At 45.5% G+C, this 144,179-nt stretch overlaps 1 protein-coding gene across 3 annotated transcripts; it reads right to left on the minus strand.

The window, feature by feature from the left end:
- Window positions 1–10,844: 10,844 nt before the first annotated feature.
- On the minus strand, window positions 10,845–85,064 carry TET2 (tet methylcytosine dioxygenase 2). Of its 3 annotated transcripts, none has more exons than XM_075421404.1 (10): window positions 85,020–85,064; window positions 31,756–35,143; window positions 29,419–29,509; window positions 25,809–25,902; window positions 24,532–24,740; window positions 23,562–23,712; window positions 21,273–21,362; window positions 18,745–18,882; window positions 16,863–17,262; window positions 10,845–15,586 (listed from the first exon to the last, which is right to left on the minus strand). In XM_075421404.1, exons 2-10 carry the CDS (start codon window positions 35,096–35,098, stop codon window positions 14,178–14,180), a joined length of 5,925 nt encoding a protein of 1,974 aa, XP_075277519.1. In that variant the 5' UTR covers window positions 35,099–35,143; window positions 85,020–85,064; the 3' UTR covers window positions 10,845–14,177. The 3 variants fall into 3 exon arrangements, with proteins under 3 accessions (XP_075277519.1, XP_075277517.1, XP_075277516.1); XM_075421402.1 differs by having other exon boundaries at window positions 16,902–17,262; window positions 84,979–85,064; XM_075421401.1 differs by having other exon boundaries at window positions 84,979–85,064.
- Between the last annotated feature and the right edge of the window lie 59,115 nt (window positions 85,065–144,179).

Genomic DNA, 144,179 nt, shown 5'->3' on the forward strand with positions numbered 1-144,179 from the left:
CTGGAATTAATATAGGTGGTCATAGTAAAAAAGCTCCATGGCAGGAAAATATCATGAACTCCTAAGCGGATTTTTTCTGGTCTGATGGATGGCCGCGGACAAGCATACAGAATGAGACTTCAAAACAATTTATTAAAATAAACTGCTGTGAATAGAAAAAACATAATGATGAATAGAAGACACCTAATAATTCTCATAAATAATCGCCCCCCCATTTCTTTTCTAGATGATGCTGGGGATGGTGAGCCTCATGGAAGAGCTCTGAAAGGGTGCTATGGCTCCTGAAAAGCTGCTGCTTGTGTGTGGGAAGCTCTAAAGTGCTGAGAGTGAGGGATGAGGAGAGCATGATTTCTTGTAGCAAGAAGAGGTCCTGTTACTGGTGGAGAAAAACCTGGGCTGTTACAGAAGTAATAGTCTGGGTGACGGTGCTGCCTAAATACTGTTTCTAACGCGTTGGGCAAATAGATCCCTGCAGCACCTGAAAAATGGGTGCAGGGAAGTAAGTCTTCAAATCCCTGGAGGAATTTGGGAACTGCCGGAACTCAGGCAGCCCCGAACAGGATCGAGACTTTGTGCAGTCATTATTGACACGTTGGTACTCCCAGGCTGGATGTGGTGCCAGCTCTGAGAACTGCGCTCTGGCTGCCCGCATCGATCTCTCTGCCGCTCCCATGGGTTCGGTTTGCACCCGACCTCCTCGTGCTCCGTTCCCAGGACTGCGTTCCCTGGGCAGTGCTGGCTGGTCATGGTTTGTGCTCAGGTCCCGGCTCACGGAGCCTGTTGGGTGGAGGCCTAGGTTATAAACGAGAACTCGGAGGCTCAGGAGGTTACCTATGATGTGTAAATGATCCTCTTTGTCTCGGCCTGACTTCCTGCAGCGTTGCAACAGGCGACTGTAAAATTGCATCCACAGCAAGAAAGTGTTGAAATCTCTGTCCACAGACTGTCCTTCCTCTCCTCCCCACTTCTATATTATGCCAGGATTATGCTGATTTTCACTATTTCTGTTTGGTTTTTTTTTTTTCTTTTAAGGAGGAAATTTAATGAGGTGGAGCTTTCTCTTTTTTCTCTCTCCCAAGCCAGTCTTTCCCCTGTCAGATACGATACATTCAGAAATCCTCAGTCCCTGTCTTGCTTTGACTGGGAGCAGTTATAAGGTGGTGCTTCTTGTCCAGTATAGCTTGCGTGCCTCTGGGAGTAAAAACTGTGTTGAGCCTGGCTGGAGCTCTGCAGAAATTGCTTGGTTGTTCTACTGCTGGCAAAGGGTGTGTGCAGTTTGCTCGCTGCTGTGTCATTTCTTACACCTTCGCAGTTACCCTGTAGTACTCTGCAGAATGGCTGCATTGTCTTGCCTTGAGTTTTCCCACAAGTCCTATATCCAGTGTAATCTTACTGCTTTAAAACTCTATGAATTGTCTTTTGGGCAGGACCTTTGGGGAACTAAGCGGTTGCGAGGGTTTCTTGAGTCTTGAGAGGGTGAGGGCAGCACTGTCTTAAACAGCTCTTGCGGTCTGAGCTTAGCCTTGCGAGCAAGGCTCAGAGAAAACCATGCATTTCATAAACCATCTCCCAGAATCTGTACTACTTATATCCCCCTTTTGCAGTGTGCTATAGCCTATTTTGTGAGCAATCAAAAATTGTATAAATAAAGTCTACCTTTGTAAATCTGTAATTGGAGGAAGAAAAAAAATTGTTTTAATAAGTGTGGAAGTAGATGTTTATGTAGTCTGATCTACAGTTGGTCTGCACTCAAATACTTATCAAAGTGGCTAGCTGACTGTTGGACGGTTAATGTGAGACATTAGAAAGAAGCTGAAGTACCTGTCTATATTCCAATAATCAGGTGGCTTTAAAAGGTTTCAAGCTGTGCACTCTGAAATCCGTGGAAGGGTCAGAGAGCTTGTAGCATATTTAGCTGTGTACCCTCTATAGACTTCAAGACATTGCTTCATTCTTTCACTTAAACCATAGTGATAAGAGCGGGGGCGGGGGGGGGGTGGGATGTGGGAGGTTTGCTTTCTACATATACAGAGTTAAACTAAAGGAAGAGAGTGTTAGTGTGTCCTCACCTTCAATTACCTTACCCCAATGGACTAGCGAGTGCATCTGAGCAGAAAATAGCCTTTGCCCCAGGGCCACATGCAGTCCCCAGCAGCTCTTTAGAGATCACTGCTGGTTGGCTGGGATACGGCCCTGCTGCCGGCAGAGCTGTCAACCAGTGGCAAGATTTAACAGTTTGGGGCAGTTTGCTTGCGATGACTTGGAAGAAGTTCTGCACGATGGGATGTTTTGTGCCCTTACTTTGCAACGTGGCCGCACAGGATGCCTGCAGTGCTGAAAGTTAGTCCTTCTGCATTGAGCTTGCCGCCCGAGACAACTAGAAGCATCGCTGTTGAATTGTGTGGTGCTTCTCTAGCTGAAAGCTGATTCTGACCAGTGAGTGGGCTTTGTTTTTTTTCCCTTGTAGCTAGCCAGTACTTGATGTGGTATGAACAGAATCAGAAAAGACACATCATTTTGTATGGATTTTTACTGGAAAAAAAGCATTCAGCAGTTCTGCATTTCTGGGGGGTCTTATTTTTTTAATTGTTTTTTTTCCAGACATGACAGCATCTTTCCCATCTCTTGATGATGCAAATAGGATTTTATGGGTCATAATGAAATATTTTATTGATCATATTATGAAAAAACAATGAAAAAGTTGCCCTGGCTGTCAATTCTGTGCTTCCTACTATATATGCAGTGACAGGTTTGACTGCTCACCATTGTGGCTGGGAAGAGAATACCTTGGGGTGCCCAATTATAGCAGCAGTGAGAGGAAATTCAGAAGAGTAATTTTGGCTTCCCTCATTGCCTTTATGCTGGCCTCTGAATGAGTGGCCGTTCCACTCCTTTCAGATTTCACAGAAGCAAGAGCACTAATGGCAGCCCTCTGCAATTTTGACTTCTCATGTCCATGAGATGGAATCAATGCTTTTCCTTCCACATCTAGTAAAACAATTTTCCACGCACGCTGAGCAGCTATTCTTGTCTATACCTGCTTTGAGATGGGCTAGATGAACTGGAAGATTTTACAGAAAGCTGTCTCTTTCATTCTTCCCCCCCTTTTGTTTTTTTTTTTTTTATAAACCTCAGCTTGACAATGGAACAGTTCTCTAAAGGAGGCATTTTTAAGGCAAAGATGGGGAAAAGCCAAGTGTTTTAATAGTGCTTATCTCATAAGGGGTGGAAGTTTAAAGCAGGAAAGAAGAAAGTTAACATAAACAGGGGAAAAAGCAGTGGAGATCTCCCAGTTCAAAGATTCTGAATTTGCAGTGCAACTCTGGCGCTGTTACCGTAGTATCTGAACACTGAAATTGTTAATGTATTTATTGCTACAGCATTCCCGTGTGGTTTGGAGCAGACCCTTTTGCAAGGGAACTGTGGCTGAGAAACCCAGCTAAGGGGCTTGGGTACCTAAAGCAGGCTCTAAGCAGAGTTTAGATGCTGAAATCAGTAACTGCAGTCCATATATTCCCTGTTCAGTCACTACTCGCCCCTGGAGGTGATGCATCTCCCTGACGTCTGTGAACAGCTGGATTTTGCTCTACTACTTGCCCAGGACTGCTCGGAATGGGAGTCCCACAGCACAGCTCACAAGGAATGTGACCTGACCCCAAAATGAAGTGTTCCTCTGCCTAAGTTCTGATCAAAGCGGACTCATTGCTCAGGGGAACCGAGCTCCCGGCAAGGATCACGTCTCTGTTTTGGCCGCTTTTAAAGCGTGGCTGGGGAAGGAGAGAGCCTACTGGGGAAGGTGCTTGCCTATGAAGAGGAAGGCAGGGGTCAAGTGCTGTCTCTGAGCACTGTCTTTTAATGTGCCGCTTAATATTAGCATCACATCCATAGGCGGAAATGAGAACAGGCAGCAGAGCCCTCCATTCCCACACTACAAAGTCACGCTTCCCCTTAGGCATAGTTCTCTCCCTCTGGCCTGGCAAATACATAATTTGGGCTGAGTGGCAGGAGGAATCCCCTTCCTCGTGGAAGGGCATGTCGTGGACTGATGCTCTCGCGCTCTCCCCTGCACGGAAGGCTTGAATCATTTCTGGCAGCTGTGTAAAACTGGTGACCGTGCTTCCTAGCAGGAACCCAGCTGCATTTTTGGAAAATGTTTGCGTGCATGGCAGGCAAGGGGTCTCTTTCCAGCCTCTGGGCAAGAGGTCATGCGTAACATAAATAATGTCTCTTCTTAACTGTAATTGATTGATCAGAGTTAACTGAAGAAGCAAGAGCTTTGTTTGCACTTGGCCAGGAGCTGTTTGGGAATCCTGGCTAGCAGCAGGGCCCTCCACAGATCAGACAGCGGCTGCTCACTGCTCAGCCCATGCTCTAGAGGCGAGCAGGCAGGTGTCAGACACGCAGCAAACCTCTTTGGTTTGTTTTTGTCAGCGCAACACAGAACCCCCCTGAAAGAGGGCACTGGCTTTGCTAGAGTGATAGTCCATAAATTACGCTGTGGTGATCTACCTACAGAGAAATCTAACAGCCACGTGTAACTGGCGACTCTCAACTGGCAGCAAACTCCTTTCTTAGGAAGAGGAAGAAAACGGCTGCAGATGTTCCCAGCTAGTCAAATGTCAGCGACACCTGACTGTACGTATGCTTGGCTGTGTGTTTGAGTAGTTCTGTAGCACCTTGCTACAAATGCACGAAGAGAGCACATAGGAATACTTGTTGGATTCACAGAAACTGGTCAGGTCCTCTTCAGACTTCGCACTTATAACGTGGGGGGTTTGGGGGGTCTGAGTATGTGTAAACAAGCTGCTTGCCGGTCTTTCCTAAGGAAGGAGCTGCTGCTGTGCAGCAATAGTGAATGTGGAGGAAGAAGAGGAGGAGGCAGCGCTGCTTTCTTCATGTAACAGGCAGAGCTGCAGGAGCTCTGAAACATCATGGCTACACTTGACCTGGTTTCCCTGACAAAAGCACATCTGGTTTTCAAATTGACTTAACCTGGAAACCATGCCTCTGCCTGGAATCCCGAGTTGCAAATCCTGTAAAACACCAGTGTGTTGCTGCCGGGAGGTCTAAAACCTTGCCCCTGTTCTCTCGGCAGTCCTGTGAGAGAGGCTTACCTTTGTCTCGTCACCTGATGTGTCTGGCACTGGAGCGCTGCAGGAAGCTCCAGATCCCCTTTTCCTCCTCGGACTGCTCTGGTTTGGCTGGTATCACCTGGCACCTCCTCACAGTGTCACTGCCTTGGCACAGAGGAGCTTCCTCCATGTTGCCATCAGGCCAGCTGGTGTTTGTTGCCCGGGGTTTTGGATGGGAGGGGCCCAGGGTGTCCTCAGCCGGGTGTGTGTGTTGTGCCATGGCCACGGTCCCTATCTTCCCTGGAGCAGCTCAGCAGAGGAGCGCCTGGGTCAAGGTGGGAATGGGTCACTCCTGTTCGCGTCCCGTGCCGGAGATGCCAGAGTGCTTTGGTGCGAACGAGCAGCCGTTTTCAGAGCTGGGAGAGTAAATGCCTGCAAACTGCAGCCCTTGGACAAAACGCACGCTTGCTGCTGCTGTGGCGAGTGGTAACAGCAGAGAGACGAGCAGGGGAGATCGTCCAGGGCTGCTGATTGTAAGACTGTATAAATTCTTGAAGAGCAGGCAAGCCCGAGGTTTTAAATTTCTGCCTCATACGGTCCCTTCCAGTCTCCTGCCCTTCTGCCTTGGGATGCTGCGCGGGTGCTGCAAAGGTTCGAGCACAGATCCGATACGCGGAGTCGGGATGTTTTGAAGCGGGGCCTGAACTGAAGGGCTGTCACGCAAAACACATGTGCTGAGGGCGGCGGTGGAGGAGGGAACAGCTAATAGATGTTTTCCTCTTGCTTGACATCTGCCACCTCCCCCCATGCCAATCCTTCCTCTGTTTATAGCAAACCATTTGCTCCCATTAATTAGACCTGGATTCCTGCCATCTGACCAGCTTTATGCCTGTACAAATGTCAGCAGAGCTAGGACTCTGCGCAGGTGGGGAGAAGGGCTGGTCAGAGGAGATCTGTTGCATCTGTTTGGGGAGGGGCAGGTGGGGGAAAATGCCACCCCCCTCCCCAGTCAGGCACGCCAGCTACAACACCGATTGCAATGCGGGCCGGGAGCCCCAGGATGCCACTTTCCCCATCCCTTTTCCGAGCAGGCTGCACTTTAAGCCATCCCCTCCAGTTAAATCTCTTTACGAAGTGGTCTGTGTGAAGGCTTACATACAAGAAGATAATGGTGCTGTCATTTTTACAAATAATCACAACAGGAGCAGAAAAGTAAGAGGAAGATGATTGCGCCTGCAAATCCAGTGAGGTTACAGCCGCTAATGCAGGGGAAGCTAAAAGGAGCTGAACCACAGCCCCGAGCTGCTCCTGCCAGGCACCGGGCTGGCTCTTCTCCTGTGATTTAGGAGCGTGCAGCTGTGCTGCCCTGACATTAGAAGGAAATGTGCTTACCCTGGGATGGTTTTCCTTGTCTAAAACACTACGAAGACAACATATTTAATGTGCTAGTTGAAGCAAATACTGAGTGGGAGAAACAGGTTAACCTTGATTAGCTTGGCTGGATTGTCAAAGAAAAAAAACCTGCGACCCCTCTCGTGGCCTCCCCCAGCAGCGAGTGCTGTGTTGCTGCTGGGATTATGCATCAAGAGAGTGGCACTGGTTTTACACCAAGTATTAAACCCCATCTTAAAAGGAAATGGAGCAGCAGGCTTTCCCTTCCTGCGCCCCTTTATATAATGATTTGAAATGTCATTCTATGTGATGTGGGGCGGAGGGGGGTGATGTGATGTGCCTGCATGTCTCCCAGAGAGTTTTAAGCCTTTTACATCATGTAAGATGGTGCTCTGAGTCTGTTCAGGCAAGGAGGACCTGAATGTCAAGGTAATGAGTACTCAAATCACTGAACTAATGGCGAAACGGTCTGGGGGAGAAAGAGCGGTGCCTTGTTCCTGCATCTGAAGGAAGCAGGTGCAGGCTCCAGACCGGGAAGGCAGGCGATGCTTTGAAGTCCAGAATAAAGAGATTTCCAAACTGAAAGGCATTGGGTATGTTTTTATACCTTGTTGTAGGAAGTATGTGGTTGCCTTCCCTGTGGCCTGGCACCTGGGGATGCCTCCCTTGCGTTCTCCTGAGCGGGCAGGGGCCACCGGCACCGCGTTCTGCTGCAGAGCAGCTGCAGGGAGCCCACGGGGTTTGGGCTGGGGCTCCAGTGCCTCGCCTCATGACGCCCAAGTCAAGCACTCAGCTTCAAGCTCTGGTTTTCTCTGTTGATCAGAAAGAGTAGAAAGAATAGCATTAGATCTTTAACAGACCCTTTCCTTATTCTTGCTCACTCTCTTACCACACTGCAAGTTTTTTCTTCTCTCTAAACAGAAGGATTTTTTTTTTATATAAATCAGCACCACTTTCTGTGCTAAATTCATGCGCACCAGTTTTTGCTGTTAGAGGTGACGCAAGTAAAACACGGAGCTGACTGATGTATTTGTAAATTCTGCAAGAATCTGTCCTAGTACAGTATTTGCCTTAATTAAACTAACTTAGGGAATCATTTACAGGTCAAAGTAAAGGGACCCACTTAATACATAAACTTAGCTGAAAAACGAAATGTCTCACACGGAGTGATGGAGGGAGAGCTGTCATTGTAGCTCATGTGGTGGTGGGGTAAAATTGTCAGTCCTCTGAGACAAAATGGTCATTTATTGAGCGCCTCAAAATTATTTGCTGTGTCTGCATTAGGTAAACATAGTTAAGTGTAACAGAAACTTGACAGACGCATGCTTTTTAAAAGAATAAAAAAGTTACTGTGTCAGTTAAACAGCAGAGCATTAATTTACTTCTGAGATGATGGTATCTACCAGTTCTAATCTCGGTGCTGCTGGGCTATCAGCAGGCTTCAGTGAGGTTGGCGTGATGCTTGTCATGTGAGTATAGAAGTAAGGGAGAGCCCTGCCCTGCAGCTCCGCCGGCAGGCACGGTGCCGTGCTCTTCTGAACAGCATACGGGCAAGGGGTGTGCGTTTCTGTAAGCTCGGTTTTGCAGTTGGGTGCGAACCACAGGGTGCACATCTAAATCCAAGGTCTTGTTCCCCTGCTTTGAGTTTTACTTGAGTGCAAAGATTTGAGGTTTTAAAAATATTTCCTAATTTGTCTTTGAAAGTAGTGGTGAAAATGTGCACATGCAGAAACCACCATGACCCACCGCTACTTAATTCCTGCCTTCTTCTGTAAGGTGCTTTACTTCTCCAAAAGAAATCCTTTTGTTTAAGTGTATTGTCCTTCTCCCCGCTCCTCCATGCTGGATACTTTTTTGTATCTTTGAGCAAAATCACCCGTCGCTTTAAATTTTTGCCTGGGGTTTGTTCACCCTGGCTCGGCATGTCATCACAGGCTTTTCAGTCATTCCCATAAAAAAGCTGTCTTGTCCTCTCTGTGAGGTGTCAAAAGGCAGAAAACGACAGAATGGCTGGGTAGAAGAGGAAAGGCAAGGCAGAAGCTGCCTCTGGGAGCTGGATGCTCCGCTGGGCACCCCCAGTTGTGAGCGATTAACGGGGGCCAGCAGCCGGTGGGTTGAGCGGTGGTGGGAAGCTGTGCCTTGGTCCCGGCCTCCGGGGCCACATGAGCGAGCCGCCCTTGTCTCGGGGACAGCCCGCGTTCGTGGGTCGGCGCGGGTGGCAGGACTGGGTTGACTTCCCCGTGGCCGTGGCCGGCAGCGCGCTGTGCCAGTGTCAGCTGCGCCATCGAAGCGAGATCTGTCGAAGCGCACCGCACACCTTTTCTTAAAAGGCAGCCACTGGGAACGTTCATTAAGGGCAGGGTTTTCTTCTGGGGGAGGCTGAAGGGGTGACAGACCTTCGTTAAAGCGCATGCGTCTGTTGGTTCCGGCTGTCCAGCGCGTGAAAGTGCACCTGCGCACAGAAAAGAGCAACACTCGGCTGCTGCGGCGTGCCAGCCTGCCCCGAGACCTTCCCGTCGGGGATCTGCCGAGAGCCAGGGGTGAGCACTGCAGAGATCTTGAGTTTTAAATTGCTACTTCCCCAAAACACGTGGTTACATGAATGTACGGAATAGGGGGGGTTTCCCAAGGTGTGTGGCACTGATGGGTGGGGTAACCAGGGCTGACGACAAACCCGGGGTCTTAAAAAAGAAAGCCTGAAAAGCGTTCAAGTACCGAATGTCGCAGAAATGTTTTTCAGCCTTGGAGAGAGCAATTTCTGCGTCTTCCCACAGAAAAGAATATTTCAGGATTCAGCCCTGATGTCCCTTGAAGTGAAAAGAAGCTTTTGTCTGGTGGCTGCAGGAATGTATGTCCTGGTATTGATTCAGACACGCTTCCTTATTACTTCTGCTTTTTTCTAGATTACGTGTGATTTAGATTATACATGAGGCTTTAGACTTCTATAATTTAGTTTTTTTCTCGTCATAGAATCATTTAGGTTGGAAAGGGCTCTTGAGGTTGCAGAGTCAAACCGTAAACCTAACACTGCCGAGTCCACCACTAAACCATGTCCCTAAGTGCCACATCTACACGTCTTTTAAACACCTCTGGGGATGGTGACCCTGCGATGTCCCCAGGCAGCCTGCCCCTGTGCTTGATAACCCTTTTGGTGAAGAAATTTTTCCTAATATCCAATCTAAACCTCCACTGGCGCAATACTACGGTCTGCAGGAGCATCCCACCATTTGGGTTTAACGTTGAAATCAACTGAAAAGTGCATAAACAGGTAAACACCTCAAACCAACCACTGAACCCCTGGAGTCTCTCCCTTGTCCTGCCTCTGCCAGGTGTGCATTTGTGGCTGTTACTCGAGCAGTGAGGAAATTCTACCAGCGAATATGCCATATTCATCTGTGGCCACAAACACCAGTGTGAAGCCAGCAGTGATGCTCTACACCCTCTTCCTTCCTGTAAAAATGCCTCCCTCCTTCACTGTAAACACAGATTTTCCTGAGCAGTAGCCTGGGCTAGGTAGCTGGCATCCCAACCCCTTAGAGCCAGGGGTCAAAGCAGAACTCGGAATAAATGTGACGTCTAGCTCTTCTGGTCTGAAGTCCCTGGTGATACATTTCCTCAGAGTGTGATGCTTGAGTTGGAGCAGATGGAGGTGGGCTAAACCTGTATGGGGGTGTGGGTTTACTGGAGAGAGTCCAGTGGAGGGCTATGAAGATGACCAGGGGACTGGAGCATCTCTCCTATGAGGAAAGGCTGAGGGAGCTGGGCTGGTTTAGCCTGAAGAAGAGAAGGCTGAGAAAGGATCTTATAAATATCTCAAGGGTGGGTGTCAGGAGGATGGGGCCAGACTCTTTTCAGTGGTGCCCAGTGACAGGACAAGGGGCAATGGGCACAAACTGAGGCACAGGAAGTTCCGTCTGAACATGAGGAGGAACTTCTTCCCTCTGAGGGTGACGGAGCACTGGAACAGGCTGCCCAGGGAGGTTGTGGAGTCTCCTTCTCTGGAGATATTCAAGACCCGCCTGGACAAGGTCCTGTGCAGCCTGCTGTAGGTGACCCTGCTTTGGCAGGAGGGTTGGACTAGATGACCCACAGAGGTCCCTTCCAACCCCTACCATTCTGTGATTCAGTGAGTTGTCCTGGCATGTCAATGAATGTGTTCAGTTCCTGAGCTGCTGAAGTGAGCAACTTCCTCTGTTCTCCTAACACAGTTGTAGATTTAAGTTTCCCCAGGCCAGCAGTTTCCCCAGCCCTCTACCCATTGCCTGGTTCCCCTGGGGCTCTTGTCAAGTGGCTGGTACTAGAGACCGTGTTTCACTGTGCTTTGTGGTTAGCTGGTAAAAATGACAGGGAAAGACAAGTTTCTGCAAGACAGACTTAGAGTGCATTAAATAAATATAAATTTTATTAAAAACACCCACATCTCAGCGTTATCAGGAATGATATAATAATAAACAGCTTTCAAATAACCTGCATTACATTACAATACTTACAGTATTTATAACCATCCTCGGATTCTTTTTATAGACATACCAAACATTTCATGAAAATGAATGAAACTAAAGTAAAAAAAAAAAAAAAAAAAAGTAGAACATAAGCATAGAAAATGCACACAGAAGTTCATTACCTTAGTGTCAAACTGCTAAAGTTTCCTACACAAGTTAACCACTAGCTTTAGAAGTGAACTTTATACCACTGTGCGTCAATCAAGATGAAAAATTCATTCAAGTAAAGTTGACACCACTCAGAAGCATCTTCAAGTATGGCTATAGTCAACCTGATAATCCTATACAAGCAATTTCATGTCTGCTTTGTCATTCGTTCCAACTGAGGCAGGGTTCTGTACACCAGAAATTACAGTTCGGGTATTTACAATACAAAACTGATTCACCAGCTAAGCTTCCTGCTCCTGCTGCCAGCAGTTTGGCAAATGACGGTGCACGGCGTATTAACCAAACATCTACTATGGATTACATGAATAATATAGGACTTAAAAACAAAAATCACCAAAAGATGAAGATTTATAATGATTTAATTAATCTGACATATAACCAGCATTAATCTATTTTTTTTTTTAAAAAAGGCGAAACTTTTGTTTCAATGCAGTGGGTAAAGTCACAGACTGAGAATTAAAAAACAAAATTGCCATAATAAATATCTGACCATTAAACCCAAAGGCCTCCTTTGATTTACTCAAGTTAGGTTGTGATTCTGTTAGATAAAATTTCTTTCCACCAAACTTAATCTTACAGTATATTGCACAAGATACATCTGGGACATGGAGGTTTGCATGTTTAGGGAAGCCCTTGTACAGACTGTACCTTTTTATATTTTATTTTATTCATTACAGTATCCAAGAAGCCTTGTTTAGAGAGTGACTTGAACAACTCTAGCAAACAGTCACTTGCCAAACCCCTGCCTTACATTTTTCCCTTTAATCAGCTCAGTGCATTCTACTTTCTTTTTGTTTATTCGTTTGAAACAGGCAAAACATTCTAAATCTCTTAAACACTTTCATTACAATAAAAAGAGCTAACGAATTTACAAAATTAGTTTTAGTTACATCAATACATGTACAAGAAAAATTAGAGAAGGGATTCAAAAGAAAAGCATTAAATCCCTGAAAAAAACCCCAAAACAAAACAAAAAACCAAAGAATAATATATTTAACCTACAACAGCTTTACATACACACAGGTGACACGTTGGCATAGGAGAACATGAGCTGAAATATCCCTGAATTTTTAGAACCAAAAAAAAAAAAAAAAGTTGAAGTTCAAGTTATACTTGCTAAAATGTCAAGTATTGAGAGAGTTTTTTTGTTTTGTTTTTTTTTTTGTTTGTTTTTTTCAAAGGCTATTGGGGAAAATGATGGTATACAATATATAAACTTTCACACTCAGTTCCATATCCTATTGCCAAACTAGTGTTGAGGTATATGACAAGTAGGAACATCACTCAAACCTTTTAATGTATTTTTAGCTCACATTATGATATATTTGTAGCAGGCTGAGTAGCACCATGATGTGAATTCAGCTCAAAACCCAAATATATATAGATTTAATATTTTTACAGTACTAAAATACTAAAGCATTGCGTTAAAAAAAGTTTTGTTTACAATTTAATTTACTATACAACTCTCCTGCTTTTCTTTTTAATAGAAATTAATGATTTAAAACCACCACAGCAAGCCAGCTGCCTATTCTTTTTTTTCTATTTAATCAACGGAATCACACAGAACTAACCCTGTTTCATTCATCTTGTGTAGGCATCGGTCTGCTTAATCTTCCTGGAAAAGAGGACACTTGCACCGAGAAATGACTTACACCACAATGTACGTAATTGTCAACACAAAAGCAATCTGCCATTCAATATTTGAAGAGCGTACAGATCTTGAAAAACAGCAGAAGCCCAAGCTAACTAGTTGTAGTCTGTCGCATGCTGCTAATTATTACCTGTGGTTAATATAAAATTCTTTCCTTAAAACTGTACATATTTGAGCAATGAACTTGTCATAGTAATTGTAGAAAACAGTTTACAGTATAGCTGTGTGAGATGAGCACCAGAAAAACATGTGTTTTGTGTACTAAAGTATTCCCTTATATCCAGTAAGCCCCATTTTTACCATAACTGACTGTATTAAAAATGGATATGTAGCCCACTAGCAGATGCACGGCTAAAACAAAAGTATTTAAAAGCTTTTTTTAGTTTAAAAAAATTATCTTTGCATTTTAAAATCAAAGTAAACTCTTTTTTTTTTTTTAATGTCTTAGTACCTTAGCATTGTTCAAGTTGCCAAGCTTAGGTAGACAAAGTGCTTTTGAAACACTATTTAAAAAAAAATATTTCTATATTTTATTGTCCTTTTCTAGGACTTGACTGGATGAGCAAAATCCAGAGGTCTTTGTACTTCCCATATGTTAAAAAGTAAGCTTATTTTAACACCAGGTAAATTCAATACATACATGAATGAAAAGGTCCTCCCTGTTGTTGAAGAACATTTGACTACATCATCGACATTTTGTTATAAAGGCATTAACTGTTCGACTGTTAAAATAAAGACACCATTCTCTTAGATAGCACCATGGTTTTAGAATATCCAAACAAATTCAGTGTTTTGCTGTCTATTCATTATCTTTTATACTTATCTACTTTGTTAAATAAAATCAAGAGACTAATAAGATTACAGTAAAAACTGCATGTTAAAAAGCCATAATTCCAGTATTTCAGTACATCATAGATTCAGCACCAGATGTTATTTTAAGATTCCTGCAGTTGTAATACTACAGTATTATTTTTTTTAGGGTTTTTTTTGCTCCTGTTCCATGACTATGCAAACTTGATGACATTAAAAGTGGCCACAGATGTGCAAAACTGTAAGAAAAAAAAAAAATCCATTTGCAGATTATCTCTTTCAGTAATGGAGCCAGTGTTTTCAAATGTAAATTGTGAAACACTTTTTTGTTTTGTTTTTGTTTTTGCATAGGATGCTTTGGTCTTGTTTCCTACGTGCCATCTGTGACCACTTAAAAATCAGTGGAAAATAAGTGCGCTAGTGAGATTACCTCTTTTTGCTGGTGTGCTGAGGCTTTTTCCACTGACGAGTTTTGTAAAAACACTGTTTTCTTCTCCACCCTTGCCTTCCCCAAAACCTAAAGCAGAACTATCCTACTGATAAGGTGTTTTTTCAAATGAGGTAACCAACAAAGGTGTGAAGTTAGATATATCGGTTGTAAGGCCCTGTAACCCGTGTAAAGGCATATGGAGATGTAGTTACTGTGGAGTCTGTGGTGACCGACAGTGTCCTTTGTGCAAGAGACTTGATGAAGCGCACATACGTTGGCTCCGAGGGTTCGTGTGGCTCAGCAGGCTCCCGCTTTGCTTTTTTGCCATAGGATTTCTGAGGCACGTAGTCTGGACCATACTTTTCACATTCCTCCTCTTTCTCTCTTGCCTTCTCAGCCATCTTTGCTTCCCACAGAGCCAGACCATGTTTTGGCTCATTCATACTCTTGTGCTGGTAAAAGACAAGGGATATTCTGGTGGGATGGTTCCTGTTGGGATTTTTTAAGGGGGTCGTTGCGTGGAGCTCACGTTTTGCACACTCTATGAGAATTGACCCATGAGATGGAGCAACTGCCACTCCTCCAATTTCTGGATCCAGAAAGCTCTGCTCACTATCTGACCAGACTTCATCGGGATCCTCTGCTTTTTCTGGATTCAGCACATCAGTTTTATCTAAACCACCCTGGGGAGTAGTCCTATCATGGTTTTGACCTGGAAGCATGTTGGACAAACCATTAACTGCATGTGAAATCATTTCGCTATCCTTATTTTGCAGATGCAGTGAATTAGGAGGACCACTAAACATGCTTGGAGCAGAATGGTAGTCATGTGCTAAATGCGGAGGGGGTTGCATATGATTATGTTCACTGGTTTTACTCATGGAGGCATAATCCATGCTCGGATTACTCAGATTAGATTTTAACCTTGAGGCAACCTCCATAAAATGGCCGTCAGCCTCATGGGTGGAATAAGAGGAAAAAGAACCTACGTGGTGTACATTTGGTCTAATGGTGCAATTACTGAAGGAATCTACCTGCATATTTTGGTTTCCATAATTCAAGTACTTGGGACCAAAACTCTGGTTATTCCCAAACCTCTGCTGGTATAATGTTTGAATGGGCGGTAGACTTAGTTTAGACATATGGTCTTGGCTCTGGCAACTATACAAGTCCATGTGCTGATGCTGGGAAGGGTAGGAGCCCAAGTAAGAGGGGCAGTTGTCCATAGGTACGTTTCCATTGCATTGGTAGGGTGGATATTGGTTATGTTGACTTAATGATCCTGAATAAGGGTTGATGGGACTGGAAGAATTCAAATAAGACCCCGCAGGCTGTGATGAGGTTGTATAGAGGTTCATGGGACTGGACCCTCCATAGGGATCTGAAGTGTATGAAGAGCTTGGATAAGCATTGGCTGGAGTAGGCAACCTTACATAGAGATTTGCAGAACCTGAACCCGAGTAAGAGTTAATAGGATTTGACTGAGGGTTGTTAGGGAGAGTGCGCGGTGAATGTTGCTGCTGCTGTTGTTGTGTGGCTGGTCCTGAAAGGCGTAAAAGATCTGTAGATGTGAAAAGAAAAAAAACAAACACAACAAACAAGCTTTTTTTTAAAAAAAAACCCTGCCAACAAACCACATACTTTATAGACTTTTCATGATACGTATCTACAAAATTTCTAAGAAAAGTATATCATATGATAAGTTAACAGAAGTTCCCTTTCTCGTATCTCAAATACCATCATCCTTTAAGAAGATGAATAAATACTAAGGCTACTCATCCTTTTTGGCATGCATCCAGTGAGATCAGATGCTAGTGGCAATGGGGAAAAAGAGGACAGTGCAATCTCTTCAGTCACATGCACAAAATCCAGAGAACTGAATCATCATTTAAGTAGCCCACGAAACGGAGCATCAAAGTGCTCCCAAATGGCCATCCACAACGTGACCTTCTTTTCCCCAAGAATAAATCATTCTTCTCATCTATATTAATAGAAGTGTCTCAAAAAAATGTCCCTAGCTTTATGTGAAAAACCAACGGTGACATTCACTGATAGAGAGAACAGCTCAGTAACAAGTGAGATTAACTGAAGACGTAAGAGCAAAAACATCATTCATTAAAGTGAAATGGCATCATTTAATGGTTACAATCCTAGCCTGGGTCATGGGACAGCTGACTTCTATTTATAGGTATATCAGTGACCTTCTTGGTGGCCTGGGATGTATCAATTTTTTCCTCTCTGAAAAAGCTGCTGTAACAATAAAATAGTCATGATGAAGTCCTTTGCTCAGGACTCTCACATCAACTGATGAAAACTGCCAGGGATTGTTAAGTGTTTTTTTTTTTTTTAAACTATCACTCCACTATGGAAAAACCTGTTCTGCTTTTGGTCTTGAAGCAGAGAGTATAAATAGTGGTAAAGAGGTTAGGCTTGAATCCCCTCAAATTAGGAGGTTCTCTGTAGCAGTGGCAGACAGTGAGTGACGTGTAGGTCATTCTTTCTCTGGCAGCAGCATTGCGCACTTCTCTTCATGGCTTCTAGCACTACTAACTAGTTTTAAAGGTACTTTACAATATGCTGGATGGCAAGCAGAGTTTGCAAAAGCACCAGATTTCTACAGGTGTTAACTATCCAACAGTAAAGAATTTCTCATACAACTTCTTTTTTTGGCTTCTCCAGAGTTGACCACAATTTGACACTCTAGTATTTATAAATATACAATATTGATATTTACTTTTAAGAATTCTCTTTCCTTTTTACTTTAAAATGTTCCTGGGCTGAGAATAATAATTTTCTTGAGACCCATTATAAATGGCCCTGATTTCTAGAAAGCTTACCACTGCTGGTAAAGATCCCGGTCAGATTCCTGTGTTTACCTGCTAGCTGCTTTGCATGACCTGCCGCCTCAGAGTTGCCTTGCTTGTTGCGTGCTGCAGCCGACTTCTCTCTTTCAGCTTTGCTAGGCCCACTCTCCAAGGAGGAAAGCTTTTCTGCAGCTGCTTTCTTTGCTTCTAGCTTCCTTTGCCGACACGTCTTAACAGGCTCTGCTAACATCCTTACTTTTCGGCGAAAGGAGGTAAGGACCTGGATGCTGCCATTCCTCTTCTTCTCCTCCTGGCCTTCAGTGCTTCCAAACTCATCCACATCAGAGACTTTATATAACGGGAGCACGTGGAGCTGCTCGTCTTCTGGTGTTTGGCCAATTTCACGATTGTCTTCTCTAGTTAGTGTGCAAACCTGTTGGAAAGGTGCGTTCAAGTAATTCTCAAACCAGTCTGAGAAGAAGAGATCTGAAATAGTAGTCTGTGCATTTTACCTTGCCCTGCCACTGTCGGTGTTGGCATCTGGCAAGCTATTTGTAAGCTGTAAGTTTCTGTGCAATTTATGCATATCACAGCAAGCTTGCGATTTCTTTTCTTCCATTGCTCTGTTGGACAGTGTTAATACAAACAGAAGGTATATATATCTCTTTCTGGTACTTGTGTTGAAATGAACAGTACAGTTAGGGATTACCCTAACCTGAAACAAACTGGGTGATCCATTGTACCGTGGTCAGAGAGCTACAACAGTGGAACCTGGGACTTTGTACTCACCTGAAGATTTTTTTCACTATAATGCATTAGCTAGCTACCTATTAGAAACAGTATGCAATATACCATACTGCCACTGTATTTCACATTGCCTTACAATGGCAACTGCCAGGACTCTGCCAAGGAGCAAGTCACTGTAATGTTAGTAATAAGATTTAAGGAAGTTACTGTTGTGTCATGCAGTGCGCTCATTGTGTCAGCTCCAGCTAAAACAGGTATTGGGAGGATCTCAGTGGAAAAAAATGCTGATACAGACATACTCTGTAGCAAAATCATTGCATCGGCCAGTTTTAGGAAGTAAGCTCAGCTAGAAATATATATTGTATTGCTGGTGGTTGACTTGTCAATTAGGTCAGACCCTGGAAACAGGAAAAATTTAGTTGGTATTAAAAAAGTAGATATTCTTTTTGGTCGTAAGAAGAGCTGCACTGTGAACCTGGATAGTTGGTTCAAACTGCAACCATGATGATTACTCAAAACTGAAGATTATTCTTTCTCATTTGTCATTTACCCCAACTGTACTGTCACAGAGAGAGTAGGCAGGAAACAGAAATAATCCAATACATATTGGAAAGCAGCTCGCTGTTCTGGTATTTTCTACAGAATCTTTGCTGTACATGCTAGAGATCAGAACTGAAGGGAATAAAGGGTGCATGTACAATACAAGGGATAGCAAGGCTTGCAGGCTTTCTGCTCATCCCAAGCAGGAATGAAATCCACAGCTTCCAAAACTGTCCTAGAAAGAAGTCATTTGTTTCCATTTTTATTTTATTAGGAGATATAATCCAAAATTGTTAGAAAAAATGGTGTTTCAGGAGGACAAATATAAACCATTTTGTGCCAGGAACACTGACACAGGCATTTCAGCCCTGCTGGGACCTTTCTTCCATTGTCTCCACAGTTTCTTTTTCACCAGTTCTATATTAAAGCTCTCTTTGATACACCGTAAGTCTCATTCATTTGAATGAAAAATTGTGTAGGGGGTAATAAGTTAGCTCAATTACTGCTGAATGTTTCTTTTTTGAGCAATCTGCATTACGCAAGTATAAATTTAAACAGATGGCAGATAATGAATTAAATATATGAAATTAGTGCTGGGGTAAGGAGGCTATATGCATCACAGACTTACCAGTGTACTCCCATTCTGCATATTGTGCAAGTCTCTGTGAGCATGAGCGCAAAAATCCAGGCAGGCAGTGACCCCTGAGAATGGGCGACCTTCTTTTAAACCCAGGCGACACTCGGGTGCTCTGTGTTCATACTCGATCTGGAAAGAGATGACAGGTATCACTGCAACCGAGCTGGATGCTCCAGTACACGGGATCAGCACTGAATGCTCTGCCGTGACAACATGCAAGTCTCCTGACATCTCGGAGGTGGCAACATACAAATCCTGAAGGCAAATAAAATCAAGTAATTTGATGGCAATTTTGTCTCCGTATTTCATTCCTTGCTGCTTTGTTCCCTGTAACCTTCTGGCTCTGGCGTGATTGTGAAACTGGCCAATAATGCTTTTCCTTGCATATTACTTTTGGTTCTCTGCCAGTGGTTGGTGTTTTTACAGGACAAGTGCAGTGCGTGGTCTCAGCATCCGGCACTGTAAGAGTGACATGTTTGTGTAGAGTGGAAATATACCAAGCTATTAAGGGAAAATGGCTTTAGAAAACTGACTTCAGAATGACTTCATGAAAAATAATAATTTGCTTTTTGATTTGTAATATTTTGGCGTGCTAAACATGTATTTCATTAGCTTAAGTACAACTCTAACCCCTGACAAAAAAGAGAGATAATTCAGTCAAGACTTTCTACCCATGCACTCATGATTAAGGAGCTTTACAAAGAGCTGATAATGCAACATAAACCTTACACATAAAGAAAGGATTTTGTAATGGAAGATCAAGCCTTAGGCAAATGACAGTTTCATATTTTATTTAGGAAATTAAAAATGAAACCACATTTGTAAAATGCTTTGCTGAAATTCCTGAACCTTTCAAGTGAATGCAAAAAAATCTACACTTAATGGAACTTAATGGATCCCATTTTCAGCTAAGGTGAAATTAGAAGTTTTGCCATGTCTTGATCCAAGATCACTAAAAAGATGTCTAGTGTGCTCACAGACCTTTATTTTAAAAAAAAGAGGGAATATTTCCTTCCCATGAATCTGAAAATAAATGCAGAACAAAATCTGAAACGTGTAAACTTCTTTGGAATCAAACGAGAGGGGTCTGAAACGTTAGCCAGACTAGAATTGCCTGACTAAAGCATCTCGGAGATGATCTGTTGGATCCAGCTGGAAAAACAGACCCTTTCCAATTCTAGATTTTAATCCAAATCAGGCCTCGATCATCTCTCTTTAAAGCCACTGACAGTAGCTTGATGAGGGTTTTCCCACAAATACAAGGTCTGCATGAAAATGCTGAAACAGGCCAAGCTACACAGACGCCTTGTTACACAAGGTAAAAACTGAAACTTGTAAAAGTCTGTATTTTCAACAAGTGTTGGACAGGACCACAGCTTACATGGAGAAAAGTTCTTTTGTGAATTTTTGTGGGAAAACAAAAGCAGCCCAAGCAAGGAACCATTTTATTGTTCCCCACCCCCTCATTTTTTATTTTTCCTCTTCCTTTCTTCTCTTGCAGATTTCTCTCAGATGTTTGGACAGACCACAGCTAGTGGGCACATGGCCACAGTTTCCTCCATAACGAGTGTCCAAACTTTATCTGATCAGGTAAGTGAAACTGGGTACGCCCGTACTAAATATGCAGCAAAGGAGTAAGTTTTATGGCAAATAAAAATGGACAGTTTTGTGTCAGTTTATTGTTTCCATTACAGTTGAAAATCTGTCTTGTGCTGGTTGCTACAGCATAATGCTGTCAACAGGAAAGAAAGATGTCACAGTCTGCAGTGATGCTGATAGTTTGCAGACTAGAAGTTCTGTGAATGTAATGGTAGTGAACGTGAGCAACGAAAACAAAGGCGAACAGTTATGCATTTGCAAGGGGTATGTGGTCAAATTTTGATGCAAATATCTGAAAGACACTTGGTAAAGGAATGCAGGTGAAAGTCAGCCACACTGGGAACTTTACAAAAACTTTGAATGTGCTAGTAGCTGCGAACACAATCCCCTCATGCAAGAAGGCTGGTGCAGGCACTTGTGTGCATATGCAGGACTGAGTGTGTTCAAATACGAAACTTTGCTTTGAAAGCATATTTGTAATGGTTATTTTGGTGAAAACTAAAGTCGTCTGCCACTTGAGAAAGCAGAACTGAACCTGTGGCTTCAGGACTTCAGTGCAATATGATACGCTGCCTGCTGGCGCTGTTGCCAATCTCACACCATCTTCATGGCTGTTTGGATTGTGAATCGTGCTAAATCCAGAAATTTATATTGTCGAGCTAGAGACTTCTGCTCAAGTGTAAAGTTATTTTATTGTGTTGATGTAGGTGAAAAGATTCATTCTATTTCGTGGGCCAAATTCTGCTAGTTGAAAGCATTTTAAGTGGAATTATTTGTTTCCATTTGTCTTTACCCCAGTGTCAAAGGAATGCTGGCACAAAATGTACATAATGGTTTGGCATAAGGTTGAAACATTGGGAAGTGTGGTAAAAATCAGGTTAGTTGCTTGACTGCTCGAATTCCTTTTTTCCCCAGCATACCTGGTTGTTATATGCATCAGGTGCAAGCTTCTTGTAGGTAGGTGCCATCAGGGTTGACAGATTCTGCAAATTAGATTCTAGTTTTTCTTCCTGTTAGGAAATGAAATACAGTTCAATAACATTTCCATACTGCATGTATGGGATCTAAGAAGTTAGGGTCTTTACACAATTATGTTTACGCTGATAGTTGTTTAAAGGCCGAGACCGTTAATCAATCTTGTTTAGACCATAACAGTTGTGAATCTCCTTTTCATTTTAATGTTTCACAGCCTTTAAAGTAATGAAGTAGCAAAGTAATGTAGTGTGATCCTTGCAAAAGGACATAGAATCATAGAATTATTAAGGCTGCAAAAGACCTCCAAGATCATCATGTTCTTCAATATGGAGATGTTTTAGATCCAAGTGTGATGATCCTCATTACTTTCTGGAGTTTTGGGAAAACAATACTCTTCAGAAAACTTGAGAGAAATAATATCACAATGGTCTATCAAGTAAATCTGCCTAATTTAAGGGGTTTGCACATTGTAGAGACAGCACTTCAACACACTGAAGTATCTTTCATGCAGCAATTTAAAATTATTTAAATACTTCAGACTTTAAGAAGTTCCCAGTTCTTAAGCAATGAAGAATTGTGGACGTGTCTAGTATTTGGTGATATGGGGGTAGGAATGACCACACTTTTTTTCTACAAGGAGGGATACACACTCTCAAAATGAAGGGCTCTAAAAATGAAGTACTCTAACAACATACTCCAAAGTTGTTCCCCATCCTCTCAGGATGAGAATCCCAAATTCAAAACCGTGCGTATATGAGATCCTTATTTTTAATTTCAAGTGCATAAAGAACAGTGGCATACTGGAGTGGTATACTTGTTTTTAGGTGCTTGTATATGTTAGGAATGTGTGAAGAGCTGTGAGAAACCTATGGGTTTGAGAGAGACGTGTTTGCTGCATTAGAAGTTTGTATCTCCTACTACGGGACTATATCCTAGTTTGGGACTCCAAAATGACATTATGAAATTGTGAAATGTATCTTGCTATGGCCTTGTGGCTGCTGCCAGAACTTGGAGCTTTTGTATGGCCCATAGGTTGCCATTTGTAAGTGTTACTTCTAGTTTTTATTGGTGGGGATCCTATTGGTATGTCTATAAACTGTGTCTATGCTATGTGACCCAGCCCCTGGTCTGGACGCATGCTTTGGGTACCCCGACTTTGTGTGGGAACAAGACTGGAGGGTAACACCGTCTTCCCTGCCCAGCTCTGGCTTCCATGGGAAGCAAATCCAGGAATGCAAGTTAGAAGAGTGCCTCGGTGGGCTCTGGCCAGGTATCCAGCTTGGAAAATTTGGGGGGTTTAGGATTGCAGGCTATGATAAAGAAGGCTCTGTGCCACAGCATGATTGAAGGACAGCTATTCTGTAATTCTTGGAGCCATAGGAGAGCAGTTGGGAGTTATTAGGCAGTATGTTAATTATGATGATATTCTAAATAGTGTGCTTTTCTCAGTGCAGGCCATAAGATGCAGAAGTACTTGGCGCTCTGATCATGTGAAAGAAATGCTTAGACTGGTGTAAGACACCAGAATATAGTGAAAGCTGTGGACCCATGCATCAGTACACAAGCAAGGAACAAAATTTGTGTGTGCTTGCCAAAAAACAGACTGGGCCATTGGAGCCTCCCAAACACATGACTAGCTGGAGGTGTCCAGGAGTCGCTGCAGTCATAACTTCAGAGGTATCCTGCGCCCAGGCTAAGGTCAATTTTTTTCTCTAACTTGTTTTAAATAGTTACCAGTTTGCTGTAACATAGAGCCCAGTCTTGAAACATTCAGCGGGACAGGACTGTATGTAGAATGAGTCTTCCTATCCTCCTCTTCGTATTGTCATCTCAGAGTTTCATCATGTTTGTCTCCATGCAGCGAACTCTGGTTCCCAGTTGCAATGTTATGTGCCTTCAGTTGGTAAACCTTCTGCTCTGCCACTGGGGAATGCCCAGTTGCAGGCCTAATACGGCCACAATTATTCAGGCCATGCCCTCTCCTCTAATTGTGAAAGCCTGCAAACATGGTTTTAAGTCTCAGGGCTTTCACCAGCTGTCAGAATTTGGACAGTCAATTCAGCTGGCTCATTGACTGGAATCAATCAGTTTTGACTGGCAGTTATTTAATTACCCTACATGTATGCCTTTCAGGCAGGGCTCTGGCCCCTGGTCTCTTGTACTGTATCTCTATTTGCAGCATGACAGAAAACATTTCCTTGCAAATGAGGCTCATTTTAGAAGTGGACACCAACCTCTTTTGGGTCATCCCCCATCAGCTTAAACTTTCTTGGAATCTTGCTTCTGGCAAACTTACAACCATTGTAGTACATGCTCCAGGAGCAACCAAAGGAAAATGAAGCACCACAAGTTTCAGGGTCCAGCCCTTGACATGCGCAAGTCCGCCTAAAAAATAAGAGAATATGGCTGTTAGCAGCAGGTGGGTCACCCCGGGGCACTCCTGCATTGGGCATTGGTGTTCTGCCAGTGCTCTGGGGAATCACTGGTCTTGGATAGTCTTCCATTAGTAGATAATGAAGAAATGTAAGAGGGAGGCATATGCATCATAACAGAACAATTTATCAGAGTGAGTAATTTCAAGGTTGCAAAGCAAGGACTATGGGGTTTCTATGCTTCTGTGAGAAACCTGGCTTTGCTCAAAAGAGGGTATGCTTGCACAGCGCCTTGTTAGGTAGCAGTATTCATGGTACCTGAAAGGGCCACATGTTCACGGCACTGCAAGAACATGGGAGCCCTCTCACAGGGCCTAAGCAATAATTCCTAAAATACAAGTCCTCCCATGAAACCAAAGTAACATACAGTGATAGCTATGCTAATTTTAGTGTAAATGTTCTTCGCTATCAGAAAGACACAGGAAAACAACATAGTTCAATTTCTTTAGATTCAGGCTAGCTTCTATAGGCTTACAGTATGATTTAGTGCATCGAGTTTTTATTTCAAGGTTGAGGTATCGGTTGTTCTGGGCCCTGCTGAGATCCCTTCCTTTAAATATACTGAGATGCTTCACAGCTCTGGGAAGATGTTTTTCCCTGATTTATGGGAATGCTTACTTCAGTTTTCTCACAAGGTTTGTGGGTTTTCAAACTGCCTGAAACTGTTGGAAAGGTTATGCGTGTTTCAGGGTAACAGCATGCCTGGAGCTGCCAGGTCCGAGGCTGAAGGTGGGGTTGCAAGTTTGGCGAGCATACCCTTTGTTTCACTTACTCTTCGTTCAGGGCGCACCGCCGGTTCGTGAGCGTGCCGTACTTCCTCAGGGTGTCGGTGAGCTCGGAGTAGAGCTTGTCGGCCAGGCTTGTTGGGATTCCCTCCCAGACCAGGATGAGAATCACGATCACAGCTGTCTCACACGTGTGGCCCGCTCGCTCACGCACCAAGCAGAGTAGCTTTTCCTCCTGACTGCTTCTGCGGACTACCTGCATGCACAGCAACACACACCCCCAGAGCCCCAGGACAAACAATGCATTTCTTAGTGAGAAGAGCAAGAGAATAGGAAACCTCAGCATTAGTGCACGTGGAGAGGTTACTTCTACTTCTGTCTTCCTCTGTTTCTGGCAACTCGGCCTATTGTTCTCATTTAGTGATACGGGCCAGGGCTACCCCTTCTGTTTACTGAAGCTGACTCTAAGAGGCTAAACTTGACTGATGGCATGGAAAGCCATAGTGGTGGCCCAGTCTGCTTAGTGGGCAGAAGGAAGTGAGCAGTGAGATGCCTCCCTGCACAGGGGTGGATGGTGGACACCTCGCTTAGGACAGGAGCTGTGCGGGGAAAGGAAGGGACTAAATGTCTAGACATGGGGGCTCTCTCCCTTTCCCTCCCAAACTTAAGCAGCTAAACTTGTAATTAGCCACTCAGTTTCATGACCTGCCCTCAGTATGTACAAACATTACAGTGAGGAGAGGAAAGCAGCAGATGTTGTTCAAATAAGAGTGTCCTTGCTTCTCAGTGCTTGTACTACTGTGGGTATTTCCAAAAAACAAAAGGTGCAGTCTGGCATGCATAAAGACTATAATCATGTATCAGTTTTTCCTCATCCTGCCTTTCCCCAGCCTATCCAAATCACTCTGTAACTTGTGCCAAAGTACGACAGTGTTTGCTAAGAGGGTGTCCTAATGCCTCTCTCAAACTGGGAGCACATTTTAAAAACATCACAGTGGTGCACTTACTGGACTTATTTGTAAACTAGAAGTAAAAAGCAATGAGAATGTCTGGTGGTGTGAATCTTCAATCTAAGTGAAACTGCCTTCCTTCTCAGGTTTTCATACCTTTAAGCCAAATTTTATTCTTGCTGTTCTCCATGCAACAAGTAAATGGAGTGAGAGACACAGGGAGGGGAGCAGGCTACAGGCATCCTGTGGCACTGCTGCCGTTGAGCTATTTTAAGTTTCCTAGTGTCAACTAACAGAAGGACGTCATTGCTGTCTGCTTACATGAACCATTATACTGAACTAGATTAGTCTTAACATTTGTGTACGTCACTTACCCATTTAGCAATTGGACATCCTTGCGAGCTTTTGCCTTCTTTCCCAGTGTAGACAACCCTCTCAATCCTTATAGCTTTACCCTTCTGTCCAAATCTTAAACAAACAAAAATATGTACAATAAGCAGACTCATTTGATTCTGCATAGAATGATGAAAAGATGGAGCGCATTTGCTGGTCTTATCTTAAAAAATAAACACTATGAATTAGTGGGAGGGATGTGCAATTGCTGATTTTATTATAGTGGTGGATTGATACGTTAAGGTAGGCAAATGTCTTTAATACATTTTCCATATCACATTAATATTCCCAAACCTTTTAACTATTTCTGTAGAGAATTTGTTATAGATGACATTTTGAAAAGTGGACTTGGAGTTTCTCTATTTTGGGGAGGAATTTTAAATTTTTCTTTAATTTCTGGGTTAAACTTGAAGTTATTACTCTGAAACGTATATAATTAAGCTGTCACGGAACAGCTGGCATGCAGTAGTGACTCTACCCCTTTTCTGTGCTTGTTTATGGCTTAGATACAGCATGAATAAGTCATGATTAATTTGCATCATATCTATTTCCTTTATCATTCGCTCATAAATTTTTACTTATTTACTTCTGCCTGACTTCTATACTGAGCGAGGATCCCAAGATGCCCTCAGATGATGCCATTTGTGTGTGTCTTTTTGCGACAGAGGCAGGCAAGGTCAGCTCTAGCTGATGCATTTAATTGAGGTGATGATGCCATCAAGGCAGAATCTAGCCCCACATGCAAGCAGTGCTGTTACCCAGAGCAATTGGGATCCAGCTTCCACATCCTCTGATGGACCAGGTGGAAATAAATGGCAAATGCTAAGTGAGGGAAATCTTGAACCCATAAAAAGCATCAGACCAGTAAAGCCATTTCCAGGTTCGTTCCCTGGCCAGGCCTCTCCCCAGGCTGCTGCAGCTGGAGGGTGCCCACCTGCCGAGCCCTGGAGCACACCAGCTCTCAGGTGAGGCCATGCGTTGGAAACCTCAGGGTCTGCAACCTTACACATCCAGCCACCACGCTGACTCAGCTACATTTTGGGGACTGGGCAAAGTGCACTTCCATCACTGTTTCTTGAAATCTGCTGCTCTCATTGGGATTACCTTTTTTTTTTTTTTTTTTTTGAATAACCAGTGTGGGGAGTAAATCACAATCTCCTTGTTCTTTGCCTGTTACCTATAGAGCAATCAAGATAGTTCCTTCCTGTTATGCAGCCATTTAATGATGCCTTGAGAACTTTTGACCTTTCATCCCGCTTGTTTTTGCACTAAAATCTTGGTGACATATTTAAGAGCAAATATTTGTATTTAAACTTCTGTCCTGTAGAGGAAATGAAAAACGCTTATTTTTGGATGTGATCTCATTGTGAAATTTCAGTGTCACAGGAAATTATACAAATAAAATCAAGTTGTACTACATATGTTCTGCAGGCAACTATTAAGTCACTTTTTCCCACTTAGGCTTGGATGTTAGTATACTTTTGTTTCTTTAATTAACCACATTAAAAAAACATTTTTAAATCTTAACATCTTCTACCAATTTGCTAATCTGGATTGCAGGACAACTGTGTGGATGCCGCTATAAAAATATGTTGTACATTACACACTGGAAATGAAATGGGCTTTGTCTCAAATCTTTTCAACTGTCACAAAGGAATTTGTGCGTGATGTTTGTCATGCTTGCTTTCAGGCCAAAGCTGATTTGCTTTAAAACTGGAGCAAAACTCACAGAGCATGAAGTAGGGACTGGGAGAAGTAAGAGGTAAAATGTATGTATCCATCCTGGATTCCGCAAGAAATTTGTCCTGGTATAGCTAAAATATTAACTACAAGTCTAAATCCAAATCCTGGTTTGTTTGGCAGTGCTGATATCTTGAAAGTCAATCTGTATCAATGGGAAGCCAGTTTAAAAGTGCTTCAGTTGTGATTAGTGTCACCAACTGCACACATGCGTTTGAGAATGTCTTTATAGGTAAATGCTTTTTTTACTTAGGGATACAAAATTAACTAATGAGGAGGAGTTCTAGAGTTCTTCGGTCAGGGTCATACCATATGAACAGCTGGAAACTAGTCATTGTTCAAGTGGCTGCTGCTATACTCTGCTGAACCTGGCTGAGCAGATGCATGTTATCTATAATCTCTCAGGATTTCCTTCTGCCAACATGAAATGAAATTAAATGCAGAAAAAAAAAAAAGAAGAAAAAAGGTGAGGTAAATATTAAGGATGAAAAATTACATTCCAAAGTAAAGAAATGAAAGAAGTTTCATCTCTAATAATTGACATCATGACATGAATGGCTTTCCTCTTTTATTTACTATTTGTAAATACTTCAGAATTAACCAGCCAATGATAGCTCTGGAGATAACAAATTGTAAGAAGCTTCTATGCATTTGAGCTGCTCACAAAGCTGAAAACAAGTATTGGGGCAAGCCCTGCACAGGAGTCACAGGGAAGGAGATGCTAAGAAAGGGAAATGACATCGGCACTCAGCAGTAATCCAAAGGGTTTAATATATGCCCTTAGTGGCCCATGGTCGTGCAGTGATGAGCACAAGCTAACAGACCTTTCTAAGAAATGGTGCTCTTTAGCTCAGACAGAGCACTGCAATAATGCCCATTTGCTTTTGGTTCTGCAACTAGCTGGAGCTTCTTTGCAGTTCTGGAGTCCAGATTTTTAAGGTATTAACAATGCAAACTCCCACCTGTCTCTGACTTACTGGGAAGCTTTTTGATTGCTTGTTTGTTCAGAGGGGAACTGAATTCCTAGATACCTCTGAAAATCCTGCCATTACTGTCTATGCACGCCAAAAGTTACAAGTAACGCAGAATTCACAGCGCAGAAGGCACTTTTATGACAGTTTAAATACCTTAGGAAGGCTGGTGGGTTTCGTGCTTACACATATTTTGAAATAGCACAGATAATGTATTCATTCTGTGCCATTCAAAATTCCTGGTTTGGTTGGCCTTGATGTAATAAATATATCACGGGACGCAACATGACACAGGGATTGTCCACAATCAAGACAAAGCGGGCTTTGTGCAATACTCGGAGGAAGAGGGATGTTTTTTTGCAAAACTACTTATCGATTCTTGAGCTGAAATCCTGTCAACCACTTTGTGGCACTCCTCTGGATGTGAGTGAGTTGGATTTAGCCCTTTAGGGTTGTACTATATACTTAGTAATTTGTGGGGGAGAGCGAGCTAATTTTGGAGTTTGGTATTCTGCTCTTTATCTTCCTTCTAACCTTGGCATTCCCCTACCCAGAGGGAACACCAGGTCCATGCCTGCTTTTGCAGCCACTGCCAACCGTCTTGCTTGGCAGGCTGGTGACTACTTGTTCCTGCTTGGGTTTGCTGGCATCTGTCTCGAAGTGCGCGGCCTGTGCCAGCCAGCAGACTATTAGCCCTGTCAAATATTGTGACTCTCTGGTGAATAGCACAGTGCGTAATGTTGGCAACACTGGAGTAGCTAAGCCTACAAGTAATTACTTGATTTGCAATTGTTTATTTCTTTATGTGCAAAAGCTGGAAAAATTCTGACTTCCACAAAAGGATAAACGTTAATCTGCCCTGTGCCTTTGCACTAATTACCTTTCTTCCATGATTTCTCTAATAGCTGCCACATTAGGACCGGCTCCTAGATGGGTATAGAAAGGACCTTCATCTTTTTCAATAATTTGCTCTGTTTAAAACAAAATAAAGGTTATTACTTTGAAACTTAATTCTTTAATGTAAAAAGTCACATTGCAAAGCTTACATCTAGCTTGTTAGAATACTGCTGTATGGGTCTGGGGTCAGAGTTTTCAAACGCTTATGTCTAAAGTATGCCAACACAATTTGTACAAAACATGCAAAGCACGTGGCTAATCCTGCAAATAGCTGTGATATGAACTGTGTGCCTTTTGCTAGCACAGTTGTTTCACTTCTTGGGCTCTACACTGAAATTCGAAAGGCATTTTCCTGTTATCACTGAACAATTGTTTCTCCTTCTCCCACTTCCTCCTCTCCCAGTATCTAGAAAGGAGGATAAATGGGATAACAGCTGTAAATATTGACGTTGGTGAGCTGTACAGTACTTGTTTTTCAGCAGACATGTTACAATGTAGGAACCTACAGCTTGAGAAAGTGGCCAGTAAGGTTACATAGAGAATTTCTCCCACCCACAGAAGGACTCTGTGAAATGAAAAAAAGCAAGTTTGCTGAAAGAAATCCTGCACAAGGCTTAGTCAAAACGCTTGTACGCTAAGAATGTGGCCTCAGTTTTCCATGTGTAGGTAGGACCATGTCAGCATTCACACTATACGCTATATGTTTGGTTTGATACCAGGAAGCAGGCTCCAGCAGCGAGACAGAAATGACTAGGCTCTGTTTGGGTTCAGGAGGAGATAGTGGAGCTGTGCTGACTTGTCCGAGGGCTGACTTTACGCTTTCTGCCATGCTAACTCCAAAGGCTGGATGAGGTGATGCTGCTCTTGACGTACAGCCTCTGGAAGCATCACGAAGGCATGCCATAAACCTGAAGGTGTCAATGGGGGAACGGCTCAATTTAATCTTCCTAAGTATTGGTAGGAAAGAGCAATTAACCCTATCGATTACCCTGTGGCACCATGTTCTTCAAACAGGATACGAACTAAGTTTCATGCTCCTTTATTTCCTAGAGGGTCTCCCAAAACTGAAGAATTAAAATGCAAGTGAAGAATAAGCTCTTTCGCTTAGTTAGCGGTTGCAGTACTGGCTAAAAAAATAGCGAGAATAACGAAATGACTGCCAGAAAAACTTGTGCCAACTACATTGGAGAAACCGTCTAAAGAAAAGAAACCCAAACAACTTCAGCATTTTCAAAAAAACTACATTTTGTAGGTGGTTTCTTATAAAACAACAAGGAACAGCAAGGAACTGGATTCCAGTTTTCTTCCTGGGAGCTTTGGAAATCCACTACCTCCTCTTTTTGTTCCCATGGATCATCTCTCAGATACAGCCCCAAGGACTCAAAAAAGCAAAAAGGTCCATTTTGCAGTTTTGGAGGAGCATTGGTTGAACTTTCCTTTTTTATAGTTGGTACTAAATCACAGTAAGTGAAATTACAAGGATTCCTCCCTCTTGCCATTTTTGGTGGTGAACCTTTTGTCTCAGCCTGAATAGTTTATCCAGCAGAGTATGAAAGTGTCTGTCAGACCTGGCTATATGCAGTGGTAGTAGTCTATGGAAGCTCGGGCTACAGGGCTATGCCTGTTGCTCTGTTTTGCCTCCCTCTGCTCTACTCTTCCAGCTTTTGGAGATCAGGTATGCCACGAAGACACACTGACGGCCCCCCTTGTTGCTTTTTTGACGTTCTTTGCGTAGCTTCTCTAAGAAACTTCTGATCTCTTTAGCCTTGCAGGAGGCATGTGTGTGAAAGGGAGGATAAACTTTTGCAACAAGTGAGGAATAATAATCTGTCATCCCTTCTTTGCTTAGGCTTTACTGAGGGAAACTTCAGCTATTTCACTGTTAGAGCAAAAAATGGTGTAAGGATCTCAAGTTTTGGACCCGGGACATATTTTATAAATGCCACATCTAACCTTGACAAATAAACTAGATTATAAACTTACGACCTACTTTTTATCCACACGTTGTCATTACATGTCTGCTGCTCAAGGAGAATGGATGTGAGGGGATACATTACTGGCCATAAGCATTCTGACTGAAAAAGTAAACAGGTAATTGCTTTATGAAATATTGAGAAAGGGCCTGTGTATAGGGTTGGATAAGTGGAGTAAGCGTAAGTGTATAAAATTGCAATTTTGTAAGTCGTTACTAATTACTGTTCTAAAGAAAACAACCGAAAAAATCCTCCAACAAAAATATCCAACTAACCCCACAATCCCAGCTTGAAGGCTCATTTCCTTCCTGTGAACCAGTATGTTTTCAGTACATCTCAGCACTTACCAACACAGCTGCAAGATGGGAAATCATACTGGGTTTTGGCAGGTGTGTCCAATAAATTTTTTACAGGAGTATCCAGTAACTTGGAAGGTGAATCTAAAAAATTATTGAGAACAGTTCCAGCTGTTCTTTTGGTCGGGGTTTTCTCAGCAGACAAGTTTGCTTGCTGATCTAAGATTGGGGTCTGAGTGTCAAAATCTGCAGCACCGGTATTTCTTGATAGGATGGTAATAGGGCCTGCTGTTTCAACCTTCACATGTTTAGGTGATTTGATAGTAAAAGTCTTGTGATCAAACAGTGATTTGACCTGTATCTGTTTTAGCTGCTGTTCCATTGTCTCGATGATGCTCTTTTGTTGTATGTTCTCGCAGCCAAAGTGCTGATTCTCTTGTTTAATTGTTTTTTTCCACATTTTGTTTTCCAGCTGTCCAGCTGATGGACGCATGCAGACATTAGACTTTGTGCCAGCCTCAATTTTTATAGGCTTGCGTGCTGCACTGGGACCAACCTCAGCTTTGGGTTGCTGGTATGCCTGTTGCTCCTGTTTTTGCAAGAGATGCCACCTTAGAGCAGCATGTTTTTGAAAATCCTTAGGGGTTTGGGACTGCAAATGACAGCCTCTCTGGTCTTGGGAGTGTGGGGCAGTTTGCTGGCTGTGTGGTAAGTACCGCTGAGAGATTTGTGTAGCTTGTTGGCTCGGGAGATCTTGGTTCAGACTACCACCATAGCACTGTGTTTGCTGGAGTGCTGGTAGCTGTATAACTGAAGCTTGTTGTGTCTGTTGCTCTTGTTCTTGAAAACAGTAATTCACATCTTGCTTTGCGGTCAAGTTATTTGAAAAATACTGCACATGTTGCAAGTCCTGCATTTTGTTGGCTCCAAAGCATTCGATGTTAGCGGCGTTTTCTTTCTTCTCAGAAATCAAGTGCACTTTGTTTGGGCAGGGATGCCGCAGATTAGCGTTTGCTTTCTGAGTGTAAAGGGAAGCTTTGTTGTTCATGCTCTGTACCTGCTCTAGGCCTAACTGAGGGTTATGCAGTGGGAATGCAGCTGATTTCATGTACTTATTCCCAGCTTGAAAACATTCATCTACTTTAGGCTGATTGAAGGATGTCCTGTCCAGTGGCTGCTCAGCATTGCTTTGGGAGTGGGAAATGGTTTGGGGCAGGTCTTTACTTTTCATTTGAGGAGCTTGTTGCTGGTTTGGGGTTAGCTGCGTACTGCACGGCAGTTGCACCTGCTGTGCCTGTTTTTGAAGCATCTGTTGCAAAATGTGTGAATGCAAGAATTGCTCGTTTTCCCCCAGCTGGGGATTCAAGTGCTGCTGTTTCAATGGGGCCCCTACAGGCTGTTCGGCTTGTTCTGGTCTTTGCTGGAAATGGAGCTGCTGCGGAGGGTGTTGCTGCACCTGGGACTTGAGTGAGGAATCCATCTTCTTGAGCTGTGGCTGCGGTGAGTGTTTCTGGAACGGCAGCTGCTGGTCAGCTGTGGGATGCGGCTGCAGCTGGGAGGTCTCGCTTTTGTACAGTGGAGGAATTTGTTCCTGTTGCATTATCTTCTGGCTCTGGGGCTGTCCTGAAGGCCCCTTTAGTGCATCAGGACTTCCAGCATACTGTTTTGTATAGGCTGTTGCGGCTGCGTTTGCCTGGAACTGAAGAATTGATTGCAATAATGCTTCGCTGGGCTTTTGGGGAGGCTCTCCACGGCGGAACTGGGTGGAAACCAGTTCTATCCAGGCTGGTTTTGAATAATGTTGAGCCTGTTGCACGGGCTCTTTCACTTGGTCCTTTTCTTTGTCTGAAGGAATCTCGGGTTCTCTCTGTCCTGGGAAATGCTGATAGTGTTGCTGCAACTCACCCTCGCTTCCGTGCGCTTGCAGGCTTTGGAGGGGAGGCTCTGACGCCGGCGTCATTTCGTCTGGGTGCTGCTGAATTGAGGCGGCCACAGCAGCTTGCGGGTTGCTTTCACTGACATCTTCTTGTGACGTTTGTGCCTGCTGTGGAAGTCTCTGCTGAGGGTGAAGTTGTTGCTGGCTGAGGCCGGGACTTTCTGACATTGGTCCCTGCTGTTGCCCTTCATTCTTTATCTCCCCAGGAAGAGTTTCATCACATCTGTTATCATAGGAATGGTGTCCTTCTCGCACCACGACAGACAGTGCACTGTTCATTTCCGGAGCAGGAGGAGCAGAGGAATCTTTGTGAAACGTTGAGTTCTGTTTAAAGAAAGCACCATTTATTTCTGCTTGCTCAGAAAACCTTTCCAGAGCGGCACTCTGAGCTTGCAGGTTACTGCTGGAACTGAGAGAGAGGTCTTGGTTGGGAACCTGCCCTACGCTTCCACGAACAGTACTATTTCCTACGGGTAACTGGTGTGGATCACAGCCTGGAATCTGTTGCTGTAGCTGTAGTTCTGGTTTCTGAAGCAAACAGCTACCTGGCAATACAGGTGGTTTACTGGAGTCTTCTGCATTGTAGACCTCAGTAACCACTACAGCTGGCACTTGAGGCAGCTCAGAGTTTGAGGTCTGTGGGGAAGTGATCTGCCCTGAGGTATGGGATGAATGCGTTGTCTCACAGGACAACTCATTAGTAGCCTGACTGGTAATGGCATTGATATGAGATGTGTTCTTCTGCATTGCTATGGAAACATGTTCTGGATAATATTGAGACAGTGTTTTCTCCAGGAGTTCACCATGCATGCTTTCCATGGAAGAGGCAGAAACTGTAGCACCATTAGGCATTGGCACTGCCTTGTTCTTAAGTAGTAAGACAATGTCCCTGTTGTGGCAATGAATGTTCTCCCGCTCCTGCTCATCCTGAATCAGGAGGTCACGAGGGTTTTCTAAACCACCACTGTTGTATCTTGTAGACTGTATCAAATCTGAAGCTTCATTTTCTTGTCCTGTAAAACTCTCGGGTTTCTTCTCACTGTAGCAATTGGAGACGCTTGGTTTTTCATTACTATCCTCTGGCTCAGCTTTTTCTCCGTTTACCTCTTTGTCTTGTTTCACTTTCTTGCTCTCATGAAGTCCATACAGAGAGGGCTCACTAAAAGTGCGTTTTATCCCACCATTTTGCATATATTTGGAATATACTTTATTTTCTTGTAAAAGGTCAGGGCTAATGCGGTTGTCTGGACTTCCTTTAAGGTGGGGCACTCCATAGTTGCTTTTAATGAATAGCCGCTTGTGGTCTCCATTTACTTCAACTTCAGGCCTCTCTGTTGCTGGACTTCCATTCTGTAGTTTCACCGCAGAAGGCTCTGTCTGGCAAACGTGAGAAGATTGCGGTATTAGAAATGGACTCAATCTATTGCCGTCAACATGGTTGGTTCTGTCCTGTTCCATCTGGCCTGCTCCGGGGCCATCCACAAGGTTACCCTCTGAACGTATCTGAAAGAGAAAAGAAACAGGAAAGAATATAAGTCAACTTCAGTTTTCATTGATGGGCAGCATTACCGACAATTCCTGCAGCACTCAAGCACCCATTGTCCCGACCAGCTCCCACACACAACGTGAGCTCGCAGGGCACCTGAGGGGTGTTTCACTGTCCTATCACATTTTGCAGCCCTGTGTCTCACTTTTCCTTGAAGGTTTGTTCTTCGAGATGAAAAGAGAGTGAAAATACAGAGTGGCTCCTTACCGCCATTTAACACAGAAGCAGGTATTTTACCAAAAATATCTCTCCTAATGGTGTGAAAAATATTATCTGCTTTGAATGATTTGTATAGACCCCTCTGTCATCACTTTTTCTCCTTGGTAAGGCAGAAAGTCATGACGGAAACATGGTTCCCAGACTTGGTACTAATCTCGTTATTCGATTAAGTGTGCCAAACCTCTTCTGTGTGACTTGAAGGATTATTGCCACCAAGCTTGCCAATTAAAGGGGAAAGCCTCCTTTTTTCTGTCTTCAGCTGTCTGACAAGATCTTTTAGAACGGGCATTCCTAAAGACCATGCAAGTGGCACGATAAACATGTGAGACAAATCCATGCTTGATGCCTGTCTATAGGAACTCTTACAGTTCATCATCTTGGTAATGTTGACAGAAACAAACTGAGAGATTTCTGAAAAGTTTGATGGAAGTGGTATTTTTTCAGGTATTAATACCCTTTCAAATTTACACATAGACATGAAGCATGGCTTAAACTATGCATTTCGGTTTTGAACTGAGCCCTACAGCTGTGGAGCTAGGATTTTTCTTCTTCTTTGTTTGGATGGAAAATCCTGTTTTCTCATATACTCTTTACATTTTATTTATAAAATGAAGTTTTTCATTGGATAAAAGTACTGACAATGTGCAGTGAACAAATTCCACATAATGACAAGCTAATCCCGTTCACATGGATATTCCCAGGATTCGCAATCCCAGTTAACATAGATAAAGACCTTCTTTGACTCTGTTTGTAATTTATTCTTTCTTGGATTTATGGTTCTCAACCAGCTACAAATGACAGAAGACAGACTGACAGAGGGTCTTACAGATGTGAGACTGCACAGAGAGAATTTGGACTCATGCCTGTCTTTGTCCTGAAGCTTTTCTTTTTAGTTTGCATAAAGGGGAGTCTGAAGGGTTCTCCATTAGCAGGTCATTCCTGGTTGGACTGGAAAGTCAGAAGCACGACACATAGCTGGTATTGCCACTACGTAGGAAGAACTACTACACTGAAAAATTTCTCCCATCAAGGTTGCTCTACTCATGTATTTATCCTACACTGATTCAAAAAAAAAAAAAAAGCTAAGGAACATCTAATTTATACAGTTTTCAGTGCAGTACTGCCTTACTCAGTTGAGTAATATGATCCTAAAATGATTTTAAAAGTAATATTAATTCATGAGATTCATTACATCCAGCAGAATCCCCTCTGCCTGCAGCTCCGATTTCAGTCTCAGGACAATTCAAACATGCATTTTGACTGGCAAGCACCTATATGATGACTTGTATCCACTTCCTCCTTATCCCGAACTTGGTTTTAGATTTACTTTTGACCTCTTGAAGTTTTTTCTTTTCTTTCTGTACTCAATTTATGTTTTGTATGACAGCAGTAGAGAAGTTCTCTCTGCAAGTAACAGTACTTAAAAAAAGAGTTTTTGAAGGGAAAGCTAAGAGGGAGATGGAAAAGAATGTTTGTCCATCTTACATAATTTCTTAACAAGGTAAGGTAGGCTTCTTCCCTCCTAGATATATTTTAGTATATTTCTCAACCTAGCTTTAAAGTACCACAAGACATGAGCCTTTGCAGCTTTCCCAGGGAGACGATATTCCATGCTTAACAGAAAGCTGCGTGAAAAGGATTCCTCTGATGTGTCATTCTAGGCCGGGCGGCAGAATGATACTCCCAGAGTGTCTCAAAAATAAAATGTCAGCCTAATTTGGAAACCATTCTTCGCCTTCACACCTTTCATACCTAGAAATTGCAGCTGAACCACAACTCGGACTATGAGTGTGTAGGCTGCTGTATTTCACAAGTATGAAATTAAATAAAAGGCACCATAGTAATTAACACTGTGCTGTCAAGCTGCTACTAAAATATTTACTTCTTTAAAAGGAGTTTTAGTCTGTGTGATTGAGCCATGAGAAACTTCCTCTGGACCTCAAAGTCTGCCTTGCTGCTTGTGTTCTGTTGTACCATGTGGGTTGCAACTAAATTCCTCCCGAGAGTTCCCACACAATCTTTCTTCACAACTCCTTGCTGACAGGTATAAACACCTTTTTGTTTAGAAGTGGGGGCTGCCCGACTTCTCTAAACTTAGCTTGCACACCCCTTGAAGAAGCACATCTATGCTTCAGGAAAGAGTCTTAGGTTCATGCCATCCTCAAAAACCACAATATTATCTTCACTGCATGACATGGATTATTATTCACAGTATTCTCAAAGACCTCAAAGTATGAGTCAGCCAGTTTCCCCAAATTCTGATCACATTCCGTGTAAAAGACACTGTGTTAGACATTGCAAAGGACACAGGAATAATCTGGTTCTTTAAAATACAAAGTTAATTCATTGACTAAAAGTGACAGATTTGCATTCTTTGAAATGCATCTAGGATTGTGGTGACTTTGCGTTATACTTCTCTCTCTCTGTCTACACTCAGTTATTGACAATCCTCGAGTCACACCTGACTACAAATCTTGCTCAAGCAGCTACAAATCACAGCAATTACTTGTAATTTAAAATTGGCAAAAGACAAATGACAGCAATACCTTTACTATTGGTTTTAGCCGGGACACCATGAAGATATTCTTGATGCTAATACTAAGCAGACCTGGTTGCACATTGAAAAGTCTCTGTGCTCTTCTTTATAATCGTTATAGGGTGAACTGTCTGCCTTTCAATCTACCTTTCACTAAGCGGAGCAGTTAGCCTTTTTTCTCTTTCCTGTAACCGTATTTTATTCAGATCATTTAGTAGCTCTACATATTTTTCTTCAGCTATAATTCACTAGAAATTCAAGTCACATCAGCAGCATCTGTGAAACAATTACTGCATCTAGCACTGACTCTGCAGTCTAATCCATCATAATTATGACTGGCCTCTTTGAAGATGCCACGATGCATGACTTAAATATAGCACATTACTGTGCAAATGGATCAGCATCTCATCCCACCAATATGCATTCAAGCTATAATTCAGTCCACAACCGTTTGACTTTTTCAGATGCAAGCAATGTATGTACATTTATTTCTTGCCACATATGGGGCACAAATTTGAAACCAACTACTGAAAGAGAGTTTGAAGGTTTTTCTGTTTGTTTGTTTTATGGGCAAGCTTAGCACATTCCTGCCACCTCCATCAACACGGGAATACTGAAAGACTGTGGAAGGCATTGTTATAAGCACAACAAACATTTCTGCAGCAACAAAAGTAGTTATGCGATTTTCTTTCATGGAAAATCTTTCTTTACTTTTAGCCAGTTCTAGAGGTTCATACCTTATTTTATATAGCACCTGTATCTGGGAAGTTTGTGAATACCAAGCAGCTGATGAATGAAGGGACAAATACACCCACTGCAGGGGAGTACAATCTTCTGCAAAGCTGGGCAAGATTCCCGGTAGAAAAAGTAGGTGGGGGCATGCTGTGTTAGAGTAATTGTGGCCCTAAAAGGACCGAAAGGGGGGATGTCAGATGGGTTGTTTCCCCTTCTGGGGTTAGCTGGGATAGAAATATGTCTCCTCAGAGGTTTTTCTCCCTGGCAGAAATATACCTCCTCAGATTACGACCTCAGCCGACTTGTGCTTGAGTGGTCATCAGGATTAGACTCAAGCAAGCAGAAGCTGGATACCCGGGAGCTTGTTGCTGGCTCACTGGGATGCTCCTGGAGCGCTGCCACAGCCTCCATCCTGCTGGCACCCTTCTGCCACCACCAGATGACACAGAGGTCTAAAGTGCTCCCAGATGAGAAACCCCTGTAGCACTCTCTAGACAGGAGGTGGATTTACCTATATGTCTTGCCATACTCCAGTTTGGTAAGTTGTACTTTCTGCTTACACTCTCCTGCTCCTGTTGCCTGGGTACAGTAGTTGGCTTCACTTCTGGCTTAATTTGCTACATATGATTATGTGCTGTTGTGCAGTTGCTTTTCTCCTCTGAAGCTCATGCCACTGGCAAAGAGGTCTGAATCCTGAAGTTCCAACAAGTGAAAAAGCTCCTGAAGTGATTTTTTTTTTTTCCTATTTCAAGAACGAATGAAAATTCGAGAAAAGGCAAGAGTGGAGTTGTTCCTGAGTAAGCACACTCATAAATGGCATAATCAGAAAGCTCAGTTTCTGCACTAAAACCTTCTGGACTTGCATACATGTGAAATTGTTTCTGATTAACTCTGTGTCAAAGTTTTCTCTTTTTTTAACTTTGGAACAAGATGTGTAAGCCATTATAATGATGCTCAGCACCATGGTTTATAGCCATGTGGTTATCATGGGATGTCATTTTTCTCTGGGCTATCTAAGTAGCAGTTGCTTCAGCTGTGCCTTGGGTTAACACCCGTAAGCGAGCTGCAAATGTCACTTGAGGAGAAAAGATGTGCAGTTAATTCAGATGGCTAATGGGCGATGTAACACAGCAAAGCTCCTTATTATTGAGACATTTCCGTTATTGCTGGGATAAAATGTTGCTCACATGAAAACTGTGGTATAGTTTAAGGACTTGCTATATGTTTTACTCTTCAGGTGCACTGTGTTTATACACTGAGAAACAAAGCAAGCTTCCACGTGGAAACTAATGGGAGAGGCAAACTACGCCTGCCCAGACTCTGGGTGGTTTGCCATTCGCAGAACAGCCTCTTCCCAAGCCAGGGTTGCTGGTAGTTCACAATAAACACAATACCATCAGAAACCAAACCCCACGTAGGCCTGTTGTTTAAATATGGCTTTAAGGTGCTTTTCTGAAGCCAAGGCGCCCATGAGAGAGAGTTTTAACCTTGTTGTCTAAAGCAGATTTGGAAGAGAGATTGCGGTCATGCCCAAGGTGAACTGAGGCTCTGAACCCCACAACACACCCTAAGGATTTGCTCTGCTCCCTAGCAGCACCACTGCTGCCCCGCTGCAAGTGTGGTGGCTGAGGAAAACACAGCATAACTTCAAGGCAGATGGAAAGGAGGCCCCAGAAGCACAAGGACGCTCTGTTGTTAGCTGGGCTCTATGGCTTACAATGGGGTCCTTTTGCACTGCATTCAGCTGTCGCTTCACTTGGATAGTATATTTATTCAGTGCGTTAGCAGTGCTTTGGAAAAAACTCGCATAAGGATGCCATGCCTTCTCTGTCCCTTCAAGTTTTTAAGCTAAGACTGTATGTCTTTCTAAAATATATGTATTGCTTTCTCATTGTAGCTTTAAATAGCAGCTAAGGGGTTAATCTAGAAACTACTGGATGAGACTGTGACTGTATTCTGCAGGAGGTCATATTACATGAACATAATTGTCTTCTCTGGCATTTAGATCTATGAATAATCTGTGTCAAACAGAAAAGAAAATCTGGCATGGCTAAAATGTGTTACCTAATTTATAGATAATTTATCCTTAACGTACAGGGAAAACTGTGACTAGCAAATATAGATATAAGCAGACACAAGGGAATGAAAAGCATGAGATTTGTGAAATATAAGGATTAATAATTCATTAAATCTTATCCATGCCAGAAGCCTCATAATTCATGCATTTTTAAATCAACTAGTGCTAAACTCCCCTCACTTTATTGACACCAGTCCTTGCATTTCAGTGATGCAATGATCTAATTGCAAAAGCACTTCAATCAGTTTGATTTTTGACCTTAATACAGAGGGCAAGAGAGTAAAGCTAAACTGATCTGCACAGTGATTTCCCCTTGCTACATTACATAACCATCAGCAAGACTGGATACTGCATAATATCTACCCAGACATGAAAAATTGCACTATTTTAACAATTGCATAAAATCAAGGGGAGCGAAAATTAAATGCCTCTACAATATGGGTAGAAAAAAACAATTATGTGAAGGAAACAAATTCAGGAACATAAAATGCAAGTAAATAGGAATTACAATGCTGCACCACACAGCTCTCCAGTTCCTACTTTTTTTGTGGTTTATGTCCTGTACAAACTTTGCACCTAATTGTACCATGTAGCACTTCTAACAGAATGCAACACTTCAAGTCGCTTGTAATCCCACCGTAGTATAATTAGATTAGAAACGTTTCCCAAAAGGTCCAACTTCAGAACCAGGTTGGATTTAAGAGACAAAAAGACCTTCCTGCTGTAATAACCAGAACATTCGATAAAGTTGGCACCTACTCTTGTTCTTGCCAGTTGTAAGCTTGTTTCTGTGGTTTAGATTTGGAGTATGGTGGATCCAGGTGGTTTATACTGACAGCCCATCGTACACAGCTATATTACTTCCCAAGTCAGCCTGTTTGACATTACCTTGGGTGTTGACCTACTCCAAGACCAGTATTGCTCAATTTCTTGAGCACCACCTTGACTATTATACATCTTTCACAAATGCAGGGAAGCTGAACTAAAACACGCTTTCGCCTTTGCTGGTTTTGAGAGTCACTGCAGTTGATAATTGTAATAGGAAGGCTGTGGGGATAGGACTTACAGTCTTAAACGCTGGGGATGCTTAAAAAAGTGTGCGCTGACTGAGATGCTTCTAAGCCTGGGTATAAATGAGAAACTTCTCTTGTGTGCCTGTGTTGTTTGAATCATGAAGATTGTTTCAAATTGTGACCCACACAGGGCATCATTCGGGTAATTCACCAGTGCCAATGGATTCAACATCAGGAAACACGTTTGGGCAGGAAAACAGGACCAAGTCCCTTTTCTTCTTCCTCTCAGCCAGTTACCATGCTAGGTTAGTTGTGTTGAGGCAAGGCCGGCAAGGTAGGGTGAGCGCTGTTATCAGATGCACAGCTGGTGCCCAGACCCGGTTTTGATTCCTGGAGAAATGGTGTAATTTGAGGGATGATTTTCCTCTCAGTACTTCAGCTACACCATGTGTCAAATGGTAACGACGATACTGGCTGCTGATTAAAATCAGCTATCTGAGAGCAATAGCTAACTGCTCATGCTATTTTGACTGAGCTCTGTCGTGCATTGTGCCTCTGTGTGAGCACGCCAGAATAAGCAAGCGTTGGTGGCTGAACCATTCTTCAAGACACACTTGATGTTATCAACCTGCCGTTTAGGGAAGGTTACCAAAAGGTCAGTGTCATCATTATCTTCCAGTTTCTGTGATCTTTGTCCATCTGGCTTCAGACCTGGATACAGCACGGATTTCTTGGGTTGATGACTTCCTGACAACAATCGAAGGTCGGTTATCCGTGATGATTTCATCACAGCTGTCGGCAGAGTTCAGTAATTTCTATTAAGTACTACATTCTCCTTGAGAACTAGAAGCAGTCGAGGAGATTCTCTTGGCTCTCTTCACCCCATACTATAAAGAACAAAGGGAGGACCCAAAGGAAAAACCACTGGCAAGCTAAAAATTTCAGGGTTTCATCATGTTGGGACAGTAACATTAGAAAATAGAAATAAAAATGGCCCTGTTTGGCACGTGGGTGGAAGAACTGATAGAAGAAAGTATAACATTGTGGGCTGCAGCATCCTCAGAAAGCCTATTTACGCAGCTCTGTTTTCCATTATCCTTTGAACTTCAAATAGGAAATCCTGTTGGTCTCCCAGTTTTGATGAAAACAGAATTTTGGATGAAATGCAGTTCTCCAAAAGTTGAACGTCATACTGAGAAGAGAGCGGTGAGAATGCAGAGACAAGGGCTGATGACTGAGGATTACTCTGACTTGCTCCCACGCGTCCAGGTGATAAAGCATAGCTTTCAGTCCCTTCACTGGCCTCACTATGGTAGCCTTTACACCCCATACACATTCGTCCTCCGTTTTTGTCATGCCTCCGCCACACCTAGGCTGGCATGCTGCAGTGAACTCAGTTTTTTGCTACTATTCTTGCCCATTGAGGAATGATAAGCAGCACAGAGACAGCTCCCACTCTACGCAATGTGCGCTGTGCTTGCTGCTGTACCCAAGGGGCAGGTGCCGGGGATCCCTGCTGAGGGCTGCGAGCCACGAGATACCTGTATGTCCGTATGTGAGATGCTGTGTGCCACTGCAGCTTCTGTGTGGTCTTCTGCATCCTACTGGGGATTTAATTCCAGATAGTAAAGTGGGAGGAGTTGAGACAAAACAAGGGTACTTGCTTTGGAAAGATCTTGTGCTGTTTTAATTGTTGCGTGATTTGATTTAAAAATGTGTTTTCATGGCTACTTGCAATTGTTTTTTTCCTTCCTTCCAATTTCTGCCTTGTAGGACTTACAAACCGAACCAATTGCTCATAAACATATGGCAAAAATAGGTTTGTCAGGCGCTTGAGCAGATGAGTGCCATGTTCCTCAGCTCCAGGGCAGCACCAGCCAGACCTGTACCAGTCCACTCCAAACTGTTTTCAAAGGTCTCTAATGATGAAGGTTGCATAATAACCCACAGTTACATGCAGTGCTTCATTAATCTTACTTATTAGTAAGCTTCCATCATTTAAAACATAACCCTAGATCGTCTCTTCCCATCTACCACAGACTCCCAGAGCTGCTTTTTTTTTCTTCTGTGCTACGGTTTCTTTCTCCCCATGTAACTGATGACTGTCATTAATGCTCGCCTCTTAGACAGAATAAACAACCTGGGTCCTGACATCCAATCTCCTCCCCGGGTGCATCTATATTCATACCATTTGTTCCCTGACCAGATGGATGGAGGTCACAAAGAAAATGCAACAGTGTGTTCTTTGGAGACATTATGTACATGCAACATTCTGCCAGATTTTCCCCAAGTTCAGATGTTTGATATACAAGCAGCTATAATATGTGCCTATATAATATTTCACATATCTGTATGATTTAACTTGGCTTTCCCCCAGTAACTAAAATCAGTGTTATTCCTTCAGCATGAGAAGGACTGTATAATTCACATGGAAATCAACAGAACAGGCTCGTTACTTCTAGCAGAGCTTTATAGGGGTTTCCTTAAAACTTCTGACTTCAGTATGTTTAAGTCTGTGAGCTACTGGCATAAACATCTCTTCTGATTTCCACGGTTGCTGAGGCACCACAGCAGATAAGAATCTAATGCATTTTTAGAGGTCTATTAGAAGATGCTCCCTGGAGCTACAGTTGCCATTCAGCTTCTTTCTACATTCGTGTGTGGTCTTCAGGAGCAGTTTTCATGTGGGTTATTGCAATCTACAGGCAACAATGGCATGGATTATCGTGCTAAAATCTACATCTGAGAAAATAGTTACAATTGCCTCTCCAGATGTACAAGAGATGAAAGACAAAGTGTTTTTGATGACCAGAGTCAGCTGACGACCTAAGAGCAGTTGAGATCTAACCTTGATAAAAGCACAGCTCTGGGAAGAAACGAAATGTGGGAGTTGGCGCTGCCTGGCCACGGTTCTGAGCACACAAGAGAGTTTGGCACGGGTGCTGTTGCCATCCCCTTCAGTTTTAGGCTGGCGATGAAGTTGTGGGACTACATTTTCATTTTGAACACGCAACGTATGAGCTTGGAAAGAACTTGGTCATTGACTAATCTTAGATAGAATGGCCCAGGGCCCAAACAAATTGTAAGTCAAGAAACACCCACTTCACATCATGCCAACATTTATCAAGGAGTTACAGCCTAGTTTCTTAAGGTTGGCTTGAGAAACAGATTTTCTGTAGTTACCATCTTGGCTACAGTAATTTTCCCCCATTTCTAATTTTAGCTGCTATTACTTGGCAAGACAGTTTTTAGCTTTTTCTTTAGAAGGCCACTATTAATCCTGTTCTGAGGATCAAGCGACAGGCTCTAGTTCATGCTTCCACACAACTGAGGCCACTTCCGAGTTCCTCCTTCTCTTGTTACATTCTCACTTATATAAAACGTGGGTTTTATCTATAGCCATTTAAAACTTAACATTTAACCATAAATGGGCAGTAGGTGGGGAATTTTATGTATTGTGTGGCAAGAAACATTTATTTAGAGAGCTACTAGAGAAAAAAGCTTATTACAGGTAGACAGGCATTTGCCTTTCTGTGGAATCTCCCTTGGTGTTTCAGGGAAACTGGAAACCAGTAAAAAGTCTAGATTTTGTGAATGGTATGTTTGCTTAAAAACACAGCTGACAACAAGACTGGGTAAAAACTTGGGACTGCTGTACTGAGAAAGGGTTGGGATCCCAGAATAAGCTAGTGTTCCCACTTTCCTTTAATTTCCAATAATCCAAAGTACATTCTTCCTCCTGTTTAAATTTTCCTCTTTATGGCGAGATGCCACACAAAGAGACAGAAAATTTGCTGCCGCCAAGCTAAAAGAACGGGGCGGAGGGGAATGGGCAGATTGTGTTTTAACTCTCTCTGAGACTTTCAAACTCCCGCAGCTGACACTTGGAAGAGCAGTATTTGAGCAGTCCTGAAGGGAACTGCAACACTCCTCTCTCTGTCCTTCCTTTTCAAGTATTTTCAAAGCTTTGAGAACAGTCGGTTGTTCTTCGTTCTGGCAACTCGCCATTTGCTGCCGGCTCACAGCAGTTCATAGTCTTCCAAGGTATCCAGTGGCCCGTGTGGATCTGAGAGAGTATGAAGCTCTAATGAAAGACCTTTGGTATTTTGGGATATTTAACAGACAGACAGAAACGGATCAGTTAAAAGAGCTGTTGTCAGTTCCCGCAAAGCCCGCTTCATATTCTCAGCCACGAGATACCGTTTCACTAATTGATTATTGTCTGTCCACAACACAGTCACGCTCTTAGTGCACAAAGAAGCAGTGTGGATGAAAAGCTCACCATTGTAAAGTACACACTCAACTGGACTTAGAAAGCTGGCAACTAAAGACAAATCTAAGATATGGGACTACTTTGAATGAAACTCATAAATCATAGCTGAGACTTATTTCAGCTTAAGTAAACATCGTTAATACAGATGGTGAAAATTAATGGAAGCATTTTAAATGCCTCTCTTCACTCTTCCTTGGAAGGGTGGCAGGTGAGGTCTCGTCAAAAGGCTCAGGTGACTTTTTGTTATTTAAATCCACGCCTCCAGCAGCTAGGACCTGATCCCACAAGTCCTGCAGAACTGCTCTTAGCTGGCAAGGTTATGTGAAGTGTTTGCCAGGCTAGTCCTTCAGCCAGAAGTCTCACAGCTGTGGTGGTCTTGAGCTCAGGAATGCAGGTGAAGGGATGAACGCCTTGCATTGTGCTAGTTGAGTTCCCGTAAGTTCATGTGTGTCCTTGTACATGAAGCGTGATTGTGCAGCACAGTCACCGCTTTTCCTGCCAACACAAACCTTCGCTCCTTCTTCCACCCCCCCTCCCCTAAAACACATCAGTGAGGCAACAGGGTTTGGGGCTAAAGCAGGGATGACAGGCATTAAGCTCTGACATATGCAACCAATTTTGCTCAGAAGAAAATGCAACACAGTCTGCGCTTGGTAGTATTACTTCTATACAGCCTTTGGGGGCAATAAACAGCTGCTTTTCCTTTAAAAAAAAACAAAGAGGGTTGGGAGAAGAGAGGAGACAACTATCAGGGTACTAAATGTCTAATGCAGTCATTTAAGTTCACATGGATGCCACTGTTGAAGGAGACTTTATTTTTGGTTTGTTAACAATTTGAGGGGGCAGCCAGGTTGATTATGAGAAAATGAGCTAAGAGTTTTACTGTGGGAAGGGTGGGGGCAATGACGAATGGCAAAGTTTATCTGCTCATTACACTCCCCGGCAAACAACTCTTCCTAACAGCCTCATCTAGCTCACAAAAGCTTGCGTGTAATTGATGTGTAATAAATCAGAAGCATGCCTCAGCTCCCCAAACCAAAATGATCTTAAAAGTCCATGACAAGTATTGGTAATTAAACAAATGTTCTGAAAAGTTAGTTGCACCTAAAATTAGAACTAAAAATGAGATGGGCAGAAAAAAATATTCTGGTGTACCTGTAGTTAACCTTTAAAAAAAACATGTGGAGGACTAAAGTAAATCAAGTGAGGACTAGAAACTGGATATGTGTTCCCATACTGCTGTGCATCAACTCTGCAGCACGCCACATCCTTCATAGAAATTATGGCATGAAGCTGTTTACAGTCTGTGTTCAGGGTGCTGATGCCTCCCAGCCCATCCTGTTCCCTACCTTCTCCCTTTGGCACTGTTAAGGTCCTTTCACCGGTTGGTCCCAACAAAACCATGCTCCTCTCTTCAAGCCTGGCACACAGGTCCGAGGCATGCAGGCGATACAGGGCCTCAGTCCCATCCCGGAAACCAATGGGGATCCCAGCAGCTCCCGACCTCCCCCTGCCTGAGCTCCCCGCCCCAGCCCTTGTTCCCAGAGGTGTGGAGGCAGGGATGTCTTCAGAGCTGTCAGAAGCTTATGACAGATGACTTGTACAATCAGGATGCTGGCTACTCTGATGTTAAATATTTGTTTGCTCTTTTTCCTCCTGTTGCACTTCCTCATACACCGCAACGTAATCAGGCAGCACAAAGTCTTACTTTATGCTTTATTTTTTCTGGCTTCATTGAAAAAATTCAATGTCTTAAAAACAGCTGCTACTACTTAATGATCTTTTGGTAACTAAGGCTGATGTCTTTTGTTATGCTCTCTGAAGATTAAATTTTGCTCTGGACTCTATCGCCTGAAGGAGGCCATTGTAAAACAAGATACTCAGAAATCAGCAAAAAGATGTTAAAGCTAAAACAGGAAAACAAGACACTTTAACTCTAGCGGTGCTGCTGCCAATGAGTTCGAGAAAAGATCCTGAGATTATGCTAAAACCAGTCTGGTATTGTGGGCTGATGGCTGAGGAACTGCTTTCTAACAATGTACACAGCCTTGCAAAAGAATAAAACTTCCATGATGTAAGAGACACTTCTTTGATGATAGGTTTTAAATCCTGATTTGATCAAACAGGCTATCATGCAAATAACTAGATGCTAGTAAGCACTGCTATTGCTTTAGATTGTGAGGAAGGCAATACAAAGCTCAAGGATTTGCAGTCCCTTTTACAAGAGACCTGCTGGGGAGAGCCTGCGTCTACCGAATACTGAAAAGCTTGATCAGGATTACAAAGGGAATTGCTACAAAAGATTAAAATATGCCATCAGCAGCAACAACTTTATATTTGTATTTGTGTTGGAGGAAAGATTGGTGTACTTCAGATAGCAGCAAGGAAGAGAGAGAGTTTTCCACAGAGGTTTTCCATGACAAGGTTAACAAGAGGAAGTGGATGGGGACAGGGAATGCGCTCCGCAGAGCCGCGGGAAGGTGAGGTTGGAGGAAGGCAGTGCAGCAGTTAGAGACTAGAGCTAAACACTCCGATGGGTACAAACACTGACAGTAGTTTTTCGAGATGAAATTACCAAGGATTGCCAACTGACCCGGTCTTCAAGTCTCCCCTTGTCGGGATGCTCCTGCGGCACCCACTGGGGGTTAGCCTGTCCCCAGGGACTGGCAGGCAGTCACCTTTGTTGGGTTTTTATTACAGAAGGCTTCCCCCTTGCTTAGGTCAGCTAGGAACTTACCACATAGTTTGCACTGACTGTGGAACTAAAAATTATCGCTATTTTTGTTGGTCATAAAAGGCTTTTGTTTATAAAACAGCAAAAGGATACACACAGAATACCTGTGTGTGCAAAGGAGTCAGAAGGACGACTGTAATGAAATCCTGGCTGAAATGATTGCAGCATTTTATCTTCTGCAGTCTCCATTTGTCTGTTGCTTAGAATTATAGTAGTGATCAAGGGCCCAAAAAGGCAGGAGAATCAAGCTAATTCCTCCAGATATGGCTGATGAGAAAAGTCTTCCTTCTTAATTGAAAGTTGAAGCTCTTGCTTTGCAACTATGGCACTCGTTTCAAGTAACTGAAAAAACTTTGATTCAAATCAGTCTTTACAGGAACGTGCCCACATGACCCTCTGTATCTCCCAAAGCAGAGCAACTCTGTATGTTTCCCTGATCCTGCCGACTTGCACTGAAATCCTCTCCTCTGATCTAGCCCGGTACCAGGAGACATGCTCATTTGACCCTAGATACCAGCTGCGGGATTTATGAAGCTACTTCTTTGAGGCTGTCTCTGGAGAACCCTCCCGCTCCCCGCAGTGAGAAGTGAGTTACTGAATGATACCAGGGCTTGCACGTGACACTACTTAGTCTTCATTTTACATTCCAGCTGAAGCAAGGCATCAGCCTTCACCAGCTATTTTGCTCATACAGGTCACTGCTGCAGATACCGATTCAGAGGGAATTCCAGTAACCAATACATAACAATGTGCAAAATTTAGGAAACACATTCTGTAAGCACTTCAATTACTCACTGTTACTTCCTTCTGTTAAAGGTATGGATACATATTTATAATATACAGAACCCGATTAATTAAGGCAAGTACTGCCAACATTATCTTTTAAGCTCAGATTTGCGTATCACACGCAAAGACATGAAGATGGTAACAAGTGCATGTGTTACACTGAACAGTAACTCTCCCTGAGGGATTCAGGGTGGCCAGACTTGCCACCGCATCCCAGACTGACATTGCTGGCAAACCCCAGCACCTTTTCCATCCCTGGGGAATGCAGCTCGCAAAATGCTGCTCCCACCTTTGGCTCCCCTTTGGGCACCTGGTAGGAACTGTGTCTGTATCTCTATGCACGATTCTTCACGTGAGTACTTAGGAGACTTGGGACCTAACATGAGAAGCGGGAGGCTGTGCATCTGCCTGTTCAAATCACGGCTCGTGTGTCTGTAAAACAGTAGCCACAGGCCACGCACCGTGTACAGCTTGGCGTGGCAAAGAGTAGAGCACATAGTATAGGATAAAGGGTGGTTTTTTTCTGACCAGAAGTTCAGGGATGAAGTATTTATAGACATTGTAAAAGAAACAGCTATACTTTTAAGTCTTAAATGACCTTTGTTGACTTGACATTTAGCAGGTTTTCAATAAGCAAAATGAAAAGGGGAACAGCTGTAACATCTGTTGTTAACTTTTGTACTCATTTGTGGCCTTATCATCATTTATATTTAGTTTTAGGTACAACTATTTAAATTTAAGTGCAAAGTGATTTGTTACTTCACTTACACTTTCATTTGCATATACTATACATGTAAAAGAGGACCATAAACTTTTCCATCCATTGCAATGGACAGGAAAACTGGCATTGACTAGACCAGAGACCAGATTTTACACAGAAACATTAGAGACTCTAGTAACTTAGAGGTGCTGCTTTCAATAACAGGAAGAGTAGTCAGTGGTGGTATTTTTTATATTGGTCATGCCCAAGTAAATCCACCAGTGCTCTGCTTTTGTAATACCGAGTCTTTCATTGCTTGACAATGTTTATTTGCATTCTTTGTATTTTTTGCTCGAAGGGAAACTCTTCTGTGAGCTTTTTTTTTTTAAAAAAAAACAACCAACTACTTTAATTTTGAAATCTAGTTTCTGTATTTCTCATCTTCTCAAAGGAAAAAAATAGATTTATAGTAATCTGAATGAAGAAAAGAAGACAGATAATATTAAGGACCTGACACGTCCAAAGAGCAAAGATCATCAGCTTTCTCTTTCAGCGTTACAGTTAGGAAGTGCATTTGACAAAGTTATGTTGTCAAATAGATCATCTGCTGGGAAGATTTACACAGTCTCTCACTTGTGTTTTAGCCATGACACACAGCTTACTTAAAGTTACCACAGATGACAAATGAGAAATTGTGTTTCTTCACTTAAAATTTTGGTGATTTTAAAATACACAAAGTAGGTGCATTAGAGTTTCCTGTCCTGTACGATGTTGCTCCTGAATGCATATTCCAAAGTCCCACTCATCCGTGTTGCTGCATTTCTGCTCATGACAATTCAACATCTGAGCATTTGATTCAAAGCCCAGGGAAGTCAAAGTGACACTGCAAGGTCTTAGATAAGAGGGATATTTCTAAAAGACACCCCATACCCAGAAAGGTATGTATTTTCATATCCCATATGACTTTGGTCCATGATCAGTGTCTGTTGTACAAATAGAATTGCAAAATGTTTTACAGCGGGGAAACTGAATCAATAATGGATGGGCAGAAATCTTTCTTTCCTCAGTTCCACAGTCCTCACAGTTGGTTGTTTTTATTGTTTTCTTTTCAATGTTAGTTGTATTTGAGAGCTGCTGAGGAAGGAAGAAAATCTAGGCAAATCTTATGCTTACACTTTTTGTCTTACACAAAAAGTTCTATATTCCTTTTTCTTTTCCTCTTCCCAATTTTAAAACAGAGTTAAGATTTTTCTTGGCTATCTTTAAGGGTGAAGGAAAAGGCTTATTTCTTAGCTTTAAATGGCATTTTAGCAATCCAGAAAAACAAACCTCTGTCATAATGAAGAGCAGTGTCTTCACCTTGTAGCAGGTGATACAAGTGGTGCATCAAGATTATTGTTTTTGAAAGGGTAAACTCTAGTTCTGTAGTTTAGACATGAAATAGGAATCTTTCCAGATTAGGAGAAAATGGAGTTACAGAAATGCATAATCCTTGTCACAGTTGACCTTATCTCTCCTTGAGCTTACGGGTGTTTTCTCAAGAAGTAGAAATTCTTGTTCTTGTTGTGCATGGAGGAGATAAGGACAGTATCACAGGAGGAGGCAGTTCTGTTTTCCAAAAAGGTAAGTTACCATTTAAGGAGGGAGGGAAAGAACAGACAGAAACTGTTTGGGGGGGATGTTTTCCCCGGGGGGAAGGAAAAAAGACATAGTATCACAGATGAGATCAATTCCACTGGAAAGACTGTAAGAAAAAGTGATGGAGAGAGTGTAGGGGGGATCTGGAGTTTGTAGAAGGAAAATGCACCCACCATGGGTGGAATGGCAGAGATCAGCATTCAGATTTGAAACTCCTGGTTTTTTAGAGGAAGAAAGGATGGGATGACATTTTTTTTTTTTATGATCATCTGATGAAATGTTTATTTAATAGAGAAGAAAAGAAAAATGCAAATATAGGAAATCTTCCTCTGTCTGGGTTAAGAAAACCCTCAGAGTCACTAACACATTGAATAAATCCTGTTTTAGGCAGGTAATGACTTGAAACTCGCCGCTGAAAACAAAGGTGGTTCACAATGATGCGTGACAGATGCAGAAGCAATGTGACTGTGAGATGGCACAGTTATTCCAGTTTCAGGGACGATGGGAGTTTATCTAAGGATACAGGAGGGAGGGATTCCCTGTGCAAGGTCAGTGTCAGGGACAGATCCACGGGGAGACCAGCTGTCTGTACTTACTAACCTCTAATGCCGGAGGACACCTTTGTTGTGCTGCTCCAATACAGAACAGGTTAGATTGAATGCCGATGAGGTACCGGCCATCTAGGCAGTAATTTTCTTGTTTTCTTTTCCCCTCTCTTTGTATGTGAAATAAGTGTTCAAGGAGTTCCTGAACAGAGGTCGCCCTGCTCCTCTGTAATAGCAGCTCTGTGAGCAATGCGGCTGCTGCTGGCCAAAGGGCTCGCCAGCACTTCAAAAAAAGCACCGATAGCACATAAATTCAGATCTTCACTAGACAGATAATTTTATGTGGTCCACAGAAGAATACTCCTTTGTCAGATGATAGCTGACTTTGTGGGGGGGGGGGGGAAGAGGGAAAGGAATTTTCTCAATTTCTGTGTATTTCTATTCAGCTGCTGCAGAAACACCCCCATCTGCTTTCAATCTACGTTTTAATTCCAAACCCTAGCAAGAAATGAAGCAAGCTGGCTTGCTCTGCCTGGCAAAGTATAAACATAGCAAGTTACTGAGCTGAAAGCTGTTCCAAAATCCAGGAATGCAAAGAAACTTAAAAGCCAAGTTACCTGGCTTTGTTCTCTGTTTAACCGTATGATGATGATAATCAGAAAATAAATTTCATCAGTCTGTCCTTTAAATGTTGTCACTTACTCAAGAGTACGTGCATTTTTAGCCATCTGCTCTGTCAGGACAATTTGGTTTAAGGAAGTGACACTGTAAATAAGAAAACCCAAACTCATTTCATTTCTCTGGTAAAAGCATGCAATGGAACTTTGCCTGCTCTTCTGGATGATTAATGGGTAGTGAAACAGAGGGTGCAAATTAAATTGTTGATTACCCTCATTTATAACACCTAACTCTGAACTGATGTAGTATGACATGATTTTTGTCAGTAACAGTAGAATCTTGCATATTTATTATATATATATATAAAATGCTTAAGGGCTCATTTTAGCTTTATGATCTGCGCAGTTTGAGTTTTTGCTTGCTTTTCCTAGCACAGGAAATTTTATCCCTAACTGTCAACAGGTGTCAGAAACAGAAGCAGCTGGAGCCAGAGCTGAACAACATTTCTGTTCTGATCTGATAAACTTGCAAATAAACCACACGTAACTTCTGTTATGGACGCCCAGCAAAAGCTAATCGTGATGCAGACCCTAAGTTAATTTCTGTGCCTGTTTCACAAGCTGGAACGGGGGATAGCGAGTGACTCGCAGGCTGATAAGAAGCAGAACTGCCTCTTAAATGGCTCCTGGCTGAAAGGAATCATAGAAATGCAAGTTATTTGCATCACATTCTATACAGAGTATAATTTAAGGGAATTTTTTTTGTGATGGAAAGAAAATGGACAAGTGAAACTGTTGAAGCAAACTTAAGCTGTTGTGAGAAAAGACAGAAAAGGAGAAGAGGGTTTACTGTGAACTGAAAGGGGAAAGAATTGAAAGATGCCCATTCAAATGCTTCATCTGCCTGCTAATTTTAATTAAGACTCCTCCTTTGTAACTCTGCCACACAGCCTGAGTCTTTAAAAAAAAAAAAAAAGTTGTCACTAGGCAGATTTCTGAGAGCCTCCTGATTGAATCATCAGTTTAATCTCTTCACTGCCACCCTCCTCTCCTGAGCAGAAGCTACCGGCTGCGTTATCTGACAATTAACATGCCGAGAAATGTTGCTGCGCTCCTCGGGGAGTTTCAGTGATGCAAAACACTGTTTTGCTGTGTAACAAAACCGCCAAAACCTTGAAAATATCTGGTGTGGTAAAATATCCTGTGTGGTAAAATTTTCTATGTTCTCTGAAGCCTGGATGTACACCTTGTTTTCATCAGGAAAAAATATTCATGAACTTTTTCTGAAGCAAAAAATCCTTTCCTTCAGTTTGTGTGTGTCCCCCCGCACCCCTCCCCCAATATCTGCTCCAAGTTTGGAGAAATTGATAAATACGCCGGTCTTTTCAAAGAAATACTGCTTAGTGACAAAAATTGGCTAGGCTTGCATGTCTTTTCTCAGTGCCCTTACACTTTCTCAGATCCTTCCTTGTCCTTGTCTTAGTGCTTCACATTTCACCTCTCTTCCCTAACAAAGAAACAGCCTCTTGCTCTGTGTCTGGTGGGGTCCCAGCCTGCTCTTTCACCCGGCCCCACTCCAAGCCCACAGAAGCCAAGCCAGGTTTACTGAACTGGGTCACTGGTCCCAGTCAGACACCACCCACTGTACCAGACTCCTCTCCCAGCAACACGAAAGGCGGGGGGTGCGGGAAGTGAACGGATACTTTCTGCGTCTTCTCCCTCTGCCACCTTTGTAAGCCACAGATCAGCCCAAGCAAGCTCTGCCCACAGGAACACGCTAATTGAGATGCTGTTTGGCAGCAGACTCTGTCCTTGCACAAACGTTCACAAAATGACTAATTAACTACAAGCCTCCTGCCCCGCTTCCTTCCCTCAACAAGTTAACATAGGCACGTTTTTCCTTTCATTATTTTATGGACAACAATAAGAACGTGCTAAGGAAAGAGCACTTCAAGAACAGTTTTGTCTGAAGAAAATACCAAGTGTGGTTGTCCCTTTCTTACCCCCGACCCTGATGGCTGCCTGTGTTGCTGGGAAGGTACAAGCCAGGAGGAAGTCGTGCAAGAGGGGGTGTACGGGGAAAGGTGGTGGGCATTCCAGACAACTTTTAATTATACTGAAAAAGGAGGAAATATGCTGAAGCGTAAGAGTTCTGTTTCCATTGTCCCAAAAGTACTTTGGGTATTCGATATGAGAATAAGCAGATTTTCTGTGAAGCCAAGGAGTTTAGGTCATGGTGAGGAAACCCTTTGGGTTCAGCTGCTCAGCTGAGCGTCTGTCCTCCCACGGCCTTGCTTGGAAACCAGAAGGCACCAAGTAGGAGTGCAGAGTGCCGTGTTACTCCAGAAAGCATGCACGATGCCAAATGGGCAGAGCTCTTCATTACATCATAGATAATCATAGTGTAATCACGGAAACATGCAAGGAATGGGAGTAGCTTTAATTCAGGAAAAATAGCTAACCGGGTCGTGCAATGGGGAAAACTAGCAAATGCAGGAGAAGAGCGCAATGGTGAGGTGACTGCTACAAAGCAGGCAACAGAACGATTTCCACACTTATCGGAGATCACGAAGCAACAGGCTGGATTTGTATCTAGCTGTTGTACGTGACTAACACGAGCTCTGTGCGTACATAAAACACTGAGAAACTGCTGTCGCTGTTATTCTGCTGCATGTGTGTTCATTGTTGTCTAAACTTGGGAATAATTGCTGTGAAACTTTCAAGCGCGTAAGAGTTTTCCTGTAGGCAGACTGGACAAATCCCCACGGGAGAAAGAAGTTGGCTCCTTGTGAGGACCTTGATCTCCAGACTTGGAGAGGCACAGCTTTGCTGTGCTGGAAAAAGCTGCATGCACGTCCACGTGCTTTGGAGGCAGCCTCCTCGCTGGGCCTGAGCAGCTGCCCGATCGGGAACATGCTGAGGAAGCAGCTCTCCACTCCACGCGCAGCCCGGCTGCTGGTCCAGCGCCTGCAGAGCACAGGGATACGGAGGGGAAGCCATGTTTATTCCTGCCAAGGCGAGGAAGGGACAACGGTGTGTCACAGGGCCCACCCTCCGGGTGGCTGGTGGACGTTGTTCTTCCCAGCAACTGCTCGGGCAACCGTAACAAAACTGGACTACGAGACTGAAGAAATGAGCAAAAGATGAGCCAAAACCTGCAATGGTGTTTAAGCACATAGTCAAGCAGGTGGGCACCTCCTGGGGATTTACAGAATCATTCTGGTAGTTAAGGTAATTAGAAACTTCATGGGAATTACAAAAGTACCTATCTGACTCTCTAGACATCTAAATGCCTCTGGAGAGACGGTCCTTAGGGCCTGTTTTACCCGGTTTCATACTGGTGACCACTGTACACGTGGTTCAGATGCTTTCAAATGCAACTCTCCTGCAAGGCACCTGAGCTCTGCTGCGTACTGCTGGTGTCCTGGTAGCCAGCTCTCCAAAATGCCTGCCTCTGGCACTCGATCAGCAGTCCCATACGTAGTTTGGGGAACTGCCGCTGACCTCCGTGAGATCCTGTCAATATGTGGACAGTCGCCAGAATCAGCCTTATGAAGCTGAGGTCAAAGAGTTAACGCAAAAAAAGAAAAGTGCAGGAGCAATTCCGCCTTGAGCCATGCTACTGGACCTCTCTTGCTAAGCGAGGAAAAGCCAAATGCTGCAGGAAGTAGGGGTCATATTTCCATATGTAAAACCACCTTCCCCTCATGTTAGCACCAAACCTTCAACACAGAAAGACAAAGCAGCTTGATTTACAGGCACAAAAATCTGTCTTCCTCTGAAATAGTTAACTACTTTTTTGTTCAGAGTAAGGAGAGGGCAGGGAGTGAAAGGAGTGATCTTTACATGTTGGGGTTTTATTTATATAAGCTATGCAGAACACCTTGACAATCTCTGGGATACACAGAGCTATATATAGAAATGTGAGTAACTGTATTAGTGGTGAGCGTGACACTGTGTGCAAGCCAGAATATTCCCGAGTGTTTTCAGCCACGTGCTTTCCTTTCCCCCCGCCCCGCCTTGCATAGGTTATTCTAAATCACTTTAGCATTGTCTGAAATAATTATTTTCTTGCCTTTTATGGTAGTTATGTCTGTATGAATACTATGTAGTCTGAGACTTCCTCAAAACCTCACAGTTTGTACTGCAGTTTCTACTGAATAAATACCTTTATTAAGATCTTCTAAAGCTCTACCTCCATTCCATTGGACTAGGTTATTCTGCAGTGAGCAGGTTATACAACAAATTCATCGCTGGAGAAGTGCTATGAGATGAGAGTCAGTACATCAGTAACCCAAACAGGTTGATGATTCCTCCAGAATTGGTACATACCTATCATTACCCTGAATTACTTACAGAGCTTTTTAGACCCGAACACCAACTTAAGAAATAACATTTTTCCAGGCCATGCAGTCACACAACGGGTTTCAGTACTGTTACTTGTATTTTGAGGTTTAAGAACACAATGCTGTGAACTCATATTTTTTACTCCTGAACTGAAATGCAAATGCTAAATGATTCTGACTGGAGCGGGAACTATTCCTGATTGGGGACCCATGTCATGCTTTCCAAACAGGTAGTTCTGGGAGCAGCAAGCCTCAGGAAACCTGCAAGTCCCGTGGGTTTGCTTTTCTTGGGCAACCGTGAGCTTCAGCAGAAGCTTTTCCTGCAGCTGGAACGCATATAAGGGCTCTCTCCCATGTGGGCTCTCTGGCGTTATAATGACATATGAAGTTATGCATTTGTTGTTCCCTCACTTGGGATGTTTACAGGGTTTTTCTCCTTTACCCAGCTTCCGATTTTCACAACAGTTGGAGCACTAAATCTATCACACATGGCTGAAACCAGCCAGTTGACTCAGACTCTCTTTGTGAGGGATGGACAGCCACATATGCACTGTATCATCAAGTATTATTCATTTTGCTGGGAAACTAGTTTACTCTGTATTTTTCTGTTATAAAAGGGACGTATGATGGCAGTAGCTGGTGGTAGTGAGCAGAATGGTCGCTGGTATTAATAGGTCAGGGAAATCTCTTCAACCAAAGAGCAGAAAGCTGTCAGACATACCACCTTCATCACAAGTCAGAGGACTTCAGGGAACACTATCTGTAACTGGAAGTGGAGAGGAGACAATAGAGAAGAGTAATTATTAAACAAGCCTGGCCAGCAGTTGACTCCTGGACCCCGCAAGATCAGTGGTGATTATGTGAGGAGCTCCTCTGGAGGCAACTGGAATGGGTTCATGGAAGACACTCACTGTCTGGGTTCACAGAGAGAGGTGAGAAGGTAAGGAGTAAAATCAAGCAAGCCTTTTTCAAGCAGTAGACCTACTGTAATTTGGCTAGAGGACAGTACTTTGGAATAATAGCTTTCTTGTCTTCTATGGAGAGAAACTTGGTAACTGATGTTTAGGGGAAAGCAAATCAGCAGTGTTTGACAGTACACCTAGAGCAGTGCTTCAGAATGGGGCAGGGCAGAGAGGTGGTGCAGTTTAGAAAAATTCTGGGTTGTTTTAATGCATGTTAAGTCATGCAACTGCAGGGTAGGAATTTTGTGCCAGTAAACAAGTTTACCCAGAGAACAATTTCACACACATTAAAGTGACGCACAGGCGAAAGGCTGGAAAGTCTCAGAATCAAAAGGCACTGGAACCTGGGAACAAGTTAGAGGAAGTCCCTTCCTATTTTTAATTTAGGAAGGGAACGGTTTTGCAAACCGCTGAAGGGAGTTGCAAAGTTTCGTGGTGGGAACTGAAGATGGAAGTTTGAAGGATGTGAAGGGAAGCAAGGTAGTCACTCGAGCAGAAAACGTGTAGGTGCTTTGGGAGCAAGCAGGCTGCAAAGAAGTAAGGAGCGTGCTGTATGTATCCAGATACAGATGCAGACCCTGGTTAGATTAGAGAAATCGGATGTCTGGCCTTCTTTGGGCATGGGAAAAAAAGCAGTGAGATAAAAGGAAGGATCTTAAAGGAGGGCAAGAATAGATGAGTGACAATGTGAAGTGGGGAAGGCTAGATATGAAAAAAGAGGTTCTGGATACAGTGGAAAAGCAAGCTTACGAAAGCAAGTTTTGAAATAAAGCAGTGGTGCTTTTCAGCTTGTAGAAAGTGAACAGAGCGAACGAGAGGTGAAACAAAGTTTACATAGCCAAGAAAGGAGACAATAAAGAAATAAGACTTTCTGTTCTCTTCCTTTTAAAGCCATGTCACTAACGAAATCACATGTGAAGTTTGGCTTTCTGTGAATGAAGATTGTTGCTCATCTACTTCTAGAGCTAGTGTGGTGTGACGAAACGGTAATGACGATGGACAAGATGAAAGGTCTCTACTGACTACATAGGCAAAAATACACGTGAGGATGAATTTACCCACCTAGCTAGTTCGTAATAGCTGCTAGGAACATCCCATTCAAAACGATCAAATGGCTTCTACGATACCTTTCCTGTGACCCGTGGAACCGAATCCGTGTCACGGAGTAAGGTCACTACACTGTCAGCTGGGCGACAAACCTAGTTTGCGCATTGACTGGGGATTGCAGGCCATGGGCCTCGGGCCAGGGATGTCGAGCGTGCCACAGAGGTGACGTGTGTACTCCTGGCGGAAGGCTTCCAGCCGATCGGCACGCCGCCACGCCAGTTCATGGAAAGGCAACGGGGCCACCTCTGAAGGGAGCGACTCGTCTGGCTGCCCAGATGGATGTGGCGCTGCGCTGGCAGCAGTGAAAGCCTGGAGGAGAGGAGGAAGGGAGTCTGTTGGGTAGTTGTTGACCGTTCGTGACCAGCTTTCTAAGGAGACTGAACACTTGCCGAAGACGCCCTGTTTGGTTTGGCCAAAAAAAAAATCTGGTAATTTTGCAAGAAATGGAAGAGACAAGGGCAGATGTCATGCTGCTTTAGATTGGGCTAGCTCCACAGATTTCAGCAGAGCCATACGGGCTGGGTTTTGGTGCAAGGTCTGAACAACGGCATTAGCACAATGAGACTGTGTTACCTACGCTGCTGTGAAACGGTACCGTTCCAGATATTTCTGGTACAATACAGACGTAAGCCTGTCCCCTCGTGCATTACTGCTAAGATTCGTTGGTGTTGAGAGTTTATTTCGGGTTTCTGCGTCTGTTTGAACAGCCAGAATCCTCGTTGCTGCAGTTTAATCCTTCAAACAATTGCATGACAACTGTACCACATGGTGCCTGCCAGGTTCATGCAAGGACATAGTGGAGCGCACGTCAACAGTGGAGCTGCAAATGAGGTAATATGTTATCAGCAGACAGGTCAGGGCTCTACATATCAACTCCTGGAGCACAGAGCGACTAAAAATAACTTTCTATTGCAAGTACCCATTTCCCGAAGAAGGAAATGCCCTTGTTTAACACCTTCCACCCCAAACAAACTAGGAATGACTTATTACAGTTCCTGCATCCCTTGATATCCCAGTGGTCTGGCTGGATGACTGGCTCAAGAGATCTGCTTTCACCTCCAGAGGGTGACCATAATTCAAGAGTAATATAAAGAAAGATCCAAGCAACCCCAGCCACATCCCCATCACCTGACCATCGCCATGGGTAATATTACAGTTACGCACCAGCCTCTCTCTCTCAGGAATGTGAGTGTCTGGAGCAAGTGTGAGACTGAACTACTCCTTGTGCCTTTTCAGGCACACATCACTAGACCAGGATCCAGACTACTTAATAATCTCCCATGTCAACTTCCCACTTGGGTATGAACTGTGAACAGAGAAGCCTCTGGCTTCTGTTACTAAGCCAGACTTTACACCTGTACACAGACACCAGAGAGATACCAAGCAAATATTTCTATTCTTAAAAAAAAAAAAAAAAAAGTTAAAATCACTATTCACTTGTAGCTTATTGTGTGCCTTAAGAGGCTTATTTTATCCACTAAACTGTAGTGGATGTTTTGGGTCTTCCCATATATGAAGAGGTCTACAGCACAACACTTGAGTGTGAAGGGTGTGAGTCTGTTCTGCCTGACACTATAGAGTGGCATGGGTTCAAATCAAGGGGAGAATGCAGTGAGGTCCAGTTTCTCATGAACATGATTCAAAAAAAGTTTCAAACTTAGGTACTCTATTTATGGATCTTCACAAAAAGCGTTTACCTGATTTCTGTTGGCAGCATTTTTCACTACCTCGTCCAACAGCTCTGATACTTTTAACACTGGCCATGCAATTTTTATTCCCCCTGCCCTCCTAATTATTACTTTTCCAGATGTTTACATTAATAAGTCATGGAGTATGCTAATCCTATCTAACGAGAGTGGCAGATTTACAGTTGCGCCACTACAGGCCAATGCAGTCTTATCCTGAAGATATTACTGCTTTGAGAACTCGCAATAGAGGGCAAAAATCCACAATAAATAAATAAAGCAAGCCTCAAATGCTACTTGCATTAATACGAAGGTGAGGGATCCCCTTCAACGAAAAAGCAAAAGCTTTTTGAAAAGGCACGTACTAATACATACGTCAGAAACGAGCTTTCTCTGAAGTAAATAATCCATGGCACATCTCCTAGTGACCAAAACCACAAGTGTTTTATTAAACCAGGTAAGCAATGATTTTAAGCGGGGCCATCAGAATAGGCAGGCCAAAACTCCTCCATGTTTGCATTAGTTGACTCAGGACTGGGCTTTTTTTTTTTTGCCTGAATACAAACAGTGCAGAGAGTATAAAAAGGACAATTAAGCACCACTGCTGAGCATGTCTCTTCTTCCCATGTTGCACACCCTGGCAACAAATCAATTTTGTCTTTTGCTGTGAGACTTTCTCTCTCCCCGCCAGCTCAAAATTACTCTCCCAGAATCCTCTAGAGTAACTTTTTTTTCCCCTCTACAGTTCATCCTGCCAGTTGCCACTTTAGTAAATAGCATATAGCAAGCAATAACTTTATTTTTTCCATTCCCTCTAAAGGTTAACTATAGGTGAACATTTTATTCTTTATAACAAGCAATTGACATGCATGAGCCAACTTTCTGTTCAGAACATAATTTGTATTCTTGAGAGATCTGTGTGTATTCGTGTTCATACTGCTTCTTCCCTGAAGGGATCTGGGAGGGGGAGGAGAGGGAGAAGCTTTTAAAGTTTGGCTCACAAAAGTTACAGAGAAAGATCTAGGCTTTCAGCTCCATCAGATAAATGGTAATGTAACTGCACAATGTACAGTACAGTGGCACGTACTGATAGGAAAAGAACAGAGTAAATAATGGGGAGGGAGAAGGGGGAGAAGGGAAGTCAGCGGGCAAAGAAAAGAGAATACTCAGCATCCAGGCAAGCTTGCTGCTAAAACAGAAATAATCAGAAACTTTGATCCCAAAGGTTGGTGGGCTTACCTCCCTCATCACAGACACAGTTCAGGTGGGATTTTAATGGGAGCTTTCTAATGAAAAGTCAATGCAGTTCTTCACATCCTTATGCTTGGGCAGCATTCACTTAAATAAACTTAATTTGATCTCAAGATAAGTGAAATCCGATTTGTTTCAGTCACTTCAACAGGTTTAGGATTAACTTGCAAAAACCATCATTTTTATGGGGTTGCAGCAGGGGTGTTTAAGGAGTGTGCTTTTTTTTTTTAATAAATCAAGAGTCTTCTCATGTGGTTACACCTTCTTGTGAGAAGACCTTTTTAGAATTTATGTATAAAAAGAGTGTCAGCATATATGCAATGCCTGTAATTTAGAACACAGCTCGCAGGTTGTGGTCTCCTCGGTCAGGCTGGTAGGTGTGGTGGGTACAGCTGTGCAGTCCTCGCAATGCCATAATCTGTCGGATGCCATTTCAGGCCTTTAACTTTACCACACAGTGGTGAATTTTTATTTTGTAGTAAGGATGTTCAGCCCCCATACATATTTTTTTTTCAAGATTAAACAAATAGAAGACTCGCTTTAGCAAACACCGAGTGTGTTGCAAAATTACTGTGAAATCACTTTTAAAAACTTGATATTCACACTTTTACCTACAAGGGTAGGTCCTGCCTCTCAGAAGTCACCTCCTTAGCTTGTAACATTCAAATTTGTGGGTTTAGAAGAGTGAACTGTGTATTTTTACTCAAGAAAATATGATCTACAGACCAACTGGTTCAGGATTACATATTGGTTGTGTGTTATCGTGGCAACTTATGAGACTTCTTTAGCGGAGAGTCTTCACACTACTTAGGTTACAGTATCCCCTTGTAGCCCCTGTCTCGTCATTGCTCATTGCACCCACTAACAAGCATTGTACAAACACAGATCCCAATTGTCTAGTAAAAAAATTACTCTAAGTACTAAGTAACTTCGACCATGTACCCAGACACAGCCACCTGTCTTGTACAATGAAAGCCCGAAAGAGCACCACGAGATTATTCTTTCCACTCACACTTTATTTCAAACAGGTGTGCAAAGGGAACATATCAGAGAGATTTAAATAGAAGGTTAAGCAGACTGTAAATTTCCATCTACGTTTGGTCTAATTAAAGCTATGAACATACTTGAGACTGAGAATTTTGTTTAGAGTAATCCCTTTATCTAAACTGTCATATGCCAGGAAATGTTAGAAGCAGAGTTTCTTGTTCCCCGTGTTCATGAGCTACTGTGTCTGCCATTTAAATATCAACATTTCTCAACAGCTTTCAGTTTAACCCATAGAGGTTTCCCTCAGTAACTACTGACTGACTTATGAGCCCCTTACTCATATCAGTGATTAGTTAATTCCACAAATAGCTCCACTGACTGCAATGGGATCACATTTAATTACGACTGCATCAATGTAAAAGATTTCCAGCCCTTTAGGACTAACGTAGATAGTGCTATGAGATAATTGCAACAGCAGTGCTCCCAGAGGTTGTCATCACCAGACATTTTTTACTGCTTCTGCTCGTGTGAACGATAAGCCACTGCACCACAGAAGTGGCAAAATGTTGCTACAGCAAGCAGTGGTAAGCCTGGGGTTGTTTTGTTCCGTTGTTATCATCCTACAAAGAGCGCTCTGCCTCTTCTGACTTTTGTATTCTATCATAAAAGCAGTATTTGAAAGCTCTAGGGTCTAAGGATTTTCTCAACTTTACACTGTCTCACTTGGTGGGGTCCTGAGTTTTGCACCTCTACCCAGTATTTGCACTTGCAACTAATTAACAGATTATACAGAAAAAATATTTATGTGCTATTTATGTACCACAGCAATGTCTTCAGACCTCAGCTGAGCTAGGGCATTCCTGTTAGATACTGTAAAGATATATAACGTGCTTTTGATTCCCCTCACTGTTATCTGTTTCTTCACAAAGGGCTATATTGCGAGTTTCTTACATGGATGCTGTTAAAACCACATGTGATCTCACTGCAGTCAATGACATTATTTGTGAGATTAACTAATAATCACTGTGGAAAAGCACTCATGTTCAGGCCTATATTTAATGAAAGGAAAAGGGGAAAAAAGCTTCTCGGTGCAGTGACTACAATCCTACATGGAGCAGCAATCAAAGGCTAGGACTGGAAACAGGTGCTCATGCATCAAGCAAGCCCTCCTGAGGCCATCAAGTGGGTCCAGAGCTAAATCTACACATAGACCACAGGGTTACCTGTTCCCCTAGGGCTCCTTTTGCTGGTGTCTGAGGGACAGATTTCCCTGCTAAGCTTTTGCCTGCATGCTACAAAGCTTTCTTTTTTTGAGAACTGCTATGTAATAACCTAAAATAGCCTGCCCCATCCATCCCGAATGCAGCTGGGCAGAGTTCCTTCATAATATCTGTCATGCCTAAAAATATTCCCTTTATGAAAACAGAGACAGAGATACTGCGTCTGTACTGTGTGCTGTGCCTGTGTGGTTAGTGTATGTGTAAGTGCACGTGGAGTACATCTGAGGGTGAACTTCCTCATCCACAGAACATGAATGCTGTACTGAAGAATTATCTAAAACAGTGAGCTTCATGAATAAGGGCTTGATATTTGTTGCAGAGTATTTGTCTATAGCTCTAGATGTATTCATAGCACAGCAGTAAACCAAAGCAGACAATATGCAACGCAGGGCAGGGAATACCTCTGACTTTTAAACTTGCTAAACTTCTAAAGCTGTGGGCAGTGCTGCTCACAGTAATACTTCGCAGGGGTGAGAGAGAGAAAAACACAACCAGGAATGAGGCAGGCTAAGCCTCACAAGTGAGATGAGGTATAGTATTTGAATGTTTCCTAGGAAAGAAAATAAGGGGCACGGCAAAGTTGGCAAGATGTACTTTGACTGGTGTGTAAAGAATGACAGTGGCGAGGACCATAGTGACAAAGCAGAAAGGTGGGAGGCATTTTAGATTCTCTGTGGGTTTCCTCCTCTGAAAGTTTTAAGTCATAGAAAAAGCCCATAGCAGAATCAGATATGACCATACAGAAACAGGAACCGATGAAGCAAATTCAGTATCGGGGCAGAGGAAAACCCTATTAGTTGAGTGTTCCTCACAGCTTTTTTCCCTTCTTTCTTTTTATTTAAATGATGATGTGTTCAGCTTTATAAAAGAGGCAAACCCTGCAACCGGACCTGCCCAGCTTGGGTGTTTTAAAGCACAAAGGGAAGCAAAACATGCAAGCACAAACACCTGCTGAGTTTAGGAGAACAGAAAGAAACAAGAGAAAGGATGAAGCAAAGAAAATGCCCAGATTGTCTCCAGTTCCCTCTGAACCTAGTCCAGGTCAGCACTGTTGGTAGCTATACCGCAAGATATGAGTTCCAGCAGGATGCCCAGATTTTATGAAAGGATGGCTATTTCTCACAAGTGCTATCTTTACATCAGGTTACTGTTGCTTTGAAATCTTCTTTGCTTCATAGTTTCTACGGTTCTACAACCACTATCTCTGTGTACTTGTCCTCTGTGACTGCTGAAAACAACTTCTTAATCCCCTGGAGGGAGAGATGCAGGCAGATGAGGCAGCACTTTCCTGCCCAGTTCTGCACAGGAGAACCAGTAACCCTTCCAAAAACACTGCTATTTACCCCCATGAATATCCTGATTTAGTGTAAACTCATATTCATATATATAATTAACATCTTAAAAGGATTTCTAAAGTCTGTGTCATAGTCTATAAAATTCTTTGGCACATGCAGAGGAATTTAGGTAATTTCAGGTTAAAACAGTTACGGCAGAATAAAGAAAACTAGAAGCAGTAATAAAAAGCCCAAATCCCTGAAAGTACATGAAGTGTCCTTCCCCATGCATTAGGCTGCAACAAGTGTGTTGACAGGCAATGCTAGACATGCAACGATGAAGTAAACAAAAAGCCTGAGGATTGCAAAGTAAATATTTGGGTGTATTAGCTAACTGTTTGAGGGTGTTTTGTGCTTTTAAATTTGTTTGTAGTAATGTTTGAGTCCAGCTCACCTTCCAAAAAAAGATAACTGAAATGATCTGTCTCCTGCCCACAGTCCTCTCCTCCATCAATATTTTTGCTTATCTCTTTTCTCATGTTTCATGTTGTTTCAAGCAGCTCTTTAGCGAGCCACAAAAATGTTAGCTATCCAGCTAGGTTTAAGTGGACCCCAGCTGAATACTCCACAGAGCCATACTATCTTTCTTTTCCATTTCTTGGTAAGTCCTCTTCGGCCCTGCTACACGCAGATCAAGAGTCTTTAAAATGTTTAGTGAGGAGACCATGCATTAGAGAAACTATTGCTTTCAGTGCTGTGTTTCTATAGCAACCATCTTCTTAAAGTACTGCAGCCATCTGCTTTAAATATTAACTGCACAAGACCATCAGGACTAGCTTAAAACAATATCACATGTTCATTAAATATTAAAACTAGAAACAAAAGGAGACAACCACAGGAGAGAGCTTTCTCCTGCTCCTTCAATCTAATCTTCAAAAAAAAACAACCCAACACTGGTTTGCTCTTTTTAGATAATTTAACAGTTCATACCACTGCTTTAGCAAGACCTGTTTAAGTGACCATACTAGCTGCTGGTGGCATAAACAACTTTCTGAGTGCTGCAAAAACAAATGCAGAAAACAGCTTCTGGGGCAGATTGTCACTTTGGATATATTCCTCCTAATAACAGATTTTCTTGACCCTCTTTTTGTAGCAGTACTCCCAGACGCACTGTGGCAAAAACTTTAGAGGAGGGAGCACACAGGGAAACAGCCAGCAGCAGCTGCAAAGTGCCACACTGGAGCGAACAACTGCCCATTTTTATCATAGCCTGCCTGAAGGGCAGATGCCTCAGGGAAAGGTATAAACACTCAGTAATACACTCAGCCAAGCTCCAGTTTACAGCCAAAGCCATAAGACTTAAAACCCTCTATAGATTGTATCCTAAGGAGCTGGAGCCTAGACGTTGTCCTAATTCACAGAAATGCCTGCTACTTACAAAAGAACCTGCATCACCAACAGGTTGTGACAACAGCAAGGTCCTTGACATTAAGCACGCCCAGTCGTATTTGTTCCCTTTCAGCAATCTGAAATATGTTGGCTGTTACTTCTTCAAATACTCTCTTTCTGTGCTAGAGAGCTGAAGGTGAGCGTTCCTGAGAGCCCTTCGCTGCCTTTAACATACGGTATCTAGCTCACCCTCCAACGTTATTTTCACTGTGCTCTACTTCCTGCTCCCTCATTCTGTGCTGCTCATTTTGAGGCCCTGACCCAGCACAGGCTGTTATAGTTGGAGTCAGAATACTCAAGAATGCTCATAATTTGCAAATTTCATCTGAAAATTTCACTCGAACAAGAGAAGGAGAATTCAGATCTTCTCATGGCAAAACCACGCACCTCTGGCACTGTAGCTCAAGAGAAATCTTTTCTAGTGTTCTGGGTTCACTGAAAGATGTCTCTATCTCCATCCACTACAGCTTAAAAAAACCATACATGCTACTAAGATTAAGTACTGTATTGCACCTGTTTTTCTCACTTCTCTGTACTGCCACACCCAGCAAGTGCCTACACTGAGCTGTTCATGATATTGGCCAGATCTTCTTTTGCGGGACAGAACTCTCTGCATTATGCATGGAATAGCAGCAGTGCACCCAGGTAACACAGACAAAGTCTTTGTTCAAGAAATTCACAGTCTAGTGGATCACCAGACCCTCACACAAATGCGTAATTATTTATTTTAAGATTCGCCCAGTATGCATTTCCTCCTCCTTGGTGACACCAAACTTCTCTGTTTTCACACACTAGCCTTTTGCTGAAGTTCTGGGGTTTCTCGTATTGGTAACCCAAGGGCAACGTCACAAAAGGCAGGAACAATCGTGAGCACAAACACTGAATGAGGAACAGCGGTTCCCGGAGTTACAGCAAATATCAAGCTGAACAGATGATCTCAACCCTTCTGGGAAAAAAGGCAATTTTTGCACAGGCTATAGTCCTGTTTGCGTGGCTTTGTCAGGCATTAAGTTACCTTTCTTCTCAGCCTTGGCAAGGCCTCAGCTCAAATGCTGTATCTGTCCAAAAAGAAAAAAGTTGGTCAAAACGAGAAGACTTGGAAGAACACTGAATTTCCACTAGCAGAGGTCTTCTAGAGCAGATTATCCAAGCATTTGTCAAAAGTGACAGTTGTGATTTATCTGTCTTGGAAGAAGAAGATGGATTAAATTGTCTCTTCCATGGTTATTTCATAGAACATTTAGGAACAACTTGTCCATCTTTCTCATTGCCGTGCACTGGTACAGGGAAACTCCTTTTAGTATAGCCTGGTGAGATTTTTCCTGGATGAGGGTGCAAGCAAATTTGCATAGGTCATAACGGGCTCACAAAGGGAAGATGCTGACCACTCTTCCCCCCAGAATTAAACAAACCTCAGTCTTCACATCAAAACTTTATGCCAGAGCACAACATTCTTTTACATTGAGTTTCATGATATTTGCCATGCTTGAGATACCCATCCTCTCCACACTCATGAACCTATGTCAAGGAAAAATAATTAGGTGGAAAAAAAAAGTTGCCAGGATAGTGGAACATGAATAGAAGGCCTGATTTTGTTGCTTCCAGTGTCTCTCCATTGAATTCATAAATCAGGGTTTCTACTGTTTGCCTGTTACATAATAAAGGCTGTTTTATTTTGCTGATGTATAATTTGGCTTCTAGAAATAGGGGGTTCATCATATTTTGAAACTTTGAAGGTTGGCCCCAGCCAAAAGCAGGCTGGTGAGCAAAGCACAGTAGTGTTTCTTGTAGTACTGAAAAACGTGGGAAGAAATATCAGCCCTTGCTGGTTTAATCCTGTGAACATGAAGAGAAGCCACTGCTGGCATGGCTCAGCCAACTTTTATTTTTTTAAACTTACTCTATAACGTGGGATTTTCTTGCTTTTTTCAGAACATCTCTGGGCATTTTTTCCCATACATTCCCCAGTACTGTTAAAATCCAAATTACTCCTTGTTCCTTTCGTTGTTTTTGTTTGCCACATTGCAGTTCTTGTGACACTTGAATTAACAGGACTTGTTTTGTTTTTAAGTAGGGTGATGGCAAGCATTTTCTGCCTGTGGTTTGTGCTGAGCAGATATTTTGCAGGCCTGTTGCGTGTTCCTACCTTGCCTTTAAGTGCTGTGGGCAGTTGTTAACGTAACTTAATGTATTGTCCAGCAGGCATTCTGTATGTTTTCTTCTCTGTGCACAAAAAGAATAAGCAGTTGGTCTATTAAGGAACTGTGTTCTGCTGAGAAAGCAGCGAGTAAGAGAGATGAAGGAACAACATGGTCCCTGTCTGCCTGCCTCCAGGGCCAGAGAGTTCTCCCGCTGCCTCATTCAGTGGTGCAAATTTTGGTAGCACAATTCAGACCCCATCCAAGATTCACAGCTCCAAGAAACATCAATGAAAAATCCCTCGGGTAAATACCACAGGCACTGTTTCATCTCCCCTTCACCCCTCCCCGATTTTTTGGTAGATTGACTTTTGGAGGGGGCAAGAGGAAGGAGGAGATTGGCAGAAATTATAAATTGGTGGATGATCTCTTGCTCTCTCTCATGCATACATGTGGCAGGGAAAGCTATGGCTGGGGATAGCTGTTTAGTAAGGCCAAAAGATTCTTTTCCCCAAACTACGCACTGACTGATTATTGATCAGCTATGATCCAAGTATAAAAAAAAAAAAAAAATCAAAAGTCCGAAGTCTGTTCTCTGGTAGTTGGGCAAAACTCTTTACTAAGAACTGCACCCATGCATCTGAAGACATAATTAAACTTTAGGTGTGCCTTTTGCCGAACTTGTTAAACAAGATTTCCATTACTTTTTTACCTAGAGGACAAACCCATGACAGAGTCTGTATTTATTTTGAGATACTCATCTAAACTGACACAATGGCGGTATTCTCCCTGTAGCATTCAATGGTAATCTTACACTATTCACTTCCATCCTGCCCCCAACTAAAAGCATTGAATAAAACAGTCTTCATCATAAGCAGCATTTCTTTCCTTCTATTCCCTTCACTGGGCGACTAAAAGCAGCTCTTCGTATAATGTAAGAAAATATAACAAATGGTAACTATAAGAAGATTCTCTGAGTCAAAGATGCACCAGATACATAATTTGTGTATCTGTATAGATCTTACACTGGTTAAGTTAAATGTACTGGTAAAGCCTATAGACATCATAAATACTAATAAACCAGTCCTTGTCAACCTCAGTACTTTCTGATTCAGAACATTTTAAAAAGTGCTTCAGGGCTTCTGGAGAAAGACTCCAGAAGATGTACACAGGAAAAAAAGCTATATACATTTAGAGAAGATTTCATAGTAAGGCTCTAGCTCTCCTTTCTCCTAATCTGCCCATACTTGTACAGTTTCCCAGTAAAGGTGGATTTGCTTTCCTCAGGCAGGAGAAATGCCACAAAGAACTCTTAAAATATGAACACAGCAGTGACCTATTTTCAGTACTTCCATTCTTATTTCTAGGTCTATTACATACAGTGTAATGAACATTGTAATGAACATTCAGCAGTGAAAAGACATCAACAACCAACGCAAGCACATTTGCTCACATTCTGAATGCAACATTAAAAGTCAGCTAGAAGCCTGGACAAAACCAGCGACAGGTCGGGGGATGACCTGCAGAGCACTTCACCTGCCCAGGTTAGAGCTATCTGACCAAGTGAAATGAGTTAGTGACCTGGCCAGAGTGGACAAGTGTCCACCTCTCTTGTTTTATTTTGTTTAAGTAGTGAAAAAGCCCTGCAAGAGCTCTGACAACTCTAATGCAGAGCTGCCATGGGTACAGATGGAAAAGGTGAAGACTATGGACTAGTTTTCTATTTACAAAAGTTTTATTCAGTAATTGGATTGAATTGCATTGGTGAAGAGGCACGGAGAAGCTCATAGTGCATCTTTCCCAAGGGCTTTGTCATGATATTTACAAACACCGAGATGTATCACAGTAACTAATACAAAATAGAACTACCATCTTTCTACCATCTCATCTGCTTCTGAAAGGTCAGTCTTTCTATTTGGGAGGGGAAAAAGATTCTTCACCATTTAGTAGGCTTTTGCAAAGCTGGGATTAAATTCTTTGATTCCAAAAGTAAAAACTGGAAGTGATTTATTAACAAGCATGGGTTATTTTTGCCAGTTTAGCAGCTTTTTCAAGAAAGCTCTGTTTATCTTTGGCAACCAGTCACAGTTACATAGCCTGTCTTCCTCCACATACATGTATTTCTGAGAAAACTTCAAGAATGCTAGAATCTGTCAAAAACTGTCTGACCACCTACTTCCATTTTACAATAAACTGCTAACTTCTAGGAAGGAAACTGCTTTAGAGTAATCTGGTGTACAATGCAAACTTCTCTGCAGAACTTCCAGGGTAAGGAAGAGACGCTTTTTTTTTTTTTAAACGTACACATCTACTGCATCCAAAAGTGATTTTTAAAAAATATATATCAAGATAGAATGTGGACATTTGGCAGTTGAGCACACAGTTCCTGGTTTACTAAAGGGGCATTTCAGCTATGCAGTTTTTTCTTAAGGCCCATGTCAAAAAACCAAGTCAGCCGTACAGTGCTATTCATATTTTGTAGACAGAGGTGTGTCATTTGAAACTACTAAGGCATCTTTTTGCTAAATGGATGGTCACAGCCTGACTACACAGCATTCATTAGTGCCCGAGTGCAAGTGTCAATAAATGAATAAAAATGGAACTGCCAACCAGGAACCACATGATCACGCAGTGTTCTTTCCTTTCAGCCAAAGTAAGCCAGCTTTGCAGTTCCTTCCCGCTTTGAAAATTTTATGGACTTTCTGAGTCAGTTCAATGCAGTAAGAGACTTACGGTGCCGAAGAACAGAGTCACTTCTATCTCCAAGTTGCTGAATCACTTACCCGCTGCTCCTGCTAGTTAATAGTAGCTATTTTTAGTTTACGGTGGAAAACTGTCTCATGGTGGCAATGATATTTCAAAACAGTTTAGGAGCAAAATCATCTGCCTTGACCATCTGATGTAGTCTCCTTGCCTGCGTTCGGTACGAGCGCCTCGCTGTTCCCTCCCAGCGATCTAGGTCACTCTCGCGCTCGGGATGTGGCATTCGCTGGCTCTTTCATAACTGCCCGTAAGAGTTCTGGGGTCATGTTTGTAAACACTGCTGCCATGTGCGCGCACGCACGTGGCAAGACACCAGCATGACCTGGAGCGCCGAGCGGCGAGGTAAACCTTGGCGCCAGTGTCGATGTCACTAAGCCGCTGAGCGCCAACTCTCTCGCTGGCGCGCACCCCTCGCAGCCCTGTGAAACGCCGCGGCGGGTTATTTGCAGGGCAAATGGGAACCGTTTTCCTGCGCGTGGCACACGTGTGCTCACGGTGATGGTGTCCAGGCAGGTTCCTTCTCTCAGCCGTAAGCAAATGGCAGCGCTGAATTGTTCTCCAGAAAAATAAAACTCATTTCTGCCCTAAGTCACTGAAATTGGATCCAGTGTGGTCCCACAACACAATGCAAAACTATGGCTATTAGGAAAAAGAATTGTATAAGGGCATGTTGCCAAAGTCTCCAAAATGACTTCAAAGACAGATAACCAAGACTTCGTGTCTGTAATAGCTTTTTGCTGGCTTTGCACTGATGAAATTAAGACCATGTTTCAGGCATTTGAGGAAGTAACTCCTAAATTATTTCTGTTTATCGGTAGAGGTTGCATGAAGCTAGATATGGCCAGTACAAACAAAAGTCACAAGTCTTTCATTTCCTCTTAACGAGAAATTAGCAGATACAGCCACCCAAAGCCTACGGAAAGTTTCATCTCACTCTGGCCATGCACTTTATATGCTTCAAGGAAAAAAACCCACGGGGAGCAGGGAACAGTTCGCGGTCACCGTCCCTCCGTCCTGTACAGGCTCCGTTTCAAGTGCAGCTGTAAGTCTCATTTGCGGTGACCTTTGTTGGGAGAGCTGAGAATAGGACAAAGAGTTAAAGTGTTACCAGACCCTGCTGAGTCTGCACTTCTCGGCCAGGCAAGCCAGAGAGGCGGCTGGAACAGGGTGTGCACGCAGCAGAGGGTGAGCGGGAAGGGGCACTGGGAGGGAGAGTAAAACAAAAGGAGAAAAATAAACAGTGCACACCCCGAAACAAAACAGGGGAACAAGCACAGAAAAATGCTTGTCTTTGAAAAACACGAGCTTTTCTGTTTGTTTCCCTCCATGTAGTTATATCTTGTTATCTGAACTCAAGGTACAGTAGATATACGAGTCCTTGAACTCTGAACTTGTGAGGAGAGCAGCAAAAAGTAAGTCAATACAATTTTAGCTGAGCGGGCTGGAAAAAAGCATGCTTTGTCTTTTTGTGCCTCAGCTATAGGAGGCCATTCAATGCAGCAACACACAGCTGTTCAAACCTCTTTCTTGCTGTATGCCAATGGCCTGCTAAAACAAAGCAAAACCAAGGCCGTCTTCCCCGAGCGATAATGCAACTGTGGTTTCAAATACTAGCTCCTCCAAGTGACTTGGGTTTCGTTGAGACCCGTCTCTTAAACGTGGTAAAAACATGGTCCCCAGTTTGTTAGCGGGAAATAAAAAAAGAAAAAGCGCCCATTCATTTCCACAGGCTTTCTGAAATCCTGCCCCGCTGTGGATGTTGCCCAATTCCCTAATAGGGTTTCTGGAAAGCAGAAAAGTACCTTCCTCGCCGTTGTGTGTATGTCTAGCTAGCGCTCTCCAGCGCTACTACTCTGTCGAGCAATAAAGTTTCTATTTTTGACTCACCGTGGACGACCTTGCTCTAAACCCCTGGCCTGAATATTGCTTAAATGTAGAAGGAGCAAACGTGAACAACCTCGCAGACTCCGCCAGCCCACCACAGCCCTGCCTTTGGCTGCAATCGCTGCGAGCAGCCGCAGGTGTGGGTGACAAGCAGGGGCTCTCGCAGGCGGCATGACAGGAGCCCGGCTCTGCAGCGTGGCACCTCGAGGACACCCGGGAGGGTGTTTGTAAACAGCGCGGCCACGTGCGCACAAGCCACGTGGGGACCCGGCCAGCTGAGCCTCCAAACTGCCATGGGGAGCAGGGCAACTTGGGGAGCTGAGGCCGAAGGCTCCTGCTCCATCATCTTCCAAAGTAGTGTGCAGTGCTGTCGGATCTCTAAACACAGAAGGGAAAAATCTATCTGTCCTTCACGGTCAAATGCCTCTGTCAGCATCCAGAGACACTGCATGTGCTAAATTACCCATCGGATTTTATTTCAAAATGCATTTCATCATGGATTGTATCACGAGTCTGTGAATGCGCTGGTTACTTAGCATAGGCTCTAGGTTAAATCGACTGCGTAACAAACCAGGCAGGCTGAGCTATGATTACCCACAGCAAAGGAACTCCAAAACACGTGAGAGACAAAACATTAAAATCTACTGTCTCCGATTCAGGTCTAGGAGGTAACAGGTGACTGTTGCACAGAAACCTATTAATGCTGCTATGGTGGTGTCACCTGCACTAGTTCATGCATTCTGACTCCAGCAGAGATATCTCTGGCAACAAATTAAAGCTTGTTTGGGTTCCCCCCCACCTGCCTTTGAGCTCCATTACCAAGTGTGACATCAGCGTGAGGATTTGTGAACCCTGACGAACCTTTAATTGATAAAGCAGATCAAAACTGGAGTTGTGTGGTAGGTTGGAGCTGATGTACAGCAACAGTTTGCAGACTGTGGGAAATCTTGCCTGAATGAATAGGAGGATCAAGGGTATTAGAGGTTAATGGGAGTTACCAGAGCACCTACTTACTGAAATGATATTACACAACTCGGTTTCACACACCACAATTAACTGACACAACATACTATTTTTAATTATAATCAGCTCATTGTGAGATTTCGCTTATTTGTTTGGAGGTGCAGGGAGACATCTGCAGTGCCAGTACAACTGAGATAACATCCTTTCCCGCACCCTTTCTCACTTGGAATGGAAGGTTTCAACAGTGCCACAGTCCAAGCAGTGTGCAAAAAGCCATCTTCTTCACTGAGGAGCCAAACAACAGTATTTAATTTGCTGGATTGTTTTGGATGAGCACTGCTGGTTTAAAGGTCTGAAAGCTTGTGCAGCAAAAAAAATAACGTTGTCAATCAACAGAAAATGTTACTGAAAACCAACTTCTGAAAAAAAGTGAAAAGCTACTTGTTTCTGAGTCTAGTTTCTGTTTCTTAAAATTGATACTTCTGTTATCTTAGTAAGCAGAGAAAACTATCTGTAGCCCTCTGAATGAGCAGGAAGAAGGGTTTCATGGGTAAAGCACTGGGGCTTTGGCGATACGGGTTCAGTTCCCAGCTACACCACAGCTTTCCTGTATGTCTTTCAGGGTTAAAAAAAAAAAAAAAAAAAGGCACTGAAGTGAATGGCTCCAGCACGATTTGTACGACGTTGAGTGATCTGTGTAGGCTTTGGCTCTGAGTTATTGCCTATTAATTTTGTACCCTTTCTCTTACTCTTTGCATGTTTTGCCTACTCATTAATACTAGCACCCTAGGGAAAAGACTGCAGCAATGCTGGTTAGGAACTCCTCTTAACACACACACACAGCAATAGCAGCTTTGCTTTATTGACTGCGAATATTTAGTTTTTTTGAAGGGAGCTGCCTGCCTCTGCTTTGCGTTATAAACAAGAGTTAGTAACACTCTGGCCCCTTATGCGCTGCCCAATCCTTTTTCTCTGTCTCCTTTACTGAATTAAACAGCAAAACGGAAAATGGCTTATATTTGTACAGCCTCAAGCACAGGGGGATTCTGTTTCGTGGCTCGGATATGAGGTGCCTCCTAACGTGCAGTAATTAATTTCACTTTATCCACTCTCCTTATATTTAGAAGCATCAGAGTTGCCATCCTGAATTAGACTCATGCTCTAGCTTGTCCAGCAAAATATATCCAATCAGCTAGTAGCAGATGTTTCAAGAAAAAGCAGCTATTCAGTAGGTAGTTACAGACTCACTCTTCCACAGGCAAAACTTCTTTACAACCCATCAGCTAGAATTTCTATTTCATAGCAAAAAACATGTTAACTTGCAACTGCTTTGAAAAGTTTGGGTTTTTTTTTAAAAGTAAAAATTAGTTTTTTGCTTCTCCATCTGCCTCTAAGTCTTTCCATCCATTTCCTCTCCAAAACTACTTTTCTTTTTTCCAGTTGCTGCAAAGTATGTGACTGACTAGGTGCCTCACTCCTGCAAGTATCCCTGCATAGGCAGACTGTTACAGCTCTGTGAGCCCAAAGAAAATTAATACATCTTTGTCAAAATGGCAAAGGCTGCCATCAGTTTGCAGGATTGCGAGTCAGCTGATAGCATTGGGGGGGGGGGGGGAAGCCACCTATACCTAATGTATTGTCAACTGCACAACATAGGCACAGTGGAAAAATACACAGAAATCTGTGCTTTCCTACTGGTCTCTCACTTCTCAGGCACTACACGTAGTAATAAAGAAAACAGATCAGCACAATTCTTATTTTTCCTGCTACTTTCTCACACCTACAAAAGCTTCTTCTCTGCATTAAGGATTACAGGGAAGCATAGAAGTACAAGTCCAAACTCATTTAAAGAGAACAAATATTCTGTGGAAAGTATGGAGAGCACCACAGATACAACTGAAAGGCTGTATTTTTCCGTTTTGTGCATTTTTCACGTTTATAAATATTAAGAGTGCTTTTCCCTATTTGGTCAATATTTTCACTTGCTCCTGCATATGTGATGTGTACCCTTGCAAACTGATTGTGCATGCAATGCAGACTCACTAGTATAGGTTTTCTTTTCGCAAAAATGTCTACTGGTTTATATGAGTTACATGAGTGTTAAACCTGACCCTTTTCAGTTGCTCAGATTTTGTTTGATATTTACCATTGCTATTTTAGTAATACTTCAGACCTTTTTGGGCAGACACACTTGAAATCAAACCAACAAGCAAGCAAAGGAGTGCAGTGGGAACCAAAAGTTGGTCATTTGAAAAGAAATTATGCCAAGGTCTGTAATGCATACACACACATGCACCCCCACTTCTCCAAATCCCAGGAAGATGCAAGCCCAATGTATTTTCCAGCTTTCATATGTTTTCTTTCAGAGATAAACTGCATTCCTTTTATTAAGCTATACACGCATTTTAAGCTTCAAGGAAGCATCTCAATTCTGTGAACTTTAGTAACTTTAGGGGAAGGGAAGCAACTCCTGCTCTACCACAACAATTCATTTTCCTCATTTTACCGTGAGCAGGACAGTAATGCTGCTTGCACACAAGAGGAAATATGCAATCATTCTTTTCTCCTTTTTGCTTACATAAGAGCTGAAAGAGTTTTGTGTCCTTTGGCAAGTATAAAAATTGTATAACTTCAAAGTATGTGACTTCAAACACAAATGAAGTAGCACTGAAAGAACAAACAGATTAAACAAAGATGAAAAAAAAAGTGTCAGGGGCATGAAACGGGGGTGAGTGCTGCACGAACGGTTGTCTCTCACGCTAAGGGACATATATGGAAAGTTATTATAGGATACTGAAGTTGAGGGCAAAACTCTCCTGTCAGCGTCAGGCCCAGGGTGACCATTTACCCTTTGATCTCTCTAACAGCACTAAAAGCGGCAAGAGAAGGAACAAATAGTCAGTGCAAACTCAGAAATGCCTTTGTCACATATTTTCTCATGTATTCTTTATTCTAGCTTGCTATCTCCTGCTACCCAGCTGCTGAAACAGTAATGGGAACTGTGGGTCAAAAAGAAGTCAGAAGAGAAAACAAAAGCAGGTGAAGAGCTTAGTGAAACAGAAGTAGATTCTGGATGTGACCCAAATAATTGTGTCTCCCAAATGAGAAGACAGGTGAGAAAGAAACCACTGGAGTGTAATAACAAAAATACAGAGGTTGCAATTGACATTAACATGAAATGGAAGCAACCAATGTGAACATACAACTAATAGCATAAGTCATGTGTATAACAAGATCTGCAGACTGGCCTTCGTACTCTGTTGTACGATGGTGAATACCATGATTCATATAGACAAATTCAGAATATGGAAGAGACACTTGTACCACCTGCTTCCACACTACAAGGAAAACACAACCCTTAGGATTAATTTTGTAAAGCAAGCAATGTGCTTTGTGTACACCATCCCAAGCACTTGCTGCAAAACTGCATGAAAAAGTCTGAAAAACGTGCACAGGACTGGAAAATAACATTTCTGGATGAGGAGCAGAACCTCTGCTAATAAGGTCCCACAGTGTATGCACAGCACAGGCTTCAAGTTTCTCCGGAGACCAGAACCTGTTTAACAGCTTTGGTTTAGGTCCACAGGGGAGGGCATGAAACACATTGTCAGCTGGGTGCTTCTGACCAGCTACAAGGTATTTTCATCTGTGCTTCCTGAAACCATCTTGGCAAGACAACCCCAGTAATTACCACCACTTCTCCCTCCTCAACAACAGATTGGTGGAATTAATCGTTTGGTTGAGTAAATGCAGAAGTCTCCACCAAGCTTCTTATATCCAATGGAGATCCAAGACTTGCCTTGCAGTGGTATTAGCTTTCGTAACAGCAACGCCTCTTTGTGTCAACATGTCTCATTAAGTAATAAAGACTATTTGATTTTACTTACAAAGTTAATCAGATTCATGATTTCTTTTTCATTCTTTAAAAAGAGAATTGTTCTAGTATTGTAACAGGCAGTGAGTCATGCCTAATTAAGGAAAAAATATATAACCATTTACAGTGGGATTCTTGTATTGCAAAGAGCTGTTCTGTCATGAAAGCTTTCGTGGACTGAGTTCCTCATAAATTTTTTAAAGGGGAGGGGGGCAGAGGGCAGGGAAATTATTTGAAATGCTTGCAACAATTCCCTCAACCACTGTCTCACGCTTAGGGTCAGTTCGTTCCAGGCAAACGCGTTGACACGGCTCAGACTGCACTGGAGTGGGGGAAAAAAACCAAACCTAAAACAGCAGCATCTGACAAAGGAAACAACGATCTAGAACGCAACATAGATGCAGAAAGCTCAGCCAAAACCCAGACTACAATATGCTTTTTTAAATTCCACGTTTTTTATTTCTTTCTCCCGCCGTCGCTGCCCATGAGGCCCAGGGACATTCCTAGAACTGTGTCCTCACTGGCTGTGTCAAGCCAGCTGCCGAGGATGCCGGGACACTGTTTGTAAACACTCCAACCACGTGCGTGCAACCACATGGAGAGTCATCGTCCTAACCCCTAAACATCTACCCACTTGGTAAGCCGGGGTATTACTGCAGTGGAGCCAAATCCATTTCTAACATGATACAACTTAAAGCAGCTCATGTCAGGACATTGGAAGACAAAGCTTGGACTGTTTATGTGTTATTAGAAAGCAGATTAAGCAGAGAACTTGTTTAAATTTTAGTCATTGAAATGTAAGTTTAAGGATAGGGTAGTTCACGTAAAGAATGCAGAAGTCATTATCCTCTTCATGCGTCTGCAAAAAATGCAACTTAAACCTGGACACTTCTCCTCCTCCATGCATACACCTGGTGAAACTCATATTCATATGCTGGGAACACACGTGGAATATATTTGAGGTTTGAAGTAATGCTGTAGAACACGTGAAGATATTTCACGTTGTCTAAATTGCATCATAGTAATTAATCAGAAAGTGCCGAGGCTACTGCTCTGTAGCCATGGAAGACATTTCCTATTTGTGGTTATCTTAGCTATCTAAACACTCGCCTGCTCACTTCTTTGCTACTACTTTGAAACTGTCTTAAAAGATAGCTGTACTTGATTAGGATTAAAATGCTGAATTTTCCTTTCTTGATGAACTTGAGCATAGAACAAGCCTACTCCTTTGCACACTGCAATAGAAACACTGCCTTTATTTTATTTTTAATTGGAGGAAAAAAACCAACACACACCAAGAATTAGGTCAAACTGAAGCCTCAACACTGCAAGCCTTTGCTTATTTGTAAGAATAATCCTACTCGGTTTTCTTGCCATATGTATGCTACAAGGCAACAACACTCCAACTTGGAATCCACACCTCCACAGAAAACTTTGTTTTTGAAGGACAGCCCGAATTTTGCTCAGGTTGCTACGATGATTCAGCTTTCTGGAAGGTGTTTGACAGGGACAAACAAGCCTGCTTGAAAAGATAGACAGGAATCCAAATCTTTACAGCTTTTAACTGTTAGTTATCGAAAGCATAGCAACTTTCCTTAAATTGTCCCCCGATTGAAATCCTTTACTATGAGCTACTGGTAGAACACTCTTTCTGATCCTCTTATAAGGCAGGGCATTTTTCTTTTCCCCCTTCATTTCAAGAACACTGTGAGATATGTGGGTGAAATGAGCTGTGCTTCCTATTTCTCAAACCTTGTTTTTCCTCTACCTTCTGTTACTCCCTGCTACGTAATGCAAGGGCACATTCATAGTATTTTAATCCAAACCACCTTTTTGGGTCAGTCACCAGCTGTCCTTGGGATTAGTCCAGATGATGCTGGAGGTTCAGAGTTTTGTTCCTTAACCCCACCACCTCCGTCTCCACCCATTGAGCAATTCCTTGGGAAAATGGGTGAGGCGGTGTGGGTTGTTTTTTTTTTTTTTTGTTAAGAGACTTGTTTACCCTAAGGGAAGGCAGAAGTGACTTCTTTTCAACGGGTGACTGAGAAGATGATTACTCATGGTACTTTCCATTTGTAACATTTTGTTATCTAGGATATTGGGACGAGCTATGCAAATTGAACATGCAAGCAGTGACGATCTGAAAGTGTAACAACTGGAACTATGGAAACTTGTTACTAGTTAACTTGTTCAGTGTTCAAAAGGATATTTTTCCTACAGAATATCATTAAATGAGTAAGAAAGTATTCACTGGCTTATGGAGTATGGGATCAGAATAATGCTACAAGTGTGATTCATATAATTCCCTTTTTGGCTTTCAGCCATGATGCAGTCATATGCTTTATCTCTGTTCAGACTACAGGCCTTTTTTTTTTTTTTTTTTAAATAATGAATCATAGTACATCCCACTCCATTTCAGAACCAGCACATTGCCTTTCAAAATGATGTCACAACACTTACTGCTGCTGGCTGACTGCCTTAACAGCAATCAGAGAGCTGGACTAAATAAATACTGTATATTATTTGGCAAAATCATTTGTGGTTGTGTTCTCCAGCACAGTTTCCAAGATAACCACCAACTCTACTTGAAACTTGGCAACTTTGTTCTACCACTTTCAGGCTCCAGTTGTGAAGCCGGCTTACAGATGCTGCTTCCACGCTTAGAGCTACTGTGTGGCAGTCAAGTGAGAGAAGCAGAAGGGTCACTCGCTGTGACAAGTCAAATTTGACAGCTCATCTGAAATTCCACCTTGAAAAATGGACAATTTCTTTTAAGAACAACCTTATTTGACTCCTGTAGAAACATGAGAGAAGTCTCCCACACAGAACAGAGCGAGGGATTTAAAGTCACTGCTTCGGCACACTGAGAAAACCACTCTACTGCCCATGCAAGTAACTTAGAAGTAAAGCGCTCCCTATAAGCCCAAACACTGTCGGTAACATTAGTCCAACCCAAACTTCATGTTTATCAACACCTGAGCAGCAGATTTGTTCCAAAACATGGTGAGGGTTCCCTCCCCGCCCCCCTGTGGGGCTGTCTGGCTGTTGCTAGTATTTAAAGGAACCGTACGGGAGACGGAGTCCCGGCAGCATCCGAAGGGCTCAGCGCAAGAGGGAACAGTCACTTCCAACTCCAGCAGCTGAAATCCCCGTTCCAGCAGCAACTACAGGGTCTCCGGATTCTGCACACAGAAACCAAAACATTTACCACCTCCTACTTCTGCTACCCAACGCAGCACTGGTGCCAACAAGAGACCTTGGAAATCTGTCCGTCATAATAACTCCTCAGCAGGCACATGTTTCTTGTTCTTTAAACAATGTTGACATGCCAAAGTCTAGGACCATGCGCACTACATCAAAACAATACCAGTTTCCCTGGCTAAAAGCCAGGAATCAGCACAATGCCAAAGTCCTCATTAAATGCCTTACTATGAACAGTGATAGTTCAGCAGCCTTGGGAGCCTCAGCGTCTCCCATTCAACCTTTTCTTCTTCTGAAGTTTCGTTAATAATTGGTTCCAAAACGGGCAATACAATACCATTTTCTGAGGTTCCCTAGATGCATTCACAAAGTTTTTTGACGTTGCTTCCCAAAATGCAACAACTATTTCCACTGAAAGATGACTTTTGAGTTCTTCATTTCATGTAAACAGCAGTTTAGTCCCACCACCCTAAGCACTCTTGTTTTTCACATCTCTGCCCTCCCTTTTTGCCCTTCTTCCTACACCCTGGTTGCTAGATTTAAATGTTTTCTGACTTCACTGGCACGATTCACACTATGCTTTCTGTGACACTGAGGAAGAGAGCAGCGATTTATTTACATTGGTTCCAAATTGTTGTTTTCCTGCAGGATGAAATCCAAGATGTGTACATTCTTTCAAAGTGTTAACAGCAGCAGATCTGGTAGACCAAAAAGTTCTTGACTTGCTAGATTAACCAATGTTTTCAAGAAACAGGCAAATGCGATAGAATGTAATTTGGGATCAGGAAAAGAAATATACAAAAGTGTCTTAACACAGATGTAGCAAAACAGTATGAGTGTTTGCATCCAGTTTTATTTGGGTCTTTTGAAAGAAATCAGATATTCACCAACTGAGAACTGGACTGTCAAAGGACAGCAGCAACCACAGTGCCATATGTCTGAGAGAAAAAGAGTTGAAAGAAGTAGTGTTTCTATATGACAGACTATTAAAAACCGTTGCCTGACCATTGTTAGTCACGGCCCTTTATCAATGGTATACAAAGGGTAACCTATATAGAAATGGCATCGGCTTACCCTTATTTGGAGGGGTGCAAGAAACTGATTGTAAGGTGACCAGGAAAAGAAAGAAACCCACCAAGAACAAAAGAAGTTTTGGGAAGTGTAACAGTAGTTTAGGGGCAAGCAGCCTTAAAGGCTCAAAGAAACACGCTCATTTTCCGTGGCTACTGGTAAAAGGAGCCAAAGCATTCATCACACACTACTTCAGCAAATTTGCTTAACTCCTAAAAGATAAAAGGAAGAATGATTTATAACCAACGGTCAGCCTGCCATGCCGAGGGCATCTCTTAAAAGGACACTGTATGTACCACGGTGCTGGTTTTGCCACCTTTTATTCAGCCAGATCCCCCTCTTAACTCGAGTTTATACACAACTCTCGACCTTTAACATCTCCCCGTTGAGTACCTTCGGCAACCACGTCCTGTTTAGCACTTTACAACCTCGAGAGAAAGTGCCATAGTGGAATACACATGCAGATACACAAGTGAGTATACATGTTACTACACTCACCCCCTGCTGCAGTAAGTCAACCTGCCATTAACATGCAAATAGAATGGCCTCATTAGCCGACAAACAACACCCACTGACCTGCTTTCACTAGGGACAATATCTCCTCATCTCTGAAACTCCTAAACTTCACATTCATAAAGGAAAAAAAAAAAAAATAAAAAGAATTGTACTGAACCGACATTCAGAGCTGCTGATCACTGCTCAAAGCCTGCACATTTGCATGCCGCTCATCACGGAAAACACATCTTGCGATGAGATCTTCGGTTGCAACATTTCGATGGAAGCACGCTAGACCACATCACTTCTCCCTTCACCTTACTCTCTGGAGAGGAGAACTACTTCGCAGGAAAAGGCTCTGCGACACGTCCAGGGCTCAGACCGCGCGCCGAGCAGCCTCCTCCCGGCGCGGGGCACGCCAGCGACCGCCCGCCTCCGAGGGGGGACCGCACCACGACGCCAGCGCACGGTGCCACTCGTCCCTGTCACCTGGCGGGGAACGCGCCCGACCCCGCCGAAAGCGTTATTTCAGGGGAACGGGCACGAGAAAGTAATTTTTTTCTTCTTCTCCTTCTTCCCGCGGCCACATTGTGCAAGCGGCCCCGACGGCAGGATTTAGCAACGCGGACAAAACGCGCGTGTAGACTGCACAGAAAAAGGAAGGCCTCGCAACGAGCACCCCCCACCCCGCACTTCTCCCTCGCCCCCCAGGACCGGGTTTCGCTTCCCCACTCCCGCCCTCCCCAAACTCCACAATCCCCCCCCCCCCCCCCCCCCCCCGCTCCGGGGCTGCGCCCGCCTTTGTGTCCGCCCGGGGCCGGGGAGCGGCACAAAGCCGGGTCCCGCCGCCGCCCCAGACCCCCGGCCGCGCTCCGCGGGGCTCTGCGCGGGGGCGGCCCGGTGGGATGGCCGGTCCCCGCGGGTCGCCTCCCGCCACCATCCCCGTCCCCCCCGCCGCCGCGCAGACAAAGGCGCGGGGAGGGGCGGCGAGGCAAAGTTGGGGGCCGGGCCCGTGGGGAGGGGGCGGCGGGGGCCCGCGGCGCCCCCCGCCACCTCTGTCAGTCAGCCATGTTGGGGGAGCCGCGCCGGCGCCCACCCCCCCGCCGACACCCCAGCGGCGCGGAGCGGCCCCGCCGCACCCCCCGGGGGTCCGGGGGGAAAGGCGGGCGGCGCGGGGCCCCGCTCTGACCTCTGCCGCGTCCCTCAGCCTTGCCGACATCCAGCACGCACAGCCGGGCGCCGCGCTCCCCGCTCCTACAGGGCCGCCATCTTGCTTCCTTCTGCTCCTTGACGAAAGCGGCCGGGCCCCCGCATCAATATGCACGCGGCGCCCTGACGTCGGCGCCCGCCCCGCGCGCCGCACCGCCCCCCCGGCACCCACCCCCCCACCTCCCTTCCACGCGGCGCGGCCCCGTGCGCCCCCGTGCAGCGGGCTCGTGCGTGCGTGCGTGGGCGCCCCCGTCCCCGTCCCCGACCGCCGCTTTTTTTTTCCGGCTGCCGCCGGGTTTTGCCCTTTCGGGGGTTCCCCCCCCGCTTTCCCCTCCTCCCCCCAGGGTCTCAGCCCCCCGCGGCCCCGGCATCGGGGCTCGGTGCCTCCCCGGGCCTGCCCCTCACCCCGGGGCCGGGGGACACAGCAGCGGTGCCCGGGAGAGCGCGCCCGCCCGCCCGGCCAGCGCGGGGGCTGCAGCGAGGCGCCGGAGCCGGGGGGCTCGGTGCGGGGCAGAGCGGTTTCTAGGAAGTTCAGGTCTCTCGCTGAGTAATTTGTTTTTTCCGCGTCACGGGCTGTTCCCTCGCCTTTTGGTTTTGGTTCGATTTCTGCGAAAAGGCTCAGAAGCGGGCCGGAGGTACGAGCGCGCCCTGCGCTGCCTGTCGGCAGCGGCACCCCCGTACCCGCGGCGGGCAGCTCGCCCTGCCCGGCCCTCCGAAGCGCCCTGGCCTGCCGGGCCCCGTCCCGTCCCGCAGGAGGACGCACGGGTTTTTCTAGCCAAAGGTCTTGGTGTTCGCTTCTGCAGAACGGGCTTCGGCAGCATCTCGTGCAGCCTAAACCTGTGCAAGCAGGCGCTGTCTCCCTCTCTTCCTGCGAGAGTAAAGGGCGCAAAGAAAGGCCAAGGTCTGCCTCGGTTTTCCCAGGTTTTCCGTGCTTTCACAGCCCTTGCTGGGTTTCCAGCAGGCTTTAATCAGTATTTCAAACTCCTTTCAGCCTGCGGATTTATTAAAACCCAGGGATGCTTTTTCCCCGGGATGTGCCACATGCCCATCCAGCTGACGTTGCCAGGAACGAGCACGCTCGGCCCCTTGGCAGGTGCGAAGTGCTGTCTCCTCCTCGAGCTGCTCCCACAGCCCCTGCGGAGACACCTTCGTGCCCCGCACCGCCTTGTCCTGCACGGCCAGGGCTCGGCAGCCACAGGGTTCGCCTGGGCCTGTCTCTCCTGGTGCTTTTCCCCGGCATTTGGACTGTGCCGGGTGAGGTGACCCTCGTTCGCGTGACTCGGATCCCTCCCGTGGCCACGCGCCCATCGTGGCTGGGAAAAGCAGGTGGCTGGTTTTGGCAGGACCCTGCCGCGCCGGCTCCCGGAGTCAGCGGGAGTGCAGCCCTCCCTTTCCTTTGCACGAGCAAGCAGTGGCAAACCTGGCCAACTGGGTGGGTAAAGTGTAAAAAGAAAGAAAGAAAAAAATAAACAACCCAAGCCCAAAGCCACACGCAGGAGTTTTACACCAAGCTGGGATTCCTTTTTCTTTTCCACCTGTGCTCCTGTCCTGAAGATAAGAAAGAGACAACTCCTGCCCATCTGACCTGCACGTATGAATGTGAGAGAAGCGTGCATTTTTGAAATGCTTGCTGCCATAGGTGTGGTTCGATTCTCTATTCTTTTTCTTTTCTCTCTCTGTCTCTTTTTTTTTTTTCCCCCCAAACTTTACTGCCCTAATGACAGCCTGTTGTAATCACAGGCTCAATAAACCCAGGAGCGGTCCTGCTGAACCAGCAGTACTCTCTTCCCTCCCCGAGCTCAACGGCACATTTACCGGAGCCTCCCCTGCTCGGCTGGGTTGTGCTCAGCTATCTTGACCTACAAGCCTCCTAATTGACCCGCTGCCCTCCCGTAGTCCCGCCACATTTTGACAGACCGCAGGATCTTCTGGCTTCCAAACCAACCGCTTTCTGTTACGCATGCCTCTGACAAATGCAGCCTGCTCTACAATGCGCGTTTCTCGGTGTCCGTTAGCAGCCTAACGAGAGGGATGTGGATCTAATGTCTCTCTTGGAATAGCTCTGTCAGCTTCAAGATATTTATTGAATGAGAAAATTTGACCCATTTTGTTTTGCTACATCTCTAACTACGGAACGGGGAGAAAAAATGCCTGAACTTGACCACAGCCACCAGTGACTTAAAAAACCCCACACCCTCTCACCCTTAAAGAGCTGGGGTGGGAAAAAGCCTTTCACCTCTCAAACATGGTGTTCCCAGCCTGAAGTTGGACTCATTTTTCAAGAGGTATCTACTATAAAGAACACCTATGCAGCTCCCTTGGAAATGCGCTTAGCTCAAGCAGCCTTCTGGAGCTGTTTCTAGGGCTATTCCAGCCTCACTGTTTTTCTTCTTAGTTGGTCTTTGCATCTGTAAGCTAAGAAAACAAAACAAAACAAAAAGGACATTTGAACAGCTTAAATGCATGGCCTCAAGTTGCAACAGGGGAGGTTTAGGTTGGATATTAGGAAAAATTTCTTTACTGAAAGAGTGATCAAGCATTGGAACAGGCTGCCCAGGGAGGTGGTGGAGTCACCACCCCTGGAGGTGTCCAAAAAACGTGTAAATATGGCACTTCAGGACACGGTTTAGCAGATATGGTGGTGTTGGGTTGACAGTTGGACTTGATGATCTTAGAGGTCTTTTCCAACCTTAATGATTCTATGATTCTGTGATTGAGGATCCTACCAAAAAATCTGCTCCAGACTACGTGCGTCCACTCCTATCCTTGTCAGGAATGGATTTTGCTCCTTTCGAGATCTGCTGGGAACAGAATAATCTGCTTGAATCTCACTTTCTGAGTTGGGGGTTAGCAGCAATAGAGTCCAGAGGCCTGACAGTCACACGATGTGACTGCAGGATATGCGCTCGGGGGAGTCACTGCAGGTCGTGGCTGGAGCGGTGTTGCTTGTTTCCCCAACGGGCACCACAGCGAGGCAAACGTTTCATGGGCAAAATGCCAGGTAAAAAGCATCCCGTAGCTTGGCAATTAGAGTATTTGTGTCTACAATGTGTAGTTGCACGCAACCAGATCAATGGTTTAAAAAAGCGTGGGCCTTACCCCTCAGTTCGAGGGAAAGCTCGCTCCCCGTGAAGGACGTTGGGGTGGCCTGATGGATGGCCGGGGCACAAGCCGCAGCCAGAATTTCCTCCTAACTCTAAAGCTGCAACGAGCAAACTTGACTCTGACTGTCTGAAGGAACATAATGGACTTGGCCTCCTCAAACCCCTGCGTGAAACATTCAGAAAGACGTACAGTGCAAGTAATTTTTCATCCTTTACCCCCTATTGAAGAATAAGAGGGCTTACATTAATTACCCAATTCACGTAGCTTGCTGGGCCAAATTCAACTCTGACTTAAAATTTCTGTGCAAAAACGAATTCAGAGCCATAATTAAATTGTTTCTCTACCAAGGCTGCAACTCTTCATGTTCTTTTATTCATGTTTTCTGCCCCCTGTGATAAAGTGTGAACAGCTACATGAGGTTGGGGAAAACAAATTTGCTACACAGCCCATTTCAGCTCCTCAGGCAAACCCCAGGGCTCCCGAGGACCATCAGCTGTGAAACGATAGGCCTACAGAAAATTTCTTGTGTCCTTTCTCCATGTAGATGTTTATCTCTGTCTTCCACCAACGGGCACTGATTTCTCATGGGGCTGTGTCCGGATCACGGTGGCATCCACCAGAAGCCCCACAAGGACAAGGTGTTGCAGTGCCACTGGGAAAGGCAATGGGACCAGTTCAGCGAGCCATCATTTTGCTTTTGTTTATACATTCATCAGGGCTTTTTTGTGTCCCAAGAGATCCGTTTGTCCCTGTGCTCGAGAGCCCAGCCTCAGAGCTGAGGGATTGGACAGATACTGGGGCTGCAGCCATGCTGGTTGGCAGTGGAGGAGTGGCCCTTGGACTTGGAGGTGGCCCAGGACTCCCAACACGACAGGACACCACTTTACTTTTTCCTTGAATTTGGCAAAGGTCACTATTTGTCATTTCTTGGTGTTCCTTCCCTGGACAGGAGAGGGCTTTTCCCAGACTGTGCAGATGAGATGGTGCAGAGGAAATATAGCAGCTCAGCATGGAGTTCGGGAAGCAAGGTGCCCAGCGGCTGGAATGCCTGCAGGGACATCGAAGCTGCGCTGTATTATCTGCCCAGCACCGTCCTTCTGCTGGTGGGAAGCACGTGTCTCTTGGTGATGGAGAAGAGCTGAACGCAGTTCAGCGTTTCAGCCCTTAGCTTTTTGCTGATGGTTGTAGTTGTCTTTGTGCTGCTCTGTTGTGTTTATGGCTCTGAAGGTGACTATAGGCTTCTGATTGCGTGGATATTTGTGGCTAGAAAGTCCAGATCTGGGCTCCGGCTGGGCAGTTCCTGCCCCCAGGACCATGGTCGGGGTGCACACCCTGGGGTGAGGAAGCCCCTGACCTGGGAGCGGGGGTAAGGGAGGCTTAAGCAGAGGTGAAGTGTGAGGACCCTCTGCGGGTCTGAAGGTACAGCACGTCCTTTCAGGGTGCCAGTCTTGCTTTTCCACGGCTGTGGGAGTGAAATCTTGAATCCTTCATGTGAGGGAAGTGGAGACTCCTCTCACAGGCCCACAGGGGAAGGTGTGGGCTGAGGGATGGAGAACCTGGTCTCTGGTTTCTCCTGAGGAGTGGCACGCACTTTGTTGACTTCTGGGAATAACCTTCCAAAAAAAGGCCAAAAGCTGACCCACAAACAAAGGGCTCTCAGCAGCATGTATAGATCCTGGACGCAACTGAGTTGGTAACATTTGGGATCCAAGTCAGCTCTCCCTGCTCATCCCACTACCCAGCCTGACGGCATCCCTCAGGCGTCTCCACTCCCAGAATGCAGGGCCTTTGGGAGGGCAGCAAAGCCAAGAAAGCAAATAAATCAACCTGGTACCACAGACCAGCATACGCAGAGGAGCAAGAGTAGAGTGTATGGGAGCCCTTCCCCAGAATACCTGCCTCCGGGAGCAGAGCGGTTGACCAGTCTTGCTCCATCAACCTTGCTTGCCATGCCTGAAGTGTCTCCCACACGTGGATGCCTGCCCTAGCAAACGCATGGTGACCTGTGTCGCATTTCTGTCAAGTACATGACTCAGCCGTCAGGAGTCTTGAAACCCCACCATCACCATCAATCCAGCTCTGGGGAGGAAAGCCATGCCAGCGCAGAGCAGTGCCATTAGCCCTCCATGGCGTCATAAAGCAATGACATGAGACTCGGAGTGCTCCTGCCTGGTGACACCAGCACACCAGTGTCGGGCTCTGTACCTAGCACTGTGTGTCTGTCACTGCCTTTCTGGGATAGAGCAACATTTGGTAGCTGTATCTGTTGATTCTCTGATTGTGCGAGGCATTAAAATCCTACAAAAACCCCTGAGCTGTGAGCATACTATCGCTGCGTGAATAGCTAAGGGCTTGGGAGGACTGAGCAGAAGAGGCAGCCTACAGCTGCCAGATCCCTTTACCAAAATTTTCCACCGTCATCTCTACTGACATTTGGTTTTCTCCTTATCTTCAAAGCCCTCCGCAGCCTTGCAGTCAGTGTCCTGGCATGCATCCTCCCGTACTGCCCATGGGGTCTGCTGCACCACCCGGCGTCACCGGTTTGGCTGGCAGCCCTCGCCCTGCGGCTCCACAGGGGTGTTAGGGGAGCAGGCAGGCGGGTAAGGCCATGGAGTCTTCTATGTACTTTCCCTGGTCTCCGCCTGTGGCAGTGATGGAGGAGGATCCCTTGCATATGAGCCCTCCGTAGCTGCATGAGAAGAGCCTGTGTGAAGTGGGGATGAGTGCAGGAGGCTTTGGTGCTTCTGTTTCTAATATGGACATCGGTTGTGTTGGCTCCAGCCAAAACAACGTTACTCCCAGGCCCTATCTTCTCCTTGGCTTTACCAAAAATTGTCTCAATTTGACTGGTGGTTTGTTTGCAGCTTCCACTCTGTCCTCTGTCCCTGTATGTGACTTTTGGCTGACTATGAATTGAAGGGGAATGATGGAGGGCGAAATTCCTATGGGTGCTGGTTCCTGGGAGGTGCTCGGTGTCTCTGCTCCTTGCAAACTGACTCTGGCTTCCTCAGAAAACTGGGGTAGAAGATGCAGGAGTGATTGAGCACTTACCTCCTGCTACCACATTTTCAAATTAGGTGTCTGAAGACAGGCTCCCTGTGTCTGTAGTTAGGCACCGAGCAAAGGTGGCTTTGTTTCAGATGAGCTTGATGTCTGCTGGTGTCACTAGTGACAGTCCCAGAGAATCAGTACCCGGTCACTTTTACCTAGATATTTTCCAATATATAGGTTGAACACACAACTTTAGATTTCAGGAATTTGGTCATTTTCTACAGCTCATCTCACAAGTAGAAAGAAAAAGGTCTTGCCATTGACTCAGACAAGCCAAGGAGATGTGCCACTGTTTGCATTGCAGCCTGTGATTTCCTGGCAGATATGAAAGCTGGCTCCTAAGGAAGTCCCGTAAAGGGAAAAGCATGGAGGGAAAGCCAGCAGGGGCTGATGGAACAGCTAAACTGGGTGACACACAGAGAACTGGGCTGCAATACAGCAAATGCTGGCTCTTTGAAGGAGCCTCAGCTGTATGCCTGGGCAGGAGCTGGGAAAGGCAGGGATTGTGTGGTTGTGCAGCTCGTAAAGAACTTTACCTTTTAATCTTTAATCATCATTTGCCATTTTAACAAGCTTGGTAGGACTTGGCTTGTTGGTTTCCCTTCTCCCAGCATGTCCAGATGAGAAGCCCAAAGCTAACCACATGGTTGCCATTGCCCCAGTGATTTGGAAGTTCTCAGCCTCTGAGCAGAAGCGACGGTGTCAGGTTTGTTCGTACCCTTAGTGCAGGCACAATTACATTGAATCAAATTCTGCTTAAATCAATTTTGCCCTGTCAATAAAAACTACCCTGCAAAGCTATTTTGCAGCGTGCATTTAAGCAGCTAAATGGTGTTCAAAAGCAATGTAAATGCTTGTGTACCCGTGATCTCATTAGTGCATGTTTTCTAATCTAGAAGCAGTGGATGAAGAAGATAAATGTTATAGCTGTCTTTGTCTCTTTTGATTTCCTTCTCTGGCAGAGCAGTTTGTCTGTGGTCCCAGCTGAGCTGTCAGCTTGCTTTGAGTTTTTTCTTGCACGCCTGCTACTGTTTTAGGCAGGGAGTCATCACCGTCGTTCCTCGAGCGCAAGAGGTCTGGGTTTGGACATGACCTGGCAATAGCCTGGGGTTTTGCAGCTTGGGGAAGGAGCTATGCTTTCAGTGCACACCCCTCCCCTCCCCCCCGCCTTTCCTTTTTGTGAATGTGGTGATGTTACATATGGTCTTCCTTCCTCCCTTCTTCAAAAAGCTGTAGAAAAGCTCTGCTGAAAGATGCAGACATACAACAGACACACAATCACCACATTATATGTATTAAAAGATACTTTTTTTAGGATTTGAAGAAGAAGAGGAATAGTCTGACAGGGCTATGCAGCTGTGAGGCACCAGCAGAAGTCCTTGCCACCCTGAGCAACTTACCCCCAAAATTCTGTCTTCTTTCAGGGGGTTTTGGTAGTGGGGAAAAGCTGCCTTTCATGGCTCATTGGCTTAGCTTTCATTCTTGCCAGCCTTTCTCCATGGGAAAAATATGCTGTCCTGTGCCCCTTTTCAGTGGGCAGTGAGGTGATGCAGCAGCAGGTGGGACTTGCTTTCAGTTGCTGGTGTTGGTGGGTGCCTCGCTGGGGCTGGTGGCCAAAGCGTGGCCAGTGGGCAGCCTTCAACCGGCATCGCGCTCCTTTCCACGCAGCCGCTGCCTCCAATGTAACATGCCACTGTCAAAATGAAATATAGCCACGGTGCTGCTTGGCAGTGACAACCTGCCCTGTCTTCTCCTTCCCTTAATGGGGTGTTGAAAGACAAGGAAAAAATTATTTTATGAAGCTGGCAAAGAGTGAAAAAAAAAAAAATGTAGCTGCTGGGACAATTTCTGCCTTGCTAATTCCATCTCTGAAAAATTAGAAGATGTATTAAAAAGTGATTGCTATGAGAGAGGGAGATTGTCTGTGGCTGCAGACACAGTGTATTTATTTTATTTCAATCCAGGAAAAACCTGTGGATGAGATCCCCGCCTGTGTCACAGCATCCTTGGTTTTCTGCAGTGCTAATGAAGTGGGGTGTTGCTGATCAGAGGTCCCTGAACTGAAGCAGCTTAAGGGGCACAACTTTTAGAGGAAAGTCATTTGGCATTTTCAGAAAATTCAGCTGCTGGGTGCTTTTAGGGCATCTCAAATTAGGGACCTCGTTCGTGAGATTTTTTACTTCCAGTCCCACTTTGCCTTGCTTTTCTGTTTGTAAATAAGACAACTAATACCCTTATCAGCAGAGCGATTTAGTGAAGATAAACAGATTTGTTTTTAATTCCTTCAGAAATCATGCCAGAAGTACAGCAAATAAACAGGAAGCATTTGGAGACTCAGCACAGACGCAAACCAGGATTTAACAGGCACCACGGAGGCTCTGGGGGACACATCACAGCTTGGAAAGATGGATAGGGAAAGGCACGGCTGATTTAGGAAAATTAAGCAGAGAAAACAGGGGTTAAATTTTGCAGCAAATACCAAGAAAGGCCGTTCTTCATCTGACATTCGGGAGGAAGCGAAAGGAAGATTTATTGAATGAGTTTGGAGATAGATAAAGAGGGAAAAGAGGAGGGTGTCAAGAGGAGGGTTGTTACGGCCCACTTGGTCGGAAGGGGAAGGCACCTCGAAAGCAGTCACCCGCTGGCAATGAAGGGCTTCACCTACCCCTTGCCCATGGGGGGACAGTCCCCAAGAGGGGCATTGGCTCAGCATGCCTGGGGACATTGAGGATGTACGGCAGAAAGGCACCGGTGGGTGCTGCTCTGGAGCCAGCAGCTGGACGGTGCTGTCCGAGGGCAAACTGTGCCCCACGGTGTATTTGCCATGGGGTGGGATCCTCTGTTGTTCGCAGCTTGGTGAAGCTTCAGGTGGAGAAACGCAGCCTGCTGGGGAGCCGTGCTTTTGGTGGGACGAGGGAGTTCAGAGATGGTCTGCAGGAGTGACAGCCTATACAGCAGGGCTGTCCCCCGAGCAGAAGGGTTTGGGACTGCTGAATCTGGATTTTGGCAGAAGTGAGGACATGGTAAGCCGTCTGCTCTGTGTTAAATTCTGTTAAAACACTGAGCATCAACTGCCCTTTACAACCACTGGAAATAAAGCAAGAAAAACCTGGGGTAACTGGCAGCAAGGCACATCCACAGCCGCTACGCCAAGACAATAATTTCTGACTGTAAAGATAGTTCTGTACTGAAACAGGTGGCCTAGAGAAGATACTGGCCCAGAGGCTCAGCGGTGCAGAGCCTTTCAGGATATTCCCACCCATGCAGGCCAAGGGTGGACCAGGAAACCACCTGCAGTCCTCCTCAGACCCATGTTTCCATCACGCTGTGAAAATGATGGACATTTTTAAGAGCCTCAGGAAGAGCTGTCAGTCTCAGAACAGCACGCCTGTTGGAGAACATGCAGAAAATAAAATCTGGGTGCTGAAAGTAAGGTAAATAGTGGAGATATGCCATTTTCTGGGCTACCCGCACTCACAGAGTTACAGACCACATCATCACAGGTGAAGGATGTGGCACAATTTATGTTACTTTTTTCTGGGGTGTTAGGGAGTAAACTGAACCAGGAATATTAAGACATGTGTTGAAAAAGATGTGATATGCATTGAAAAAATACGGCTAGTTGTGAACTGGGAGTGACTTGGATGGAAAACTTTTGGATGGAAAACATTTCTTTGATTTATAGAGATGGCAGTCCAACAAAACCCAGCTTCAGAAGTATTTCATATGACTTAAATATGATACAAATACATAAATATGAAGTCAAATTATGAAAATAAAATTCTGACGGGAAACATACAGGGAAGCAGGGACATTCAAAGTAACTACTGGAAGGCTGTACCCATTTGCGGATGGGAGGGACACACCCCAATGATGCTGATAGGTTGGAAAGCATTTGGAGAGGACCTACCAGATTGCCATCAGCGCCTGACCTTTTTTCTGAGGTCAGGAAAACTTGTTTTCCTCTGAGAGATGTGAAGAAGTTCAGCCTATTTATTTTAAGAAAGGCAAGATTAAGATCACAGTCCTCAAAGGTCTACAAAGGGAAATGTTCTTGGTAGCTGCAAGTTCTTTAATGAGGCAGACAAAGACAAAACAAAACACAATGGACAGGGGCTAAAGTTAGATAATTTCCATCTGAAAAGTTGTCATTTTTAAGAATAAGTGGCATTATTTTCCTAAACTGTGGAACAATTTAGCATGGGAAGTGGCAGAGCCTTTCCATCAAGGGTTTCTCTAAAAGACACGTTGCGGTGCTTTAGCTGGCTGCCTAAAGGCTGTGCTGCATAAGAGGTCAGGCGAGATGATTGTGCGGTCCAATCTAGTCTGTGGATCACTATTTTATGTCATTTATGCTGTTACTGTGATTAAAGTGTGACAGGAGCAGTTAACCTGAAGCTGCCTGCCCTGTCGCTGGGTTTTACTCAGTGAGCAGATGTCTGGCATTCCAGAGCGAAGAGGCAAAGTGCAAGATGCTTCACGCACAAGAATTAACGGTATTAATTGCACAGTCCTTCCAGGGCTTTTGAAGCCAGGGATTGCAGAAGGAGTCAAGAGAGGTGGCTGCTAGCTCACCAGTGAGTCCGTGAAGCTCCCACCCATGTCTTGATCAATAAAAGAAACTTTGTGGGCTGTTGCCATGGGGCTTCTGAGGCTTTGACCATTTCAGCTGGCTGTCCGTCCCTGCCGGAGTTCTTCTTAATTTTCAAGCAACAAAAAAAAGGGTGCTTCATCTGAGGGAGGTCAAGAGAGCAACAAGTTTATGAAAAGGGCAGGACTCAAATTAATAAATGCGGGTGGGACGGAGATGGCGAGGTGCATTTGTCTTTCACATCTAGTCACCCATGTTAATCTGTTCTAATTGCATTAGAGGGAACGAACGGACAACAGAGCTGATGTTTGCCGAGGGCGGTGCTTGCAGCAGCTCCAGGCATCTGCTGGGAGATTTCACAGGGTCAGCTGCACTGACGGCAAAGACACCACATATCTACGTATTAGTTTAGTGACAGGATATGTACACATACATATGCATGCATACATGCTCTCAGGAAAGACAGCTTAAAAGCTTGCAGCTGATGAGCCTAATCCCCTTCACTCCAAACTTAGGTGAGATCTACACTTTCCACACCGAAAAAAAAGCTCTTAATTTCTCTTTTGCTCCTCTTGCATTTCAAATGCAATATTTTCCCAACAGGTAACATTCGTGACATCCCCCGTAATGTGCTGGCTCTTTTATACTGATCTTCTCTGGCAAAGCTCTTGAGCGACAAATTGTGTCTTGTCAATGGGGACTTCAGTACAGGTTGGAGTCTGTGAGTCTTACTGATGACAAGCTTTGCTGAGACGAGGAGGGCAGGATCTGGTCTTGGAGCTGAACATCATCTAGAATTGATGTTTTTTGCATTTCAGTCTATTTAAACTTGTTGCTATTTTTCTCCCAAGTCCATGGTTTTGCTACATGCAAATCAGCAGCAATAGGGAGGTAAAAATCCCTGTCTGAAGCCTCCTCATGCCACCACTGTACCTGACATGTGCATCGTCTGGTGTCCAGAGGGAACAGCCCGGTTTAAAGACATCCCCGGCCCCTTTCAGCTTGTGCGCGTCTGCAGCTGTAACTGTGGGTGGGGAGGAGTGCAGAAGAGCGACGTTGAAGCACAGAGACCTAGTGTGCGTGCCCTTTTGATCCAACAGCCACAAGGAACTTGCATTTTTTAACTGATTCCCTTGTTACCTCCTGCCTTGCTTCCCTGGCGTGTTTTCAGTTCCTAGGTACAGTGGCGGCGAAGAGGGTGGTGGCAGTGAGCTGCCTGCTGGCACAGTGCCAAGGGGAGGGCAGGGAGGGCAATGCCCACGCTCGGGGATGCAGCCCTGGCTCCGGGCTGGTACCCTTCAGGTGATGGCACCAGCTCAGGGTACAAGGCGGCACCAGACAGCAAGCCAAACAGCAAACACTCACCTGCCAGAGCAAGGGGTGGGCCAGCAGGCATGGCTTGCTTCTGGTTAGTATTTGCAGACAATCTGCAGGGAAGCATCAGCAGTCTCATCATCCCTGTGGGCCTGGCAGAAGTGTTTTCCCGCTCCAGGGGTTTCCTTATCCTCTCCACGGATGGTCTGGTGCCCCACGGGCTGTTGTTGTGCCTGTCCCTGGCAGGGCCATCTGTGACAGAGACCACCAGCAAGAGAGCCCGGCGGCTGCCTGGGACGGGATGTATCTGCTCTGAGAGGGTTTTGCATAGGCACGTCGAAAACAGTGTCGTTTCCTCCTAGCCATGGTGTATGAAATTTGTTTTAAAAAAATACTAAACTGCCATGATCTGGTCAGCAAAGATCTGTGAGATTGGTTTAAAATTTTTTCCTTTCGTGAGAACTTTTGCGCTCTTTGTGTTGAACCGTCTGGGGTTTGAGCGGGTAGCGACCGCTTGAAGTTTCTCCAAAACCAGCACCTTGAGCTGCAGCTTTCTGGGTCCCCCTTCAAAGGAGAAGGTGCTAGGAAACCAGTCAACTCCAAAGCCTTGGCTCGTGGGGTGAGTGTGGGTCACGGGTGGGTCAGGGTTGGTCTCAGAGTGGTCCAGGCACGCTGATCTGGGTACGAAGGGTGAGGTTTAACGGGCTACTGCCCAGTGAGGGGAGGAGAAGCAAACCAGGTGCCCTGCCTTTAGGAGCTGGGGCTGTCCATCCTAATAGGCTTACTGCTTTCTGTGTTGTTTTCCAGGTTGTTGGTGGTTTTTTATTTTATTTTTTCCACTTGTCCCCACTTAAAGTTTGGGCTATCCTTCTGCCAGTGGGTTTGGAAAACACACTTGCAGTATGCCAGGCCTCATGCCAAGGGAAGCACTAAATGGGAATTAACAATTAGCATCTATTTCTGATCCCCCGAAAAAACGTGTTGACACTCTTCCTGCTGTTAGGCACCAAACAATAGGCGCTGAGCTGTCATTACTTACCTCGCGCCCGCTAATTAGTCTCATACGTGTGGTCGGGAGCGTACACACACGGGGTGGCCGTCCCCGTGTGCCTGCTTAGATCAGTGCTGCTTCTCCCAAGGTGAGGGTTGGGGACTTCTTTCCAACCCATGGTGCCTCTGTGCTGGTAAAGGATGAACCAGAAGGGAAGAGAATCCTTTAGGGTGGGCGTCCTGAGTAAGGACAGTCGCCGACTGGCACAAAACTGACATCCCAAGCGTGGAGAAATGCTTTTAATTTAAATAGACGATCTCTTTAAAGTCAGAGGAGAAGTCTCGGAGAGTGACAGCATGGCCCAACCTGCCTGGGCTTTAACCTGTCTAATTTAAGAGGGCCACACAGCTCGCTGTTGCAGGAGTGGGAGTTTCGAGAGGGATTTCCCCGCAGAGAGAAGTAGCACTGCACAGCAGAAGCCTCTTCTCTCCTTTTGGTGCTTTTTGCTGGACTTTGATGGCACTAAATCCTACCGAGTCCCGCAGGTGTGTTTCGCCTCCCGAGGTAATGCTGCTGGGTAGGAAATTGCCTGTAAAATGCCGGTTCTGGTGAGCGCGCAATCTGGGGACTTGACTTTTCTGGGGGAGTTTTGTTCGTTTCCTCCACTTATTTATTTAACATTAAGTTGCTGGAAATATACATCTATGCAAAAGCAGCCGTCAGATAGCTAGTAAGATCCCTGATGGTCTCTCCCAGTTTTAAACAGAAAGTGTTGCACTCTGCGTATCGAAGCCAACACAAATCAGTGCAAACAATCGTTAAGTCATTAGCAAAGGCTGTGAATGCCAGTAGTGCTAATATTAAGCCTTCTGGTGCTCTCCCTGGAATTGTCTGACTCAACAGCATCCTGTTACACTTTCAATCTGCTTTCTGCTGTCGGCAGATAGGCTGGCAGCTGTTTAAATTCTTATTTAGAAAAATCCAATTTTTTTTCTTTTTCTGGCTGTTTTCCTGCTCCAGTGAGACGGTCACGGTTCCCAGAGAGCTGCCTGGGGAAGGGCTTGATCTCCTGCGGAGCTGAGCGCCAGCAGCCCGGTTTTGGGCTGGCATAGCCTGCAGCAAGGGCAGTTCGCAAGGGAAGGTGGCCCCTGCTGTGTGGGGGGACCCCAGCCTGCTGCTCCCTCCTGCCTCCTCATCCTCCATCCTTGTCCCTCATTGTGTTTGTTTCCCACAGAGATGAGGGAGAAGGCGATGCCCCAGGGGTTTTCTGGCCCAAGGGGGCAGCACGAGGGACATGGGGGGAGCTCACTCTCATGGAGCTGGGATTTGGGTCAGGCAAGAGGATAAATTTAATCTTTTTGGGGAAAAGAGGTGAAGAGAAGGTGTTGTTTTAACATGAATGGAGAGGTTGTTCCTCTCTTATGCTCCTCCTCTCGACAGAAAACAAGTGGGAGTGGGGAGAGCCCCCCCCTTCCCGGCAACCCCTCCCACAGTCCTTCGTGCAACCCTGGCCTTCGGTGGCACATCCCAGTGCTGCGGTCAGCCGCTTGCCAAGTGGCCAGGGCACCTCCTGAGCCTCCCACCTTCCTCCCCGTCCCCCCCGGCTTGCGAGGGCAGCCCGGTCAAAACGCTGTTCGCTGGAGACGCCTCGCCGCACCGGCACCAGGAGCTGCTGTTCAGCCTCATGAAAGATTTCCCTTTGCAAACCTTCCCCGGCCACCTGAGGTGTGATGCCGTTTTGGCATCCGCAGGCGTGAAATGCCGCTGGGGCTGCCAGCTACTGATGCAGCCTGCGGTAGTGTTAAGCATTAATTCATTCATGCCGTTTAACTGTAGGCAGTGCGCTTGTGTAGAAGTCTGTCTCTCTCATTTGCACAGCTATGAAGATGTCAGGAGGTTTCCCATAGGGTTTGGCTGGGATGCTGGCCTTGAGGCCAGCTTTTGCATCCCTAGGTCTGTTTCACAGGAGAGATCTGCAGACACGAGCAACCTTCGTGCAAACACCATCTGCCCAGATCCTGGCCCCCCAGGGTTTGGAAAACCTTGTCCGGAGGGAATGTTTTCTGGTTTTTGGTCATGGCCCCATGATGTGGTGAACTGTAACCACCTTCTCTGAAAATACCTTGTCAGCATGGAAACCTGGCATAACTATCTGTATACAAATTGTTAACCTATTGGGAGTAAAATAATTTGCCCAGCAAAGTTTAGCTCCTTGGTGTTACTTCGTGCAACAGAATCTATATAAGCAAATAAAACCTTGACAACCCTACTTTTGTCTGTAATGAAGCACAGTAATCCTATTGACTGTGTCCCGACAGAGGCTGCAGACACCCCCAGTCGAGGAGAGCCATCGGATGTGTCCAACTTCTGCTCCAGGACTTGAGGGATGCTTTGGTGAGCCCATTTCCTCCATGGAAGACCCTTTTTTTGGAGGGGTCTGGGAACCCACGAGAGACAGATACGCTTCCAGGTGGCAGAGCATCCTCTGGCCAGCTTCCCACCAACACATGAGAACTGTCCTCCCTCACTCCTTCAGCTCTGTGCAATGGGGGCGGACCTGGCCTGGGGGCTGGTCCCCATGTGTGTGGTGGAACGGAGGACTGCTGGGTGATTTCGGGGCCGTTTGCTTTAATCTCATCTCCCTAAAATGGTCTCAAGGGAGGCTGAATGAACAAGCAAACGGCGGGCTCGCTTATCGGCCGTACCCCCATGAAAATCCTCAGGCAGATGTGGAAGCCTAGAAGAACGGAAGGGCACTTTGGTAGATGCTCTGAGATGCTCCAGAAGTAAATTCAGGACCAGCAGATAATCACTGGGCTGATGACTTCAAAATGCGGCCTCAACATGCTCTTCCTCAATCAACCCACAAATCTCCTGTGGGGCAAGTCTCTTCATCCCCCTGTTACAAGGAAACCTGAGAAGTAGGTTTGATCCTTCAGCTTGAGAAAAATCAGTCAGGGTGGCAAGGGACAGGGAGGCCGGTCCCCCCTGGAAGCAGCAGAGACGCCCCATCTTCACGTTGCTTTAGCCCAAAGCAGAAGCTGGCGTGAGACGGGGGCATCCCCCACCCCATTTACTCTCATACCAACAAGATGAACCATCTGTGACATCGAGGAAGAAATGCTTGCTGCTTTTAGGGAGGCTGTTAGTTGCAGTGTAGGGGGGGGAGGAAACCGAAAAGGAAAAGGAAAATCTGCAGAAGTTAGATGACTTTCCTCCAGGAAAGCAGCAAAGAACAACAACACCTGGGACAGAGGCAGCAAAACCTCCTTTGCTGTCAGAACCCTGGCTCTCAGTGCTGGCGGGAGAGGTGTGGGCCTGGGGGTCTGCTCCCAGGAGGGGGTCCCTGTCCTTGCCCCCACCCTGGTTTTGCACCCCTTTGCCTGATGACACCAGCAGTGACAGCATCGCCTGCTTGTCCTCCCTACCCCAGTTCTTTTGGGTGGAAAAGTTGGTGATGGAACCATCAGGAGGGAAAGGTTGGGTGCTTTGAGCCTTAGCAATGGGAAACCTGAAGGGAGCTTAAGCAAGAAAGGTATATATAGACATATATAAAAATATGCATGTATTTATGTGCATGATTTTATCTGGAACAATCAGCCCTGGGGTTTGCCGCCTGGAGCCCCCATCAGCATTTCCCTTTCCCCACTCCCTGGGCTTCCTCCCCCTGCCCTGCGAGGGACCGAACTGAAGCAGTGGCTCCTCTGCCTCTCTCCCCTCTCCTTTCCCATCCTCTCATGCTTTTGCTGGGGGAGAGGGATGCGGGCAGTGCCCTCCCCATCGCGGCTGAGCATCTGGCTGTGCGGGCCGGAGCGGGCTTCACACCTGCGGCTGACCCAGGAGTCCGGGTTTGCTCCTTGCAGCATCTGTTTGGGGAGAAAATGGCTCCCACCGCAGAAAGGGGCCTGCCTCCCCGAGGGAAGGGGGCTTCACCTCGCTGCCGGCTCCCTTCCGAGGAAGTGAGACGTCCAGAGCACCACAAAACGCTGCTGGAGAAATTAATCCCCTGCACAGAGACAGGGCAGGGGAGGGCGGCTGGACCAAGCCCTCCCAGGAAGGCATGGCATGGAGAGGGGGTGGCGTGGGCGTGGGGTGCGGCAGCTCTTCCCTCGGGGCCCATTGATGATGAGACTTGGGTTTGGGTCATTTTGTGGCACCATTTTTTTGGTAAAGACATTAATTTAACTGGAGAAAAATTATTTCCTGGAGAAAAATTATTTCCAGGGTGAGCATCCCGTTGCCACCACAGGCAGTTAAGGTCTAGCCCTGTACTTCCGCTGACAGCAGCCAGATCTTCCTTGGAGCTTGGAGAGCAGCGTAAAGCTGCTTACCTGCCCCAAGGGGAAACCCCTCACACTCCTCCGGGTGACAAGTGTGTGACGTGCATTAAGGACGTTCGGTTTCTCAGAAGTCACAAACGGCACTCAGTGCCCAATAGCTGCCAAGTCATGCGTGCTTTCTGTGGGTATATGTATGACTACACAGGCAGTCACACAAACATATGCATACGTGCATATGTATAGATATATATACACACAGATATGCATGTACAGAACATGTGCACCCAAAATGTGTATTGGCAAAGGGGCTCTGACTCAGTGACCCAGAGATGCAGCGGACCACGTCCCCTGTTTTCTCCGTCTCCCTCCCTCACAGGAGTTTAGGGTGGTCTCCTCCGGTGTGCGGGTGCAGGGGCTCAGCAGCGCTGCTGCTGGCACCGGTTGCTTCTCTGAGTCAGCGCAGGTGCCAGATGATTCATCTCGGTTGTCAGTATGATGCTCATCTGCACAGTCTCAGATTAGATGGGTTTTTTCTATTTTTATTTTTTTTCAGTGCCCAGATGATTCATCTCCTCATGTCACTGCTTCAAAAGCTTCGGTCCCAGGGGCACTGTCTGCTGTGGTTGATCTTCTAGGAAAATCGAGCCACTCTGCTGAGCAGCGTCATCGGGGCTTTTTGCACTCATTGCTCTTTGCTTCCTTATTGACTTACGGTTGGGTTTATATTGCATCCAGATAGCACTGGCTATCCATAAGCAACAATTTTTGTTGCCATCTCATCCCTAATATTTTAGGCAGGCAGTGATTATCATGGCATCTTCCAGTCTCACTCCTGCAGGACTTGGCTGAAGGTGGTGAGATGGTTTGGCTAAAAATGTTCCACACTACCGTAACACCTCTCCCTGGAGCAAGTGGGCATGTTCCTTCCTGAAGGAAACCAAAACGCTTGCCCGGAGTGACAAAGCACATACTCAGCTTTCAGGAGCACCGAGGTGAAACCTTTTCAGCTGTCAGCAATAAAGCTAATGAGATACCAGACCTCTGCTGTACTTTTTGGCCCACGAGGTGCTAAGATCTGCTGGAAATAACGAGGGTGGGGGGCATGAAGGCTTTAAATTGGGTGGTTGCAAGCACTAGCTGGAGATGATTGAAGATGGGCAGGTGGACATCAAAGAGCCATGAGATTTGTCTAGAGAGCAAGAGGACTTTGAAAGTAGAGAGATATCCAGAGGAAGGAAGTATCCTTCCTTCCAGGAAGGAAATCTCCCTGCAGATGCACAGAACGGGGATGGTGAGGGAGAGAAGGGAAAGTCCAGCTCCCAGTGTGGATGTGGCAGAGACCACGTGGGTTTGTGGCTTAGATTTTGACTTTTGCATTTCTTGAAAAATAGTAATAGTTTCTCAGAATACTCTAGCAAGTGCAAAACTTATCCTTGCTGCCGATACATTTTCACTGCTTGTGGATGTTTCCTCTGAAAAGAAGGCAGCTGTAAAAAGCCTGCCTTTCTAATTGAATGCGTGTGTAGACGGAGAAGGTGCAATCTAAGATAATTAATGCTAATTAATTATTACATGGCCAAATGAGCAGGAAATGCATGTGGAAACTTGAAAAAAATTAATTATATGAAAATAGGATAATCGCTTGTGTGTTCAGATACACATTTATCTGAGCAAGCATATACTCAGCATTTTAAAAAGGGTTACTATAGGAAAAAAAAAACAACCCTGTGAAGAGAAAACATTTCCTAAAATACTCCCTGCTACATATTATAAAAACACGAAGTTAGTAAAAAATAGATAAGAAAAAGAGGCTAGTTTCATTATCACTCGCCTTCAAAGGGGAAAATACTGACATCGCCCAGCCTGCTCCACTCTCGCCATATAAATACACCTGGCCTGTGAATTTAGTCATTGTTAAAAAAACTCCAGAAAGGTCTAAATGTTGCTAATTGTCCTCACGGTGTGCAGTGTTTTGTTTTGCAAGCCATTGTGGTGAGGCTGGAGAAAGCAAGGTGGGAAGGCTGGCAGGTGAGTGACTGAAACCCGTGGGATGCGAGAGTGCAGGGGCAAACTGATGGTTTTTACATCTGCCACAACTTGGCCCGAGTAACCATTACAGCTGCATCCAGACAGAAGCTGGTTTCCTTACAAATGTAAAAATACTTGCTTAGAAAGTCTCCAGAGCTATCAGGATCCAGGTTTCCTTACCAGATTTTAATTCCCATGTGGCTTTTTCCCTGTCAGCCCCCAGCCATGGTGCGTGATGAAACGTTCCTCCTCAGCAGCTGAGACAGGGCTTGGAGGTGGTGGAGGCAGGGGGAGAACTGGGATTCCTCAACCCAGCCTGCGGGGTTCACCTCCCTGGTCTCTGCACGCTGTCGTGCACCGGGTGTATGGCGTTGCATCGCTAAGCAGGTGCACCACCTCCAGGGTCACTGGTGGGAGGTGTGGGACAGCCTGTGATGGAAAATGCAGAAATATGTCTGTCTAGGGAGCCTGAGATGGGGGAGGCAGCAGCACTGGAGAAGCAAATTTCAGCTCCTGCGAGAGAGATTTAAAATATAGAACTTTATAGCCAAAGTTTCTCACTTTCTCCCTCCTCCTCATCCGAGGACTCCGCTTTTAGACGTTTTAATGAAAAAGCAAGCTTGCCAAATGTTTGCAAAAAAATGGCTTAGTGGAAAACCTAATTTTATCCTAAACCTATGTTTGATTCAGAAATTCATCCTAACCCCTGTCTGAAGACTTGCAGTGCCAAGACACATGCGTGTATCTGCTTAGACCTTTTCTCTGAGCAGCAAGTGGGAGGAAGATCAACAGAGCCTGGCTATTTCTCCAAGGAAGAGCACCACAGTTTGCTGTTGATGCACCTCAGTACAGACTGTCTATCACCTTTGGGGAAAAAGGAAGAAAGACGAACGAGCTATCCTTGGAGATGGATAATGGTCTGAGCGTTTCCCAGGACCTGCTCTTGCATAGAGGGCTGGAGGACGAGCTCAGCGCTGCACCTAGAGCCGTAGTTAAGTCCTTGGAAATACGTAACAGCTAAATTCTCATCTGTGAAAGGCAACAGCAACACTGATTTGGGATTCATTGAATACTTTATCCAGGCACAGGCATCAGGTCGACCTCCAGGAAGCAGGTGGATGAAAGTGTGAGGGGAGTGTGTGATGTATATTAAATTAGAAATAATCAGTTAAGCCAACAGCGGTTCCAGGGAGCCACAGCAGACCATTTCCAGTAATTGATTTTTTGGGAGCCCTGCAGATCGAGCTGAGCTTTTTTTTGTATAATGGATCTGTCCCCTGATGATTAACTAAGTAATTCCTCTCACAATTACATCCTCTCCAAAAATGACACTTTCCTGGCTTGGAAGTTACCAGGAGCAGCTCTGATCCCTACCCCTGTGCGGTTTACCCCCCTGGGCAAGTCCCACCCTGTCCCTCCAACATCCCCATCCCTCTCAGACCTCGCTGTCTCCCATGCTCAAGCCCCACACTCCATCCTCCGAGCTGCCCTCTTGCACATGAGAATCTCGTTGGAACATCTGTAAATATAATACAAAGAGTGCGCAAACGGCTTCTGCCCTGTGAGGTAGCTCGGGCAGGAGCAACTTGTCTGCTCTCAGCACCTGTAGGGTTGTGCATACTTCTAGTTGGAGGTGCAAAGCTCACGGAGGAGAGGTCTCTAACTGCATGCAGGGGCAGGTGTGACGCAAACAGGTTGTCTGGATGTCGATGTTGTACACTGTCCATCCTGCTCTGCTTCAAGATGCATTTTGGGCATACCTAGGAGACAGCAGACAGATTTCTTCTATTCACTTTAAAATTTCCTCCTTAACTCTAATGCAGTTAGCAGAGTATGATTAACCACTTTCATCCTTGAGTGGGAGCTGCACAGGCACAACTTTTCCCAGAAGAAAGCTGTAAACCTGAGGGCGTACAATGAAGACACGTCCTCATGGCCACTGGCCAACAGCAAAAGATTACAAACTAGCAGGGGCATCCACTTCCTTCGGCTTCATATAAACCTGATAATTATCCTTTGGCTTTGATGCTGGTATCGTCAGTGTAGTGCTGGCTTGTCAAGTTGGCAGGAGCTAGCACTGTCTTAGCCACAGGAAGTTTTTTCTGTGAATGCTCAAAACCCTAATAATTATTTATTGAATAGGTAGGATGAGAGCCAGGACACAGCAGAAATACAAGGAGTTTCCCAGGAGGCCTTCCAAAGTCTTCGAGACACTAGCAGGTCCAGCTGTAAAGTTATTAAAAGAAAAGAAGATGTTCTCTAAAGAGCTTTTGGATATTTTTCTTTCTGTCTTTCCCTCCTTCACTTACCTGGGCAAATCTCTTCAATCTGCCTTTATTTCGTAATGTTAAGGAAACCATTTTCTTTTATAAACTGAATCTTTCCAGAGTGATCTTGGTGGAAGAGACAGAAGAAGAGAATACAAGTCACAGCTCCAAATTTATTCCTAACAAAGGGAGCTGCTGCTACTAGTCCAAAGACAAACAGATAAGTCCAGTAATTATGGATAAGTGCTTTTTTTTGATCTGTATAACAATTTCTGCATTTTCAGGTAATTTCTCTTAGGCGATCACAAGCAGGGGGGATGCTGTTCTTACACAGGCTGTATTTTAATATATTTTCAGTTGAGTTCTTGACATTCAAACAACTTTCTTCCATTTTAAGAACTAAACCTGTTCCAGAGACTTTGCATGAGCTGCAGTTATGGCTGGTTTTTAATATTATACTTTTTGACTTCTGCCCTTTTCCCCAAGTAAGCCAGCAAATAAAATATCCCTTTGCTTTGTTCTTGCTTTTCACGAGTAAAAAGAACTTCAAAATATCCTAGCATCTTGGAAGGCCTTATTACAACTTAGGGTCCAAAGGCCCCAGCCAAGATAGATGCTATACAAACCTCTCCAGAGAAGTGAGAATAGTGTGCGAATAACTCAAACCCTTCATTTTCCCAGCCCTCAGATTCCTACGAAAGCCCACTGGGATGTTTTCCAGAGGTATAAACAGAGACACAGATGCCTTGCTAAACCCCGTGCACCCCACGCACCTAGCAAGCTGACACGCAACCAGGACTTTGAGGCTGCTTGCCGGAACGTTCCCCTGGCCAGGATGTTCGAACATGGACGTGAGCCGAAGCCAGCTCCATAACCAAGCGGTGAAATCAAGCGCTTGATATCCCAGCTTCAGCTCCCTGAAACAATGTCAAAATCACGGGGCAGGCTGGTAAGCTAGCAGTATGGCCCACGCAGTTGTTCAGAAAATGCTCCTCTGGATGAAATCTTCCCCACTGTATTGGTGTTTCTAGGCGATTGTGAGAAATTTCAGTGGTTTCTGCCAAGGAAGGGCAGATTTCATGCAAAGGGAGCACAATAGTAGGCTGCTTGTCAGCCTGACTGGAAATTGTTCTTTTAGTGGTGAGAGCACAGCTATTTGAGAAGGCCTAAATCTGGTTGAAGATGAGGGTAGGTGGATGATTAATGCTTTTTTTTATTTCCGGGTGCTGATACTGGGGGTGAGGGAGGACTGAATGGTGGTGCAGAGAGGCAATGAAAGCGTGGCCCAAGAAATTTGCTTGCTTGGAGCAGTCCCTGGTGTCCTTGAGGTAGCTGCCCCTTGATGAGGGGCGGTCACCCACTGGCAATGCAAGATGTCCTGTGGTCGAAGGAAACCTCAATCTTGGCTATGCTGTGACCAAAAGCCACGTCTGAGTTGGTTGCAGCTCTACTTCTTGCAATAAGCTTCAAGGATGTTTCAGTGACATTTCTAGGGCCTGATGAGCCCTAGAGGTTCTTAAGTATCTCGGCTGTGTTTGGGTTACTGCTACCATATTAATGAAAAAGCTGATGTTGAACTGGATGAAGGAAGGCCAGTATAAGACAAAAATGCTGCATTCGTTGTCATTCGCCTGGTTGGACAATGAAGGACTAGCCAAGAGGAGGTTTCTCAGCTGCTGGGAGGTGGGGCATGAGCAGAGACAGCTGCCCTTGGGTACCACATGCTGGCTGGGAGCAGGGGTCCGTGAAGCACAGTCACCAAAACTGTGACAAGCGTATGTGCACCATATAGTCAGGGGGCACGGCTCCTGGACAGCATTGAGCTGTGGTGAGCGTCCCAGGTGCCACCCTGGTCTGTGCCCACCTGCGTTCCTGAGACAGCACCCAGGGAGAGGGCAGCCATGCTGCCTGGTGAGAAGGAGAGCTCAGCACGCGTGCCCACGAGCCTGTGCCCGTTGCCATCAGCCCATTCCTTCACTGGCCCGGATGTCACCTCAACATCTCCTCGAGAACAAGGTGTAGCAGAAACCTCCAACCCAATGAGGGTGATTTCACTCTTTGTCACTTTTGACACCAACATTTCACTGATGATTTTGGCTACCTCTAGGCATACCTCAGCCAGTTTGACCACTGTCCATCAGACTTTCCCTGATTTTCTTATTTCTTGAACAGTTTCTGTAACCAGACAAATGGAGGAATAGCTAGTGTGATCATGTTTGACAGCGTGATTGTGCCTGGCAGTGACGGAGCACTGGTGTTTAATTGTGGGCCATGTTAGTGTCAGCTAGGTGTAGAGGGAACGAATGTCTAATAAGTATTTGACACAGTTCATTATCAGTCATGGTAGATTAAATAAGACATATATTAACTCATTTAATAATTAGCTACCATCATATCAACTTGATAAAAGAGTACTATTAAGTAAGTCTGACATTGTATTAACACAGTCTTTAATTTTTAACATGGAAGATTAAGATCAAGCAACTGCTAAAGATCACATTGTAACACCTTTTCCAGCTATATTGGGATAAACATATTTTTGACAACATTAAAGCTTCCTGGGAGCAAAAACATTAACTCCCATGTCTGGTATTTTTCTGAAACCTTGAGTATTTGTATTAATTGCTCACTTGCCTCTCATTCCTTTGGGAAAGAGCAAACTGGGAATGGACACCTGCTGCAGCAGAGCTAGTTTCAGGGGAGGAAAGCCAAGGATGTGGTGAAACCATGCAGAGCTGGGGCCATCCCATGCAGGGGAGGACAAGGAGGAAGGATGGCCAGAGGAGCTGGCTCAGGTCTGGTGTGGGTTTCCTCCATGGTGCTAAAGCTCTTCCTTCACCTCTTTTTGTATCACTTTCTTATCTGTGTAAAAATTGGAGTATTCATCTTCATTTTCCCACGTCATTTCGTTTGCTCTGTCACTGCTAGCGTTGCCGTACTGGGTATAGGGTTAACCACATTTCCCAGGCTGTTTCAGGAGCTACTGAGAGCAGAGCAGCTGCTGTGTGTGCTGCCCCGTACGCATTTCTGTTGACCACATGGAAAGTCTGGGTTTACGCTAACACGGCAACAAAAGTGATGTGGTTTGCGAGTGGCTTAAGCTGGTTACGTCTAGCAGGTATCCTCCTCATAGTGAAATACTAGTAGGAAGTGGGATGAGAAACTATTGCTTTGGTTGCAATCATGATGTATAAATTTGCTGGATCGTTTCCGTTGTTGCTGATGTGCTTTGTCCTAGTGGTGTTTTTTTGAGCCACTTGAGTGGGACCTCCAGCAGGACCTTTGATCCTTTGCTTTCACTTCTGGGTTTAAAAACACGCAGGAGAAGACCTGCTGGTGGGAATCACACCCAGCAGTAGGTGGAGGGGTAGCAGCGGCCGTGCTCTGGCCAAGGCACTCGTGGGCACTCAGGGGAAAGTTGAGCTATGGCGGGGTTTCCCAGCTAGATCTTCCCCAGCTAAAGCCACTGTGTATGGGTGCTGGAGAGATGTCTCTCGTAGGAGTCCATCCGATCCTTTTTCAAACCTTTGTAAGCTTTCAGCACCCACAAGATGTGCTGCCAGGTTTGGCCATCCACCATGCAGATGAGTATCTTTCCTGTTCTCAACACATTGCCTGCTAGGTCCTTCCCATTCCCGCTTAGCTCCTATGTTAAAATGAGCATGAACAACCCTCACCTGTTGATGTGTGCCAGCTTAAGTTATTTCTGGAAAAAGCTGCTAAAAGATGAGCATTTGGTTTGCAAATAGATATTAACTAACATGAATATTAATTTCTGTTATTTATTGCTGTGTTGACATGAAAGACTAAGTGGCCACTGCAGAGAGATTGCAGAGGTCTTTATGAAAGGGCCTTAAATACTCTTATACCAGTGCATTCTTTGTTAAATACTGCAGTAAGACGAATGGCAAATACTAAAAAACAGTGGTAGGCTCAGAAAAAATAGAATTCAGCTTAAAATCAAAAGAACGAAAGGAATCTCTCTCCCTCTCTCTCTCTCTCTCTCTCTTCCTCTATCTATCTGTCTCTTTTTGGTTCTCATTTACCTTCTGTTTTTTGAGAATGCTGTTTATGCTTGCAAGGGCTTTTCTTTCACACTCAAATGCTGTATCAACACTTTTCTGCTGTATTGAAAACCAGGCTCCCATGATATTACTCAGCTGAAGGGCCAAGGCTTTAAGTAGAGCAAATGTGACAAGATACTTGATAAAATCGTGGAAGACGGCAAGCTACTGTGGCTGCTTAAAGCATCTTTCCTGGTGAGACAAGTTGACTAGGCAGCTGGGGGAGGGAACAGGTAGATTTATGCTGAAAATCACAGTAACAGTGTTCATGCAGGAAAATGATCTCCTGATGGGAGGTGCTAATTGTTATTAATTAAACAACTTACAGATTATATGATTAGTATTGACCCACAATATTAAAACAGTAAATTACTTATCAAGTGGGCAAGACTACAATACGGGAAATCGAATAAGTTAATAAATCAAAATTAATGGGTGTCTGGAACAATTACAGTCATTAGTGGAACCACAGTCACTTTAAATATGTAAAGAGAAGTCCATAAAAGCTAATAACATTACTGTGGAAAGGGATTTCTTTGGACAAATCAGAGATACAGACTAGCCCTGAACCCACGTTAGGTATTGAATGGGGACATCAAATGTGGGTTCACCTGTGGACAGCAGAGGCATTTCTCCTCTATGGCATTCTTAGGGCAGCTTGAAGAAAACTGCTTCCAAGCTGTATGCAATATGCACCTCTCCACTGAAGCCAATGAAAATTAATGACTGTAAATACCTCTCAAGATCAGGCTTTCATGTAATGTCCCCCTAGAGATTAACAAAAAATAAACGGCACTTAATTTAATAAGCCCAAATCCTACTCCACGCTCATAAGGGCCTTTTAAAGTGCCTTGAAACTCAGGAAATAGCTAATGGTTTAGAAGAAAAACCACCGCTCAGGGGCTACTGCTGGGACCCTGGGCAGCCAGTCGCTCGTGTTGCTTTTTTCTGACTGCATCGGTACAGCCGCTTTGCTCCTGCTGAGAGCCGGGGCCTCAGCCCGTGAGCTTTCCCTCTCTCTCCCTCCAGGCACAGCGACCATCTGCCTGGAGAAACGATCATTTTCTGCACTGTGGAAATGTTGTTCTGCCCATCATGAGCGGGGCCTCTGCTAGCAGGCACGATCTGGGAGAGGGCTGCGATGTGTGAGAAGCCCTTGGCTGCAGCGGGAAGACAAGCCCTGGGAGCTCAGGTACCTGCCCACCGCTGGCATCTAGGGATGTCCGTTCAGGTCGCGTCATCCTCCACGCAAAATGAGCGTGTACATTGGCAAGCTATTCCTGCAAACCTCCCTTTTGAAAGTGCAGTTGCAATTACTCCGTGCCTCGAACGTCATGCATGGCAGGGCGTATTCCCCAGCCCGTCTCACCGCAGCCTAAAACAGCAGGGAAGGAGCCCTGCCAAGTTCAATGGCGAAGCCTTTGTCAACTTAAGTGGACGACATGCTTGGTCTCAAACTGTGGAATCTCAGGTATGCCTGTGAGGTTTCCACCCATGGAAGGGAAGAGGGCTTGCACTTGTGGGATGAGCTGTTTCCACGGCTGAGGACGCAGGACCTTGTGTTCAAACATGATGATCTGCTTACTCTTTGGCATGAAGCTGCAGGTCCTTGTCACCTCTGGAAACCATGACCACCCACTTCTGATGTGTGGGGACACAGAGACGCTTACACAGGGCTACTTTTGAGAAGAGAGAGGGACAGGAACGCACTCTGAACCCACGACAGGGCAAAGGAGGCAGCATGTTACGGATCTGATCTCCTTTATTTGTGTTAGCTTATGTGAAAATGCAGCGAAGCCTTAATGCCCAGTCACCAGGAAACTGAAGATCTCCAGCCGTTTTGTAGCAAAGTTGTGCTCTGTTACTGAGACAGATTTAATCAACAGGAACCAGTGCTGGAGGGCAGTAACAGATAAGCAGAGAAATTAGTCCCAGAGTCACTGTAATTAAAAACATCTGGGTGATGTCAGCCTGCCTAAAAGGCCATTTTCATGAAGAGTTTGCAAGCACTCCTAAAAGCCTCTTACTAATTGGCAAGAGCAAGCCTTTGCATTACACCCCGCACTTTTATTCTGTGTGCGTGTCTGTGCAATATTTATGGGTTTGGATATTCCCACAAATACTGTTTCCATTTTTTCAATGTAGGAAAACCAACGCCACTTAGGAATTTACAAGCACAAATCGATGGCCAGATTCCTCAGCAGATGGAAATGTTTAACAAATTTCTATATCCACTGGAGAGACTTACCACAGATGTATCTTACCCAGAGACTTGAGCCAAGTCTTTATTTGCACACTGGGAAATGTTATTTTTATATATAAGACTTCTCACTGACACCAAGCAGACGGAAAGAAGTTGTACCTCTCATCCCCGCCTCCGGTGCAGCAGAGTTGGCTCTGATGGACACAATTCAGACAGAAAATGGGCAGTGTTCAGCTTTCCTTCCTGAGGTGTATGGGCAACACTTTCAATATCAGTACCCTTCAACAGGAGAATATGCCCTCAGCGGGGTGGGGATAAGGTCCAGTTAAATTATGAAATAAGGTGAAGACAAATAGGCTACCTTGGGGCCAATGCTGGAGTAGAAGTGAGTTTTCCATTGGGCCACTGGGAGGGTTGAGTGGGGTGTTGGGCACAGGAAGGGACATCGAGCTGGTGCCAGTGGGAACCGGGCACCGCTCTGCTTTTCTCCAGGATGGGAAAGAAAGGAGTGGCCAAACTCTGCACCCTCCCTGCCTCTCTCCTGCATCCAAATCCCCGTCTGTCACCCCGAGGGGACGAATGTAACCTGGTCTTCTGCATCTCTTGCTTTGCGGCTTTGTTCCTCACCTCTGCCTGTGTCTTCAGGTGCCACCAAAAATCCCTTCTGTGCGTCCTTGGTGCCGACGGGGTGGACACACGCTCACTAAGCTGCTGCAGTGCACAGGGAGTGTGGCTTACTGCAGGCAGGCGCCCGCGGTGGCTTTTTGGGGACGGGCAGCTTGCGGACGTGACAAGGACTTCCCCGCCAGAGAAGTCAGCCAGAACAGGTGTAGCCACAGGATGTTTTCCCTTTCCAAAAGTCAGTAAGACTTTCTGATGAGGGAAGACTAATATCCTTAATGGCCAAAAGAGCTTTTTATGATTATTTTTTATTATTAAGTTTAATTGACAGCCGACCATGATTTTTGTTGTTTGTAGGACTTGTGCTGCTCCTGCCAACAGCTAAACTTATTGGTTTGTTTTACAGTCTGAGCGAGAGTCATCCTCATTAATGTTATGTGAGACTATGAAATAAAAGAAAGCTTGGGACTTTTTCAATGGTCTCCTTGTTATTTTATGGGATTTGATGCAGGGGAATGGATGCCTTGATGCAAACTTGCTGCCGCTATGAGGGGGGACAGCAAGGGTCACTGGGAGTTATTGCAAGACATGCTGTAGAGTAAAATGTCACTAACATCTCCATTAATGGACAGCTGCAGGAAATGTTAACTGCACTAAAATTAACCTGGGGTATTGTTTAAGCATTTTATCAGGCTAATCTAATCTGCTTTTCCATGTGTTTATAATATAACCGTAGTTGTGGTATTTATGGATGCTACGAAACTCTGAAATCTGCAAATGTGTTGTGCTAGAGATTGAATTGTCTCTGTATAAGCGTCTCTCTGGAGCAGAGTGCTTGCCTTGTCTTTGCTGTACAAAAGACTATAAGGGTTTTTTTTAGGATGAGGCCACTATGATATGTCCCAAGCACACTGCGACTGACTTTGTGGTTCTCTGCAGCAGAGAACCTCATCTCTTTAGCCCCACGCTTCCAGGGGCAGCCTCCAACACTCAGTGCTGTGTGCATTGGGGATGGTCGTTCTGGTGCCGGCTCGCAGAGGTGCGGAGCTGCGGCTTCCCCGGGCCCCGGCGGGATCCTCTGCAGCTCTGAAACAAACCCGCCGGCTGAGCACGCCACAACCGACGTGTGAAAAAAAAATAGCACCCACTTTGTAGTAATTCTAAATACGAAGGAAGAAAAGAGACACCTTCTATGACCTCGTTGCGGCAATGTGCTCACCATATTGCTTCTCCTGGCCCAAAGCAGGTTGCGATTTATAAAGATCACAAATAGCTCTCCCAGTAGTCGGGGCTATTTTGAAAACATTTTTTTTTTCCCTAGCACGCAGTGTCTTGAAGATATTTTGAGTTTTTGCTAAATAGAAGGCAAGTTTTCTTAAAGAAATCTATATCATAGGAATATGCACAGAGGGAAACCTTGCCAGGCATTAAGAATATCCAACTTAACAACTTTAGTTTGTATCAATGTGTGTCATCAATGCATGAAAGCAACGGACTGCATTCAGGTGAGGTCAGACATGCTGCCTTTTAACCAAGCTCCAAGGCAAGCCACATGGTGGCAAAGCCCGCCTATGAAAACCCTCAACGGCAAAGAAATGGCCAGTTGGAGGGAGGCTTGTTGTCAGCCCTGCTGCTTGGTCCCGCTATTCCCTTCCTTGCAGCCCCCGAAATCCTCCTCTCTCTGTGGAGGGGTTGAGGGCGTCCTGCCGGCAATGCTGCATGGCCAGGAGGGAGCAAGGCTGTTGTCTGTCCTGCCCTGCCTGAGCTAATTCCCACCACAGGACCCAGGATGACCACAATGCATCCTGAAGAACCGAGGAGACCAAAGGATGCCTTTGGGACAGGCGGGGAGGCCTCGTCCGGCTGTGTTTGCTGCTTTGCTCCCTCCCAAGTCAGTGGTGGATGAGAGGCACAGGCGCATAACTTTTGCCCAGCTCCAAAGCCTTGTAAAACAAAATAGACCAGATCAAAGGCCTCAGCACCTTAATAGCTACTTCCCTCCTTCCCTGCTGGCTTTTTGCTAAGGCGGTACCAGGAGCGCGAACCTGAACCGACAGGTTGGGAGCAAAATCACATGTTTTCACGGGGAATCACGTTTGCGCTTCAACAACTGGGAGAAAAGAGCCCGAGACCAACATTTTGCTGAGCATAACAGCTTACTAGTTATTAGGCATGTACAAGCCTGAGGAAATGGCTGCTCCCGCAGCCTCGCTCTCAGCTGGAAGTGGGCAGGGGAGGTGGCGAGGCTTTCGCTGCCCTTCGCATCACTCATCGGCCTCAACCCTCCTCGCTTCAGTGGTGCAAACTGGCAGTGCCCACTCCAGTGGGATCCGAGATCGCTGCTTCTAACAGCAAAGTGTCACGGAGGCTGGTGGCAATGCACCAGAGGAAAAAGAGATGAAACTCTCCTATCTATCTTGCAACTACATCTGCAACTATCTCAATTTATCCAACTATCTCGGTCTATCCAACTATCTCCAACTATCTCCATCTCCAAGATATCTTCAACTACCTTGCACGTTCTCGTCTCCGGGATTAACCAGAAGTGTCTGTGCCGGAGCGTGTGAGGCAGGAGATCTCTAACAGGCTTATTGCTTGATGAAGTGCTGTCGTTACCGCACGGCGTGCCTCCGGGGAGCCATGCCTATCTCACGCCTTACCATCTTCCCTGCTCTCACACTCCGTAGATACTTCTGAATAGCCCAGCCCATTTACCAGAGGGAGTCGATTGCCAAGCAGCTTGTTGATCATACTGGATGATGCAGATGCTGTTGAAAATTAAAAGTTTTAAACTTTGAAATGTCACCGGTATATCCAGTTTTCTTGTCAGGCTGGGCTGCATTGGAAACTGTGAGTGAAACTCTTAAAAATTACCTGATTCTCACTGAAAATAAAGGCATAGGGTGGCTTAATCCTTGTCACCTGCAGTGCAAGATTACAAATCACTGTCAGATGAACAAGATCAGGATTTACACAAAGACTTACTCTACAGCAAGCAGATGAATATCGCATAGCATGATCATTTTAAAAAAATGACTTTACATTGTCGGTTCTAGGGCAGCTGATGTCTCTGGAGAAGGTTACCCGCTTATGGATCCTGGCTAATTCTTTGGCTTTGAATTTTCTAAAGGCAAAGTCCCCTTGCAGAGAGCTCTCCAAGTGAGCCCTTTTTTTTTGACAGAGATGGGCCTGGGCAGCCCATAGACTAAAAAGCAGGGGAGGATCTCATCGGCTGCAATAGCCCTTGGCTATTCTGGCAATGTTGGTCCTGACTTTGGTCCTCGGAAGCATGGCTGGGGTAACCGCCGAGGTGGCTGCTGTAATCGCACGCCTTCCCCTATGGCTTCCCCCTGCCCACATACCCACACACGCGCACACCCACTTATGTACCACCACGACTGCAAGCCCTGGCAGAGTGCAGGTAGTTTTGGAGGTACCATTTCGTGGGCTGGGTCTGCAGGGCCGTTTCACACAGGGCCAAGGGGCCAGTGGCTGCGAGCAAGATGTATGAAGCCCCTCCAAAAAATGGTTTTGCCAGAAGCGTCTCACTGCCAGGTATTGACCCACTGTGGCCATCTTCAACCAAAAGACACCACCTATACAAAAGGCACCTCCATGCAAACCCGGTCAGCTTTGTGCCCCTGCAGCTGGCAATGGGGTCAGCGGGAAGGGGATGACAACGTGCTGGTGGCACTGGTGCATCTGCGTGAAAACGTCTCTTGCCCCATGCTGCCCCGTGGGGTCCCCTGCCTCAGCCTGGCACGGCGTGAGACCGAGCCTCCCAAAAGCTGAGGGCCATGGGGAAGGCTTTCTACTGAGTTAGCAAAGGGAACTGACGGTGAGCCAAATTATGGCTGCTACTATCTTTCTGAATTCAGAAGGAAATTATCTTGGTATTAGGGGTTTTTTACAGCATGCCTTAAGCATCCTCCAATTTTTTTAAAGGTTCATGCAACAAAGTTTTTTTTCTAAATACAGACATCAGACTTTCTATTGGTAACGGTGCTGGGTTAGGGCTCTGTCCAAATATTGTGCTCAGGCTGAATAATGCCCCTTGGCTAGGCACTGGCTTTGCTCCTGATATCCAGGAGCGTTGCACAAATGGGAACACTCAACACAGACAAAACGGCTGTCTCTGGAGGAGGCCGGTTGCCAGCATACAGATGCCCAGGTCCAGCTCGCGCGTGCTGTAGGAAGGACATCTCCATCACTCCAGAAAAGCTGGAAATCTTTAAAAGCTAGAGGTGCTAACCATCCTCCACAGGCCCCCCCCGGCTCCCCTCCCCGCTCCCCCCAGCTGCCTGACAGTCAGTGACAGCTCTGAGTGCCGCTGGGAATATGCTGGGTCTAAACATTTCCAAGCTGCTGTTTAGATTGTTAAGAGCCTGTCTGCATTAGGACAGGGGAAAAGGGGCTACGCAGCAAACAAAAGAGATCCCCCAAAGCTTCCAGGGCCGTCCAGCTCAGCTGGAGATGCACTGGTTGCAGAAATCTCCTCTGACGGTTTCTGAGGTGCCTTCAGGAGTCAGAATTGATAAGCTGTTTCTTCTTCCAGCTGAGGAACACGAGGCAGCTCATCCGAGACCCCTGAGCCCGCTCCCAGCTAACTCCACTGCAAAGCAGCTGTGGGTGCATCCTGTCCGCCCTCCCTACGTGTTACGTGTAGGGACTCCGCGCAGCGGGGTGACCTGCCCCAAACGGGCCCATGTGCCAGCCCTTCGCACCCTCCTGCCTTGCACTCGATGCCAGCGAAAGCGGCAAAGCCCGTCCCCTCTGCCCGCAGTTTTGCAGTCGCAAAGTCGCTGCCCCCGGTCCCGGTCCCCATGCCGCAGCCGCTGCTTTGCTCCCTCCCCGGGCTCCACAGGGGCAACGGCGGCTGGAGGGAGAGAGGGGAGGCTGAACTGCCGAGACTGTAGTTGTGCATTTGGGGAGGGAAATGGGTCGCTCAGGTGAGAGTGCCGTTATTAACCAGCTTGTTCTAGGTTTTTGCTGCTTTGGCTTGTTCCTGTGCAGCATGCCTGTACACAACCCGGTCAGCCAGGACAAAGTACAGCACAGCTTACCAGCTACAGGCACGCGCCTCTAGAAATGACACCTTATTCCTTATTACCGGCCACAGCCACGCATGTTGGACCATCGGTGACCAAAAGCATGGGGCAGCCCCTGCTCTTGTGCCTGGGAGATGAAAGGGGTCCGTGGGAGCTGCCAACCCTGTGAGCATCTCTCCTCGGGCTGGCCCTGCCCCGGGCTGCAGAGAGCCCAAGCTTGGGACCCACAGGGGAGGACGCGCGGGGAGGCACCCCAGGACCCCCCCACCAAAGCGTTTGTCTTGGGCTGTCACTGCAGGTTGGTTATTTGGGTTGCAATTTTTTCTTTTTAATGTTTACAGCGTTAGTAAAAAACATTTTTCAGGGCTCAGGTTTTAAAAGAAAACCAAAGCAACCTTGCAGGGTGTTGCCAGCCCTACCCACTCAACTACTTTTAGCTTTAAAAGACCTTATCAAGTTGAACAGAACTGACAGGTCATATTTCGAGGAAGTGAGCCAAAAATGTTTTCACTATGTGGTTGGGTAAATTCGAGTGCTGCGCAGTTTAACCCCCAAAGCGCCCTCCTCATCTGCTCCCTGGGTGCCTTTTAAAATTGGTTTTGTAAAGGACAAAACGTAGCTTGGCTATTTGTGCATCGAAACGTGAGTAAAATGCCATGTTTTCCACAGTGTTATAAACAGATGAAAGATCATTCGGTAAAAGGTAACCGGAGGGCGGGGAGGGGGGAAGAAAACCCCCGAAGGTGATTTCCATCAGTGTTTCCAGGCTCCACTTCCACTGTTGTGCAATTAAATCCAATTCAGTTGATACATTGGTTATCCAAAATGGAAAGACAGAAGGTTTATATTGCTTTCCATTATGATGGGTATGATGAAAGTACCACAGGCCCCCATCCCTGATAGAGACCTCTATTGTCTGAGACACAAAGCTGAGTAATAAACACAGTCCCCAGGGAGATTCTCAGCTGGTGTAAATTATCAGGGCAATTAATGTGCTATTTTGTAAGTATGACAATTTACACCAGATGATAATCTTCCTCCTGGCCTGGAAGAATAACTGATTTTAGCACACAATTCGATAAAGCCAGCTACAGTTGCGAACCACCAGGATTTACATGCTTTGCCAAAAACCTTCTTCTCTGCCACATTCCACTGAATTAAGAGGATTAAGGGCAACATTTGGGTTCTTCCTCTTCCTTACAGCGTGTACCTGTTGAGCACCCACCTTCCAGGTGCAGCTGGCAGTTTTCAGGCATTGCTCTTCTATGGGAGAGCCCCTGAGGGCAGCCTGGCTATGCCCTGGGGAGCTCACCCTCCTTGTGCTGTCTCACTGCCTCATGTCACAGGGTTGTTGCTCTGGAGGTGCATGGTTTTCCAGTTGCTGCCTCGAGGAGTCTCTGAAATGATCCTTGGAAATGGGGATGCGAGTGCAGACTTCACAAAGCGGCAGACAATGGCGGTGTGTTTCTGCAGCTGCGTTGTGGCCTGACTGATGAGGTTAGTGGGAAACCCTTCCTGAGCCCCCTTCTTGGCACAGGATCTGCCACCAGTGGCTTCTTTTGGCTGTGAGACAAGCTCCTAAGCACCCCACAGGGCTCTCCTCAGTCAGCACCTTAGGGCATGTGAGCATTTATCTGCTATTGCTTTTGTTACCCCATTTGGGTTTTGGTGCACGTAGGACACCAGCGTGATCTCTGCCATGGCTAAAACACTCCTGTCTCTCGAGAAGCAGAGATGAAGGCTATGGTGGAGCAGTAATTTTTTTAAAAAAGATGCATGCAGAACTTAGACAACATCTAAAGCAGGGGTTTCAGGATCTGGCCGTGGATTTAGGCACCTAAATGAACTAAATCCCTCTATAGAAAAGTCTTTCTTTTTTTTTTTCCTTTTGGGGGGGTGGTGGGGTACTGTTGTTCCTTCTGTACACGTGTATCTTTAAACCTATGAATTATACTGTGAAAGCTTACAACAGTAGGAACAGCTCACATGTACTTTACATCTACCATAAATATGTGCTAGGTTGAATCCTGGCCTGATTTAAAGCCTGGAGATGTTCCAGATGCCACTGCTCTTACACATGTGCAATGGAAACAGGATTTCTTTAGCTGGTTAAGCACTTTCGGATTCTGCAGGATGTAGATATTACTATTATAATAATGGTTATGGTAACTTCCAAGGTAGGTGAAAATTCTGTCGCTTAATCTGTCTCTTCCTTAATTAGACAGCAAGAACAATGTCAGTATCTGGGGTAGAAGGAGACTCAAGTGAGATCAGCATTTAAAATCTAAAATTCAAATTATCCTTCCCTTTATCAAGATGGGGAGGAGACTGCTTAAAAATAACAAACTGCAGTGATTTATGTGGGATCTTTTTGTCTTATCGAAAAAACACAGATGCAAATTGCAGAAGCTTTAGTGGACCCAGTGGAGAAAAGTTTAATCCTACCAGGCATTTTAAAACCATGAGACGATATGGAGCACAGACTTTAAGAGGCAAAGTGAAATGCTTAATCTTGATCAGTTAAAAAAAGGCCATTCCAATAACACATAAGATTATGTAACTTGGAGGAGAGGGCTTAAGTTGTTGCTGCCACCTAACTAAACCGGGATGGTGAGAGCTGGGAACAGGAGACGTGAGTGGACGTCTTGGGTTTGACTCGACATTGGGGGAATCGGTGCATGCAAAATCTAGACCTGAACGTGTAAGCTGTGACCCTTGGGTCAGGGCCCTCTCACGTAGGAATGGCCCAAAGTGCATCAATAACTGCAGAAGAGCAGGATGAGCCATGCACGTCCCCACGATGCTGAAGCAGGGGCCAAAGCTGCGCGGCGAGGAGGCTTTGCTGGTACTGCTTGTATGGTGATGGATTGCTGGTCACGCTCTGTATTTCTGTTCTATTGCTTTCATTTTGATTTGCTGAAAATAGTTCTTTTGTAAAGGATTTGCAGCTAATTTTCTTGGTTCAAGAAGTCTTTTGGGTGCTGGCTTAGAGCTCTCCTGCCCATGAGCTGGGGTGCCTGTGAACAACTCTGCAGTCTCACTTGTGGCTTCTGGAATAGTAGTACTACTATTACTGTGCACTTGGCATCAAACCCACACGAGCTGCTTTCTCAAAAGGGCTTAGAATAGAGAATAACTTTCAGTTTTTGCAGGGAAAAGAAGAGTAAGTCAATGAGTCTAAAATTTTGCTCAGTGCTAGCTTGCAGACGCTCTGTAACTTTTTATTCCATGAATTTTTAACAGGATGTGTTTGAAGCTGGGCTGTGGCTGCAGTTCATCTTTTCCTCTCTTACTTTTTACTGCTGTAAACTTTTTCTTTCAATTAAAAAGAAGTGGTTTCTACACCCACATCAGAGTGTTGGACTCTGAGTGCCTCTGCTGCAACAGGTCATTTTAAGAAGAGGTTTGCGTTTAGGGTATTTTTAGCTGATTTGCAACACTACAAGCGGCTTATGTCTGTGGCCCTAAATGTGAGTGGCAGGGGCTTGCCACTCATAAAGCCTTATCTGATGCAGAAGATTTCCTCCATCTGGAGCTTCTCTCTTCTGCTAACGTTTATCCTACTGCGGAGAAGCTGTAAGGGTTGGATTGTTAATTAATTATATCCTAAGGATATTGTCTTAAGCCAGTGCAGTAAAACAAAGCACCGATTTATTGAGTTGTTTCTTTTTACTGCCTTAAAACGTTTTACAAAATTCACACACAGACCAAAAAAAAAACCCACCCAACCCAGAAGGTTTGTTGTAGTGGCAAAATTTACAGAGTGAAACTACTTCATGTGCTGGAGGGTGGGGGAAGAGGGGGAACAGAGTGTATGTAGAATAGCTAAGCTAGTTCACACAAACCCCTGCAAAATAGGCTGAAAAATAGGCTGAAGCTGCTTCAACAGCAGCCTCTGGGATGTCCTATGTGGCCTTGGTGGGCCTGGCTGTGCTGGACATGTCCAGCTGGGCTCAGTCCCAGCAGAACCACTGCTTTTGGAGGAGATGTGCAGGTTAATCCCAGCAGCAGTGGACCTCACCTTCCCCAGTCACCAGTTTTTTTTTTTTTTTTAAGGGAGCTACTTTTAATTTGTATTGGCTTAACTCAGATCAAAATCAGAACTGGTGTGTCAACAAATCCACGGACCCATGTCCTGATGGGGTATGAACTGGTGCCCTTTTACTTAGACCTGCTTGCATTCATTTCATATACCAACATAATCATCTGGCATTAGCATCCAGATGAGGGTATTAAAAGAGGAAAATTAACACGACATATCAGAGGTGACATTCAAATACAAAGTCCCCACCATTTTCTCGACTCAAATGCTGCAATTACAAAAAAAATGAGCCCATTACATGCTGGGGGTCCTTTCACAGTGCAGGGCAGCCTTGCAGTCGGGGAGCGTGGCAATAACGCAAGCCACACTTTGTGTTCAAACAGTGTTTGACAGCATTAAGTATAACATCGGCTCATCTACCCTTCACGTCTCCATTCAGGTGCCTGACAACAGCAGCGGGGTTGTTTTATTATAGATTGAAGTGCATTTTCCTTTGGCTTTTCTTCCCCCTTCAAAGCACACTGGAAAGACCTAGATATGGGGTTTTTTTCTGGTGTATTGAGAGAGCTGGGGGTATTTTCTTATCGCTCTTATCTTTCCCATGGCATGGGTTGCCCCTTGTAGCCAGCTGTGGGGGCTCAGCATCTCTGTGGCTCTGTCAGGGGCCAAGCCCCCTACTCCCATTTCGAGGGCTGCATTGAGTATTTGGTGAGCAGCAAGAGGCTGTTTGGAGGGGCTGAGAAATGAAGGTGCAACAGATTTGCCACAACAGTGCTATTTGGCTTTTCAAGCAACCAGTGTGGAGGGGAGGGAGAAGAGGATGCGGGGGGCGGTCTGGCCATGGGTTAATCTGTCCTGACAGCAGAGCTGTCAAGGTATCTTTGCGTAATGGGACCCGGAGATAATTGGATTTAGCAGTCGGGGCCAAGCTGTGAACCCTGGGGCCAAGGGGGCTGGTAACTGGGATTTCTCCCCCATGGGGGCGTCGGAGTGTGTGCCTGGCCGGGACGCGGCTGGGGAGAAGTCCTTGCTGCAGCCCCTCCGCTTTCTGCGCAGAGGCTGGGAAAATGAGCCAGAACCCGCAGCTCCTTCCTCAGGGTGAAATCCATTTTAGAATCACCTTCATCTGCTCCTTCTTGTCTCGGATGACTTTTTTTTTTTTTTTCTAATGGTTAATCTCAAAAGAATATTTTAAGAAAAAAATCATACTGACATTTTTTCTTTTTTGGTTGTAGTCTTATACAGCAATTCGAACCATCCTTGGGAAATAATAATAATAATAATAAAAGTTACAGAAGTCAGAGTGAAAAGAAGGATGAAACACATCAATATCAAAAAGCAATTTAAAATGCAAATTTGCTGGAGAAACTGCAAACCTCTAATTGCAGCGTTCTCTCTTATCGTGGCTTCAAAAGCTCTGTGTGCTACCGTCCTCCCTCCGGGAAGGGCCTCAGCTGCGGCTGTGCTGCCACACTCTGACCTCTCCAGCGAAATACGGGTGACCCGAAACCAAACCGTGAGGAGGGAGGGGAAGGAGGGGGCCGGGGCTCCTTCACCCCCCGAAACTCGGCAGTCCACAGCTGGTGCGCAGGGAGGGGGCCTGCCCCACGGACAGCGGTGGGAGCGATGCTCTATAGGGCAAATGCTGACTGTGGAGGTCTGGAGAACGCTAACCTGCTGCGTGCACCATCCTTAATGGCAAAAAAACATAATTGCACTTAAAGTTTAGCTGAGAAATTTGAAAAGACCCCAACAATTGAAGCACCTTTGCACAGAGCCTGGTAAGCAAAGACCTAACAAGAACATATTTAGCTGTTGAGCAAAACATTTGTAGATTTGGGAAGCTGCCCTCAGGGGCTGAAATTCCCGGTTGGTTGGGCTGCGTAGTGGGCAGCACTGATGCTGCTGCATGGACCACCGTGGCCTCCTGGCCAGCACCTCTCCCCTCTGCTCGGGATGGTCAGGGGCAGAGGAGCCTCTCCGGTGTCCTTCCCCCTGCTCGACGTGCAGCTGCTGTCAAGCATTACGGTAGAGGTGCCAATCTTTGCCAGCCAGCACGTGGATGTGTGGCTGTGGTCTGGCCATCAGAGATGTCCTTGATGGTGTCACAGAGGCAATTATGCCTCATGGTCTCAGGCAGGATGGTTTTTCATGAAAACGTCTAAGTGCTTTCTGAAGCCACTTCTATTTTAATCTTTGCAATAATCCTGTGTAATTAGTCCCTGTGGATTTACTCTGATTTCTTGGGTGGCCTTGGAAGGTCCTGGGCCAGGCTTTGGGCTCAGCATCATGCTGTGGAATTGGAGGAACTGGGTATTTCTAACCTGTTCGGCCACACCATGACCTTTTCTGCTTGTGGTCTGGGCCACTTTTTATTTAATTGTGCTTTACATATGAACTTGAGATTTCCCAAGGCTTTCTGATTACCAAAAGGCAGTGGTGTCTTCTCAGAAGCGCCGAGCACTGTGGGAGGGACTGACACCTTCATTTTCACTGCACAGTGGTGGTGACAGCCAGCGGGGTGTCACGAGCCACCTGGAGTGACCCTGCCTGCCATGGGACCACGAGGTTTGCTCCAGCAAGGGAGGAAATGGCAATCGCAGATCTCCGCTCAAAGGCACCTTGTGGTTGGGGACCTCTGGCCAAAATCACAGAATCACTGATGGGATTTGCTGGCCTCGCGCTCACTGCAGTTTCAGGACCCGTATGTTTCCCTTTCCAGCTCACCTTGTGCCATAGGGTGCTGTATCTTCGTCCAAACTTTTGGTGATGCACTGTCCTTATCTTTTCCTCATCAAGGCTTCACAGAGGCCAGGACACATCTGAGATAACAGGTAGGACGTCTCTCTGGTTCTTGCTGGCACCTTGAGCTGTGGTGAGTCTGAGGCTGCTGGGGCAGGAGGTTTTTCTTGTGCCTCTAACCCAGCAGGGCGCTAACATAAGCGGTGCATTAAAGCCGTGCCAGAGTATCACCTTTTTTACAGTCCGGGCCTGGACCCAGAAAGAAGAATGTGGAAAAGCAGATGAAGGCAGGCGTGTGAGACTTGCACATGGAGCTCAGGAAATAATCAGATAGGTTATGCTGGTTCAGACACTGAGTCCTGCTCTCTGTTTTGTCCCTCTTTCCCATGGCAGCACAAGCAGTAGAGCTGCATCAGCCCATTTGGTGACTCATGGCTTGGTTTAATTCCACTTCCATCAGTAACGTGGGCTCAGATCCTTGCACTGAAGTGCCTGAGCTGCACGCTGCTGGGCCAGCTTCCAGGGTGGGAGCTGCAAGATGACAAGGGGTTGTGGGACCAGCTTCTGAGCACCCATGTGTAGGACCTGCTGTCGCACTGGCTGCTGATCGCTGCTTAGTTTTGCTTATTGTTGCTCTGCCTTTTGCAGGCTCTGTTCTTCTTTTTAGGGTTGCATCCTGCAGAGCTGCTCTCCAGCCACATGGGACTGAGTTCCCTCTGTGATTCCCCACCAAAGGCGTACCTGAGCACGATGAGGGCTTCACCACCTCTATGCTGGCTCTTATGGGATAGATCTGTCAGTGGAAGGCATTGGGATGCTCTAAAACAGCAAGGAAAGGGGTTCTGCAGGGTGGCTGCTGGTGTCTCCTCTGGGTTTGCATGTGCTAGGGGATGCTTGTGGCACAGCTAGTCCCACACTAACTGTCTGCGGCGGGGAGGGGACAGGGCTTTGTAGGCAGGCTGGCAAGTGTATTGCTCTCCAGGCTGCTTTTGGTAAAATGGCTCTTGCTTGGCACGTCCAGCTTTGTTTAACCGGACAGACAGCTTGCTCAGCAGGTATGGTGCCAGCTGGACACGTGGTCATAAATCTAAGGACCAAGGAAGAGGCATTCACGTAATCCCAGTATCAAAACCCGACTCTTAAAGGCTGGAGTGTGTTGTTTTTCTTGAGCTGAGTCAAGATCATGAATTATTAATACAGCCTTACAGTGGAGATGTATCAGATGCAAAGATTTTTCATGCGACCACCTGTTGGTGACCTTTTTGAGCTGGATGTTACCAATCTCATTGACTTGATCAGTACTTTATTGAACAACGTCTCATGTTTTCTCTGGAAATGCTTATATTAGCACTACTTACCTTGTGACCTAACAACAGGATTTAATTGGGCACATTATTATTGTTTCTACTGTTACTGTGCCCCTAAAGCACTGCGGATTTGCCTGGAGTCCTCTGTGCAACAGCTGGCCAGGAGAGCAGCAGCAGCTGGCTTAAGCTTAAAGCAGCAAATTAAATTTCAAAATGAGCTTCCAAATGTTATTCCTGTCCTGAGCCGGGGTTGGACGTTGTCCACATTCAAACACAGTCATCACTCCAGTCCTGAAAGCTTCCAACGGTTTAATCCAAAGGCCTCAGAAAGCTAACCGCAGTCCACAAATGCTAGTTAAAAAGCTGTGTATAAAGCCAAAATGGGGTGCATCCTTAGTGCATGTAGATGGGTGAAGGCAGTAGGCACTTGGTCTCATGCTAACTGCGATTTGACTCTCAAATTTTGGAGCTGAAGACTGGGTGCTTGCACGCAGGCAAGGGAGCTGCAGCCGCTGGTCATGGCTTGACAGTGGCAGAGCTGAGCGAAGATTATTTATTTCCACATAGCAGATCCGTAATGAAACTCCTTGCCTCAGAAAGGCATGGTGCTCACCTGGCTCCTTCTGCACTGATGGATGGGAAAGTGAATGAGGTTTTATTTGCCTGCAGAAAAAAAATCTGCAAAGCCAGCCAGCCTGAGCTCACCTTGTCGGAAGGGCTGCCAGGGACTTTTAAAGCCATTTTTGGGGGGTAGGGTAGTAGTGAAGTAATTATTATCTGAACACATGCATACAGTAAAATGGGTATGTTTTCTAAATCGTCTGTTTTAAACCAAAACTGAGTAGTAAGTAGGAATGCTTCCCTGCAGGCTGGCAGAAGGACACAGTTGGTATCACACGTTTTAGCAGCTGGCATGTTAATGAGGCCATTTTTATTGAAATGAGCTAAATACTGTTAACATTTGTGGACTCCCAACTGATTTCTGAAGCATTTATTGAACTTCAAAAAGTGCTTCAAGAATCAATTAAAAATAATATTTTAGATTTGATAGAAAGAAGACCAAAGAAAATCGTGCTGTTACGTTTGTTTATCTGAACTGATCTTGCCTTTGTGTTGCTGACTTTAAAGTTTCCTCTCTTTTTTTCCTTTCTGTGCTCTAAATAACACTGAAAAATATCTCTTTTGAGAAAGTGATAAGGTAGTTTGTAGATGATTTTTTTGGCGCGGGTTCTTTCCCGTGCAGGAAGATGTTTGGTGTGTGGTTTAAAGTGAATATATGGCTGTTATACAGTGACTGCGCTTGGCCACTTCTACCACTGAACTTCAAGTGTATTGAAATCATTAATCAAATTATTTGTGAAAATACTAAAAAGTTTTAGAAAGGAAAAAAGCAATGAAGAGCTGTCTGGTTTGGTGTTGCAGGAGGGGTGGATGGCAAATGGTGCTTCCCATTTCTCCGCTTCCCAGGCAGATCTGGGGGAAACCCTCGAGCTTTGATGTTTGTTGGGAAGCCTTGAGCAGCCAGGTCTGGGCACACGATGAAGAGCTGCTTACAGTGCTGGCGGTCCATCTAGTTCAGCACACCCAACCACACCATGGCACGGGGTGGTGATGTGCTGCCGACTCCTCGGCTGCTTCCCTTGGCTACATGTGAGCTGCAGTCAGCTGATACTTAAAGTGTTGTGACAAGCTCTAGTATCTTCAAGACAGAGTCAATTATTCGGTGCTAAGGTGAGGGGCTTGTTGATAGAGACAGATGTTTAAAGGAAAAATCAAGCCATGTTTTTGAAAGCGACATTAATCTAAGCAGCGTGTCAGCCCGCCGATGCCGGTGCAGCCATTATCCCAAGCTGAAACAACAACCTATGCAATTTTATTCCACTTGTTTTGTATTTTTTGTCACAGCAGGCATTCGTTGCCTGAAAATACGTGTAACGTTCATCAAAGACAGTTAAAGGTTGCCCTGAGCCTTGACAGGGCACTGGGGGGGCAGGAGCCAGGCACACCATGGTGGCCCAGGGCACCCTCCGAGCAATGGGCTAACTGGGCCCCGCGCAGTCGCTGCAGGCAGGGGTCAATTCATAAAATAAATCTGAATGAGGATGGCTGGGCCATCCTCTGGCCTCCCCTGGGGGCTGCAGGGGTGTAGGTGCTCGCTGTGAGATGGGCTTTATGGCAGAAGCAGAAAACCTGCACATCAGGACGGCTCCCAGGAAAGCACGTTTGGGCATTGAATGCTGTTGGAGGGACTGACACAAAAAACAGGAGCAGGAATTTTAGTGCTTATCCCAAGTGCATCTTGTCTGTTTACTCATGAATCCAGCCTGTGGAAGAGCAAGGCTGTTGGCTCCATTTAGCAGCCCTGGAAAGGAAGGCAGAAAGTTAGAGTATGATCTACGGTTATGTATCAAAAATATGGGCTGTTAGGTCTGCGTGCAGCCTGTGAGACCACAGCATGCCACAAATGTGTAACTGTGCAGCAGCCAAAATGAGCAACGTTTCTGTAATCATTCCAAAAAGTTGTATGATTGCTTCTAGTTTTATCTCATATCTAACCTGACAATTACTGGCCACTAGGATGATGATTTTTTTTCATTGGTTTCCTTTGAAAGAAAAAATATGACAAAACAATCCCTCAAAACAAGCAAAAAGATCCCATGATGAAAGAACAGCACGTGCAAAAATAAACCAATAGACAAAAAAAAACTACTTATTGTATAAATATGCCTAGAAGTGGTTGGGTTTTTTCTCATTCATCTTGAATTCTTTCCCAAACTTTAAAAATAGCCTGGTCGGAAGGAAGGAGAAGGAAACCAGAAAAAAACGCCTGTCACTCCAATGCCTTTAATAGCAAACCTGTGCTTGGGCAGGCTGCCAGGCAGCCACCCAGCCGGTGCTTACGTGGCAGGAGTGTGACGTGCAAGTGAAGGAGGCTGGAGCTTCTCCCACCTTTAAATGCTGGAGATGAGACACACAAGGCTGGCAGGCTGGGACAGCGTGGAAGACAGCAGAGGAGGTGGTGAGCGGCTGCAGCACGGGCTGGAGCTGGGGCAGTGGCACAGGGAGGTAGAGGCTTATCCTGCCAGCATCGAGTAATGTCTCCATCCGCGTCCTTCACCCTTCCTTGCTGATGGCATCCCCTGTGTATTCATGCTTCTGGCCATCAAGGGTAATGGCATGATGCTGAAACAAGCTTGGTGAACTCTGCAAGAAGGTTTTGAGAACCTAGATCACGGCTGACAAAGTCAGCAACCTACAGCTGATGTAGGAGAAATTCCTTGATTTACAATTCTTCACTCTTCTGAGTTCAGTTTTGTCATACGAAAAAGAAACATGGATGATGCAGTTGGCTAAGTTATTGCTAAACACTGATTTTCATTATTTAGCCCTGTGGCAAAATCTGATTTACCTGCTTGTCATCTCTGAGGCTGCACAATTGCTTCAAGCTTCATCCAGGGAGGACTTTATCCTTTCACCGTAATGAAAATCGCAGACTGTTTCTCGGCATGCGAGATGCAGCATCCTCATTGAGGTGCATGCTGACTTACCTTTCGTTGGGCACAAACACTCACGTGAGCACCCACAGTGCACTTGAATTTCTCACCCTGTTACCCCCTCTGTGAATGATCTCTGTATTTGTATTTTGTATTTATTTAAAGAGTCCAGGGTCAGTGTTCTGGCTGGCATAATTTGACCTCTTTTCATTAATACTGCTGTCATTCTGCTGATGTAGCACAGCTGTGAATCTTCCATTCTCTTTAAAATGCAGATTCAAAATACTCTTAAAATGCTTCATGAGTACTTTCTGAACAGCCAGAAACCCTCTTGCAACTCCTTTCTGCTGAGGTTCACATTACTCACTCGATTTGCAGGGCAGGGGCAGCGCGCAGGTAAGCCTGTTAAATGAGGGCCCATCACCGTGGCAGAAATCAGTTCAAGATGTGCTCATGGTTGTGCTGCAATGTAAACACACAAGTAATTAACATGTTCAAATAAAAAGCCCAGCTGAGGTGTTTGGTGATAAAGACAATGTTCAAAAGCTCCACAAATTAATCCCTGGGTAGGGCTGGGGCTCCCCAAGCCCAGGGGCTGGAGGCTGGGCAGGGGTAAGGGCTGGCTCCAGCCCCAGCATCGTGCAAGCAGGCACGAATCCAGCGGGGTATTGTTTGTTGGTTTTAATATTCTTTCTGTGACTTGCCTAGGTCTCTTTAGATGCTGCATGGTTTTATGGCAGCTGCTGCCTGGAAAGCTTCACGTGCGAGGGCCCTAATCCTGAAATAGTCATTTAGGTGATGACTTTTACTAAGATCTTTAGCTCTGTTCAACTGGGATGGGATGGTTCCCAGTAGTTAACTGTGCGAGAGTTTGCTGGAAGACGATGCAGCTGAAGATTTGAAGTCAGCAAGATGATGTGATAACTGACAGGTGTTGGAGGAGGCGGAAAGGGTAACTAAGATGATGGCATTAGTGAGACAAGATTTCAGTTTAATTCTTCTTACTGCTATACAGCTTCCTTCCTATAGTTTATTCTTGGCTTTATTTCTGGTTTGTTTTTTTTTTCCTCTTTCTACAAGTCTCCATTTTCACCTGTTATTACTCAGGGAAATCCACTTCACCCAGCTGCTGCCTGTCTCAGTGCCTTTGCTGCTGCAGGGAGGTCCCTGCTCCTCTGTCCAGTTTAGCCACGAGGACGCTGGCAGTGCCTCTCTGGGAAGCTTTGCAGTTTGGATGCTGTTTCATTTATTTACATATTTTTAAATGACAACACGTACTAGCAGTGGGGACCTTGCCCACAGAGCCCCGGTATGCCAAAGTGAGTGGAGCTAACTGGTGTTGGTCGCAGCTCCCCGTCTGCACCGTGCTGCTGGATCTGAGCAGCGTTTGCTGAAGCTGGGAGAGCGCTGGGTGGGATTCTCATATGACAGAGTGAGAAATGTTAAAAAGCGGGACTGGCTCTTGCCTGAAGAGAAAGTAGGTGGCTGCTGCTGAGCAGCAAAAAAATTAATTGCTGTTTATTGCCTGGGAGGGCAAAGAGCTGCTTGCTTTGGCAAATGAGAGCTTAGAGTTGGCATGGGTGAAGCTCATCTTTCCCCACTGCCTCCCATGCGTGGGGCTGTGCGCCGGTGAAGGTCTGGGAGAGGAGGGGAGGGCTTGCCGAGCCGTAAGCAACCCGTATGGGTACTTGTGAAGGGAGATCCCAGAACAAACACCGAGACTGAACCCTCTCCTCTGGGCTTGGCTTTGCCTCCCCTTTTGCTGGGAAGGCGTCTCCCTTTCTGGGACAGACAGCCCTCACGCCGAGGAAGAGCTGCAAAGAACTACCAAGATGAGTGAGCTCCCTGAATACAAGAGTAAAAAATGACCTCAGACGGGAGCTGACATCTCGCTTATTACTCACCGGGTGACAGCACCAGCCTCGGCTGCTGTACACAACCCCGAGGCTTTAACTCGAGGTGACTTATTCAGGAAATAACATTTTTCCTCCCTTCCGAAGCGGCGGTGCCCTCCCCATCTGCTTGGCCCTTTCCCAGCCCAGTGCAGGGGAGCCCTGGCAGCCTGCACTCACCCTCCTACCATCATTTTGGGGAGACTTGCCCAAAATGAAGCAGGCTTCTCGGTATGATGCTGCTGGAGCCAGTGTTGCCCCATGCCTGGCCACATGTGCCGTGCCAAGACCCTGCATTTTCCCAGTCGTACTCAGGAGGCACCTCTCTGCCTCCCTAAAAACAAACAAACAAACAAACCTCCCATGAGATGGAGAAAGGGTGTTTTACAGAAATGAGTCAAACGAAACCGTTTTCAGCTGAGCTCTGCTCTCTAATGTCACAGTGTGGTCAAAGTGAAAAAACAAAAGGTCAGATGTTTTTAAGGCTTAAATAATTAATTTTTAGTGCAAACAAGGCATAAGAGCTGACATGGGACCAGACCTAATGCTGCCTGAGTAGCAGCAGGTGCTATTAGATGTGTAAAACCAGGGAAACTGGGATTCTTCGAGGAGCTGGTAATGGTCTGTTCATGGTAAAGCTGGACATAAAATAGGCATTCAGACACAAAATCAGCGCAATTAGGAAAAACAACTTGCAAGCTCAGCCTTTTTGCAAAAACTGCCTGTATCATCGCCCCGCACTCGTAATGAAGAATACAAGGGCCTGCCTTCTGAATTACCTGACTCTATTTCATTTATATCTAAACACCTTGAAATCACGTGATGGTGCTGTAGCCTCCTCCAGAAAAATGCTGCTTTAAACAGAAATCTCTCTGCCTGTAGAACTATAAAAAATGTATGGCTCTGTAAACACTAACTAAAAGGGCTGAATTTATCCTTCCTGTAACTTTGATAAAGGTGATGCTGTGGTCTGTGTCTGTACAAATGAAATCAGACTGAACGGCATGGGAGCTGCCTTTATACTAGATTATGGCAAATGTTTGCAGATACTCTGCTTTGCTGCCAGAAGCGCATGGCTGTCGTGCCAATTTTAAGTACCGTGTATCACATAAAACCAGAAATAGGAAGCTCTGTTTTGTTAAATGACTGCATATCAAGTATTTATTATAAACACTCAGTTTTGTGAGGCATTGGGAAACTGCTATCACTTACATTTTAAGAGCTCATTTGCAGACCAGCAGTCTCTAGGAAAACACCGAATTTGAACCTCAATTTTGCAATGGGGTGGTTTAAACGGTCAGTTTTGGCGAATTTTTGCTGTTCTGGATTCTAAGCAAAGTTATTGTTCTGCTGCTGTCTCTCCAGGAACGGTGCTGCTATTTTTTACTTCTCCGTGAAAACAGCAAAAACATAAAGCAAGCTGGCATCAAGGATTGTGCTTTATAAGAAAAGAAAGAGGAAAGATAAAATGGCTACATATGGCAATATGGACAGTTTCCAACTTAATGGAAATAAAAGAGTCCGATTTTTGCAGCATATACTGAGAACTGAACTGCATTTTTATGCAAATTCTATAGAAAATGCAGCTCAGCAAAGGCTGTTTTCCCAGCATTGGCTTGTAAGCTTTTTCAGCACCTAAAGACTTAAATTTTCCATGAGAACTTGGTGAGAAAAAACACAAAGAGGTAATAGAGCGTCTAAAAATATTATGCCTACCGCAGTTTTTTTTTTTAAATCCAAATTTCATCTCAAGAATCAGAGAAGAGGGGGAAATACTACTGAACCTTTAACAAGCCTAAATAGTGATTATTCCTTGCTATTTTGATTTTTTTTTTTTAAATGGAGGTCAAGAGCAATTTGTTTGTGGAATAAAACACCAGAAAAACAGTGTACGTCTGCACAGCACGATCCAGCCCTGAGGGCAGCCACCGGAGGTGCTTTAGGTGCAATACAGCTTTGGTAGCGTGGAGCTTTCTATATCAGAGGCGAAAGGCCAAGCATAGCAGCACGGCACTGGTGCGCAGTGCTAATTGCTCTCTGCTACCGAGAGGACCCAGCCTCACGCAGGTACCTCTGCGTCGAATGATGCTGTGCCACTTCAATTGAAAAACTCGTTGCATGTGGTGTATAAGATGGTACCACTATTAGAGGGAGCCCCATAATCTTGAAAAACTTTTGCGATAGGAGAATTGGGACACACCTTGGGGTACAGATGAGTGTGGCTTAGCAGAGAAAGAGTTGAAGGACCCAAGCCCCTCCACTAACATGTGTGGGATGGGCTGACTTCCTATGTATTCTTTTAATGTGAAAATGAATCATGTGGCATTAAGGCTGAGACTCTGTGCAGGGCATCCCAGGCAGTCTATCAAAGAAAAATTTTTAGAATAAGTCTGAAGGAAATGAACTTGCTGTTATGATGTCCCAGAAATGACAGATAAGGAGTTTTAGGCTGTCTGCCTGTGACAGTAACTTCTTGCTATACCTGTTTGCTATTAGGGTTAATTGTGACTGAAGGAGACCATCTCCTGCTGATAGGCAGAAAGTGGCAATATATAAGCATAAACCAGACCGAAGAGCCGCACACTAGAGACCTGCCAGGGACGGGGAGATGATAGGTAAAATATAGAGCTGTGTTTAGGGCAGGCATTTGTTTTATAAGCAGCACAACAGGAAGGCTGGAGGGACTGGGCGATGCCATTTCTCAATTTGTGCGGCAGAGGCTGGTGCCATTTGTGTAGGGGAGGGTGGCTGCGGAGAGGCAGTGGGATGGATCGGAGGAGCAGGGGGATGGATTGCAGAGGCAGGGTATAATTTCATCTGTGGATGCCAGGGCGGTGGCTGTTCCAGCCCTATGTGCTCCCAAGATGGGATAGGGATTTGTGGGAACTATAAAGTCACCGTCTTTCCCCGGCTGTGAATGGATCAATACCCAATTCGTACACCATAAGATTCATTGACAGAAGTTTTGAGAAGGGGGGAGTTCATATCTGCAGGTTGGTCCCGGCTCTTCCAACAGGATCTTACGGTGAACAGAACCCGGGGGCTATTTACAAACATGCCGTTAATCCTCAGAGTGGCCATTCCCTGTGCCATGTGATGAGGGGGTAAGAGTTAGCTGGGTTTTTTGGATAATGTGTTAATGAATGGGATGAGCTCAGAGGAACACTTGTAAAAGCTGGATAAGACGTAAAAGAGATTGCAAGTATATGGCTTTACCATTAACAGAAGTGCATTTCACTTCACTAGACTTGTTTGGAGCGCTGTATAGGTGCAGGAGCAATCTGCTCATTAAAATGGAAAACAAAAATTACCAGTACAACAGAACACCACTTCTGGCCATGTTAAGCTGTTATAGTTTAAAAGATTTCTCCAAATGTATTACTTTTGATCAGCTTGATGTCTGGCTTATGAAAAAAAAAAAAAATCTTCATCCAGAAGAATGAAATTAGATAGTTTCACAAATAGCTTGAGCCTTTTGATACATTTTATTCTCTAGTGTTAATGTTAGTACCTCTACTTGAAGGGTTGGTTCCTGTAATTTCAGACTTCTATTAAATATGAGTAAGAAAAACCCCGTATCATTATCTTACTGAACATCTAAAAAACTGGCCAGCATTCCTCTTAAATAATACTGCTCTGCTTCCCTCCTTTCACTACAAAAACCTTTTGTCCATCATTTGCAGATAAATGCTAAAATGACCTGTTGGGATGAAAATATCGTCCTCATCAGCAATCTAAACCACTGTTAGCAGCATTGAGGGTGAGAATATGCATTTCTCCACTGACAGCAGCCAGGCAGCAGACACTGAGTTCTGTTAGATAAGCATTTTGCCAAAATAATTTTTAGAAAGGACCCTCAAGAATGCTTTCTTGTACTCATAGGGGGGAAGAAAAAAGCAAAGCAGTTCAGTGTATATTTTCTGTTCTATGGACTTCTTCATAACAGTGCTAAAGAAATTGTTTTGGAAACAAGAAATAACTCCATTTTGGTTGTAGTTATACACTCTGGACTTCAGAGATGGCCACATTACATCACCGACGGCCCGCTTAAGCCAGAGCACTTTTAGAAAATTGACATTTTCCTCGGTTCTTTGCCAGGGGGAATACTAGGAACAATAAAAAAAGCTTACAAAAAGACACACCAGTGTAATTACCTGAGTAGCACCAAGAGATCATTAAACTGAAAATAAGGCAAAAAGTCATTTTGCGTGCCTGCTGCTTTACCCCAAGACAGACGCAGGCAGCAGTTTGTGTCCGTCCTCGCAGCAGGTCATGGGGCTTGCCAGGGCAGGGCATGCTGTCACCTGGGGACATGTGCCATGCCACCTCGTGCTAATTTGCAGGGGGAAGAAAAATCATTGCTTTCACCACTGGCTGGTGCATATTGCCTGTGCCGGGACGGGATGCGTGGGACAGGAACCTGTGCTGTAAAAGAGCCCAAGTGCTTCGTAAAGCAAACTTTGCTGAAACCAGACCCAGCTGACCCCCATGCCGACCACAGTGCTGGGCTGCCCACCCTGCCAACAGGACCGACTCAGCGCTTCGGAAGGCAGATGGTAGTACAGACCTGCTTGGGTGCACTGCCACAGCTTCCCTTGGCTCACGCAGGTTGGCTGTGTAGAAACAGTCCTCACGTACCCCTGACATAACACATTCCCCGTGCTGAAATCAAGCAGGCTCAAAACATCCGGCAGTGGAAAATCCCTCATACAGGTTCCCACTTCCCCAGTGTGATGCCTTCAGATTCTGCTCGGGGCTGACAGTACTGGTGTGCAATTGGATGGGACAGGGAAACTTGGGAAAAGGAGGTAAAATAGATTTTTGGTGCTGGTGACCTATTAAGTAGAAGTTAAGGGGTGTGATGAAAAGACGCCGACTGATTGTCTAGAGAAAAGCTTAGAGCAGATGTAATACGTGGCTGCAGAAGTTAATAAAAATGGCTTCATCTTTAGGGATTTTTGTTGTGTCAGAAAATGATAGGCAAGGAAAGGAGAGGACGGAAATATGTGCTGGGTCCCAGAAGGAATGAAGAGCGAGAGAAAAATCAGACATTAAGTTCCCTCCCTGATGTCCAGCATTGACCGCTGTGAATTCAGAGAACTCCCCTGAAGTTAGGCTTGTGATTTATTTTTATATCAGGGATGTCATTCGGGTTACACACAAGGGAGAAGCCCGCTGTATTGACAAGCTGTGCCGATGCTTTAAGGCTTACAGTGCTGCTGATTTCCAGCCTGCTGGGCAAAAAGTGTTTAAGATTTTGTTCCTCTTTTCAATCGTGATTATGGCACTTTGGGAGCTGACGGTCTTTCTGTGCCCGCTGCCTCGCAAGAGTTACTGGTTTTTAACTTCTTCAGGTATATCAGCCCCCTAACTATTTGGAAACAGCTTACAGGAATGAATATCAAAGATAACTGGAGCAATCTAAAAATACTGGGTAGAAATTAACTGAAAAAGTGAATTGTAATAATCTCCTCTAGACTATTGCAATGGGCAGAACAAATTACTTAAAACTGATAATGTTCTTCATCAGAGAGGCGGTACCTTGCTTGCTCCAAAGACGAACACCCGCGTGCCTTTCGGAGGCAGGTCCCTAATGGCCCGTGAGCACCCGCCCTGCCCCACAGGGTGACTGCTCGCTTGGGCACAAGCCACGGTTTTGTCCAGGTAAAGGGATGCTACCCAGCTGATGGCCCCAGGGGAACCTGGCCAGATACTGCTTCTGTTGGTGTGTTGACCCCCAGTCAAAGGCAGGAGAGGGTCTGTGTTAGGTCCTTTGTGCTCCAGGTTTGCTGCATGAGCAGAGGGCTGGGGTTGTCCCTTCCCCAAAGGCAGCAGGGCAGCCCTGGACAGCCCTTTGCCTCTTTCTTCAAGGGCTAAGCCTTGCGAGATGTTTATACTCCAGCTGATGCCTTTTCCAGTCCGCCACCTTTTTCTCCTATGTGATTCAAAAAGGGGAAAAAAAAAAGTCAAATTGTAATGCTCCGTTTGCTCTTCCTAGAGGGATGAAAATTTGCTCCTTTGGAGGCCATTAGTATTGCCAAGGATTACTACTTAAATACTTCTCTCTTTTGGACTGTCTCTGTAAGTCTCGGAGCCGACTGCACCTTTACCACTTGCCAAATCACAAGCTGAAGGGGAAAGAGAGCTTTCCTTGAAGCTCTAGCTCTGGGATTCATGTGATTAAGCCAGATTCCCATTTTCCATTGAAAAAGTAGTTTCCAGCTGCTGTGATTGCAAAGAAAAGGTTGAAAGCGTAAGCCTGAAGTATGCAAAGCAAGAGAAGCAAATGCAAAGAATATAAGGGTTTTTTTTTCATTTAGTCCTACATTTTGAACTACTCCTCCTTCCTCCAGGAGGCTGATTCATTCTTTCAAATGGATTGTGCTGGCAATACTGGTTTTTTTTGTTCCCCAAGGGACAACTTCAGAGCTTTTCTTTCAAAACCACTTTGCCTAGTTTAGACATCTCTTAGAAAAACTAAATGAGAAGGAATTTGTAAGAAAAATTAATGATCTGCTACATAAATTTTTCACAACTTCGTACACGGATGGAGTGGGTTTATAGGATTACAGAATTGCAGTGACTAATAATAGTAATAAAGTGTCTGATTGTATTATGTGGTTAAAGATAGTCATAATACTCTCATTGTCTTTGCCGTTTTCCCACTCCTTGCTGTGACATCAGCCCATCCCAGACCATCACATCCTGCTCATGGCTGCGTCTTTGTTGATAAATAATGAGTCATTATACGCTCTGCTCTATGACTCCCACAGCTGTATTGCCCAATTTTCCCATATCCAGAATGAAATTCCCCTTTGCAAGGATTTAGTATGCCTTTAAACCAGCAAAGTTTCTCTGGTGACAAATACACATTGCAGTAGGAGGAGGAATGGATGAAAGAAGGTTCTTTCTGGGTGTTTGGTACCTGGAGTACCTACAGTAAATGATCTATTTTTATTAGTGACAAAACACCACCGCCACTTTGTACTCATGGCACAATCCATCGCACACTGAAGCCGTGATTCCCATAGACTGTCCCTGTAGGGCGCATTCGATCCAGAGACCCGAAGAGCCCTGCTGCCACGCAGGCACCAGAACTCTGCACAAAATATTTGGATGTTTACATGTAAGCAGATACACACGGAAGTTACATGTTTTCTCCACAAACACTAAACTGATTTAGTAATACTGAAATCAAAACTTCTTCCTCTCCAGCATGCTGCTACCCACACAGTACACTCAGGAAGATCTCCTAAAAACTTGATATCAGATCTGAAACAGATATCAAAATGTATTAAAAAGTGCAAGAAAAAATTGTAATGCTTTCTAAAAATGCAAAAATACTTACACACCTTTTGCTCTGACAGTGAGAACACTGGAGAAGTACAGTGAGCAGCCTGGCACTCTAGAGAGCTGATTTGCATAGTTAGGAGGTAGTTGTTTCCTTTTATTTTAATTTAAAAGTATGATCAAGCATGTGGCAGAGCAAACTTCCAGCTCTGCAGACCTGCTGAACTAATATGAATTTCTTATCAACAGCCACTCTGCAATCCAGTATGCCTACTTCGTACAGATGAGATTGGGGGGGGGAGATCCAAAGGTGTAACAGATCCTCGGGGAGGCAGGACAGGGGATGTGTTTGTTTTTCCTTACTCCTTTTTAATCAGTTATTCTGCAGCTCACGTGAGAGATCAGGTAGCTCGGGGAGTGGCAGCGAGAGTTTATAGATAAAGGAGGGACAGCTGAAAACCAGAACAAAACATGTGGTCCCTGGGGCAGATGGATAGATGGATGGATGGATGGATGGATGGATGGATGGATGGATGGATGGATGGATGGATGGATGGATGGATGGATCGATGCCCAGCCTTCAGCCCCTGCTCGTGTCTCTGTCTCCATGCCCTCTCCTTGATCTCTCTGATTTGAGGGCCCCAAAGCCCAGCCCATCAGCTGCCAGACAGAAGCTGCACATAGGCAGGGGTCTGGTGTGGAACAAACGCTTGGCCAAAATCTTGGCCATAAGTCTTGCTCTGCTGGTGACCCCCGTGGGGCTGCAGCTGTGTCCCTCAATGGCTTTCACCCAACTTTCCCCATCTGTAAGCGCAGAGGTGTAATGCTCTTCCCACGAGCGTGAGGTAGGATGGTCAGGTAATGCACGGGTGTGCTGCTGTCAAGCGATATCTACACCTGCAATATGTTGCACGCTGGTGTTCAGGGGTGGTTGAGCAGGGGTGGTTTATTGATGCCCGTCATCTCACTAGCAGAGCCTGTGCGTCGCGTTGAGCGTGCCCCTCCTTGGGGTCTCCCTGCAGAGCCTCGTCATGGGCATCCCTTCTCTGCTTGACCTAAAATGATCTAGAACAGTCCTGTCTTGAATCTCTCGCTGAAGCATCTTCAACAGAGCGTTCTCACCCCTGTCCATTTGCCGTGAGCTGGGTGCCAGGACTCCGCTCGCACCTTGCCAGCAAACCTCCTGCAGAGATTAAGGTGTTTTCACTGCAACAGACCAATGTATTTCCCAGCAAAACAACTCTGTTGACTGCTTGCGTGCCTGTTGCTTTCTTCCCCATACCGCAGTCCTCTCCATCGGGTTTCTGGGAGGCACCGCAAAGCCCTGCTCGTGGTGCAACAGGGTTGGCAAACATACAGCAAGGCACCGCCTGTCCCCTAGCCCCGTTTAAGAGCCTTTCTCCTGCAGCCGTGCATGGGAGATGAGTCTACTGCCCACTCGCTGCCTCTCTCTCTCTCTTTTCCTTCTGATGTATTTTTGGGTGGAGGGATCGCAAATTTGATTTGTTAAATAGGTTTAAAAAAAATGTAAATGATAATTATAAAATTCCACGAGTCTTTTTTTTCCATGATAAATTTTATGTAGCTGGCAGTTAAAATAACTGATTTCCCCATAAATACCATTTTAATAGCCTAGTCAACGGTGTAGCCTCTGCCGTTCTGAGATTTTTATCTCAGAAAAGGGAGGGAAAAATCCTTTCCTGTGGATTTATATGACTGTAGTGGCTGCTGCTGCTGCTCGTTACTTGCTGAGTAATTTGGGGGGAACGTATGCCTCTAACACAGGCAGCCACAGATGAGTGAGCATCGATGATGGTGGGGGCTCGCCACCCTGAGCAGCCGGCTGTGCCCTGGCCGGTGGTGGTCCCGGCCAGCACGTCAAGCGCTCCAGCTGATATTTTTGGGGTAACAACCTCATGTTTTCCAAAGCCAGTCATTCTTTCACACAAGCACCATCCTCCTCCAGCAGCAATGGCTGGGCAGGCCAGCACCCTGCCGACACCCTTGTTGCCTAATTGGGGTGAGATGGGTTTGGTGGATGGACTACCTGATGGCCAAGGAGTTGGCTGGATGGCCACACCCAAAGAGTTGCAGTCAATGGTTCTATGTCCAAAGGGAGATGAGTCACCGAATCACAGAATCACAGAATGGTATGGGTTGGAAGGGACCTCTGTGGGTCATCCAGTCCAACCCCCCTGCTGAAGCAGGGTTACCTACAGTAGGTTGTAGAGGACCTTGTCCAGGCGGGTCTTGAATATCTCCAGAGAAGGAGACTCCACAACCTCCCTGGGCAGCCTGTTCCAGTGCTCCGTCACCCTCAGAGGGAAGAAATTCTTCCTCATGTTCAGACGGAACTTCCTCTGCTTCAGTTTGTGCCCATTGCCCTTTGTCCTGTCGCTGGGCACCACTGAAAAGAGTCTGGCCCCATCCTCCTGACACCCACCCTTCAGATATTTGTAAGCATTTATTAGGTCCCCTCGCAGCCTTCTCTTCTTCAGGCTGAACAAGCCCAGCTCCCTCAGCCTCGCCTCGTAGGAGAGATGTTCCAGTCCCCTCACCATCCTTGTAGCCTTCCACTGGACTCACACGCTGAGTCACAACGGGTGTCCCTCGGGATGGGGGGATAGATACTGCTCAATATCTCGATTAAAGCCATAAATGGTGGGACGGAGTGCTCCCTCAGCAAGCCTGTGCATAACAGCAAGCTGAGTGGTGCAGGGGACTTGAGAGCAGAGATGGCACCCAGAGGGACCTTGACAGGCTGGAGGAGTGGGCTCCTGTGAACTCTGTGGAGCTCAGCAAGGCCAAGGGAGACCTTTTTGACCCCTTTCAATATATAGAGGGGACTTACAAGCAAAGATGGAGAAAAACTTTTTACCAAGACCTGTAGTGACAAGACAAGGGGTAACAGCTTCAAGCTGAGAGGGCAGATCTAGATTAGATATACAGAAGAAACTCTTCACTGTGAGGGTGGTGAGGCCCTGGCACAGGTTGCCCGGAGAAGCTGTGGATGCCCCTCCCTGGAGGTGCTGAAGGCCAGGCTGGATGGGGCATTGAGCAGCCTGGTCTAGAGGACCCCCCATGGCCAGGGGGTTGGAACGAGATGGTCTTCAAAGGTCCTCTTTCCACCCAAACCCCTCTGTGAGGTGGCCTGGGGCGCCCTCGGATTTCAATTAAAAAATCGTTAAACCGAAACGAATACACCCCACCTCACCCCACCCCACCCCCCCCCCCGATTTCCCTGCGGCGGCCGTCCCAGCAGGCAACCCGCAACGCCGCTCCGCCCGCGGGCGCCGCGGAGAGCCCTGCCCAGCCCCCGCCGCTCCCCGGGCCGGCGGCAGCGCTCCCCCGACCGCTCCCCCCCACCCCTCGCCGCCCCCGGCCCTCTCGCCCCCTCCGCCCGCAGCCCTGCGCTGGGCCCGGCCGGCAGCGGCGGGGTGGCGGCGCGGCGGCAGGGGGCGCTGCGGCCCCGCCGTTGCGGTGGCGGCGGGCGCGTTGATCCTAATTGGAGCCGACGCGCGGCCCCTCCGTAATCCCCCGACATCCCCCCGCCGGCTCGTAATTCCTGGGCGGGCGCAGCCGCCGGCTCCGCGGGGGAGCCGCCGCCGCCGCCGCCGGGCAGGTGTTGCCGCCGGGCGGGTCGCGCTGTGCCGCGCCGCCTCCACGCCGTGGGGGGGGGGGGGGCGGCGGGGGGCCTGGCGGCCATGTTGTCCCCTGGCGCGGCGGCGCTGTGGGGCGCCGTGACGAAGCAGAAAGGTGCGGCGAAGACACCCGCCGCTCCCCGGTGGTTAATAATTAAGCGTTGAAAGTTCCTTTGTGCCTTTAATTGGCGCACGTAGCGCAGGTGTCGGTGCGTGTCAGTGCTCGCGTCGCTCCCGCACAGGCGGGAGATGGCGGAGCTGCCGGGCGGGGAGCTCCCGGCCCCCGCGGCCAGGCCTGCACCTCCCTCCCCGGGCTGTTTCCATCCCGCGCCCGGCCCCGCCGCTTCCCGCAGAGGGGAGGTGGGGAGCGCCTGGCCCGCCATGGCGCTGCCCTCCCCGGGAGCCGCTCCTTGTCCCCAGCGAGGGGCCGAGGCACCCGGGCCGGTCCGCGATTGGACTCGGGGCACCGCGGGAGCCTGCCCGGAACAAACCGGTCGTACCCTGCGCGGCGGCGCGCAGGCCGGCTGTGCTCTGCGCTGGCTCCAGGTCAGCGTTTCGCTGGAGGGACTTTGTGTGGCAGGGTGGAATTCGAGGGAAAAACACCGAGCAGCTGGGTCAGGCCCTAAAGCCGCATCTGTGGAGGTTCCAGTCCTTCCCATAATAACACCAATGGCTCTTCAGGTTGCATGGGAGCTCTTACTTTGGTGTTGGCGAGGAGTCGTGCAGCTCAGCGTGGCCGCTGGTCAGAAGGAGAAGCTGCCGAGTGCCTTTGCTTTCCTCCCATCGCATCTGTCCGGACAGGGCCTGTCTGAGATGCACAGTTTTTTTGCTCCGTGCGCTCCCTGAGCGAAGGGTATACATGGATTCTGCTCCTGGGCTCTGCGGGGCCCCTGGGCCTCCTCGCACAGCTCATGTGCCGGGGCCAATGCAATGTGTGCGTGTGGGATGGGTCAGAGATACCACGGGCTACTGGCTCCCGGTCCTGCTGTTCCAGGCTGATTTTATCAGATGAGCACTATCTGTGTCTGTAGTCATGTAGGTACTCATTTTTTCTTCTCCATGCGAGCACACAAATTAGTCTTGCTAGGGACCTCATGCTTCTGCAGGTTTACCAGAAGTGGAAATACGAATTGTTCAAGCTCAGTCTTAAAGGTTTGGACTCGAAGGTTGTTCCCAGCCTGGTTTTAAACAGATGTAAACCTGGAGTTGC

Source organism: Opisthocomus hoazin, chromosome 5 (assembly GCF_030867145.1).
Source record: "Opisthocomus hoazin isolate bOpiHoa1 chromosome 5, bOpiHoa1.hap1, whole genome shotgun sequence".
Lineage (NCBI taxonomy): Eukaryota > Metazoa > Chordata > Aves > Opisthocomiformes > Opisthocomidae > Opisthocomus > Opisthocomus hoazin.

Excerpts from the sequence above, each read along its gene's own strand:
- TET2 (XM_075421401.1), bottom strand. The coding sequence starts at position 85,008 with ATGTCGGCAAGGCTGAGGGACGCGGCAGAG. Across the intron at positions 24,741-25,808 it reads GATGTCCAATTGCTAAATGG|GTAGTCCGCAGAAGCAGTCA; the intron begins GTAAGTGACGTA and ends CTGTGCATGCAG. Across the intron at positions 21,363-23,561 it reads TGGGGGATGACCCAAAAGAG|GAAGAAAAACTAGAATCTAA; the intron begins GTTGGTGTCCAC and ends ATTTCCTAACAG.